Raw genomic sequence first — 135384 nt, 5'->3', positions numbered from 1 at the left:
AGATACACCAAAACAGAAAAAAAAAGTTTTAATATGTCATTCTTTTTATTGTTCTTGTACTTTTTGTTAGACAGAACAACAAGAAAACATTCGAACGAACGAGGAAAACATTTTTATTTATTGAATTTATAAACCTTTTTACATATTCAATCGTACACTAAAAAACAGGAAAAATTGTTCATGTACGTTCCTTCGCTCGATGGAAATACAACAGCACAAAATAAAGTTAAAAGTACTTGAACGAGCTCCTGAGGAGTTTATATTAAATGTGTTATCAAAAAAAATTCGTTTTTCGCATGTCTTTTAGGTTGTCTGAAGATTTTCATGGAAAAAAATGCACTTTTGTGAGTGAAAAAGAAAACATAAATTTTTGGAAGTCGTGTTTACCTTTTTAAGAAAGATATTTTTCAGGGTATAGTTGCAAAATAGACAAAATTCCTCGATATATTTATAATAATAGCTTGAATTTCGTGGTAGGATTTACGATTTGAGAAAGACATATTCGCATGTTGTTGAGCTTCCTTCGTACAGTATACAAATAATAAAATCTTCTATATTATTACCGAATTCAAATTATATATTGCCTCGCATCTGCATATTTGTCGATATTTGTTTGAGGTTTTTATCCGCTGCGTGTATGCGCCGTCATGACAGTTTCCATCAATTGCGGTTTCAAGATCACAATGGAAAAAATATTGCGAGTCATTTTTGGGTTTTCTCTGTGTCACAAAAAGGTAGAATGAGGAAATAAACAAGTCAATCGATGAATTTGTCCCTTTTGTTTTGCGACACTAAACAAAAGCCGTATTTTAATGCGAATCACATCATTATCATCGACATATAATCGACAGTCATCAATATCGTTCGAGTGCGTATTCGTAAAATACTTTGGCATTGTTTTAATCCTGATAGTACAGTGATGCGAATATGCAGAACATGAGCAAAGTTATTAAGATCGATTGCTTTTGTTCTTCAACCATGCACGCTTTGAATATATTACCAATGTTGTGTGTATGCGAAATGAAATGAATCGATAAGCATCACTTAGTCACATGAAAAATAGGCTTCCCTTATTTCCCATTTTGTTTAAAAGTATCCGTAGTTCACGGAAAGAGAGAGTAAAATTTCAGGATACAAAAAACTTTTTTAATGCTAGATAACGTCACTCACTAATCCCATTGTTAATTTATGAAAAAAATGGCGATAAACTGTTTTGACGTTTGATTTTGCATGTAGAATGGAAAGATCAAAACAGATTTATTATTATATTTTCCTTTGCTCAATCATTTCAGAGGGTTAAAAAATTCAATTGAATCGCACAGACAAGTCTCAAGGACCGTTTTTTGCTTCCGTCGAAGTTTTGCGTATAACCTCTAAAATTTTACGGGCATCTAAAGGATGAGAAATCGACTGAAAACTTTTTCTTTTGCGTGTCTGCTGAGATTTGAACATATGGCGCGAATAAGACGAAAATATCAGCCACAACGTGTTTTTTTTTTACATAAAATAATAAAATAAAAAGAAAAGGGAACGAAAAAGACATTAATATTGTAAATCGGAGAAAAATCACTGCATTCTCTTATTTTGCCAACATACAAACGAAGAAAGCAGATGAATGTAAAATGAAGTGAAACGACAAAGTTTGCTCATTTATTTCATTCAGCTATTCAACGAAATACAATGCGATTTTGTCAAACCTTGAAATCGGGTAAAAAAAAGTAAAGAACAAGAGAAAGGGAAACGACATCGAAATTACAAAATTTTCGCTCATTAAGTTGAATGTATCAGTATTTTACAATTACATGAGTGACCCGTCTTCTTCAATTACGACAATTATTTACATTTGAAATGACCAAACAATTCCCTCCGAGCGTTTTGTATTTTTTTTTCTTTTTAAATAAGAAGAGAAAAAAATTCGAAAGGAAATACATGACTAAAACGACGAAACTAATGGCACTCTATTTGCGAATTTTATGCATCGTCAATTTCATCTATGATCTTCGACGACAAGAAAGAAGAGGACTGCAGAGCATTGTTGTTACTGAAATGCATTACCACAACAATAACAACAACTATCGTTGCTTCTGCTTTTTTTCGCAAGGAGACATCGAACAAAAAATAGTAAAAGGAAATGTTATTTCAAGCATACCAAACGTCTCAAGATGTCTCTTCTTTTTTGCTCTTCTCTATTCGTTGGAGAAAAAATGTTTGTATTTGCAAAGGCAAGTACGGAAGTTTATACTCAATTGTCAACATTTCTATGGCGAAGAAGAAAAGTGAAATTTTACTCAAACCAATTTTCGATTAAGTGACCAAGAGAAAAAAAAATATTTTTTTCTATCAAACATAAAAGATATTCAATTCTCACTCATGCACAAACATCAGAATAATAACAACAATACCCAACAATCACAATAATAATGGTTGACGGAAGCAAAAAATTGACAAATAAAATTTATCCTTGACTTGACACAACATTGTCGTTTTTCTTCGAGATGCTCAACGGAAAACATGAAAATGACTTTATAATTGGCTTACCTTTCTAATTACTGAGTCGAGAATGAGCTTGGACTTGATTATCTGAGTATGAATAACTCGTCATGTTGCGATGAAGAAGAACAAAGCATGAAATTTGACTCAAGTGTTTGTTATGATCAAGAACATGGGCAAGAAAGTGACAATATTAACGCGTTTTGTTGCAAATATAAAAGCTGCAGTTAATTGCTAAATAAGCATCAGTTCTCGAGAATCTTTTCATCTTTTAATAACTTTTCTGTTTTAACAGATTATTTTTAAAATCTCAAAAATGGCATTCAAAGTAAGTTTTTTTTTTCATTTCTCATTCAAGACTTTAAATTCAAAAAATTTTTTTTCAGTTTGTTTTGTTAGTAGCTCTTGCTTATTGCGCTTCAGCTGCTCACATTCATCCAAATGCAATGATGGCAAGTCAACATCGCAGCGACACTCGTATCGACAATCAATCGCAAAGCGCTGAGCAATTGCAACGTCAAGACGAGTATTTGCGCAATATCGATCATTCGTCGGATTCCATTCAAAACGATTACTATCAACAACACTCCAACCGTTTGCGCGATAACGAATATCGTCGTGTCAACTATTACTATGCCGGAAACCAACAAGATCGTAACCAATATCAAAATCACGAATCTGATCAATTTGCTCAACACCAATCGCCTGATGCCATGCACGCTATTCGTCATTATCAACGTCAAATGTACGAGCCATTGATGATTGCTTCAGCAACCAACAGTTATCCCATGTTCCGAAGCTATCAACAACATCACATGGGACCTTATAACTCTCGAGTTACTTTCAACTCGCCTCTTGTTAGCTATCGCTATTAAATGGTCTCAAAAAACTTGTTCCGATTTTCGAAGAGAGAGATATATTTAAGATTTTTTACAGCTTAAAACATAATAATCCGTGATAAATGCACAAAGTAGATAGTAGATAGAATTTGCACACATGGCAGAAGGTATAAATGGTCAATTCTCTAAATATTTCCAATCAATCTATACCAATAAATTAGTTTAGAATAGCAAAAAAAAAATAATTTTCTTTTATTTTAATGTTCAATTTTCAGCGAGACAAATTTAGACATCTCACCTCTTGAGACAATAGAATCCGATTTTTCTTCTCCCCTCGGAATCCTCGATTTCAAACTTCACGTACCGTCAATATTTTACAGAAAAAAAAAGTTTTTGGCATTACCACGCAAGTTCGTCGCATACATTGCTCACGTTTAAAAATGTAAACGCACCATAGCTATATTCTATATACGTATTTTCGACATATTTTAACGATGATCGTGAGATAATCAAAATATTCAAATTTTCCTACTTTTTTTTCCTTCTACTGTCAAACCTTCATTTCGGTGCCATGAATGATGTAACGACACACGGGAGCTGCAAGCACGAGAAAAAATTAGATGTTCATGCAAATTACGTTCAAATTGTCACAAAAGTAAAAGAATTCCAAAGAAAAAATAAAGTGAATATCGATTGTATTGAATTTTCAATCTTGCGTGCCTTCATACAATATAAAATAAAAAAGAGGAATGCCAAGTTTCTAATTTTCCGAGAAAAAGACCGAATTTGAACTCTTGATCACGTTTCTCGGCAATTTTATAGCATTGACAAGTGGTTCTAAGTATCGCCTATTAGAAATTTTGGGGAATTGAAGTGTGTTGGATTGAACTGCTTATTCTTATACATACATCCCGAAATTAATTCATTCATCCCGTGTAACCACAGAGTTCTTGTTCTCGACCAAATTTACTTTAGTCTCTGCTTTATATAATGACGTTAATAAAAAGGTCTATTACCCATCATGTGATTGTCATTACTTCTGTCATTGGATATATTCAAATGATTATTATTGCTATTGTATTCCGTATGCTCCCCCTTTAAATGACGCAGAGTGAATTGAGGTACAGATACGCGAAAAAAAATAAGAATAAAATGAAATGATTTGAAAATTTTGCTCCATTTAATCCCTTTTAAGAAATTTACTGATTTTTTCCTGACTCGTTCCCCCGTTTCCTCTTTTTTTTATTTGGTTTTGAATACATTTTGATTTTAGCAGGCTCTGTAATTTATTCAAAGAAATGTCGTTTGTGTGTTTTCCATTTAGATTCGGCTTTAAAATGTAAATGAGAAGGTATACACGAGACGATCAATTACATTAAATAAGTGCATTTTTGTTTTATTTTACAGGTCCCTCGAAATGATTCTGGTTAAATTTAAATAAAATTAAATTTGGAGGAATTTTTTATATCAGTTGTCTTGAATGGTAATTTAATTTTACTCTTCAGAAAAGCAAAAAAGTGATATGTGTTGCATGAAAATTTCAAAATAATAACAAGCGATATTTTTCTTCTCGCAAAAGTGTAAAATGTATGCAAGTTTGTTATTTTTCCATGCCTCACACATTTACCGTAAGCACACAAAACAGAATTATGACGGCTTTATTTTTGCTATTGAATAGTTACAAAAGCAAACCGCATTCACTTTTTGTACCTTTTGTTATTTGTTCTTTGTTTGTTTTAAAACCACGAGATTATCGCAAAATACGTCGATTAGACATTCAACGAGTACTTTTGTTGTGAAGGATCAAGATTAAGCCTTTTCGTCTCCCGTATAATAGAGGAAAATTGAAAACTGATTGATTGAAAAATTATTCTGTCTGCTTTGTTTTCGTCGTTTTACATTGAAGCAGACAAGCTTCATAAAATTATGCAAGGGAAGTCTATAAAAATTATTATTATCATTACTACAATTATCTTGCAAATTAAAAAATAAATTGTCATGTACAATGGAAGCAAAACAAGCATAAAACAGACATGAAGTACCATACCATGGGGAAATAATAAATAAATAAAATATTATTGTTGCAAAAAAAAAAAAACAACAAAAATAAATAATCGGACATCGCGAGACAACAAGGCATATTATTTTTAAATATGGCATGGCAAAGGTACAGGATAAATTGTGTATTGTCGCAATAAAATATGTGTTTTTTACTGTTCGGATATTGAAGATCATTAATCAAACATATGTATATATTGACTGTTTTTTGGATATTTTCATGAATACTGAGAGGAAAATTTAAATTTTATCGATATTGACAAAAAAAAAATATTTTAGAAGAGGATCAAAAATTTATTTCAAACATCTCTATTTTAATAAATTAGATTTTTACTTTCCAAAAGGATTTTAGCCTTTATAGAAAGTTTGATAAATTTCAGTATAAGCTTCGTCCATAGTAGTTAATAAGTTTTTAAGGATGAGGAGAGATAACTTCATTTAAGTTCAAATAACTTCACATCAGATGAATGTTTTCAGCTTTGATGAGCTTTCGTTTCGAAAAGCTTTGAGTTTAGTATTGATAGTTGATTCCGGGAGATCGGAAAGTAAGACGTGCTTGATATCGGCTCTCTTGATGTTGTTGAGCTTGCTGTTGGTTGTTTTGTTGATTGTCATCTTGTCTATTTGTGTGAACAGATTGACGAACAGCTGAGTAAGAAGGAGCGACGAATTCTTGGACTGTGTAAACTGAACGAGGGAAGGCTTGAAAAACGGGAACTTCGATACGTTGGATGGTATTTTGGATAGATTGACGAGTTTGTTCAATGGTTTGACGTTGGTTGTTATGATTTTGTTGTTGGTTATTATGGTTTTGTTGGTTATTTTGTTGTTGATGATGATCATTTTGACGTTGCTCGTGTTGTTGACGATCAATTTGTTCGATTCTTTGTTCGATGCGTTGATGAATTCTTCCATGCCCAATTGGTTCACGACGAACTTCAGCGTTGAAACCTGTATGATCATCAGCGCGATAGTCAACAATACGACGGAAGCTGAAAATTTTTAATTTTTTAATAATTTTTAATAATTTTGTAGAATGAAAAACTTACCCATCAGCATCAATTAAGGAATATTGCCCACGAACACGACCTCCTCGACGAGATTCTTCTTGTTGTTTATTGTCTCCGGTAAGATTGTCTTGAACGATGTAACTGTAATCGTATTGAGGATCATGTTCGTATCTGTCAGCTTGTTCGTGATTTTGTTGCTGTTCGTTATGACTTTGTTGGTTCTGTTGTTGATTATTTTGTTGATTTTGGTCTCTGTTTTGTTGTTGTTGGTTTTGCTGAGTGTTAGGATTTGCTTGAGCTTGTTGTTGAATAAGTTGAGGGCCTAATGCTGATTGCTGTTGTTGAGCGCATACAGCGGCAATCAACAGAGTAAGTGCTAAAAACTGAAAAAAAAATCTTTATTTTTTTTATTTTCACTTTTTATTACTTAAAAATACCTTCAAAGCCATTTCAAATCAGAATTCGTATGAACTGAATAAGAGAAAATGAAGAACTGAATGACTTCTGCAACGCGTACTCGACTTAAATACAAACTTCCATATGAAACTTAACACCTTAGCAAATTATTTTTTTACAACAATAGTTTCCACAGCAGCTTTAGTCAATGACATAAAAACCGGGTTTGTATCGAATGACTTACTTATGAAAAAACAACCAGCTGACAACAATTTGTTGTCAATCTTTACTCAAGCAGCAAGGCTTTAGAATGGAATGGAAAGAATTTTCTGTTAATGAACACGACAACCCTTCTTGCCTGAAATTTTTTTCTAATTAGAATAACGAGACTCATTTTTCACCAACAAAAACAATGACAACGCAAAAAAAAACATCAACATAGTCCATTTCCATCCGTCAACGTTCGTTCGTTTTTTGTGCATATCCATCATCAGTTAAAAAGCCGATTAGTGAGCATCATCATTTACCCTTCGTAATTTTACATTGCCATACGCATATGCTAACTTACTGCCCGTTTAAAATGGGTCGACCATAAATGAATATTTTCCATTTAAAAAAGGCTTATAATAGAAATGTGATAGAATATGATGGAATTTCCATGTTTGTTTAGTCTTATCAGTTTTTTACTCTCTCTCTCTCTTTTTCATCCTCTTTTCGCCAACTGAACATGAAAGAGGACTCACAAAGACAGGTAATCGATGCGAGACACAAGAATGCCTAAAAGTTGGCAATTGTAGTTAATTTTGTGCGTCAGAAGAATATCAGAGGCATCGTAGATAAGAAGAGAAAGGTAGCAGACAAATAAATTTTCAGCAAAAATGAAGATATGTACATAAAGACACAAAAATACATGCAATAGCACGAAATGACATCAAATACGAAAAATAAACTTGTACAAAATGGAACAATAGCCAGAAGCTAATTACTTAAAAATTTCTGTTTTCGTTCCTTCTTCTGCGGCGTTTTGTTCATATACCTGCCAATTTCCTCAGCTCTCACGTTTATCATTAGACGTGTTTTTGTCACGGTTTTATTTTGCATGTAAAGAGATGTGCCTGAGAAAAGGGAGATTAAGTCATTAATTTAAAAAGTGCTTAAAGGACAACGATTATCCATTATACCAGGTGTCTACTTTCATTCTCTGCTTACGATAAGTTTGACCTTCAGGCAAAATGCTACTTTAAGAGTCGTTTAATTCATATGGAAAAGTGCTTTTCATATGGCAGGTGCTTTAAAATCCAAAATGCTTTCTCTCTCAAATTCATTTCACAAATTCATCGTCGACAATAACATTTTAACAACCCAATAAAAGTAAAACTGCTTCAACAATGTTTCCCAATCTACAACACACAGAATTTACTATCGTTTTATATGACTTTCATTTTATTTTATTTATCACCCGACACTTTATGTGTACGATTTGATGCAAAATTTATACAAGAGCGAAGGATAACTCTTGAAAATCATGAGCTTTTAAAGCCATTTCCCATCATCATTCATAATCATCATTAAATGGAAATGTCGTCCTCTTGTTTTTTTTTTCGCAGCATAAATATCTCAGCGTAGAGTGATGTAATAATAATTTTTCGTTCGATGAGTAATGTAATTTTGTTTGCAAATAAAAAAAAACGTCAAAAGAACTTTTATGGTAATTGCGATAAGTTTACGAAGCATGATTTTATCGCTCTTGCGTTCCTGTTTCGCTTCGTTTTCGTTGTTGAGTTACGAGTTGCTTTTTAGAGAAAACCCAGAAGATCAAAATTTTCCAGTCTACGTTTTCATAAATTTTAATAACAATCATAACATAACAATAATAATCTGATTTTCTTACAGATCAACCTTTATTTTATTTATTTTTGCCATTTCTTTTCCCTCGAACCCCTTGCTTAAACTCCTTAAAAGAAGAACCTTTTCTTCTTTTTATGTATACCGACATTACAAAGATGCTTAGACGCAAATGCAATACTTCTTACTTTTTATTCCTTATGGCATCCATCGTACGTATGGCAAGAAGAAGCACTTGAATGTAAATCCCTGAATATGAATAAATTTCTCATTTATTATGATATGGTTAACGCTTTTAAAAATGTAAAGGAAAATATGCTACTTTTTTATTCGTGTGTATACGACAGAACATTTTGGCAAGCATTGTCTGACTTACGAGAACTTTTGCCAGACAGTCCATTCAATGCACTATAAGAATCAGGGTGAAATAAATAAAAGGATTTTCATAATAAAAAGATTGTATTTGAACCTCTAATGGCTATTTAATACGATATTTTTTTTCGATGTCACCTCTCATAATCTGCTGATTGTTGGGATTGTCCCATGTTATGTTGCATCACGCATCATATGAGTTTCAATCAAAGCACATGAGGAATTTCATTAAAATTGTTTGAAATATTTCATACGATGCTTGAGTGAACGTTTACCTTTATCATCTCTAATCGGTACAAGCAAGAAAATAAAGCATTGTTCGAAAATTTCGAATATTGTGTCTCGTTTTAGGCGAAAAGATGTGAAAAATAGGATTAAACAAAAGATTTTATAGCATTCACTCATTATTTAGAGCGATCATGAGTAATTTGATAAGTACATTTTAGGTCAGAAAAGGGAAATTTGAATGTAATTTCAAAAATTTTACCTTCCAACAGAATGCAAACGAGACAAAGTCACATACGTTAATTCATGCTTCCATGGATAAACGAGAGTACTGAAAGTGAAGCGAAAATTCCAAAGCGAAATATTTCATTATGAACATACTGTAAAATAGATGGGATAATTGTGAACTGACAATGTTGAGTTTCATCCGTATATTTTGTGCTGTTCTTGAGAGATCAAATAATTGCAAAAAATATGTGATGGTTCGTGGCGACAAACTTTTCTACATAAACGAGAATTATAACGAAAGGGGTTATATTCGAGACAGTCGTAATAACAGCAATAACAATAATAGTAATTACAACAACCAGAATTGAAACAGGAACCAGATTGTAAAAATAGCCAATTATTTCTGTTTTTCGACTCAATGAAGCACGACAAAGCAGAGCAAGGCAACAATTGTTGTACAAGAAGCAACATAACCCGCCGACGACGTTAAATTTTTATGACGTTTTTCTTTCGAGAGTTTAAGAGTTTGCTACTTATCCTCGCAAAATTGTCACGATGATGTCACAAAATGTTTATTTTACGATCGAAACGGATGTTGCCATGATTTTCGGGCATAACAAACAATTTTCTGTCTCTCCTTCTTCTTCTTGCATCTCGCTTTGGATTTATGGCCAGTTAAAATGATTTAATTCATTAACTTGTTCTTGTACGCGTAACGTAGCACGAGACCAACATCAGGCACGACACAAAACATTGTCAAAAGTAATTTGTTTTCTTTCATTTAGATTAATTGCTCACCCCTCGCATTTTTAAGGGTCATTAAATGAAGAAAATTTTAAAGAAATTAAAACGTTTAATGTTTCTTCTTAATTTTACCTTCGGCTATCATCAACGCAAGACAAGAAGCGGCGAACTTTTTCGTGCATTTTACTACACTTTTTACTTTTTTATCGTTTTAATTATTGAAATTGAAGTTTTTATTATATTAAATATCTCCCTGACAAAGTGTCGTACCACAAATATTTGGAATACAGAGTAGAGATTTCATCTTCTTCTTCATCTCATTCGCGGAAAGTTTCTTAAGAAATTTATTTTGTAAAAGATGAATTGTAAGAAAGTTTTTTCTTTTTCTTAAGATTGTCTGTTTTGTCTTTAATTACGAGTTAAAATCAATTTTGGTAGGATTAAAAAACAACATTCCCGAAAATCAAAAGTATTGTTTTGCGTCATGCAAATTAACAAATACGTAGCGACAAAATCAGAATGACTTTTACTCAAATACTTTCAATGAAGAGACACACGAAAATTGAGTAGTATTAGCACCCCCTTTTAAAATTCATTTAATTCGAGAGGAATTACATTCAATTTATTTTACTTAAAAACACGTTTTTCGGTCTTTCGTCGCTGCTCCTTTGGTTCATTTATCGAAAATTTTATGAAAAACAATCAGAAAAGGAAGAAGTATATGAGCAAAAACCCTTGAAGAATATTATGCGAATTATAATCTTCTAATCCCTTTTATTATTCTCTCATTCATACAAATTTTTAATGCCATTGTTTTAATTAAAAAGGCTTTGCACTCGACTCCCCAAAAAATTGCACGAGGAAAAATTTTTGATGTCTTCATTTTTTTTCTCCTCATTTTTACGTGCAACTGAAAAACACAGTTTCTCTGTGCAGAAGCTTAAAGTTGTCGTGAGGGTACTCGAGTAATGATAATAATATTATGAAACCAATGCACGTATTAAAAATTTAATAAAAACATCTTGCTTCCTGTCACTTCTTACAGTATCGTCCCGTGTTTGTACATTTTTGTAGTTGCTTTTATTGCAACAACACTCTCTTTCGAGCTTGATTATAACTTTAGTTGGTGTTTGTGCGGTAGATTTTGGGCGACACTTGGCTTTTCTTGTCTCTTTCGCTCCATTCGCACGTTGAAAAATAATCACAATGGAGCAACAAGGCGCTTGTTTGTAATGCTTTATAAGTTTATTCAAAGACTTATAGGAAACAAAATATTTTTCCTCTATATTCTGATTTTAATTATAGATAAGACGAGTGATAATCTTGTTTTTGTTAGATATTTCTTTTAACTTTCAAATATAAAATAATAATCTTTTTGTTATTACTTTTAAATTAAAAAAAAAAATCCGAGACGTATTTATTCGCGATAATAAATTGTTTTTCAAACGGAAACGAAATTGTGACCTTTATTTTTGGTAAATTCATAAAAGAGCAGGATCATAAAATTAAAAAAGCAAAAAAATCATAAAAAGTGATTTTTGAACAGGTGTTTCGTTTCTCTCGATTTCTTTGCAAGGCAAATGTATTTTTTCTGTTCTTTTTTGCTTTTGAAAGAAAACTAAAAGAAAGTTTGAGAAAAAATGCCTCGAAGGATGATTTGTAGTAAAAATGTGTATAGTGTAAGGAAATCTCGAATATTTTTCGCGGTACATGACTCAATTTTTATGTCAAAATGTACCATGACAACTTTTTACTTAAAATTTTCCTACAGGCGTTAATTTTTAATAAGAATTGTAGGTTCGTGTCATACACATCCGTTTTGCTCTACATTTTGAAGCATTTTAAATTAGATTAAATTTGCCACTCTGAAGGAATTTCATGATGGGCAACATTTCTTTGACATTGACAATTAAAAACATGAAAATTCAATCTGAAAAATCTCCCCTTCAAGTTTTGCTGTCTATCTCATCAAAAGCGTCGTTGTTTAATTTCTTGCCCACAAAATGTTTACACAGAGACTGTTGCATTTTCATACACAGTTTATTTGTTTGTCACCAATTTCTGTCTGCGAGAGCGGGATGTATACTTTATTAATAATAATGTTTCAAAATAATAAACTGTTCACGTGAGTTGAGTCTGCAACATTTTTTTTTAAATAAAAAAGGGGGGACACAACATTGCTGCTGCTCTGTTGAATGTTGATAAATGTCACAACACACAAACACACTATTTTCTGTTGTTGCAATAATATGTCATGTTTAATTTGGATCAAAAATATGTCGGCGTACATGGAGAACATTCAAATTTCATTAGGAAATAAGGCATTGAGGCAGAAACCCACTTGAGGTTTCCTCTGAACATTTACCTCCGTTGTTTGTGCGTTGCGTGAAACATGAGACAATGTCATTCATATACAATTTTGGGGATGTTTAAGCGAGAGAGAGTAGAAAAACATGTCAAGATAGGTATACAGTATACTGTGGTAGACAATTAAATATTTAACGAGAAATTTTGCAATCAATGGTTTTAAATCAATTATTAATTACGTAATGGTGCATTGAGATTGATTTTTCGGTTAAATTGTGCATGCATGACAAAATAAAAGGGGTGACTTGCTTGTCTCTCGATGTAATCCATCTCAGTAGTTGTCCAATTAGGAGGGAAAGTCGACGATGACATGCATTTTTTGTGTGTATTAAAGTTTAAATCTTTAACAACAACAAGGAAAATAAGTATACACTGAATCCGATTTCCTACTTTTCACAGACATAACAGGATTAAATATTAAAAACAGCCTCTGATACGCTTATTTTTTTCCTCCGTTATCTCATATCAAAGTTAAGAGGCTGTTTCAAATGATATCAAAAAATTTAGTCTAACAATATTCGAAAATTTAAACATTTTTTTTTAACTTTTAAGAATTCTTTTTATAATTCAATATTTGCAAAATTTTATCCGATTCAATTTCAATAATTTCAAAGTTATAACTGAACTTTCGTTCCGGATGTCAAAATTAAGCAAATAAAGGCTAAATTTAAATGCTTAAAAAATTTTTTTTTTTTATTTTTTTAATGGGGTACATGAGCATATTTTAAATTTCATTTGGATTGGCTTACTAACAAAAAAATCATATAAATTTTGTGTATCACTGCGTCTTTCATTTTTTGTTGTTTTGACAAACATAAAAAAAATATCTGAAGTAAAGCAGATGCAAAGCTGGCATAAAACAAGAGGGATTATGATTATGGTATATCATCTTTATTCTTTTCTTGAAGCATTTTTTACCAACAAAGGATGTAAAATAGATAAAATATTTGCAAACAAAAAATGACAGTTTCGCTGAAAATATGTAAGTCAAAAATAAATGATTTAAAAATTTTCTCAATAAACTTTTAAAGAAGTAAACTCGCTTAGCCACGTAAATTTTATGGCTTTTAATGCAATTACTTTTCCCAAAATTAAATTTATGAGGTTCAACAATTTTAAAATGGGAATGAGTTTAACTTACAACTTTGCATACTTTCGTATAGCAATTCGAAGATAGTCGCGAAGTAACAGTAATTTATTGTCACAACTTTTTAACATCGCCAGATTTAAAGGAAGACAATTAAGAAAAGTTTATTTTATTGGTCTTTAAAGAGTACTTTGGCACTCTGTTTTGTGACAAAGTTACAATTTATCTTGACTTCTCGTTTTTTTCTCATTTTTTGTTTGACTGACTTTTAATTCAAAAGCTTCATTTTCTTCAACAGAAAAAATAATAAATGAAAATTAACAAAATTGATCATTTTCAGTTTCAAAAGTTGAATTGAATGACTTTTGAACATATGTAAACTTAATTTTAGATATATTTCAGAAAAAAATTTTCCGAAAATCTTAAAAAAAAACCTTACATTTCGGATACTTCATATAAAATTAAAAGGAAATAAAGGGAAACACAGGAGGGAAGGCAATATAAGGGAATGTTTCCCAAATGCTACCCAAAAGTTCTTTCTTTATTTATCTTTTTTTGAAAGAACCTAACTAACCTAATCTATAACGCACTTTTCGTATAATTCCCTGAAAAACTTAAAACTACCTAACGCTCTATGAGCAGAATCCCTTACAAACTAAAGAGGAACACAATTCCCGTTACAAAAAAAAATGAAGCTGTCCCCGACTTAAGAAAAAAAACTTTCCCTATTAGAGCGACAGTGCTCTAAACTTAAAATTAGCTGAAAAAAACTTAAAAACTACCCTAACACGAAAAGTGCAATATTGTTGTATATGCGATACATATACTACAATAAATTTCCTCTTATAACTAAAGATTTTAAAAACTTACCCATTTTCCTGTCGATGTCGTTGAATGCTTTTGACTCTTTTTGTGCCCTCGTTTCCTTCCGCGTGTTGTTTTGCTAAAAAAAAAGAATTTCCGAACTCTTTACGACATGAGTTGCCGTAAAGAGTTCCAAATTAGAATATATTTTCTCAAAATTGATAACTTACCCTAAATTTCTGCGATCGTTCCTGTCATCTTGAATGCCTTGATCATATATCGCTTGTTTTTGATGTTCCTCGTCATGTTTTTCCTCCAATCTCCATTTTATTCTGTTCGTTTCCTCTTCTGACTTGCTGTTTCGAATGAAAATATATTTTTAAAAGCTTTCAAAATACTAAATAAGTGAAAATTTATACTAACCATGTGTTTAGTTTTTTTCGATGTGAATACAATATGGCGGATGACATTTAATTAGGCCGATACAAATATCAATTTTGTCTCCGATTTCGCACAAAACAAAAAACATGAGAATTTTAATATTTAAAAAATACATTTAAATTCATGAAATATCCTTTTTTAAAAATTTTATAAGAAATAGAAATCATTTCCGTTTTCGCCTGAAAAAAAATAAAAGAATCTAAAAAAGAGAAGAAAATAAGAATGAATGAAAGAATTGAAGCATCAGGTGCTTTCTTGATCAAGCTAATTCTCTTCTGATTTGATAAAAAGGCATTCTGCAATGTCATCCTTTCAACACTTTTATTATGATTATTTACATTAAAGTTACAATCTTATTTCACGCTTGTCCTGTTTTTACATTTTTACTCATTTTTCTTCATCTTCGTGACTACAACCTGAACTTTTTAAATCATATATTGTGACAAATTTCTGCTACAGCTCTATTTTCTTCCTCCATTGTTGATCTTGCTACATGCAAAGAGGTAAATGAAAGTTATTGTGAGAGTAAAATGATAAGGTTTGATACATTTTTCACAATAGTTTGTAAGAACATCTGAGACCAAAAAAGGAGAAAAACCAAGAATATTAAATTTTCCTTTCTGCAAAAAGCTCTATAAAATATTTCTGTAATAATAACTTAATGCCTCACGCCTCGTGAATCTGTGTCATTATTATATCCATTCATTCTTATTTATTTATTTATTAATAAATCTCACATTGTTCTGATATGCACCCCCATCTGACAAAAACAATAAAAATGCGATAATTTTATATGTCCCATGCATGTGCGTTCCTCCGCATATTTTATGAGTTTGTGTGGCGATGTGCGATTTGTTGTTAGTTGTTGTGTAATAATAATGAAACTGGACTTTGACGACGACAACGACGCAGGAGGAGGACATCAATGATGTGTGAAATGAAAAGTAAGCCAATATAAAAGGGCTTCAGGCGTGAAAGCAGTAGTGTACTTATGTATGCTGCAATAAAAAAGTAGTAAAATCCTTCAAAAGCATGCGGAATAAAAGAGGAAATTACTTTGGACTTTTGTGCATGGAAGACTTTATTTTTTCTACTTTTAATGGCGAAACATTAACTTCTTTTATGGATATGATGTAGGAAGTTTTTTTTTTAGAATAGGGATTCGAGAAAATGATAAATAGCGAAAAATTCATAATTAATTCAAAATAAGACCGTAAATTAACGAGATTCTAACCTCTGGAGGTACACAAACAAGAGGAAAACTGAAAGACGTTCAGGGCTCACAGTGAAATAATGACTTTATTATTATTATAAAATTTAAATTTTCATACATTTTTTGCTACTTGAAAGACAAACAGTATAAAGAGATGCACTACAAAAATGTAAAAAAACGGCAAATAATAATAATTACGCAAGTCCATTGGGATGAAAAATTCTTTTTTGCTGTCAGTCGACCAACTTCACGCCAAGAAATAAATGGAATTATGAATAAAATTATCATTTTCTCTTTTTTGTTTTATTGCATTAGCTCCAAGCACGTAATGAATTTCGTAAATAACTTTTGATATAAATTCAACAAAATGTGAAAAAATTCGTTTGTAAAATTCGATTCGTAAATTGTGTAACAGCCAAAAGTTTATTGATCGCATTCCAATGATTTATTCATTTTTAACCTATTTTGACCAATTTACAGCTCCATTTTGCGTTGAAATGCTGCCAATATCTGATAAATCCTTCCTAATTGACACTTTTTCCGATTCAAATAATGTATCTCTTTGGTCAGAATAAATACTTCGATGGTCAATAAATGGCAAAAATTATGATTGATCGATGTTTTATCCTGTTTTGAAAGTAAAAGTGTGTAAGAAATAATAAATGAACAAAATAATCATAATAAATAGGTTTTTCCGTCTTTGTTGCTTACCTTATAACGTGTTTATTAGCTTGAAAAGAATTTGGTCCAAATCAATCAATAACGTAAATAAACATTGTATTGCCGAAAAACTAAGCAGACAAAAGAAACGGGAAGAACTTCCTGTTTCTCTTTCTTTTTTTTTTATTATTATTGTTTGATTGCAGGAGTCCCCATTTCGATTGTTTGTCATAAATATTATTGTTCGAGATTGCTAAAGCAAAACAGCTCACACAGTTGGATATGGATACATTATTGTGGGTTTTCCCTCCTTGTTTTCCCAAATTTCTATTTATCGTGATGCGACAAGGACATTAATAGACACTGCAGGTATTTTTTTCTTCCTTTTTCTTCTGTTCGTCTTCGCTCATACATTATTGCCCTCATTATTGTCACGAATTCACGTCTCGTCTCAAACATTTACTTCACTTTCATTCGTCCGGAGGGAATCATGATTTTGGAAAAAAAAATAGAGAGAAGAATCGTGTAAACATCAGCGACATTTGAAACAGAGAAAAGCAAAAAAATTAGGGTTATTGTGTCAAGCGAGTGTCAAAACGAAGTGATTCACAAAAAAAAAACAGTTAAAATATTCATTCGATAATATTTCTGAAAATCATGCTTTAAAATTGTTTCAATGATAAATGGATATACTTTTAAATATCTTTAATATTTGCACCTATAATTTTTTGTCACTCCTTAATATTTAATTCTTACCGAAAAAAAATGAAAATTATGAGCTCCATTTTTCATCATGGTATATGCAAAGAAATAAAATGTTATTACAACTCCTTCATAAAAGTCACAAGATTTTTTCTTCGTACAAAAACAAATTTTCCCTTTTTTCTTCTTCAAACTTAACATACGCTTCTATATAATAAGTAGAGAATTTAGATGCAAAAAAAAAAGTTAAAAATCAAGTTTATGTGTAAATCTTTTTAAAATAAGTACTTTTTTCAAGACGATATTTCATTTACACTCACAAAAAATTCCAACACTTCACTACCAGAAGTTAACATCTCCTAAACAAAAACACGATTATGATAAACATTTTCTTTACGATTCAGGAAAATTCAAATATTTTTTAAAGAAGAACCAGAAGGTATTTTTATTTAAGATTCTAACGCGGAGAAAGAGGGGGAAAATTTATTACCTTTTCTGTTCTTAAAAACAGTTTAAAATAAGTGTTTGTTATCATGATGTTCTATGCGCTCATATACCGTTATTGTTATGAGGATGGATAAGTCGAAGTAAGTTCAGGATCATCACAGAAATTATTATCATTATCATCGTGATTTTTCGAGTGTTTCGAGACAGGAGTAAAATGTTGATGAGCAGTTAATTTTAAGACGCTGTTGATTAAACTTTTATACCTTTTTGCATATTGTTTTACGAGGCGGAACATAATAAGATTTTGGTATTAACCAAATGTTTAAAGAGAAAACTTGTTGTTTATTGAAAGTTTAATTGGCTTTCATATTTTCTTCAACTAACTCGTTTATATTGTTTGTCATTCTTTTTTTTTTGTGCTTTTGAGCAAAAAAACAATCTGAAGTTTGAAACATTGCAAAAAAAGTTATTGACACAAAAAGATTGAATATTCAAATTTATTGTAATAAAAAGTCAATACGACGTTAAAGAAAAGAAAACAGCAGAAAATGTCATTAAAAATTTAAAAGTTTGACAATCCCACAAAGTCCCAGATAGGTAATTTTCGCAGCAAGAAATCCAATAAGCCAATCAATAAGAGTTTTGTTACAAAGTCTATGTAATACAACATCATGTACTTTCGCTTTGCTGACGGCAATGATTCATCGCCTTGTTTCAAGATGAATTTACGATACCCGAAAATCCAATTTCCTATGTAAGTTGGATAGTCGACGATTGTTGCGTCAAAATTGAAAGTGTATCTGCAAAGAAGATGTATTGCAAAAAAAAAGTTAAAAAAAAATAAAAAGTTTTCTTACTGATCTGAAAGCTCCATACGATGATACAACTTCAACAAATTGTCGTTCTCCCATTTCCATTGATGTTGCAAAAAATAATCAAACAACTTCATATTGTTCCAGATTTTCTTTTGAGTGCGTACGAGCCAACGAGGACGTTGAATGATCGCTAACAAACCATCCAACACGAGTGCAGGAATGAATTGTATGACAGTAAATGCTAATACGAAAACCCAATAGTTTTTGTACATTCGACCTCCGGGATACCAAAATGCCCTTTTCGAAGGATATTTTTCGTAAGTTTTTCTTCCGAGTTGTAAAAAGTCATTCCATGTTATGGGAATCTCAGAACTTGTTGTTAAATTAAAAACTTGCAAATTTCGCCCTCCTTTTTCCCATAATTCAGCACATTGAACTGAAGCAGCGATTGTCGCATTTGATGCAAAATCAACGGGCAACAAATCAGGCGTCAAATGTCCTTTTCCATGTACACAACGAAGAAGTCCCGTACTTGCGCCAAGCAAAACACTCGCAGGCCCGTTAATGGAATCAACCCATCCGGGATACGGATCACGATATGAAGGACAAACTATATAGTGAAATAAAATCAATTTCGAATAAAATGTTAAATTAAGAGAAAATTACTTACCAACTGATGGTCGAACAATGCAAACGGGCATTCGATTGCTCACATCATCAACTAACTTTTCGCCAACATTTTTCGAGTAAACGTACGTGTTTGGCAAAAGTTTAAGAATTTTTCGCTCAGCTTCGACGAGAAAAGCATCGTTGTCATTCAAAGTTGCCTCAATGACGGCATGATAGTCAAAAAGTGGCTCGTAAATTGCCTCTTTAATCAATTTTTCTTGAACATTTGAAAAGGCAGTCGAGACATGAACGAATGCCTAAACGAAAGAAATTTAAAACAAAAATATTCACAACAACACTCAAATCAAAAAATAAATACCTTCAAATTTTTCGCTTGCTCAGCCAAATCGAGCATTTGCTTCGTACCAAGTGAGTTTAATTTTATTGCAATTTTTAATGGGTCACTGAAACGAACACTTGCTGCACAATGATACACAATGTTGACAGATTCGCATAGCAAGCGATAATCATTTTCGTGCATTCCGAGACCATTTTGCATCAAATCTCCCTGAATCGGTAATAGTTTTTCCATTACACTTGGATTCGTTTGTTTGATGTGGTCAAATATAATATTCTCCTTGTATTCCGCAAAACGTGATGTAATGTCATCAGTTCCCTTTTTTGGGCGTACCAAGATGTAAATGTTGGCAAGTTCAGGGCATTCTCGAAGTAATTTTTCGACTAAAACTTTTCCAATGAAACCCGTCGCTCCGGAAATTAAAACTGTAGCGTTTCGCATGAAGCTTTTGATTGACATGAGAGAATCCATTTTTTCACTTCTTCTTCTTTTTGAAATAAGAATTAAACTCTAATAAAGACGTTGACAGAAACAAAACCGATGAACGACTAATTAATATCGCATACGTTGAATGTAAAATACTCATTTTTGCTGATTTGAAATTTTTTTGAGTGACAATTTATTTACCTATATTGTAAAGAAGCTCTCTGAATTTTGCTTTGAAAAAAAAAATTCTCTCCCCTTTTGTCTTACTGCAATAAAATGGAAGGAGTAAGGAAATCACGTACAGAGAAAAAGGTCCAGATTTATACGAATAAAATATGGAAAAGGGATGAAAGATAGTAAAATATTTAAGTGCACATTAAATGGTCATCAGTTTTGATACGTTTTAATGTGAAAATAAAACTTTTTTCCGTAATAAAAGTTCAATGTGTACGATAATTTTTATTGAATTTTTTTTCAATTCCCCAATCTTTCTATCAAATATTCAGTAATTTTATTTCTTTTTAACCACTTTTTTGGGCGGCGATTTTATTTTTGTAGTACTTTTGCGTTTTGTGTCTTCATCATCATTTTCTTCCTTTACGGGTTTCGATGTTCCTGCTTTGGTTTCTCTATTTTTCGCATAAGCTTTTTTCATTTTTTCCATATTTATGTCTTTAGCATCGTCGTGAATGACGAGTCTTTCAGGATAATCTTCGCCGATAACACATCCGTACTTTTTCTGTTCTGCTTTTGATGCCTTCCATGGCTCGAAAATGATGCCTGCTGGATAATTTTTCAATTCAGGCACATATTTCTTAATGTATTTTCCTTCTTTGTCGGTTTTCTTGCCGAACGAGATGGGACTATAGACTCGATAGTATTGATAATAAAAGGCTGATGCTGAAAGCCACATCCAATTTCCCGCATTTAGAGCCCAATCTGCATCAAGTAAGTATTCTTCAAATACCTTTTTTCCTTCTTCCCACGAAATCCAAAGATCGCCTCGCGTTAAAAAACAAGCAACCGCATGACGCGCCAAATGATGAATCCATCCTTCTTGTTTCAATTGTCGCATTATCGCATCAATAAATGGATATCCTGTTTGCCCATTACGCCATGCTTCGAGATGTTGTTCATTTGTGCCCCAAGGAATTTGAATACACACAGGATTTCCTTTCATTTTATCGAAATTTGGCGTGCATGAGGCAACGCAGTAATAAAAGTCGCGCCAAATCAATTGTCCTGCGAGAGAAACAGGCGGTTGAGAGTGTTTCTTGCCTGCTGTTACTTCGTTAAGACGTTTAAAGAATAAACGAGAGCTTAAACAACCAAATTTGAGATACGGCGATAAGACAGTTGTCGATGGTTCAAGGCTATTTGGTGAAGTATTTGGCTTCTCGAATGTACAAATGTAATTTGTTCGTTCCAAATGAGCTTCCATTCGTAAAAGAGCTTCTGTTTCGCCTCCCGGAAATTTGTGAGGTCCACAATCCGTTGGCGATACTCCCAATTCACTCAACGATGGGACATCATAACAATGAGAATCTCGTTTTTCATCTTTATCCATGAATGTCGAAATTCCTTTTGGCAATTTATTTGGCGGATCAAGAGGAGGAGAGATTTCACAAGTTGCTGCGATCGAGAGAAAACTGTTATATGTTAACGTAGGTTTTCCGCGATTTTTCTTTATTATTTCCTCATGATCATAGATTGTATGAGACTTTTCAATTACGACATTTACTCCAAAATCATGAGCTATTTTTTCAACATGACCGTCTCGTTTCACTGAAAATGGCTCAATATCGTACTCCCATGTAATTGTTGTAACATTCCATTCCTTAAAGAGACGAGCGAGAACATCAACAGCATTTCCTCGAACAACATAAAGTCTAAAAAAAATCAAATAGGTATTAAAACATATTTCTTATAGTGTTCCCATATATACATTAAACATGTCGATCTGCAAGATGTAAAATGCAATATAAAAAAGTTGAATAATTTTTAATATGAAATTACGAAATTGGTTTTGAGTTGCCCAATTAAATGTCTTTTTGATGATTTTTAAGCTTGAAATTGAAAAACTTGTTTGAATGCATTTTGGATGGTTCGTAAGCTTGAAAATTGAAAAATTAAAACTACGTAAAAAATACGTAATTTTCATTTTGCGAGCCTATTTGATGGTTTATAAGCTTGAAATTGAACAAAATTTATGGAAAATTTGTTTGAATGTATTTTAGATGGTTCTTTAGCTTAAAAATTGAAAAATAAAAAATACCAAAAAAATACGTAATTTTCATTTTGAAAGCACATTTGATGGTTTATAAGCTTGAAATTGAATAAAAGTTATGGAAAATTTGTTTGAATGCATTTTGGATGGTTCGTAAGCTTGAAAATTGAAAAATATAAAAAAACGAAAATTTTCTTTGAATGTCATTTGTTGAATGTAAACCATGTAAATAAATAAAATGCATATCGACATGTACATGCATGGGTTTTTTCTATAAACTAATTTATTATTAAAATCTCACCTGGAATTTATAATTTTCAAATTTTCATCTAATTCTGCCAAAGATTCTTGAAGAAATCGCCATCGATTTGGACCAACAAGAAGAGTTTCTCGTATTCCGGGATCCAAAATGAAAATGGGTCGCAGTACAGTTTCGTTCGGATTTTCTAAAACTAAATCTACAGCGTGTCTCAAGGCAGGATTGTCGTGAATTCGTAATCCTTTACGGAACCAATGAACTACAGTTTTCATCCTTCAAGTTTCTCTTACACAAAGCTTTGTTAATTTCATTAAATTTAAGTAAAATGTGTAGAAAACAATTTTAGCGGTTTTCAAAACGAAATGAAAACATTCCCAGCATGCAAGAACAAGGTTCAAATTTTTGTTTAAAGAGCATTCACTTTGTTCATTTTTTCTTATTCTTGTTCGCCGGGATTCTTTTTGTTTTGTTTACATCCATTCGATTCATCAAAAATGTCGTATTTAGCGAATTTTACGCCTGAAACAGCAAAAAATTGCCTCTTGGATATCCTTAAAACAGCAACACAACCCGAAAATGCGAAAAAGTTATCTGAAGCAAAAGCTCTTGCCGCTCGTGACATGGTAAAAATGATGCAATTCGTGTTTCCTCTCGTCATGGAACTCGAAATGGGAGTTATTAAAAATTACGGATTTCCTCCAAATCGTGAAGGACTTGTGCAATTTACTCAAATCATCAGAGAGGTAAGCCAAAACTATAATTTTTGATACAAAATTTGAAATATTTTCGATTTTTTAGGTTGAAAAAGAAGACTCGGAAATAAATCATCTCAGGACACAAATTCGATCGATTTACATGCCTCCAATTAATTTATCAGCAAGCAATGACATTCTCATATAAGAAGTTTTTGTAAAAAAATGTTGAATTAAGCCAAAACAAAAGACTAATTTTTATCATAAATCTTTATTTTTAAAATCAAACAAAATATTATCTTGCTCTCTATCATTTATAGATTAGAAAGGAAATGTCTCTGAAGATTGTTTCTCATAGTATTATTTTATTAGCATGGTTTCTATGAATAATGATGAACAAATTAAACAAAATAAAAATAAATGATTTGCTTAATATTGCTTGACTTGAAATTTATAACAATAAAATGGTCTCAATATTTGTAATTATAATAATTATAATATTTTAATTAAAATGAATGTCTTGTAAGAGAAAGAGTGAAGGAAAAAAAGACAGCAGAAAAAAATTTCCCTTAAAGTTTTGTTTCTTGTGTAAGTACCTTTCATTTGTTTTGTTAAATTTATCAATTCTCTACGCATCCAGGTCATTTATGAATAAAACTTCGCGATTTTTGAGTCCAGCTTCGAGCATTGTCGTTTGCTCTGGATTTGAACGTTGTTGAACGGCACTTGAAACATGATGATTGGAATTATCACAATTTGCTGAATTAGAGGTTTCTTTGGTGATTGCATCGCTTGTTATGAGAACGCGTTTCGGGAAATTCGTTGTGATCTCGAAACAATCTGGGGCATCTGGATGGCAAAAAATGAAGGTACAAATATCCTAAAATTCGGAAAAAAAATCAAATTTTTCAAAAATTTGATTGTTAAATTAATGAACAAACCTTCAAAGAGTGCTTTGACAAGAATCTCCTTTCGAGTCGAACGCCAGAAGGTAATTTGAAGACAAGCATAACGACACCCTCATCTGTCGCAAGAGGTTCAGAAGGCACTGTGGATGCCAATTCCAATTTCATATTCTCAATGTCGACTTTTCGTTGATGCTCTGCTTGCTTTTCAGCTTCCAATTCGTCTTGGATGCGTTTTTGTTTCGCTAATTCTTCCTGTTTTTTCCGTTCCTTCTCTTGATCCGCTTTCAGAGATAACTCGTAGGCAGCATCTTGTTGTTGTCGAATGCTTTGATTTAAACTACGTTCGAGACGATCAAGTCTCTGTTGCGTCAAATAAATGTCATTTTCCTGTACAACACTCCGAATGCGACGAAGCAATTCTTCGGGCGTGCAATTTCCTTCGAGACGCCCAACAATCGTCATTTTGTTGTTGCGCAAGCAAATCATAAGCATCGTTGGATAAACATTACGGGCATTTGTGGAGTGTGAAACACGAAAACCTTCGGGAGAAGCAACATCACAACCCCATAGTATCATATTATGGTTGATGTATTCAATGACTTCGGGATTCGACAATGTATCACGACAAAAGTTTACCGATTCTGTTTTCTGCTCCGAATGTATCAGAATAAGCAGAAATTTCAGTTCACGTTTTGCATCGTTCAACGCCTGCGAATACGTGCCCTGATAGAAGACTGGATGAATGGGATTTTTTTCCTTGAATGTTTGGATAAATTGCAAAACATCTTGCACGGGGTCTGTTACAACTAAAAAAAAATTTACAAAAATGAGCAAAATTTTATTATGATGATAATTACAAAAAAAACTTACTTCTTTCTTGTCCTCTAAATATATCTATAAAAGTCGTAAAGATTTGTGTCAAGGTACTGTAGCAAAAGTTGAAAACCAAATTTACGACATATCCAATCAATCCTCCAAAGCCTTGAGGAGGTCCAACGGGAGCTTTTGTTGTAAACACCTGCTGTAAGAATCTGTCATTTATAACGGCAGGAGGACGAGATTCTGTTGCGTACAAACTTGGTCTTCCTTCGCGCAAATTCATTTCCTAACGAAAATAAACGAGAAAAAATTTGTCAATTGGAATTCTCTTTGTCTCTCTAAAAATAGTTACTTCTTGCATTGCTACTTCAAGATCCCATCCATTTCTTATAAGAATGTCACGACATCGATTTACGTCGTCAATACCTGTGATCTCCTGAAATTGTTGTACCTTTACTGTCTGACTCGGACTAATTGTCTCGTCAAAAGAATCCATTGCCCTTTAAATGCTCTTCTTCTAATTAGTATTTATTTTGACGTAAAAAATATTTTTTACAAATTATTTTTTTTTTTGTTTTCTTTTGTTCCGAAAAAGACACACGACGAATTTGCGTTCACGACAGTTTGAACGTACTTCTTTACGTTTTGTTGAGTCGATCGAACTATCTTACGTGTCCCTAAACTAACGAAATGGATAGAAAACACTGAATTTCAATGAATGATTGCCAAAAAAATATGAAAGTTTACGATCCCATTGACATTCGTCTTTCTCTCATGTTTTTGCCCAAAAGGCAATTTAAGAGTACAAAAATTTTTGAATGAAAAATGTCAAAAATTCGGTAAAAAATTTATTAACTAAAAAAAATCTCCTTCATTTCTCATCATCTGAACTCAATTCGATTGTGCCATTTTTGTCGATTTTTGTGGTTTCTTCTTCGCCTGATTCTTCTTCTTCTGCTGATTCTTCTTCTTCAGATTCCTCTTCAGATTCACTTTCTTCGCTATTTTCAACAGATCCTTCGTCGCTTGAAGATTCTTCCGCAAGTCTTTTTTTGAATTCTCGCACGGTAATTTTCTTCGGAATGATTGACGCGAGAAATTCGAGTTTTTCGTTGGAAGCAACGACAGCTGCCAAGTCTTTGTACTCTAACAAATTCGGTTTTTGACTTTTCTTGTGACTCTCTTTCGTCATTTGTTGTATGAACATTTCGCTTGCCCGACAAACCATCATGAGAGCTTCTTGACTTATCATATCGGCATCCGGAGCGGATTTCATGATTGTTCGAATGCGTGCAAGCGGAAGTTGGTTGAGATCTTTGGATGTGTTGTTGGAAGTTTGTTTTCCCGCAGTTTTTGCCGCCTTTGGAGGAGTTGTTTTGCTCGACGTTTTTGTCGGAGTCTTTTTCGATGGCGTTGTGCCTTCGTGTTTTCCTTCCGACATGTCTTGCTTCGGATACGACTTTCGGATTAAAATACTAATTTTGATGCGCTTCTCGGGGGACTTTTACACACAAAAATATCAAATACAAAACAATCGACTTCGATGGAGATTTAAATGTCAAACGTTTGACATTCAATGAATTAGCCGAAGGCAATTTCAATTTTCAATTTCATTCGTCTTAAAAATGTTTAAAAGAACTGAATTAGAAAAAGGCGATTTACAACTCGCGATACTTTCATTCGACAAAAAATTTTTCGAGTTCCATCGATATTTCTCGTATAATTCAGGGTAAAAAAGTCCCGCAGATCGAGCAAAAAGAATCTTGAGTTAATTCCTGTCTTTGTCTTCGTCGTAGGTGATTGAATCAACAATGTTGAGAACTGTTGTGACACGAAATCTAATTCGTCGTTCTGTGGCAAACGAAAATGCAGCAAATTGTCGTATTTTGCGAGGATTGAGCAGCAATTGTACACAAAAATACGAAAGATTGTTGTAAGTATCAAATGCATCGGGTTTGCGTCAAAAACACTGCGAGGACTCATCAATTTTCACATAAGAAAAAAAAATTGAAAATCAAGTAGTTGTGTAATCAATACACAGAACAGTATACGATACCTATTGTATGTGCATAGAACAAAACAGTCTCGAGATTAACCTTTCGAGTTCTAAATTTGGGTCAAAATCGGATGAACTTGACCCAACTTCAAATCAAAGAATTGATGAAATAAAAAAAAACTTTCTTTTTCATCTACGTCATTCAAGTGTCGTATCGAACGATTAGAATTGCACACACATCACTTAGAGATAATCTGAAAGTAACTGTTGACCTTGATGAAATCTCTTCCCGGTGTTTTATTCTGCTTATCAAATCATTGTGTAATCCTATTTTTAATTTTTTAGATGCACGAAACAAGTAGGATCGAAATCAATCGCTCGAGAGATCCCATCAACAGTATGGACAAAGAATATCGTGAGAACCTATTGCAGTCTCCCATCGCATTCGCGTGTCATGTTACCTGCTTTATCGCCTACCATGGAGCTCGGAACGATTGTCAGTTGGGAGAAGAAAGAAGGCGATAAACTGAATGAAGGTATGTTTGAATTGACTCTTATGTAACGAGATATTCGCTCTACTATCAATATTTACAAAACAAAAATTAATAATTACGTCGTTTGAAATTGCGCCAAATACGATGAGAAGAGGTTTTTGAACTTTCTTTCTTTTTTCCTCTAATCTTTTTCAATCTAAAAAGGCGACTTGCTTGCTGAAATCGAAACCGACAAAGCTACAATGGGCTTTGAAACACCTGAAGAAGGATATCTCGCAAAAATTATCATCCCTGCGGGAAGTCGTGACGTACCAATTGGAAAATTGGTTTGCATCATTGTTGAAAATCAAGAAGATGTTGCCGCATTCAAGGATTTCAAAGATGATGGAAGTGCGCAAGCTGCTCCAAAACGTGCTGCGCCTCCCGTTTCTCCTCCTCCCGCACAATCAGCTCCTTCAGCTGCTTCAAGTGCAGGAAATTATCCGTCTCACGCAAGAGTCGCATTACCTGCTTTGTCTCCAACAATGGAAACGGGCAGAATCGCAAGTTGGGAAAAGAATGAGGGTGACAAATTGAATGAAGGTAAAGAGGATGAATGTTTTTTGTGGTTTGTTTTTGTTTCAATTTTACGTTTCATCGTTTGTTTTTGTTGTTATAATTAAGAGATTGTTTTTGATGATAATTTTGAAAATTGATAAGAAAATGTTTGTTTTATTTTTAGGCGATTTGCTTGCGGAAATTGAAACTGATAAAGCAACAATGGGTTTCGAAACACCTGAAGAAGGATATCTTGCGAAGATTCTCGTACCTGCGGGCTCGAAAGACGTTAAAGTTGGAAATCTCGTTTGTATTATCGTCGAGAATAAGGAAGATGTTGCTGCCTTCAAAGATTATAAAGATGACGGAGGAGCTTCTGCTGCTCCTTCAGCTCCAACGCCTTCTCCATCTCCTTCAGTTTCAGCAGCTCCAATTCCTGTTCCCGTTTCATCATCAGGACCTCTCACTGCCGTCGAACAGAAATTCGGAGATCGTGTTTATGCGAGTCCAATGGCAAAACGTCTTGCTGAAACTCAAAAACTTCGTCTTCAGGGACGAGGATCAGGATTATACGGATCTTTAACATCGAAAGATCTCGGAAAATTACAAGCAGCAAGTGCTGCAATGCCCGCTGCTTCTGCTCCAGCACCTGCAGGCGCTCCTTCAGGACCTGCTAAAGTACCCGCAGGCGCCGCATACGTTGATATACCCGTTACCAATATTCGAGGCGTTATTGCTAAACGTTTACTCGAATCGAAAACAACGATTCCTCATTACTATTTGACCGTTGATTGTTGCATGGATGAAATCAACAAATTACGTGCACGTTTAAATAAGAATCTTGAAAAGGAAGGAGTTAAGCTTTCTGTGAATGATTTCATCATTAAAGCTGCTGCGATGGCATGCAAAAAAGTTCCCGAAGCGAACTCTGCATGGATGAACACATTCATTAGACAGTAAGATATTGAAAATTTGAAAAATTTAACAAAAAAAAAAAATAATTTTTTTTTAGATTTGATGCTGTCGATGTATCTGTTGCTGTTTCAACAGATCGTGGATTAATTACTCCAATCGTATTTGCTGCTGATCGTAAAGGACTTGCAACAATTTCGAAAGATGTCAAAGCACTTGCTGCAAAAGCACGCGAAGGAAAATTACAACCCGCTGAATTCCAAGGAGGCACTTTCAGTGTCTCGAATTTGGGCATGTTTGGCGTAACACACTTTTCAGCTATCATTAACCCTCCGCAATCGTGTATTTTAGCTGTTGGAGGAACACAAAAACGATGTGTTATTGACGAGAACTCGGAAAAAGGGTAAACTTTCATTTAATAAAAAATTTTGAGAAAAAAAAATTTTAATGAAATTTTGAATTTTAGATTCAAAGAGAGTGTTTACGTCGCTGTAACATTGAGTTGCGATCATCGAACAGTTGATGGCGCTGTGGGAGCCCAATGGTTACATCACTTCAGACAACATCTTGAAGATCCAACAACAATGCTGGTCTAAGTAAATTTCCCCAAAACGATTTTTCATCGAACAAAATTCCATTTTTCCCCTTTTTTCAGACACAAAAAAAAAATAGGAAAGCTCACAAATCACGTTACAAATTGTATTTAGATGAGAATTGTATACAATGTACTGAGAAGCCATAATTGAATAGAGTAATCCTCGCTTGTTTCCCTATTATTCTCTTTAAATGTGACGACGACTATATATTTGGCAATTAGATATTTGGCAGGAACCTTAACCAACAAAAATACAATTATTTATTATTATGTTTTAATTTTCCCTAAAATTGAAATTAATATCTTCTTGATAAAGACAAAATTTAGATGAATTAATGCAATAATTTATATTAAAAAAAAATCTTAAATTATTTCAAGTTTCTTAAAAAAAATGTCAAAGACATTTTTAATTTTATTTTGTGAATAAAAGTATCCAACAAACGATAGGTAGTTTCTACCGTTGGAGGAAAACAATAAATGATAAAAGTAAAATTTATTTTTTTTCTTTTTTCCATACTTTTGAGGTCAAATTATCATTCAGGTCAGAAAAGAAAATGTTTCCGACAAGTCATTCGTTTTTTTCTCACGTTTATCCTATAAACGCAAGATTTTTCGGTGCATCATCTTCGTCTCCGTAAATACACAACTTTTATTCAAATTCTCCTCTGTGCGATATGTAGATTGTGTATGATTATTGTTATTAATTTTACAAAATCACGATATTCTCATAATGATCAAAAGCAATATATTGATGAACGAGCCAATCCGATACCGTTGCTGCCTTCCACATATGAATTTCGTTAACAACAATGTAGAGAAAATATTGTTACCGAATGAAGTTCATGTGAGAAAAAAAAAGTTGTACTGATTGAAGAAGAATTTTCTCGTAGAGAGCAATGACGAATACAGATTCCAGAAATAAGACAAGAAGAAAATTAACGACGAATAAACTGTGGGATTGATTTTTTTTTGTATCGTGGCTTAAAAATGAGAAGTAAAAGAAAACAAATTGCTGAGCTTGCATTTACTGAGCAGGCAGCAAACATGAAACGTTTTAATATTTCTTTCAGGCCTCGGGCTAGATTGCTGTGGTAAACTCCTTTATTGGATGTTCTCTTTGTTTCTCCGTGAATTGGCTGTTGTGTGCATAGTTGCAATAATAATATAATGGTGTATAAAATTTATATTATGATTATTATATTGTGAGCCAGAGAAAATGGTAGATGATTGTTCAAGAAAAAAGGAGTGCATGCAAATTGCTGATTTTAAAAAATACAGAAGAAATTTTTATGGGTTTGTTTTTGACTGCATATTGAAAAATTGAATTGTTCATATCAAATTTCACACAAAAAAATTTAAAATAAAATTCTTGAAAAAAAAAATTTTTTTTTGAGATGATTTTATTTATGTTTGAAAACGAAAATATTATTTGCATGAAGAAAAATTTCATTGAAGCAAAAAAATCAATCCTCTTGCACATTGATAAAATACGCAAATAAACATCCCGTACACACAGAAAATCGTCTTACGTGTTAGTTGTCTTCGATGTACAGTCAACAACATATATTGGCAACAAGACACACACCGTGGGAAATGAACAGTAGTAGTTTAGTGACTCTTTTCGCTTTGTTTCTTTTATATTTTTTTTCTGCATCGTTCCACACATACACTCAATATTCGCGAGTATTCCTCATTTACATAATTCGTAACTTCTTTTGCATACAAAAAAAAATCTGTTCTGAATACCAACAAATACAAGAGATCAAGGCGTGGCTTTGCAGCAACATAAGCAAGCAAGGTACTTCTTGAAGAACAAAAAAATGAACTTGAGTCAATCGTGCGTGATTTCGTGAGATTGACTTTTAAGAAGATCATTGCAATAGCCAATAATGACTTGACAGCTTTTCGTCTCGAATGTTGATAAAAAACGGACTCCATTTTTGACATTTTTTATATATATTTAGGTAATATTTAATAACAACACGTTTATGACTTGATCAAACACGACTCAACTCCTTATCTATTTCATTATTAGTTTTTTTCCTCTTTTATGGTCTTTACTTTGTCACCCAAGTCGAAGAAATGGAAGTAAACATGCCGACTAAATTTATTGCTAAGCTCTTTTAATAATAAAATAATCCCCCATTGTCGCGTCTCTTTTGTTCTTTTGGTAGTTTTTGATGCCTCAAAGTGTCGTTCTCAGGATACCTATAAAAATAAAACGAATAAAATTTTATAATTTCTTATCTTACAATCGTCGAAGGGTCGAATAAAGATGTTTTATTGGGCGATCGTCAACCACGTTTGAAATTCAAATGTTTTTATTATTATCAAAGAGAAGAATTTCAGAGTAAAATGGAAAGAAAATTAATGTCTTCCTAAAACAATAAAGGTTTTTGATTGTTGCCGAGTGTCAAATTTCTCAATGAATCGATAAAAATTTTCAATTTGAGGAAAAATTTTTTTTTAGAAAAATTAATTTTTTTTTTTAAAGATAATTTTTTTAGTCTCGTGCCAAAGTGTCATAAATCTACTTTTTTTTTGTGAAAAAGAGGAATTTAAACATTTTTTAAAGTTAAAGATAAATGATTATTGTAATTATATTGCTCGGTTCTTCTCATTCATAAAAATCTATAAGAATAGGCGCTTTTTGTATCAAAAAAGAAAAGAACTAATGAAGACAAATTAGTTTGAGACGCGTTCATTGGTTGGTATTACATTAATATAATTCACGCTACGTGCTTCAGTTTTCGTCCATTTCATTAATTTGAGTCGTTTTTGTAGCGGTCTGTCTCAAAAAGCTATCGACAAATTGCATAGAAAAAAAAAACTCATCCAATCAATTGGCGATTAAGCAATTGCAATTGCAACGTGTGTGTGTGTGTGTAAGTTATCTGATGGTAGCCGTCAAACGAGATAAAAGAGAGACAAAATGTGTGATCAAAGATCAAGCAATTTTTTATGTTCAATAAAAATAATGCGCCTCTTGTACAAACAATACGTTCGAAAGATCTCCTCCTTCGACGAGGGAGGAGTTTCGTGTTTCTCGATGTATTTGTGTGCGTCAAAGAATTCAAATAGAGGGGGAATGCATGAGCTAAACATATGTTGCATCGGGCTATATAGATGGGGGGCATTAAACAGCTACTTGTAGGTGATATTGTTCTCTCTATCTCACCTTTGGCTCTGCGATATATTTCTTTCGTTAGCGCGTCGTCATACACACGAAGACGGCGAGTTCTCAGCTACTATGCCAGAGGAAAGTCTTGACTTCTGTAACAAGTCGGGCACTTAATCCAACCAAGTCCAGCATACTAAACAGTCTGCTTCTTGCTTGAATAAAAAAATATATATAATTTTACACACACAGCCACGTACACGTTACGATTCATTCATTCAAAATCGCTCCATTCACAATACTGCACGACGACGACGACGAACGACGGCAGTTATTAATAAAAATAAAATAAAGTAACAACAATAATTTTCAGTGCCTTTTGTTGTAGAAAGACACACATTATAGACACACACGCTCTCCTACTCGAATGTGTGACGTAGATATATACACGACGACACGTATCGACGGAGACATACCAAAAGGAAGAAGTTTTTGTGTTTTACAGAAACACATCAGAAAACGAACATAAGTTAGTTTAGTATATGAAAAGTAAGCGAACAGCAAGCAAGTTAAACACAGAAGCGTTCGGAAGTTGTATATTATAATTCGATTAATTATTATACAACAGCCAAAAACTGACTTGTAATATTTCTGAAATATTATTAGCAAAAAAATTAAAAGTGCTTCGCAATTAAAAAAAAACTATTAGTTAAAAAACATTTGAAATTCAAACCAATTCAAAGTTGGAAAATTTTTAAACAGAGCAAAAGTGAATTTCTAACACGAGATAAGTTTCGAAATTCAATCTCAAAAATCCATCAGAAGTTAAATTCTCTAACGACTGGTAAGTACATTCATTGCTTTATTTAATTTCCTTCATTTTGTCTGTATGCTCTTTTTCTCGCGCTTCCTCATTTTATTTACACGTACTTTGCGCCAACCATCCGACGTGCATTCCCTTTTTTCTTCTCGTACTTCGTTTTTTTTTTCACTCAATTATTAAAGTATTCTTATTTTCATATGAAGTTACTTCACTTACGTATTCAAGACATAACGTGTGTGTTACTTTATGTGTGTACGTGCCGATGTTGAAACAGCTACCGGAATTAGCGCCGCCCTTTCAATGAAGGAAATTAGATTTATACAAAGAACTCGATTTGGAAAACTTAAAATTTCGATTTTATTTTAACTTTAGCTTTTTTGAGTTTCGTTAAATTTTTAAAGTTGTTTCTAAAAAAATAAAAATTTTAACAAAATATTCCGAAAAACGGTTTGAAATCAAAGTTCTTTGAAAGAAATCTAATTATTAGTTGCCAACCTTTAAATTTTCTAAATTTTCCAAGGGGGTCTTAAAATCTGTGACAGAGGTTTTTAAACAAAGTAAAATATTTAAGAATAGATAATGTAAAAGAGAGATAAAGTCAATCACTCACCGACAACCACATGCGTGTCAAAATACAAAAGGAAGAAGAATTTCATGCTGGTTAGGCATATCTGTGCGAGTGTGCAAATAATTATTTCTTTTTTTGAAGAAGGGCATTTCAAACAATTGTAAAAAATCTAAAAAAAATAGAAAAAGAGATGAATAAGGTACAGAAAAAAAACATAAATAAATAACATGTCAGAGACAAAATACCTTGAATTTAGATTTTTCATATATGTTTTCATCTGTTGTGACAACACAAATAAACTGATAGGAAAGTCGAAAAAAAGACAAATAATGACACAAAAGTATTTGGTCCTTATTTATCTCTTCTTCACTTATTTACATTATATTATTACAAGTTGTTTGTTATGGAAAGACAACTTCCTATAATAGAGCAGATTTTGTTGGGTGGTCAAGCATATTTTCTATCATGAGTCACAGCATGTCACAACAATCTCCCGACAAATTTCTCGGAAGTTTCACACTTTGATGCCCGCATCATGCCTTAACGCATGTCTCAACGAACTACATAATTCGTTCGTTGCTACTGAATCACGCGAATGCTCTTCGTCGTGTCATCGGATTAATGTCGGCTACTGTGTACTTAGGTATGCTCGGCATTCTTCGTTTTCTTTCATTTTATAATACTTTTTTTTTATTGTTATTATTATTATTTAACTCTTTCATTTTATTTTTTATTCGTTTTTCCTTTGTTTGGCTCATCGTTCGATCTCAACGGACCAATACAATTCAATTTCATGTGAGTACGATGCTTGTTGATTAAAGCGTAATACAAGAAGCTCATTGATTGGCTTGTTTGCGTGATGTACATTCGTGACATGTGTTAGAATGTCGATAAATTGATGCGTTTTCGACAAAATGGTGAGAAACAGGTGCCCTAAACGTTGTCGAATTACTAATGACGAATGTCGGAATTTGCTCAACTTAACTGACTCACAGCAGAATTTCCATAGAAAAACAAAATATGAATTATTACAGATTGGTTCCCATCATAAAAAAAAAGATGAAACAAATAACACACAATTATGTGTATGAGAAACAAGCCTCATCATTGCCGCCTGCCTTTTCTTCTTCTTCCTTCACGTATTTTCTCGCATGAAACAACACAACTTTGTTACCGCACATAAATAAATATTTAAAAATTTATTAATAATTTTATGCATAACTAATTTCTTTGTCTCCCCTGAAGTATTTCGTCGTCGTCGTTGTCTGTTTTAGCCTAATCAAAAAAACAACGGAAAAAGACAAGCAGCAAATATCGACAAATCATAACATTATTAAATATTTTTTTCATCATTAATATTTTTTCAAAAATAAATTAGCATTTCACCGGTTAATCGGCTCTTTTTTTCGCCCAAATTTCAAACGTGTTCGTATAATAAAATCATCCGGCGATCTTTGTTTGCTTTTGCTACATTTCATAAATATCATAAAATTTATCGCCCATTGTCGAAATACTGAAAAAATTAGCAAATGAATGGAAGATTATTACTAACTAAATTGAAAAATAAATTTTATACACAATAATAATAATGGGATTAAAGAATTTCGACAGCTTTTTCAATAAATAAAAAAGAAGAAGTTAAACAAACAAACAATATATTTATTCATAATGTTCGATGATGATAAAAATTCATTTATTATTCATTATTTTATTGATTTTTTTTTCGAATTTTCTCAGACTGCTTTTTTTTAATCCAAATTCATTCTCGGAATACAAGATAGATTTTTATCCGAAATTCGCTTTCTTTTTGGAATGACACAGCGATACAACCCTTAGATAATTTCTCAGACATTTTTTTGTTCAATTCATGTTTTCACCTGATAACGTCTTGAATTCCTGAAATATTTCTTTAAAAAAAATTGTTCAAAAATAAATAAATAAAAAATCACAATAAATAAATTTTATGCAGTGTCATTTTAAAGATTAAAACAACAATAATAATATAAAACAAGACAACAAAAATATTGAAATAAAGGAAAATAAAGACAAAGAAATCGATGCGATCATTAAAAAAATTCGTAAAACAAATTTATTATCTATCGTATCGGATCTAATGTCAGGTTCGTTCTCTCTTTTTTTTTTTTTTGCTCTGAGACAAAGTTCGTTGTCATAGCCCGCAAAAGGTATACAAAAAGTTGATAAAATAAAAATGTTTAAAATTTTGGCAGTAATAATGGCAATAATAATAATGACAATATAATATGATGATTGTTGCATATGATAAAATTCGGTTGGTAGCTTGCTTCTTTTAACATTTTTTAACGCGTTGAGCGATTTTATCAGAAGCTAAGGAAAAAAAACTTTTTTTTTCTTGGATAAAATTTATGAACAGATATATTCATATAAAAAAAGAGGTTCAAACACGTGACCGAAGATTTCACTTTTCAAACGCTTTATAAATATGATTTTGAGAGAGAAAAAAAAATTCTTATGACTACCTGACATTAGCGTCTCGTCGACATCCATCACGATAATTGTTAGGTAAGCATTCTACGTATTTTTTGTCCAAAAAATCATCCTTATTGATGTTCGAAACATTTATAATGCTTATAATAATAATAAAAAATACGACTAATAATCATCATCAAAAGTCTTCAGACCCCGTGTTAAATGTAATAATGATACTCTACTTCTTTCAATCCAATACGATTATTATTATTTTGTTATTTTATCTGCTTTAACCTGCTTTCATGGGAATTTTTTATATTCATAAGTTATATCTTGCTCTATGAATCAAGAATTTTCTTGTAAATCTTCCCGTCTTAAATCATTCACAATATAGCACGTATATTAAAATAACAATGAGAAGCAAATAAATGGTAACAATTTGTGAGTGAGTGTGTAACTTGTAATCAAAGTGTCAGAATTTTGTGTTGTTTCTTTATGTGCGATGAAAGATGAGGGAATAGTTGGAAGACGAAGAAGATGTTGTTCTCCGTGCGAAAGGGAATTCTTATGTCTCTGTCTAATGCTCGTCGTAATCGCCTCTATGATGTTCTATTCGAAGAACAAAGATATATGTTTCCATGTGAGGCGCTTCATTTGAAACCGAAAAGATGATTCTATAAACGAAGCAATTTGTTCCCCGTGTTTTATTTTCGTTGTTCGAAATTTATCATTAGTATGATTATAAGTCAATGCTTGCTCACAGAATTTAGAGTTAAGTCAGAGAAAAAAAAATAAAGGAGGATATTTGTCTGTGCGGCGTCTAAAACAGGGATAATAACGGGGTTGGAAATGATACAATTTTTTTTTTCAAAATGATTTAGGTAGCTGCAGCAATATTTTGACATGATTTTTAATTAAATGTAGTCGCGAACGGAATTCATAATAATTTGCATCGAGTTATAATGAAAATAAAGCAATTTAGTGGGTAGAGTATTCAAAATTGATCAAAATCGTATTTTCATAGAAATGCCTTCTAACGATATCGTCTTGATCGAAATTAGATAAAACCCGTATTGACAAAATATTTGTATTCAGACACAGCGACGGCAATATCAAACTTGAAATTTTATGGAAATGACTCACACACGACTCGAAAAAAAATCACATTCACCTTTTTGACTGTCTATGTGTAGCTTATGTGTGTCGCAAAAGGTTTCAAACGAATTGCAAAGAAGAAAAAAAATATAAAAAATTATTCAATTATATTGCAAGTATCGTTGAATTAAGAATGATTGTAAAAAAAATGAATGCTATTACCGTAATATGAATCGACTCGAATTACTCGATGACTTACAACACAAACTTCAGAATTTATTATTAATATTTACGATGACAACTGTCACCGAGAGTAGAGTGTCTGTTTATTTGTTGAACTTTTTGCCGGTTTTATACGCTCTTAAGCCTCCTTAGTTACCAACAGTTATAAAATGCAATATAACTGCAATGAAGTGCATGAAATTCCATTACGAGCTATTTGAGATTATTCATGTCTTTTGAGTGTATGGGTGCGTATGTCATCTTCACGGACAACAAGAAGCACACAATATTGCATTAATTATAATAAAATGTACATAATAATAAAATGTGCCTCTTTTTCTCGTTGTATCGAGTTAATATTCCAATAATTTTTAGTCATTTAGATAATATTTTAACACCTTTTTATACTTCTTTCTCGTATACATTCATTTTTATTTATTATTATCATTTTTATTTCTTTTTTTTTTACAGATTTGAGACACAAGACACACAGAAGGCTCTTATCAACTTGCATTCTGCTTTTTTTTTCTCAACAAGACACACACACCCAAAACACAAAAAAATGTTTGCTGTAATGCGTATCGATTACGATGATCGTCGTGCTGATACACGGCGAAAAATGCGCCCAAAATGTGAATTCGTGTGCAAATTTTGCCAAAGACGATTCACAAAGCCATATAACTTGATGATCCATGAACGGACTCACAAGAGCCCCGAAATGACTTTCTCTTGCGAAATTTGTGGCAAATACTTCAAAAGACAAGACAACTATCGTCAACACAGGTAAGAATCTACTTTGCCTTCATACGTTTTACAGAAATGCAAAATTGACGTGAGAATAGAAAAAATATAAAAAATCGAATGCAAAACGAAATTTTCTCACACTCTCGAAGCGTTACTAAAAGCATGTTGATGCGCAAAAGAAATACATTACACACACACTCAAAGACATTTTTCCTCTTCCTCTTCTCGTCTCCTAATCATATTAATTTGGAAATAATTTACTGTACACCTAAGTAGAATTGACATCCAGTCACATTATTAATATTTTGCACCATTTAAATAACAAGCGATTCATATTCATACATGTAAATACAAAAATCATCATAATCATTATTTTTTTTATATAAAAATTTAACACTTTGGATTGAGGTTTACAAACAAAACAAACATTTTTCTTTTCTTGTAGATGTAGTCAATGTATATGGCGATAGACTCAGCAAATTAAAAAAAAACAGTTATAATCAACTATAATATAATAAAAAAAAATGAATAAAAATGTGTAATAATAACAAATTAAGAGCGACGGACAGTATTTATACAGGGGCTGTCGTATCATGTCATGTGTAAGTATCTCTATTGAAATTTAATATACATCTCAGACAAATGATTAAAATTAATAATTATTACTTTTTATATAATATTACTTCCTTTTGGCTAAATACACTCGTAGAAAATTTTTATACTAATTTCCTTTTTGGCTATCATCGGTGTACAAAACACAATATACAAACAAAAACACACAAAATTAACCAAAATTTTATATAATAAAGTAATAATTTATTAGAGAACACAAATCACGTAGTCTTTCTGGTTATTGAAGCACAACTTACTTAGTTTAAATAGTAAGGTGTTAAACACAAAATAAAAAATTACACAAAAAAACACACACAACTCTTTGTTGATGATACAAATGATCATCTACCGTGACAAAAAAAATGTATTTTTTTAAGAAAACTGAAAAGACGCAAACAATTTCAAAAGACATTCGTGATAAATGTGAGTCTTCAAAGTGACAATCAGTATTGACGCATATAATTGCGTGTAACTTTATCTTTATATGAGTGAGGTCGCGTTTAAATACTAAATAAATAAAACAAATAAAAACCAGAACAATAAAAGAATATACTCTTCTAATTTGAAGTTATGCCGCTCTTAAATTATTTGTCTTTCTTAAATGGTTTTTATTATCAGATAATAGTTTCAATACAAAAATAGATAAAGAAATATCTAAGGAAACCCGTAAATCATGTTAAATAATTATTTAATGTCATTATTATTTACATTTCAGATCTGTTCATATGGAGAGCTATTATGGCAACAGGACATACTAACATTTATAATATCAAAAAAATGAAAAAAAAAACAATAATGTAAATATTTCCTAAAATATTCGTTAATATTATTATTATATTATTATTTAATTAACATGCGAATTAATATCAGTATACAATATTTTTTAAATTGCGTAATTTTTATCATATTTTAATATTATTTTTAAAGCGAGAGTCGAATGAATGCCCTTTTGAGTACTTTTATGTAGTAGAAAGAACAATTAAGTTCAAACTTTTTGATCTTTCGTTATAAAACCGACATCCATCAAAAAGTAACACAAAATACAAATGAAAATAATAAAAGTTCCAAGAAATTTTTTGACAGATTTATGACCATTTTGTTGCTTCTTTACACATTCTTGCATATCACATTCGTGAACACGCTTGAACTCGACTCTCTTTTCATAAATGCTTTTTTTACGATTTTAATACTAAATTATTGTTTTCACCTGTGTAGACAACATGATCATATGTAAAATTCAAAAGCAAAAAAAATTAACGGAAAATCATGAAAATTATATCAATTTAAGCCGTGCTTAGAATAGATTCTAGTCTATTATTATTTGATGTATTTAATTATTTTTATTTTATTATTATCGAATATGAAATAGAAAATTTAACCTTTCCTATAATATTAAACAATTATGTTAAGATGGATCTTCAATATGTAGTATTAATAACATGCATTTCTATTAATATTTCTACTTGATTTCGCTACTTAGTAATTATATATACATTTATAGACGACAAATTAATCCAGTTATTCGCTTTTTTTGTAATAAGTTATATAAAATATGCTACGATATAGGTTCTCAATAAATATTAATCGCACGTGTCAATATGTAATAGAATGTTCCTATTCTATGAAAGTTTTTTTTTGTTTAATTTTATTTTACATGTATTAATCAATTATAAAAGTAAAATTAATATTAAGAACTTTTCAAAAATGTCACCTTACTATTTGTATAATGAACAACATGATCTAAAATTGAATCGAATATTATTATTTTTTGAAGGAAAATAAATAATCATAATAAAAAAAATGTGGAACATTTTATAAAATTTAGAAATTCGTTTGTTTCTTTCTGATATTTTGATATTTTCTTAACATGGTAAGTGTTTGTTTTCCGAGAATAGCAGGATATTATCGAGTTTAAAGGCAGAAGGTAGGTGTCGACAAAATTAATTAAAATTGATAATACTCTTAACTCTCTGCACAAATCTGAAAAGGATGCAAATCGGCTTACTCAACCTGTCATATTTAAAGCGTACAAAAGTTAATATAAACAAACACAATTTTTTGTTTGTGGGACAAGATTATAGAAGAATTACAACGATTATAATGATTATTTTAAACCAAACATCGATACAGACACCCGAGATTCTCTTCTTTTATTTTAAATTATTTATTTGTTAGTTTTTTTTTTGTTGAGGTATTAGATTCGACTCGCACAGCTTGATGCCTTTGAGTGAATTTGAATGTTGTTTTCTTTTTTGTAAATCGAAGAGGATTCATTGTTTAGATTCGGTTGACGTATTGACAGTTTTTCGTCTTGTTGGTTTTGTGTTTATTTCAATCAAAGCGACACTTTTGCTTGATCGAGATACTAAAAACTTATATTTATGTGCTCTTTCAGCAGGTCAATCCGATAAATTATCGCATTAAACTTGGAATAAAAGCTCTTAACAATGAAAATTTTTATTTTTTTTAGCAATTTAGTACCATTTGAGCTCCTGCAATGTTTGTATTGTCTAAAAAGATATCTGAAATCGCATTAAATTGTTCGAGCTTCTGCTTCAAATAACAAAACAAAGTTATTATCTTTGAAGAAATGACGAGTTCCTTTTTGTGATATTTCTGTAAAATAACTTGTTGTTTATTGTTTGCCAAACATTTATTTTTTACAGGATTCAAACAATGTTTCTTTCAAATTGACACAGGATTGAACGTAAATATTATCTCTTTGAACAATGGAAGATGTTTTTTAGTCAATTTATTTGTGTGGTAATTTTTTTGGCAATAATACTTTGTAAATTAAAAGACCACCCTTGTCAAATGCATAGTAGAAAGTTTTCCGAAAACTCTAAAATTTTTAAAGGATTTGTTAATATTTAACAAAACCATAAAAAAGTAATAATAATGAAGAAATTTTGTCGAAATATTTACTGCTTGCCGAATAATTCTTTTAGTATAAATAAATGTCAGTTATTCAAATCATATGACTTTAATCCTATCATCATCACGTTTAATCTTATTAAGTATTTAATGAGCAGACTTAAAAAAATGAGCAGAAAAATCAAATAAACAGCGAATAAAATAAAATATTGACGGCGCCTATTTTTGATGATAAATGTCTTAATTTGGTAAGTTTTTTTTCAATTTTTCGTCAAAATTTAACTTTTTAATTGTTACTTATTTGCACTTCAAAGTAAACAAAGTTGTGTGGGATCAACTGCTGACAGAAATATGTTTTACAAGAATTACTACACTTTTAAATAAACAATTGAAAGGAATCAAGTAAGTTTTTCCTCCTACAAAACATTTAGTACTTTAAAAGCAGTAATAAATAATATATTTGAAATAAAATTAATAGCAACCTCTGTGTACTTTTCTTACGTTAAAACTTTATTTTTTAGATATTTGTGAACATTGACAAATATGGCATTCATCATAGTTCAAGAAAATCAATCAGCAGTAGTGAATTGTGTCTCGCAGAGGTAGAGCAACAAAGTAAACGTATGATTGATTAAAAGTTTCATTAATTTTCTTGTTGTTATAGTACAACAAATTTAATGATTTTTTAAAAAAAAGTTTTAATGTTCAACAGGTTTAGACACATACCTACAACATATACGACCTCACAAGTGTTGTCTGAAACTAGACAAGAGACAAAAACATGATAATTTGCATGGGATGACAAATGTTTGTGTGAGGCATCCAGTTTATTGGTCTCGTCGATCTCGTTTCATTCAATCATCCATACGAAAAAATTTAAAAATAAAACAGTTACCTACAACGAAAGAGATTTATCAAGAAGAAGAGTATCAATTACCACTCGTTGTTGTCTTCGTCGTGTGATGATGATTATTTTATTGAAGAAAACAAAAAATTAAAATACAAAAAAAAAATTTGAATAAAAACATCGATTATTGTCACACCCATAAAATTTTTATTTTTTTTTTCTGTGCGTTTTATCGAATGAAGACACGAAATTGCTACATGGTGTTCCATTTGATTCCATTCCAGACACACGGCGCGGAGTTTTTCCGAATACAATCGGGTCAAAGGTTTTGATCATGAAATATAATAAAACTAAATGGGAGTTGCATTGAATATAATGTGTGCACAAGAGTGAGTCAAGCACGAGCAAGACAATGCATTGTTAATGATTATTATTTGTTGTTCTTTCAATCATATTATGGAATTGAATGTTTTTTTCTTCTTCGACATAAGAACTCGTAAGATCCCCATGAAGAGCATGAAAAATTCATTCAAAAAACCCCACTAAACTCATTTATTTCAATAATTTCTTATAATTATCCGTTTTAAACTGAATTAGATGCAGACAATTAACCCGTCATTAAAATTTTTGGAATACGAAATTCGAGTAGCTACGAAAAAAAATGTTTTACGAAACAAAAAAAAAATTGAATTCTTGATCACGATTCAACTTTATCACTCTTCAGGTTCATTCAGGTAAAAAAGTTTATTCATAAATTTTCAAAAGAAAATATTTCACGATTATGTATGGCTCATCATCGTTTAAAACAACAACAACGCCGTTCGCAAGATAAATATTAAAAAGTACCATCACGTCATAGATTTATGAATGAATAATCTTCAATAAGGCACGGAGCGTCGTACAAGTATGTGTTGAGCTTTAAAGTAATGAATGGATCACGCGTATCTTCTCTATAAATAATGAATGAAATTAAAACTTGCGCTACAAAGATGGACTTGTTAATTTTATGTAAATTAAGCCGCTACAAATTGAAACTAATCGAAAAATTTTTGTAAAAAACATAAAAAGCTATGTTTAATAATATTTAATGAGATTGCTAAAAATTCTAAAATATTGTATCGAAAGAAATATTTTATATTTTTCGAAATTTGTTAAGAAATAATGATTTTTAAAATGATTTTTTTAAAATTTAACAAAAAAATTCTTATATCATTTGAAATAAAATTAAATAAAATTTAAAAGTTATATATAGACATTATACTTTTTTATATTTTAATTTAAACTAAAATATTATAAAAATATTGAAATATAAAATAAACTAACATATTATATTTAAACTTTTGAAGTTTAACTTTAAAATAGCACAAAGTTAAATTTTTCCGTGATTACTAAAATATATTTCTTTTTTATGAAATTTGATACAAAAAGTAGAAATCATCCGCACCGCAAACGTGTGTCATCAGATAAACATCATCAAAAGTAGTGAGGACTTGAGGCTGTTTCATCGCTGTAACAGTTGATGCGGTTTTAATGAAGACTATTCCAAGAAGTGAATATCATTAACAATTTTGCTACCGACTTTCGTGAGAAATTTAGCGTAAAATGTTGCAATTCACTGATTCACAAAACCGTATCCGTCTTAAATACTGTGTCACCGCTTAATTTAACGCAACTTAAAGATACAAAAAGTTATTATTATCGATAATGTCCATCTCTACATAATCCAACTACTTAACACATGTAAAAGTGTTACTTTATTCTTATCTCACTTTTTAATAAATACCACTCGTCTTGTATTTTATGTTTATTATTAATAACGTTTTTATGATTGCTGACTCGTTTCATGTCTCTCTTTCTTTCCCTCATACAATATTAATCGAGATTGTCAAATAACTTGACACGAACTATGTATTCGAAGCAGCCAAAAAGTGTTTGTTGAAATGTTGGAATTGAGACATCATTCATCGAAATAAATTACTTTAAAGTTTTGGGTCTTTTTCAGATATTTTTCGAACATAAATTACAACAGCGAAAAATTCCTGAACAAAATAAATGTACCCGATGAATGATAATATTATGACAATTTAGACATGTTAGTTTTGCTCTCTTTCAAAAAGTTCTGTCTTTATAATTTTTTTTTCGCTACAATTGATTTTCATTTTTGATCATAAGAAAATTTTTTTAGAAAATGTTTTTTTGACATGATTATTTGGAAAGAATGTTTCTTTTAGAAGTTGTACATTTATAAATTAACTTTTTTCTGAAGAGATTTCTTAAAAAAAACAGAAAAAAAGCTAACATGCCTCTTTGCTAAAGTGAATATAAATAAAAATATCTTTTTGATCTGAATTTAAGAATCGCATGCTTTTTGTCTTACATGTGAAACCAAGCTATACATATTTATATCTTGAGCGCGCGCGACGCCGACAAAAAATAATAATAATAAAAACATGGTGCTGACAGGATATGCGATTTATAATGTTTTATGCATGCGTTTAGATTGGTATTTGATATTTATTCGCATATATGTAGCGCGCTCTTCGGCAAGCAATTCTGCACGACACGAAGCGATGACAAGATATTTTTGTTGTTGTTGTTATTGCGGAACGACGACGGAAAATGTCCAATAAAAGTTTGTATGTGTGGGCGTGAATGGAATGCATTTATCGTGTCTTTTAGTTTCTGGCGACATTTTTAACCTTTTTTCTGTTTTCGGAACAGGAATCAACAGATGTAGATTTTCTTCCATGTCGATGAGCATTTTCCGTTTTGAGTCCTTCTACCTATCAACTACTTCTGAAGCATATCATTGATATCATCACAGATGAATGCATTTTAAACCACTACTTATAATTTTGTTTAAAAAAAGGCGGGCAATCAAAGCAAACGACTGTTTTATAATCCTTGTCAAAAAGGATTTAAAAAATATCGAAGGGTAATAATCTCACGCTCATAAATGGAACAAAATGTCCAATTACGTCGCTTATCAAAACTATTTTGATAAATTTTAAATTTCATCTCCACACGACTTCCTACTAAAGTGTTGAACATGTTCCAATCCAATCAAAGCTAATCCATCTAAATACCCCTGACATGTTTATAATTCTGAAACTATGTTCTCCTCTGATTTTGTCATTTTGATTTATTTCTTCATTAAGAAATCGTAACTGTTGAATCATCATCGAAAATGGAAATGACGTAAAAAAGAGACAAATCAAAACGAAAAAATGTAACAGATAATAAAATATTTTTTTGTTATTAATTAAATTATTCCATTTCAATTATCAAACAAAAAAGCGACAACTCAGAGAGCGACGCTTCGAATGAGACAAAATTTAAATTAAAAGTAGAAAATCACGTTTTATCAAATAAATAATATTTAATTAATAAGAATGTGGGTTTCGTTGATACAAAAGATTTGTAAACAAGTGACGAACTCCTTACTTGGGCAGAAACAATCCAGACATCCAGCGATTTTTTTTTAATTTTTGCTGTCTGAAGAAGGTCTGTTTGCGCTTGATTGTTTTTTATGATTCCTACCTTCCTTGTTCCATTCATTCATATTTGCTTGTTTATTTTTGAATTTGATTGGAAACAAAAAAAAAAACGAGACCGCTTGCTGATTATTACCGTGAAGATATAAAGTCGTCCTTTTTGCAACCGTCGTAAAGATGTTTGATTCTTGATGTTTCGAACGGAAATCTGTTAAAGTACAATTTTAATGAAAAACTTTTGATACACTTTAGTTTAGTTATTAACGAGTAGTCAATGTTCAGTAAAAATTTGATCTAAAGTAGATGCTTTGTCATTTATGAGGGGATAATGATCAAAAGTCACATATTTTTATCGTTATTACTAAAAGCTTCTCAGAACGCATGTCAGGTACATTTGTATTTATTTGTTTACTTTACTATATTTGGGACTAATATTTTACTGTCCATTATAGTAAATAAATGGAAAATTGAACTGATAAACAATCAATCGGATTATGTCAATATTGGAGCATTTAGCTACCTTTGAATTTCTATCGGATTATTGAGAGATTATTACAATGACTTTACAATATTTTAGCCCAATTTCAGATGGAGATATAGACAGATAAGTGTTATTTAAGAGAGTTTAAGCTTTTATGAGTGTCGTGTTACAAATAATTGTTAAGGACTCTCGTCTGAAGGATACTTCAATAACACCTCAAATAAGAAAAAAACCAGAGATCTTATCTAATGAGGAAGTAATCGTCTTGTTAATTGTTTCTCTGTTTAAATATTCATTTTGTTCAAACATATTTTTAACATTTCCTCTTTAATTCATTAAATACACACATTATTAAATTATTACCACAAAACCTATATTTACTCGAGTAAATAATAAACTTTGTATAAACATCCCATGATAATCGCTTCGAACATACATGCAGTATAATAATAGCAGCAAGTCAAACAATTTAAACCGATTAACGATACTATTTCATTCTTGTTGGCATGGCATGGCGGGCGTAGGAGGATACACTCGTGTGTTCATGAGAAAAGCTCCTAAAGTGTTACGTTTGTGACGTTCCCGATTATTTTGTTTTATTTTAAACAATAAATATTGATACAAATATAAACTAAAGCGACACGGTGTGTGAGAGAAAGGTAGAATAGAACATAACAAAACGTCTTAACTTGTGCTTGTCGCCGTCATTTTATGAATATATTTTTTTTTTCGTTTGACAATCTATTATAATAATAATTGACAAATCATTATATTATTGATATTTGAATGATCACACGATGTTTGTTGTCTTTCTTTATAGAATTAAAGTAAAGTCTCAAAAAAGTAATAATAGGAGAATAGACAACAAAGCGGTCAATAGTAATAATAACGATAAAAAAGAGACAAAATATTCAAATATTTCATTTTTTATTTGATTTTTGTTTCTCTTTGTATACTTTTATTTTCAAGCATAAAAGGGTAACAAGAGAATGTACAATCAATAAACAGAGGAAAAATATAACACGAAGAGAAACATTTTATTGAAAAGACAATTCCAAATATTGGGGATGCCCTGCTGTGTAATCAGATATGTGTGTGTGTGCGAAGGCAAACAAAAAATTAAAATAAAATTATAATAAAAATGAAATTTATATCGATTTTGGTTGGATAAATTTCTCGCGCAAGATAAAGATCTTGTATGAGTAGTGTAAAGTAATCATCATGTTCCGAAAAAGTCTTCACATTTTTTTTTTTACTGAAAATGAAAAATTGCCGTAATATTGTTTGTAATAATTCATGGAATTTTTAAGTTATTTTGGTCGATACTCAATTACGTTCGTATTTGATAGCCAAGAAGAATAAGAAGGTGTTAATAAAATGATGATTGTATGGAAATTAACACTACCCATACGAGAGATGCACCACGGGAAATTATTCCTGTTGGGAATAGCTATCAACCCCTCTTTGTGAGTAACACAGACATTCCAAGTTAATGATGAAAAATTATCTTTCAACTTTAACACTTGAGCTTCCTTACCGACTTTCAGAATCAACCTTGGAATGTTTATGCCTTTTAACGAACAATTGGGTAACTGCGACATTCATTGTAAATACTCGAATTTTCGTATACAAAACAATACAATAGACTTACAAAAAATCATCGATTAAGCACGATTAACAAACGAACCTCCTTCAAAATATTTATTATAAATTGATCGACAGTGAGTCTCATAATCAATGACGAGCAATTTTCAAAAGAATTCCTCAAATTATTTCGTTTAGTTACAATGAATCATCCCTGTAAGAAAAAAAGAACAAGTTAAACATTTTATCGATACATTCATTAATTTTGACTGACGGATCTTTTCACTTAATTATGAATTGTTGTGTGAATTCCATAAAAACTTGATGAAACATCATAATTTCTCATATTAAATTCCGTGTTCATGTGAAATTTTTTTTATAACATTTTCGGAAGCTTTTTCGCAATTCATTATAATTCAACATAAAAGAACATTAACACTTACTTAATTAGTCATTTTTAGAGCCGCGTAATTAAAAGATTTTGTACTTTTGTAAGTTTAAACATTCAACTGATCCAAATCAAGTTTTTAAAGCAGTTCTCAGGAATTGTAAAAAAAATAAAATTAAAACAGGATCAGCAACCACTTCTTATTTATCCGTTAACAAGACAAACATGTCAACGATGCCCCTTTTTTATTATTGAAAAAAAAAAGATTCAATAAAAAACTGATGCATGTTCAGCTCAGTGAAACTGAATGAAGAAAAAAAATATTGAAATGTATCAAAATAATTGGTTATGACATGCGACAAATGTGAACCTCAAATGCACATAGAATAGGACGATGTGTGATTTAGATTTATAATAATTTATTTTTGTTACTTTCAAACCGACCCAATTGACTTGTTTTAAAAAAAATATTTGTGCTTTTGGTGGTCTCTTGCTGCTTGCAGTTGATTGATTTGACTCAATTATTTATCATCCTCTCTTCGTTGCTTTTGAGGAAACACAAGGCACGCTGCCCATTTTTGGCATTTAACACTAATTTAACATGTTTGTACTTGTTGTGCGATTAAAGACAGGGAACAATATTTCACACTTTTTTTTGCATTTCGTAAAGAGAGTGAGAATAAATATGGCAAAAAACGATAATGCTATGATGATGAGTGTGATTTTCGTACAAGTTGGATAAGAACATGTTCAGAAAAAATAATAAAAAAAATGTGAGGTGTAAAATTACCTGAGAGTTTATCTTATTTATCGCCTCAATAAATCTATTTTTTACTTCATTTTTGTGAATGACCAACCAAAAAGTAAATATTAATAAGTAAATGAAGTGTTTGTGGTTTGTCGAACAAAAATATTTGCTCAAAATTTATATCTTCCGGAGTAACATGTCTTCTTTCACTTTGCGAAAATATCAACCAAAATTGACAAGAAGCTTCAAGAAAATGATTTGTTGAAAAACACATGGAGGTCTTCTCTTTGCCGACAGTTGTTCGTTCATCTAAAATGTTAAACGTTTATTATTATTATTTTATTATGAGGCAAAAGAAATCTTAACTACACATTGACTAATGATGAGGTAATGTAAATAATTAATCACATAAAAAAGCGATTTAAATATTTTCTCACACAAAATGCTATTGTTAACAAAGTATCAGAAAAAAATATCGATCGACAAAAAATAACAATAGTAACTGCTCAAAGAAAAGACGAAAAATGTGTTACAATATTGCGCACATTTTTGAGTCAAGAAGCATTCAAAGCACTTGAAATGAAAAAAAGAACGATTGTGATCAAAGGCGGTGCTATGATACGCCAATAATAAAGTCAGATTCCTCTCGATATCAACTTCATTACCGTCTTCTTCGGAAGAATAAAGTGAAAAGGACTTGACATCTACGAATAAATAAATGTTAAAAATAGAGTTATAGGAATGAAAGAAAAGCAAATGATTATTACTAATAATAATTTGAGATTATTCATGCCGACAATCATAATTTCATCGGATATGTATAAATAAATAAATAAATACTGATGACATGTTGCTATGTGTACAGCATACGCACTTTGATTGTCCAGTTCATAAATAAATAAATGTTTTACTCAATATTATATTAACAACAACAATGAGACAGTACAACTTTTCATATGATTTATTTTTATTTTCAAGTCAAGCGCATGCCGCATTGGAGATTACTTAACAATTAAAATATAAAGTCGCAATAGACTTCTCAAAGCATAGCGATAAACGATTTGAATATCTTGAATAAATATTATTGTTAAGCGATTAACACAATTGTTCGGCAATCATCACTTTCACAAAAAAAAAATTATGTTTGAAGTATTTGTATTTGATTCTGATGAGAATAAAGAAAATTTTGTTATGCGCTTCTTCCTTAACTACCCCAACATTAAAAAATGCGAAGAATTTTTAACTCAGAATTAAAAAGATTCAAGGTCTTACCCTTTATTCTGTCAATGTTGTTTATCATGATTCTGAACTTAATTTGTATTTCTGCAAACATATCCATCGTATTTCATTGTTCAGTTATTACCTAAAAATGTAAAAACAAAAAGAAATTAAAAATTAAATATTAAAAAGTAAAATTAAAATAAATAAAACTAAATTTTATTACAAATATTAGTTAAAATTTTATAACTTTTTTAAAAAATAATTTTTTTGTCAAATTCAATGTTAAAAATATATGTACGTTTTCTTAAATAAATTTACAATTTTTGATATTTTTCCGATAATTAATATTTATTTTACATATTTGCTTTATGTATATTTTGGTTTGTAGAATGGAGACAAAAATAAAAAAAAAACAATAAAAAAAATGTATGAAATTTTATGAAAATGTTATGATTTTTTTTTATGAAAAACATTGCTCAAGACAAATTTCATGGGAAGGCGATGTACGAAGAGATAATATTTTTTCCAAATTTTCAAAAATTTTTTTTTTTTTTTAAAATTTTGCTCAGGATAATTTTCCTGGGATTGCGTTTTACGAAAAAATATTTTTTTTTTCCAAATTTTCAAAAAAAATTTTTTTTTTTTTTTTTTGATGAAAAACATTGTTCAGGGCAAGTTTCATGGGAAGGCGTTTTACGAAGAGATAATTTTTTTTTCCAAATTTTCAAAAAAAAAATTTTTTTTTTTTTTTTTTTTTTGAAAAAAAATTGCTAAGGAAAAGTTTCATGGGAAGGCGTTTTAATGAAAAACATTGCTCAGGACAAGTTTCATGGGAAGGCGTTTTACGAAGAGATAATTTTTTTTTTCCAAATTTTCAAATTTTTTTTTTTTTTTTTGATGAAAAACATTGCTCAGGACAAGTTTCATAGGAAGACGTTTTACGAAGAGATAAATTTTTTTTTCCAAATTTTCAAAAATTTTTTTTTATTGTTTGTAAAATTGGAGACAATTTTTATTTTTGTATCGGCCTAATTAAATGTCATCCCCCATATTGGATTATCGTTGTAAACAACTAAACACAAGGTGAGTGAAAATTTTCAATTTTTTAGAATTTTGTAAACTTTTCTTAAATTTTTTTCATTAAAAACAGTAAGACAAAGGAAGGAAGTAGCAGAGTAAAATGAAGGACGAAAGAAAATTATGAGGAAACACACAAAAAGTAGGAAGTTACGATCAAGCAACCAAGACGAAGGGAGATCGCAAAAATACAGGGTAAGTTATCAATTTTTAGAGAATATATTCTAATTTTTAACTCTTTACGATAACTGACATCGTAAAGAGTTCGGAAATTCTTTTTTTTTAGGAAAACAACATACAAAGGGAGATGCGGACACGAGGCAAAAGAAATCATCGAGATCAACGATATCGACACCGACACTGCGGAAAATGGGTAAGTTTTAAAAATCTTTAGTTATAAGAGGAAAACTATTGTAGTATATGTGTCGCATATACAACAATATTGCACTTTTCGTGTTAGGGTAGTTTTTAAGTTTTTTTCAGCTAATTTTAAGTTTAGAGCATTGTCGCTCTAATAGGGAAAGTTTTTTTTAAGTCAGGGACAGCTTCAATTTTTTTTTGTAACGGGAATTGTGTTCCTCATTAGTTTGTAAGGGATTCTGCTCATAGAGCGTTAGGTAGTTTTAAGTTTTCGCAGGAAAATATACGAAAAGTGCGTTATAGATTAGGTTAGTTAGGTTCTTTCAAAATAGATAAACAAAGAAAGAACTTTTGGGCAGCATTTGAGAAAGATTTCTCTGAAATTGCCTCCTCTCCTCTCTCCAATAATTAAAAATTCAGTCAATAAAGCTTTAAAAAATAATCAATAAGTTTGCTCTTTTTCAAATTTTTTCAAAAATTTTCTTTATTAAAAGTTTTTTTTCGGCCTAATAAATTAATTAATATTTATGATCAACTCTTGTTTGAGAGGGTTTATAGATCATTTTTTCATATTTTGGAGACAAGCAAGATCCAAAATGAACAAATAAAATTTTTGAAGAATAAACCGACACAGACAACAACTGTGACTTTATTCAAAAAATATTTAAATTTCATCAATATTTATCAAAAGGTAGGCTGAATTCTATATTTTTTTAATTATTAATCATATAATAAATATATAAACATATTATTCCAGAAGGTAGCTTCTCATTTTTTTCACTGAAACAACAAAAAAATCATCATAATAATAATTTTAAATGTCTATGTCGGCGTAGATCATTAAAAATTTTGTCTTAACAAGAGCAAGCTAAATGATTATTGGTTTTATGACTGAAACTATAAGAAAAAGAAGCCAGTAAATTATGAAATATTAAATATTATTACGACATTCGCTATCATCATCATCTTTAAGCATCCAATGATTCTCTTTATACCCGTTTTGGGGACGAAGACGTTGTCTTATATGTTAAACACATACTTTTTTTATTATTTATATCATTTGAGACTTCAAAAGCGGCTTGATTTGTCTTTATGAGGAATCAGCATGCTACCGAATAAGACGAAAACGAGACCCTTATCTCAAATATTGATCTAGAAATAATAATAATAACTTTCGGTTCAGCACTGTGGCGAAGCAAGTTTTGTGTGCATTTTTTTCCGTGTGACATCCGAACGTTTTAAGAAAAATAATTTATGTATATGAGGTAGAGGCAAATTTTTAACAACCTTCATATCTCTCTGTATATTATACTGCGACAAAAAAAAGAAAGAAAAATTATAATAATAATAAAATCCTTTTCAAAAATAAATATTTGGCTAATTAAATGCATTCTTTACCCCCGTTTCGTGTGCGCCAGACGACGACATCATATAAAAAGTAATAATAACGCGTGTGTTTATCTTTTTTAAAGTGGTAATTTAATACGCACACAAAAATTATACACTGCCATTTTTCATACATTACGATCAATTTATTAACATTAATTTAACACTTTATTAAAAAGATGCAGGTAATGACTTAAAAATGTTTCTCTTTGTCATCTGCGTGCATATGAGGCAAGACATAAAAATTATATTATTAGTAATTAACGTCGTAAAACATGAATTTTTGGTTGCGAATCATTTTGCAATTTCATTTGTGCAAAGGAGTGACCATTAAATGTTTTTTTGAATATATGAGGAGCACAACACACGGTTCGATAAGATTTTTCCTCATAAAGTTTAAAATTAATTATGGTTGCATTTATTTGCAAACGCTGATACAATCATCATAATTTTAATGGCATGTAAAGGAGCGTATTAATAATTGCTATTCATAATAATTACTGTGTAAATTGCATTTAATTTGAATGCATCAGCACTCAGTTGTTGGCATTTAATTAATGTCTCTATTTCCAATTACTGTATAGTTTTATTGCACATTTGTTGAGAAGTCGGAACAATTCGTAAATAAATGGCGCCCTATGTTGGTTCAACATTTTTTTTTTATCATAACGGGAGGAATGTTCTCCATTCAAGGGTGGTCTCCGAATGTCGTTTGATACGCTTAAAAGCCTTTCAAGTAACATTTTAATCATTTATTGACTTGATTTCAGTTTCCCACTCAACATATTTTAATTTCAAGCGGGTTGTGTGTTTGTTTCTCGCATCTCGAACAAATATATAATAATAAACAACAAGTAATGTTATCGCTACAAGAAAAAAGAGAGGTAAATATCCTGTGGCATCATGTTATGTCTGAGAACAACAATATTAACACTTTTGTTTCTTTATATTTTTTGTCCGTACGCGAATGACGACAGCGATTTGAATGTCTTATAGTATTCTGTATATTGTGAGTACACATGTAAAGTTGATGAAGATAAGACTCACGGTGAATAAATTGAGGCAATCCGAATATCAAACAAGAATAATGTGTTAAGTTGTATCGATAATGTGAGTGTGGGTGAATTTAATGTGTTTCTCGATTATTATTTGTGATATTTTGAACAACAAGGAAGAACGCATGTCGAAATCAGATTTGCTTACCATGTTTGCACTGCAATAACGAAAAATTTATATTGAAACAAGGATTTTTTTATCTTTTTTTTTATTGTTTGTCCTTCTTTTGAATTCGTAAAAAAAATACATTTTAAATCTCTAAATATCTTAAAGCTAAAAGGAAGGATTAATTGTCACTTACGTCTATATATCTACTATAGGAAGAGCAGCAAAATCACAAGTTACTTTAGAGAAAATGGAAGGATTAAATTTCTATACAAAGCATTGCTCAGTCTATGTCTTATCTTACTTAACTATATTATCTCTATATCATCAGGTGAAAAGAATTTGTTTTCTTCAATTGTTTTCGAGAGCCCTTTTATTGTTGTTTGCCTTAAATGAAAGAATTGTTGCTCCAATTGATGGGAGTTTTGTTACTGTTTTCCGTTCGCTAATACTACTTGTGTCATCGGAAGGAATGTTATTCGTGAGAGATTCATGCGAGTTTGAAGCTGCTAAATTATGTGTGAGACTATGCCTACGCAAATCACAATTGCGACGAAATACTTTGCCGCAACTCGAACAATTGTACGGTTTGATGTCGGTGTGTGTTAAAAGGTGGGTTTTCAGGTTAGAACGTTGATTAAAACTGCGATTACAAACGGGACACTTGTGCGGCGATTCTTCCATATGAAGAATTTTATGCACCGCTAATGTGCGTGATTGACAAAAGCCTTTACCGCATTCCAAACATTTAAAGGGCTTCTCTTTAGAATGAATGAAACTGTTCGAAAGAAAAAAGACAAAAATTTAGATATAACGATATCAAGAGAAATTGATAATTTTTAGTAATAAATATAAAAATAATACTAACACGTGACTTACCGATGATCACGCAAATGGTCTTGTCGTCGGAACGCTTTTCCGCAAATGTCACACGAATAGGGACGTTCATCTGTATGCGTTCTTTCATGAATTAACAAATTGTATGATTTTGTGAATTGTCGATTGCAAAACTTGCAAATGAATTGCTTTTTAGGACGAGGAGCAGATTGTCCCGCAACTGTTGATGTTGTTGTTTGCGCTAATGTTGATGGATTTGCGTTCGTCACTTTATTGCCTGTAGTTTGTTTCGCCAACGTTGCTAATTTATCGGCAGTCATTGTCGAATGAACCGCCTGTTGTTGTTGCTGCTGATATACCGCATTCAATAACAAGCTCGAATAACCGCCTTCTAATGATCCAATTGCCGTCGGCAAATCATTATTAACCATATCACCGAATGCCATGTCATCATCGTCGTTCATGCTCATAGCAATATCATCATCTTGGTTCATTGAAACATCTTGCGAATCTTCTTGTTCTTCGCTTCGATTCAAACTGCTTAACATGTCACTTTTGCCCGTTGTGAGTCTCTGAAGAGTCAAATAAGATTCCAACGCTTGCAAATTGAACGCAGCAGCTGCGGGAGAATTCGCAGGCAACATTGCTGCTTGTTGTAAACTTGAGACCATTGTGCTTTGTAATGAGAGAACCACAGCAGCTGCTTGAACAAGTTCTCCCGGCGGAGGTTGTTGCGATCGGGCATCAGATGATGATGATGCAGATTGAAGACTTGCGACAGAGTTTTCCATCGTTATTTTTGTATGGGCCTTTTTATATTTTTATTTTGAACGGTATCTCGCGAAATGTTGACCAAAAACGAAGAGACAACAAAAAAATTATTTATCGTTATCACATACAAATAAATTACAATATTCCATTCTCTTCGCTCGTTTTCTGGTTTAAAATTACTAATAATATTGTTTTTGATCAAATTTAAATAATATACAAGAATGATGATCAAACACGAAAACGTCTCTCTCTCTGTGTCTTAAACAAATATATAAATTTTATGCAGCCACACCTTTGTCATGCAGATGTTTATATATATTTTATTGCTGATATACGTATATTCTTTATTAAAATATGATTATTAGTTTTGCGATAAAGTTGCTATTGTGATGACTCAAACGCGTATTTCGTTTTTTTAACTAAAGAAACCTCAACGAATTTAAAAATTTTGTCGGTTACAAACTAATTAAGTGAAAATTAATTACTGCAACAATTAATTTTCCTTACAAATGAATAAGCTCAATTCTTCTTAGTTTGTTTTAACAAAAAATAACAGAATAACTACTTGAGACGATAACGTCTACGAACTAACTAACTTTAGCTTGTGCACCGATTCTCTGTTTTGCCCTGTGTATGTGTCGTCGTTTACATGCGAGAGACAGGTGAGAGAAAAAGACAGAAATACTTGAGCATACGATAAGCCGGTTTGAGTTAGAGCAAGACAAAAGTATTGTTGTACTTTACTCAAAATCTCCGTTTCTTTTATTTTTCTTGTTCTTGGGATGAGATTGTTCGTTAATGTTCGTTAAGAAGTAACGAGCAACGATGCATAACCGCGAAGACCTGTTGTGTTAACTCTCTGTTGTTGTCGATGTTTCAAGACGACGATCGTCAATATATCTTTTATATTTTACATTAATATGATCATTTTGACTTTATTTTATACACAGAAAATTTTATTATTGCACACATTACTTATGGATTTTTCCTCTTGGTTTATTTAACTTGCGTTTGTATGTGTTTTTTTTTTCATACATTGCACGTAGGCATGCACTTTTAACAAGTTTAGCAAGGGGGCTTTATGTCACTAAATGTCATTAAGCATTGAGAAAAAGAAAAAAATAAAAAAATGACGTTGAGAAAAACAAATTTAAAAAGATAAAATAAAAATTTTGAGAAAAAAAGAACTTACCAGCCCTTTTTACAAACCTTTATTCGCCGCAATATTGGAATGTTTCCGCGTGTGTACACGGAAAAAATTGAATATGTTTAATTTAAAAGTTAAACTTTAAAAATTCGACATCATACTAATTTAGCTTAATTTTAAAACTTTCAAAATTTACTTTTAAATTGAGAAAAAAAATAATTTTTAAATAATGATATATTTTTCTTAACGAGCATATTTTATATAAAAATCATGCAAAATAAATTGTTTTATTTTAATGTTAAATTTTTAAAGTTCAAAGAAAAATTTTAATTTTTTTCCGTGTAGCTACATTTCTTGCTCTTTTAACACATGCTATTTAAATATTATATCTGGTAAAGTTCGACACGAATATTTGCTTGTGTGTATGAGCTGTTTGCAAATAAAGTGATGGTCTTCAGTATTTTTCATACAATTCATTTTGCTCACATTCACAAAATAAAAAGTACGTTCGTGCAACGAAGTTACATGTGTTAAATGTCTTAAAGCAATTGATAATATATTGGGTGATCAGATCATTGATCGGGATAATCGAGAGAAAATTATATTTTGTTCATTATTCTTTAATACAGCAATGGAATGTTGAAATTCATTCCTTTTAATCCAAAAATACCTTTATTGATTGACACGTGCTCAAAAATTAATCATGCGTTAAAGCCTCTCGTTTAAAAGAAAACAATATTTGCGAAATTTTTGATCAATATTCTTTCGTGTCACTAATTTTTTTTTCCTTTTTTTCTCTCAAATAAAAGGTAAAACAAAAGCTAATGGACTGTTGATTTATTCAAATTTATGTGAAAAAATGCGATTTTTAAGTAGACTTTGATGCATTTTGAATTATTATACCTAACAAAGAGAATTTTTAACATTTAAATAGTTGTTGGGCTTGAGATTTGCATTCTCTCAAAGCCTCAAAATTTAATCTTTAATCCGCAACATCTGTAAAACATCTGTCCTATCCATATGACAAATTTATTTGTCATTAAAATCACTTAAGAATTTAGCATTTTAACACCTTGTTATCTGATGTGTTTTGCATAAAAAGTATCGGACAAGCAAACGAGCAAGTAAAAAATGTATGGTAAGAATTCAAACAGAATAAATTTAAAGCACTCAACAAAACACAAGCGAATAAACGAAGAAAGATCCAATATAAAATATACATGTGTATCACTTCAAAAAGTGACGTAACATTCAATTTTATTACCATAAATCTTGGGAGAACACAAGATTTTAATCAATCGATGCATGTTCAACAAGTGTGTGATTTATTGGAACATCGAAGAAGATGTTTTTGTGTGTTTGTCATTGAAATTTACCAAAGTCCTTTAACCTCGATCCAATGTGATTTGCGCGACGTGACTCAGTCAAGACAGAAATATAATTCGTCTCATCATCATCCATCCTCTCAATAAATAAACAATTAATAAATGTTAAATTTTACGTGCCTGACACAAAACATATTGTAAACATTGTATTTAAATTAATGTTTTTATATCATAACATCTTGTTGAACCGCAGCAAGAGCATAACGCACACGCACGCTTGCCTTTCTGACGATGATCATCTTCATTATTATCTTATTATTTTATTATTAATAAAAATAATAAAGAAAAAAAAGTAAAAGAATAAAATGCTCATGCAAAAACTGCGTGTCGTGCTTTTCAAAAATAATATTGAATGAGATGAAAAAAAACATAACGTTACAACATATGCTTTTTGGTTAAAATACACGACCAATTAACACTATCAATATATGTTTAACAACTTTTTGCTTATAGTTATACACGTATTTTTATCTGCCTTTTTATGTGTATTTTTTATTATTATATTTTAATACGCGTTCGTTTCTTTTCTTACTTTGCTTATAATATTTTGCATATCATTAATTTTGTCTTGCAGATTCGCGCGAGTAAGCGAACGAATAATCATAATAATAATAATAAAAATCATGTTGATAATGTTTGTTCAAACTCGATTTTTGTGCATGTTTAACATATATTAAAAGGGAACATACAAAAGCTATGCATTAACTTCTCGCGCATTAAAATTAATAAAACTTGCTTCGAAGATTTTCTCTCTCTCTTTACGAGTGTAATTTACTCTAAACCGCTAAAAGTGTAGTATAAATGCAATAATGTAGTTTGATTTAATTTATTTGGTTTAAATAAATAAACATCGTCATCTTCTTCTTCATATCGTATGTATATTGAGATGGCAGGAATGCAAGATTGAAGGCGCTGGTTATGCATTTATATAAAAATAAATTATCGTTTACAATTATAACCCAATTAAAATGTGATGACTGATGGATTGGAAGAACAGATATCATTTACAAAAGTCATTCAAGTGATAAAAAACTAACTGTAACATTGATTAGTCTCACAAATGAAAAATGACAATATTCATTGCGAAACATCTCACAAAAGAAAAGTGAGTCAGAATGGAGTTTACGACAAATAAACCATAAATTTAATGTCTGAACGAAAACCACCTGCTCCAAATTCAATTAAATTTTTGCAAAATTTTGGTCATCTTTGTGCGATTAAATTTATTTTTGTTTAACGATATACTTTAAAGATTTTATGGCGACAGTTACCACAAACGAAAAACTCGCGAGACACACTTGACAAAAAGAACTTTGGTTTCCGTTTACAATAAAAATGTTGGATGTATCTTGCAACGATTGTCATCACAGCGGGAATATTGAAGATTATTAAAATGTCGTGTCGAAGTCATCAGGGAGAGATAAAGAGACAGTAGATTGTCGTATGTTATTGTACGTGTTTATGAAAAATTGTCTCGTTTTATTTTTCAAAATAAATGTCTCCGAAGTTTTCATGTTTTACACAGTTTTTACTTGCTCGAATCCTGCTGCTTGACTAAATGCATCGGATCTGCATTTGGTTAGTGATAATTGGTTAACATTTGACTTCTGATGTTGACAATATTTTTGAATCTTATGAGTTTCATTCATCTGGATTGAATTTCTTTGAAGAAATTTGAAATCATCCAAAAAGTTTAAATTCCGAAATTCGAAAATTTTCTATAGCAGGTCGTTTACTTTGTTAGCATGTGCAACAAATAATTACATCGCTACTGTTTGTTTACTAACTAAACAGAGAAATATAAATTACAGTCTGACAAATTAATAAGGCGATCACTTCTTCACTTACCAAACCATATGTATAAAGCACTGCAAAAAAGTTAATTTGATGCCCTAATTTATATGCAAAGTTTCTGCTCTAATTCTACGTTTCAACTGCTTCTTCTTTTATTTTAATTTATTTTACATAAGCAAAAGCACAAGCGAGTGTTACAGTGAATTAACGTAACATGTGGTAGATGAAGTCTGCGGAGAAAAAAAAATGAAGAAATTAAATTTATTTTATTCTCAGCAACGCCCATACCTTAAAGGCTTGTGTTGGCACGATGCCATGCGAAATCCTTTCGTGATGTGTGTGCGGTCTGAGCTCAATTTTATCCTTTTTTTACGGTTAGTTATTAAGTTGGATATATTCATTATATTTTATATTATTATTGATGCCATCGAAGGCAAACACATCGATAAATCAATAAATCATCAATCAATCAAACGTTTCAAGCATAAGGGTTCACTCCTTTCATACACAAAAAAGATTTATTGCTGATATGATGAGTGTGTCAGAAATATCATTTTCAAAGTTTTGTTCAGATCTCCGCCCGAAGGCTACTCTCGTAAAATATTTTGTAGCAATAAAAAATGCGTTTATTGTTTGTTCGAAAATAGCTAAGAGGCTCATGTTTTTCTAAAACAAAACTGATAATTAAACAGAAGGAAGTATTTCACATTGAGTGAATTCCAAAATTGGCAAAATTTCACTTTTTTTGTTAATAATTTTTAACAAAATTCTTTTCATTTTTTTGAATGTTTAGTTGAATGAAGAATAACTCCCCATGGCTTCATCTATTGACTTTTCATTGGTTAAATAGAGTCGTTTTTCTTTTCTATTTGAACAATATTCTATTTTGTAAGGTAATGTGTACAAAAGAATTCTCATGGGCCTCCCATCATCGCTCATGAAATATCATCCAAAACGCTTTCAAACAAACTTATCGCTACAATTCTTGGAATGTTCGTTTATTGTATTCAAACCAAAAGTAATTCGGGTCAAAAAATAAACGATTCTCAGAAGGTGTTACTGATAATAAATGAACGCGAGCAAACAACGTGGGATTCCTCTGGATAAAACTTGGTAGACAAACAGGCACACCATTATTTTATTATCATTTTTTTTTCGTGTAAGCATTGTTTGATATTTTTTGATGCTTTTATGACTCTTTTATGGCATTCAAAAAGCAAACAAAAGAGACATTTTATTTATGAATTTCTCTCTTGTTTAGTCTTTTTTACGTAAAAAAGGATAAAAATGTAATTTAATTTGGTAGCCTATGGAGTTTTATTGTCAATCCGAGTCTTTATCTATGTATCGAGTGTTATTCGACATTATTACGATCAATCAACTCCTGACCAATGTTTACCTGCTGCACTAAAAAAGGATTCAATAACATGATAATAAAATAATCCATTGAACTTGACAATAAAAACATATCATAACTTTTATATTATAATAACGAGTGTATCCACATGTTATTTAAAAAAACACATTTTTTGACTAAAAAGGAGTTTTCAATTGATCCGCCTTTTGATTGTGTTCGTTTTATTTTTGTAGCGATTCCTTGAAATGTGTTACAAAAGAATTTGAACAATTTGATCATTATTATTATGACAAGACTTTGGTCAAAATTTTTTAACTTTTATGAAAAGGATAATAAAAATGGTAAGGGTACTCCCGATTTTTTTTATTATTAATAATGATAATTATTATAATAATACAATAGAAGGCTGTGAAAAATTTGAGATGCGTTTTAAGACATTTTCGAGTTGAGATATAAATAACAAAAATATATGAGGGTCCATTTGTTTGATGAAAAATATATAAATTAGCTACCATACGTTCCTTCTTGCTCAGCCAAAGAAATTGATTAAAGAATATAAAAGGCGAATGATGGATTGCCCATGCGGGAACCAAATGGTCAAAAAAGACAAAATTTGAAATTAACGAAAACCTTTTACAGGGCAGCAAAGTAAAGTAAATCACAATCCACAAGATTATTCACATTTTATTATTATATTTTTTATTTATACATACTTTTTATTTAATAATAACAATAATAATATAAAACTGGCGAATTGCATGCAAAAATATTTCACGTAACTGGAGGCGATTTCCCACGAACAACAACGAATGCTCAGCAAAATAAGAGAGAATATTTTTGTTCATGTAGCAATATGATGAATATTGGTCTGGCAAGTTGTTGTTGTTGTGTGCATTATGCTTGATTATTATGCTTGTCTTGATACACTCGGAATATGTAGTTGACCAGAGCAAAAGTATGATACTTTTTTTTATGGCGAAGCGATTGGAAGGAAACTCAGATACAGAGGTCATAACGAACCGACATAAGAAATGGAGGTTTTTCTTACAGAAAAAAACGAGTTTTGCTTATAATGATTGAAGTTGAATGTTTACAACTGTCGCTACTTTGTATAATTAATGATTCAGAGCAAGAAGGAGCTGCAACTTGAACAGCTAAAATGCTAAAGGCAAGTGTCATTTTCTCTTTTTTTGATGGATTTTAAATGATCTTTAATTCAAACTTGTACATACCGTGTATGAGTCATCTTTTGGTTAATAAATATCGCTTTCACGCATGACTTTTCCTTTTTTATTATTATTGTGTGGAATTCCAAACAAATTTCATAACTCACTTCAATTGTTATTGTTATATCAAAAAATGAAGAAAAAAATTGGGCACATTCCATACATGGGAACCAAGATCATGATGATTCCTTTAAAAATTTCTCTCTTTACATACAAATTCTTCCCTTATATTTCTTTTGTTTTTTTTTATTCTCTCGTTTTTTTCCAACCAAAACAAGCATGCGATCACTCTCGTTCGACATGAAGAAAAAATAAAATAATTTGATAAACATGCGTTTAACATATTATCCCAGTTCGGCACTTTTTCCTTGTATTTTTTTTTTTGAAGCACACGATCATCGTTCACGGGCCCGAGCATACACGTGAATTCCAATTACGATCATTATTATTTTTATTGTGCTCGTACGACTACGTTTCGTTACGATGAGAAGAAGAAGAAATAGGTACGTTTTGTGAGCGAGCACGATTAACGATCCATCCTTCGGCAATAATATTATTGGAATACGTTGGAGGATCTCTCTTCTCTATGAATGTTCATTGCTGTGCTCATATTTGAAATCATATTATAATAATTTCTTTTCTGCGAACGAAGAAACTGTGTGAACATAATTTTTTACTTAAATTTTTTACATGTTCGAGTATTAACGGCACATAAATGAAAAGAAAAAAAACTTCGGGGAAAAAAATAGTCGCGTGTTTAACTCGTGATATGATGTTTTTTGGGTCGTGTTGTTGTGCGCAGGTTCTTAACTGCATTTTAATTCAATAAACGTTTTGAGTATTAGGCTTAATTTGGGATTTGAGTTATGATTATTAGTTATGGCAAAAATAAAAAAAAAAATCAACCTTGACGAGACAGATGTTCAATTGAAGTTAATTACTGAATAAACTGTTGTTTGATGATTAATATTAATGATGAGTTTTGTTTTATTCAGGTACAAATCGAAGAAAAAAAGAACAAATTCCATTCGATCGAATCGCTTCAAAACAATCATAAATATGTTTATTGAATAATTCGTTATGCATTTAACGCGATATTATCTCTTTCTTTTTGTTTGATTTTTTTTTGTTTTTCATGAATGAAACTATCCATATGGCAATACTTGCTGTTGAAATATGAACAAAAATAGAGTGATGATCTGCCGTGTTAACGTGATTCAATTCGAAATGCCTTTTCTTCATTGTGTGGTTTCTCTATTCATCGTGCGCGGTATTTCTCCTTTTTGGTCAGTCATCAGACTCAATTGAGTGTTCAAATTGACACTCGTGAGAAATATTTGCTCGAGGCTTCACGCCGTGTTTTTGTAAATCCCAACAATGTGTTCCCTGAGAAGATTCAACTCAAAATATGTCTCTGTTTGTGTTTGCGTTTTATCAGGGCATTTATCACACATATCACGACAACTTTCAAAACCACAAAAAAAAAAGATTATTTTCGGTGCACCGTATGTAACTCGCGTGCGAATTAGATTTAACATTTATTTTTGCTGCTCAAATTTAATTTTATTAGACATTTTTGATGAAAAGTCTTTTGCATGCGATGCATGCCGTGTTCAGATCAGAAGGCAAAAAGATACAGGGATGTTATTAAATTATATTATTATCATTATTAATTTTGAAAGATGTTTTGATTACCACAGATTTCGTCTCATCGGGTGTTCGTGATTAATGATCGCGTTGCGTAAATACTGCGCCATCACGAGGAAACAGATATATTCGCATTCCATCGTCAGTCAATCACGGATGTTCTTTCAAACAAATGATGACACACGATAATGAGGATTGTCATGCGCGCCATAAAAGTCTACAGAGTAAAAAAAGCCAATTCATTGATTCGGAATGGAATGACATTATTTTTGTCGCTCTCATTCGGTTATTCCTTATTTCTTGAGTTTACACAAAGAAAGATATTTTCGTATGTTTCTGCAAGATATTTAAATGTCGAACGATTATACCTTTATTTTTCTCATTTGCAATGAAATTGCATAACTGTCGCGAAAAGAAATAAAATTCATATGTGTGTCACTTGATATTATTGGTGACATGCTGAGAAAAAAACGCAACAACACACATTCGCTACATCAGTCAGCAATGACCCCCCATCGTTGCAGAGAACCAAAAATTATTTACTGAGCAGAACTATATCGTTCTTTGATCATTATTATTATTTAAAAACACAAAAATGCACAAGATACATAATTTATTAACTTGTCGTTTTTCGGATATTTTATACAGAGTACAACGAGGTTTGTCGCTTAACTTGCATTCAGTCTTTTGTTCGTTGGTTTTTGCATAAATTCTTATGTTAAATTTAGCGCCATTGATGTCACATGATTTATACGTTGAAGTGACAAAAAATTATTGGAATTCTTGAATGTTTTCAAAATATTTATAAAATTTAATTCTTTACAGTTCATTTTAAGGAAAATTAAAATCTTAATTATAATGCTTGAAAAATTTTATTAATCGTCAAATCATTAAACTTGGAAGCTATAATTTTACTGTCGTCTTCTTTTTCTATTTTCAACAGACACCGCAGACAAATTATAGTAAAAAAAATAAATGAATTTTAATAAATGGGTCTATTTTTACCCGCGTCGTATTTATTTAAAATATACAAAAAAAATGTATCATAATTTTTGTTTATCCAATATTTTATTTCGTTTTATGAATATAACGTTGAAGTTAATTACAACTTTTGTATTTTTTTAAAAGAATATTATGACAGCGTAGTCATTGTAGAAAGGAATAGTTGATATAATTGGAAAGCGCCACTTGACTATAAATTTTAGACATAATTAAAAAGCCGTTTTTTCTTACGTTTTTCTTCTGTTCTACTGTCTCGCCATCTTCAAAACAAAAACCTCCGAAAAACATAAAACGAACAAAAAAGCAGTCGACCATATGGAGAAAGAAGTTAATTATTATTATGAAATTTATGAATTTTATGTTATTGTTATGCTTGTAAGCTTGATTATAATAAATTTCGTTTTAGAAGATATTTATAAGAAATTAAAAATTTATCGCTTTTCGGTTATAATCGATAGATAAAAAGGATAAATTATTACTCAAAAGTCATATTGGAAATATCTTCTTGAATTGAGTATTGTCCTGAGAGAAGAAAAAGAAAGTTTCGGAAAAATTTGTGCAATAAATAACGTACATTTACTCAAAACGAGATAAGGAACCGTTAGTATCGTAGAAAGCAAAGTACTTTCATAAAAAAAATAAACAACTTTGCGCATATATGGAGCAGGCAAATTGTGTGGGCGGTTGATACTAAAATGTTCAATAAATCTTATTTCGTATTCAGTTCGATTGGATAGAAGAGAGTTTTCTATCTATTTATGTATCACACACAGAGACAAGACAATTTTGCCTTTTACAAACTGAGAGAGAGACGGCGCACGAAAAACAACGACACAAGAGGGATAGTATTTGCGTTTATTTGAACAAAATGCCTTCAGGCTCGCATGAATTGAGTGGGATAGCGTTTTTTCGTATGAGCATTCGCGCTTATTATTGATATTGCTTTGTACTTGTTGTTTGTTCTTATTACGACATAACGTGATCTTATGATAATTTCGGAATATATCACTTTTCGGGATCGTTTTTGTCGCTGTGTTAAGCGTCTTTTCACTCCAATCTGACAAATCAATTTCTTTTGTTCTCCAAGGAAGATGACAATAAATACTTCACTTATGGAATAAATCTTTTTTCCTTCGCCTCGTATCTAAAGCTCATTGTAACGTCTTGTTTAACGTTGTAACACCATATTCGAGATACATATTTTATTACACATGCATTTTGCTCCGCAACTAAGGAGGTAAATTTATTTTTCCGCACATTTATCTTTTTCTATAGCGATATAGTTCGAGTATGAATGAATAAGCAAAAAAAATGTGTGTTCTCTTCTTTGCTGCATCTGAGTAACATTTTCATCTTATTCCGTTGTACACGAGCAATGAACATGCCACACCTTGTTTCACATTTCATTAAACACATGAATGGTATTTGCAGGGCATTTATTTTACACATTGTCACCGCATCCATTTATTATTATATTATTAAAGTTGCACTTACGATGAAAATTGCATTCCAAGTCCGATTAAATTACAAAAAGGTGACGATTACTGAGGTAAATTTATTGATTTGGATGTTTTCGCTCGTTCGCTTTTGAATTTGATGTAAGATATGATTTTATACTGAAGTTTTTTTTTCTCCTAAATTGTTATAAAATTTTGCCAATTATCTAATTTTTATTTTTAAACAAAAGATTTAAACTATTTCAAATGCAATTTTCTATTTAAGCTGTCAAAAACCACAAGGATCGATGGAAAATTTATCAGTCACATGCAATATATCTCATTTGTCTGAATGTTTACAGAAAAAGAGAGAAAAATTCCTTTCACAAGAAAAATATAATTTAAATTAATGGACCATGAAATTTCTTTTGCGTGACTTCAAAATCACATCAAAGACACATAGGAATTCCTTTTCGTCGTTTTCAGTGTTTGTGTGAATTTCGTTTTATTTCCCTTCATTTCATTCAATTTGTTTGACAAATTAATGTCCAATTAATTGTGTTTTGTTATGTTTGTTAAATAATAATAATGTAAGCGTGTCACTTTTAGTGATATGCTAATTTTTATTTTCCTTTACTTTTGACTGATGACGATTCAAATATAAATAACGAAACAATATAAACGTTGTTGACCGCAATGAATGCAAACCTCGTGAGAACTTTTACGTTTATTTAAAAATAAAGGTAAATTTTCTGCAAATATAAACGCAACTACTAATGGGGGACACACATAAATGAAAAAAAGAGCATATAAAGTTATTATCGAGTCGAAGGTGTGTTGGCATCGCATTTAGTCAGTCAACTGTCGCGTCGCATCACAAAACAAGTGCACAACTGCATTTCCTCATATCGTCCCTTGATTGCGCTTTAATTATGGGAACTTTGCCAACGGCACGTACACTTTCTGTTTTGAATCTGTGGGAGCAATTCTGCTGATGAATTTTATAAAAAAAAGTATCTTTTATTACCTTCATCATTTTCTGTTATTTAAATCCATCATAATAATAATCATCTCTATAAATGCATAACGATCGAGCTGACCGAGAAATTGCAGCAACTAATCAATGTGTTTTTGCTTTATAAATGGTTTTTATTGTAGAATTGCCCTCTATTTGGAACAACGGAGAATTTGCATTAAAATTTAGCCATTTAGTGTTACTGTTGAAGTAGCAATTAGCGATGTTTCTCGTTGTTGCCCTTTTAAAGCGTAAAGACAATAAATAAATCCAACAGAAATTCTCCGCATTTACGGTTTTATTGACGAGAATTTGCATGAAGCTCGGAACATTTACAATCATAAAATCATTTGTTTTAGTTGCAAGGTTTCTAATATATTTTAATACGCATCAGATTATGTTGCTACTCTCCGCTAAAATTTGAAACAAAATTTCAAAACATTCACAAAGCACAAAAATTAAGTTAAAGAAACGTGAAGGAATGTCTTTTTTATTTTACGAAAAACCTTTCAACTTTACTCCATAGAAACAGACAATCGAATCTCTACCATCATCATCGAAAAAGATAAAAGTAAACATAATTTTGGTTGTTAAAACAATTTGCTCTCATTTTTCAATAATTCACCGAAAAATTTCGTTCAGACAGCGAGTTCCCACGTTGTGATCTGATTACCGTTGTTTCATTCTTATCCTATAATTATAATGAAGGATCTAAAATTCAGTTTAGCCCTTTGTTTTTCAAAAGCCATATGGAATAATGTAGAATACAAAAACGGTAAAATTTTTGTAAAATCAAAAATTTATCTAATCAAGTAGAGTAAAATTGGTAGAACAGTTATTTCTCGCAAATCGTTTATAAAAATTAAATTTCAAGCGAGATTACAAGCGTGAAACTTCCAAAAATGACTTTTTAACATCATAATAAAAAGCAATTTTTCATCAGAATAATAATAGAAAAGAATCTTTAATAAAATCAACAATGACTGACAAATAACAAAAGAATTGACATTGATATATTTTTATAAGTCCAAATTCTGAGCGAAACAATGAAAATAATAGAAACAGGTATCTTTTCTTTCGTCTGCTTCAATTGTGCGAACAAAACAGGTAGCTTCTCCTCAAACCAAAAAGAAATTAATGATGTGAACTATATTTAAGCTTGTAATCTTCTTTGTTTAATTTAGTAATTCACTTTGTTCTTCAAATAGTAAGCGACATTATGAGACACGATAAGCGTCTTTGTACATTGATGAGCGACGTCAGAATTTTGAAATTTACCTTTTTTATTTTTTTAAAGTGAAAAATGATCGCTATGACTACCAAAGAAGGCAATAACTTATGTTTTTTTGATGAATTTCGTTTCATATTTTAAAGCGAAAACCAACACAGTTGACTTTGATATATGATTTTTACTAAATTTTTTTGTTTTTTCTTTTCGAATGGCGATCATTAAAGAGAGATTAAAAGTCCTTAATTATTAGTTTTGGACAAGAAGCGTCGAGGTACATGTGTTAATGATTTTCGATGTGAGGAATTTTGCAATTATGATGGGTAGGAGCTAAATTCTCTTTCTCTTTAACGATTGAGGACGATGCTAATAATAAACTTAATGAAATATTTTATGCCTAGCCTCCAGGCTCAAAGTTAATTCAGAAGCACAGCGGGGGCTCTGATGCCAATTTAAATATATTATTTGACTCGTCGTTGCTAATATGTACATTTGCTCATATTATGTGCGAATAAAACCCTTACAATCATTCATTTATTTGTTGACTATATCCAATGAACTTTGTGTTATAGGCAGAAACGGTTGCTCCAAACTTCAAAGTTGAATTCTTAAAAAAAGCTGAGAAAATTTGTCCTCGCTATTTATAGAGAAGAGACATTAAAGAACATTTATGCTCAATAATTACAACGGTAACTCATCACATTACTACCGAACGAAGTTTAATTTATATTTCGATAAACATAAATGTGTTTGCTTCGCACGAAACACGAACAGCGAAAAATCAAATCAAATAAATTAATAATTATAGCGAAACAGATTAAAACTGTCAAAAATTTTGTTGGGTATATCCGCTGGCTATAGCTGCTGTGATTTTTTGTTATAACGAAAGGAAGTCAGTCTGATGCTACAACTAAAATTATTATCATAACATATAGCGAATTAACTCTCAGGTAAATTTTTTTCAACTTTCGATGATTTATGATGATCTTCTGTTTTTATTGAATTTCATATCACATTGAAATCGAAAATTTTGTATCAAGACAAAAATTTAGACAATATTTAGATGAAAAATGTTGATTGATTATATATTTGTGTTTCTGCTGCTGTTGTTGCCTTTTGCTGGTTTTTTAGATGGATTGTTTGTTCTTGCATGAAAGCTATGATCAATTATAATTTATTTTGTAGGTAGCCATATGGCACGCACATAAAGGTCAAAAAATATATCTTCTCTATGTCATGTCTCGTAAATTATGAAACCTTTTACCTATATCAATAGAAGTTAATAATCGACAATTTTTTGGAAATTGGGAGGTCTTTTGCGTGTAAGCATAGAAGCATCTTGTATCACGCACATCATTATTATGTCATCATTCAAAAGGTATTAGCTATTATTATGTAGGTTAATCGAAATTTTAACATTTAATTGTTAATACGTGATGAACTTAATTTTACCAAAAGTTTAAAATTTTAAAATGTATTTGCATAAGACGAACGATAAGATATTTTTATTTGTTTGTGGTTCCATAAATATGGGTTTTTCGTAATTTTACGACAGAAATGAGTCACACCTTGAATGAATGTAATGAAGATGGACAGGAAGTGGTTTTTTATGACACTCGCAGAATATCCGATTTAACACGTTCATAAAGGGTAAATATTAATAATGAGGTAATTATAGAATATATTTATTTTTTTGTTTTTGTCATGTTAAATGTTGCATATGGATGAGAAATGAAACTATCGGGCGCCCAGGATGTTACACCTTTTTCTTATAAAAACATTTTTTAATAAAAAAAAAAGATTCCGGTAACAAAAATTACACAGAAAGAACCATCATGGTTGTAATTAAAAAGAAGCGGCTACCATCAAATTACAGAATTTTTTTATTAGAATGAATTTATTGTAACAATTTGACCTTCTACAGAAAGTCTTCTCACCATCATTATTTTTATTGCATGAGAAGTTCAGCCATAATGTAATAATTATCATTATATTAGACTAATTTATTGTCTTTTTTTTAACACATTATACGAAAGAATATCAGACACCATTTTTATGGGTGAGTTCAAAAACGTATATTTCTCCCGAAAATTTTTGAATAATTCATAGATTCGGGCTTCTTTTTCATTTATGACTTCATTGTCTTTTTTTTATTGTTTTCTTAATTATTATTATGTGTCTTCGACTGCTGAAAAATTAACATTGACAGGCAACATTTTGTGAGAGTAAGAAGCAGGTGTGAACAATAAATACTCACGTTATTAATCAGTGTATGCTTGGGTCACTGAATAATAAAATGGTTTCACAAATTTATTGTCTAACAAATGCCATCGAAAATTTTCTTATCAAATTACCGAAAGAAGTGCAGCGATTGGTTCTCGACGAAAGCAGGTGAAAGTACATAAATAAATACATGATAAATTAAAACTTGATGTAACTATAGATGTAGAATAAAATAATTTTTGAATAATTTTTAGTTCTTAAGCTTGACATTGACCAAAAATTTTTCATTAAAAAATATTGATAAGCTTAAAAATATAAAAATACGGAAAAAATTCGTAAAAAATACGAAATTTTTTTCTAATCTAAAATAGGTATAATCAAAAATTTAAAAAAAATCAAATTTGCAAAAAAAAAACATTTTTTAAATAAGAAAATCACACAAATATTACATTTTTTTAAAAGTTGTAATTTTGTCAAAATAAAGCAAATGAAGGATAAATTAATGCTTAGGCTAAAAATGCCTTTGAAATTTGGATTTTGAACTGATACATTAAAAATTTTGAAAAAATATTTTGAAAATTATATTTTTTCTAACAATCGTATTCTATTGAATAAAAATTTAGATTTTTCTTCAGAATATTTTTGCTTGCAAACATTAAACTATTAATTGTTTATTATTTTTATAGCTACTAAAAGACCTCCTTCGTGTAGTTTTTGCTTATCGATAAACACATAAATCACGGAGAGTGTCTCATTCATGCACCCAAAACGAAAGAGAAAAATTCATTCATTCAGTAAACTGCCACAACTAATCCAAACAATAGAGATAAGACAAGAAAATTACCTTTGACTAGACATCATCATCAACATTCGACATCTAACTTCCTTTTCTCCTTTTCTTCTTTATTTACTCACTTCCCATAATGTTTGTAACACATTCAATAAAATTCTGCATCTCTATCAATGGGGCTGGGCGACAATATCATTATCTTTGTGTCACCTTTTATTACTATTTTTTATGTGTTTTTTTTTGTTTAATTTTTGGAACACCCACAAATACGATCATTTGTTTGTCTCTTTTCCATGTCTCATCCGAAGATGCACACGTTTTGAATGTATTTAAACCTCTTGAATTCAACATTTTTTTTTTTGTTCATCTTAATATGTGAACGTTACTCACTCCCGATAAAAATATCCATTATTGTCTTAATGTTTTGTTTTATTTATACTCATTTTTCTCACCTTCGTTACTTATTTCGTATTATAAAAAATTTATCACTGATATGCATTGACACTCTCTCGTACGAAACGAGTGAAAAATGTTGTCCCATTTCGTGGATAAGAACTTAATTCAACAAACATAAAGTGACGTTGAGAAAACAAAATATTAAGGTTTTTGGATACAATAAATAATCTAAGGACGTATGCCTGAAAGAGACAACTTTTTTAGTGTAATCCAATATAATTAGACTGTTATCTCTCGTAGATATTTGACACTTTTTATTTACTGCAGGACATGACATCACCTTGAATTGAAATTGAACACACACGCAGCTGAAAAGCTTTCAAGAGACATGTAAAGATGAATCATGAGGTCGTCTCTTTTGACCATCAATTGACTTACATGATTTTTGTTTTCAACTCAACGGGTTTCAGCGTTTAATTTAATAAAATAATTCAAGACTCAAATGTTGAATGAATTTTGAAATGACTGAAATCTGATACTTCTGTATATAATAATCATATAAATGTATTAAAATAAAAATGTTACAGTATAATATTGAGCTTGATGTGACAAGAATTTGACAATTTAGAGGGTTATGAATTCAGATATTTACCAAAAGTATCTTTTTTTCAATTTTGCTGAAAATCTCTTCAAATGTCCCTCCTTTGGTAAATTTAAAATGTCAAACAAACGTAAACGAGGGAGGCATAGGTGTTTGAATGACCACAAATCAAATCAAATGATAATAAAAGTTAAACGGTGTCCCACAGATCATCACAGCCCATATTTTTTTCATCATTTGCCTGACAAGCTTTTCAAATTATCTTTAAAATCAAATAAATCTCACATCTGAATGAATATTAAATTTGTAATACCACACAAAAAAAATCGTAGCAATTTGAATTTCATTGATGTGAATTAATAAAAAAAAAATAAATGTCGTGACAAACACACATAGAGAGACGCTGAGACAAATAACTCGATAATGATCAACAAATAAATGATCCTGATATAAACATCCGACTTCGAATATCTAACAGCAACAGTAATTTAATCTCCAAAATATAAAAAAAATAAATAAATAAATTGACTTGTTACAGTTAATGGGAACCATCGTTGTTATTTGTTTTTTTTTATACTTTAAACTTTTTTAACACTTTATTTTTTGGGACAACACACACGATAGATATATATTAGAAAGGCGACACCAATAATGTTCTTTGTGACACTATACGATAATTTACAGCAGTCATCATCTCGTAAAACGTTTGGAAATAAGGCAGTTAATAAAAACCACACAAAAAGATTTTTATACTTTTTTTTCGTGAGTATATGAAAAACAAATAAAACTATATAAATAAGCGATAAGAAACACACAGGAGAAAAGACACCTATTTAATCATTATCATCAAATAACATCTTTTGATCGTTCATTGAATGTCTGCGTTAGTCAGAGAATTTCATGAATCAATTTATAAAATATTCTGTTTTTATTTTTGAAGATTTCGGAAGGAAAGTCACTTTTTTGTGAGTCAAAGCTTTATCGAAGTTGATAAATTTAACAACTGTCATATTTTCATGACAAATGTTTGCCTAAAATTTTTTGATGTTTTACCGCCGTTTGGCAATTTGAAAATACCGAAAGAATTATTGAATTGACAAACAAAAAATATTGATAAGAACTTAACCATTCACAATTTTTTTCTCACAATGTACCTTGCTTAATGAAACGTTCAGAGTAAAGTACAAAATGCTTAGAACATGAATTATAGTTGCAAAAAAATGTAAAGTATTCCTGTGTATATACAGCAGAACATGCTTGCGGGCACACGCCAATTCCCACGGATTTTCTTCTTGCAAAACCCATATTTTCAGTTTAAATAAAATAAATTACATAAGAGATAACGCGATTGCTCTTATGGATTATGCTCATGTTTGAACTGAGCTAACAGACGAAGCACAAGATCATATTTACCGAAATATTTGTGTCGTCAAGCGAGCATCAAAAAAATTTCACACGATATTCTCCTTAAATAAACTCATATAAATGTCATAAAATCTTTTCTTTTTGAAAGTGTTCATCTTTCCGACAATTTCAAAGAATAATTATTTACATTTTGTTCGACAATTACTTTGTACAACTTAACTCTCTCGGTAATGTGTCAAGCACAATTATGAGAGACAGGCGCGAGATGATACATTTAACGATGCGCAAACAATAACAATCATTTCTTAATAATATCGAATGGACAACAAAAAGTCAGAAAAAACATTTACTTTAGCGCTTTTTAAAGAAAATTTTAAATTTTTTGAAACTTTCTTTATTTCAAATTATTAAGTATTTGAAAAGTTTTTTAAAGTATTAATGAAAGAGAGAAGAAAAACGACAAAAAAGGTAGAAAATAGTTTCTTTGCAATATTTTTGTATTGAATGTCATTGTAATAATATTTGATATATGAGCTGTTTATTTTATGCTAATCACTTTGTGTTTTATGTATTTTTATTTGAATATCTGTTCATTTTTGGTCACTTTTGAGTTAAATTTCTCACACGCGAGGAATTTGCTGTTGCAAATGGATACATTTGGTTTTGACAAACTTTGCAAATTATTTGGGCGCAACAATAGAGGACATGAAATCGTGATTATTTTATGATTTGTCTTATGCTCTTTGGAGAAGAATAAAAGGTAACACACGATAATAAGTAGGTGTCGGAAGCACGGCAATTTCTTTTCAAAAAACATTGAGACACACGAATATCATAAAAACGATGAATTATTTGACCTAAATTGCCTAAGGCGGGGTCAATCCTTTCTTGAAACAATAGAGTAACTCGTCTGCAAGGGATCTACAAGACTCGTAAGACAGTTCAAAAGAATGCCATCGGCGCCTTTTTTTCAAAATACATACTTATAAGCATAAAACCATGCACACATATATTTACATCCACGCCCAAAATAATCTCTCATTTTTCTTCAACTCTTGCACAGGTCTCTCTGCACACAAATAATAATAAATTGTTGTCGTCCCGCAAGTCGAAGTGTATATATTCCCATGAAGAATGATGTTGATGATGATCCGCGAACTAAGTAATAATAATAATATACGCAACAAATTTTCTTTTGATGTTTATGATAATTTAAAGCTTCTTCATCAAGTATTTATTTGGCAGTTTACAGACAGATAGAGGTATGAATGACGACGAAAAGACAGACAAGACAAGGGGGTAGTCAAAAGATCACGAAACTGAAAAAGAGGAGAAAAAATTGTCTAAATCATTTTTAAATACAGGTTTCATTTCACTCAAAAAAGTATTTATTGTTATATTATTAGTACGTTATTTTTGTTTGAAAAGCATCACAAACTAAATGATTACCCTCGCACTGCACTCTTAATATGTTGCTTCGGTTCGTCACAATAGACTGAAATTTAAAATGTTTTTAAAGGGGAAGCAACCTATAATTATAACCGAAAATAGAAGCAAAATAGCAGCAAACACTAATCTCCTAACTAATGTTCAAGTACCTGAGGCAAATCTACTGAATTAAAACTTTTTATTCATTGTTTAAGGATTGAATTCAAAACTTCAAAAATTTACAAGTTAAAAAAATTACAAAATTTCATTAACATACATAAGTATTTTCTGAAAATTTTTCAAAATAGACAAAAAAATTAGTAGATGAAGTAAATCTTCAAATTTCGAATAGATCATTCAAAAGATAAAACAAAATAATTATATTAAAATCACATTAATTTTCGTCAAAATATTCAAAGACACGTGTTGCGTGATGGTTATCTGCTTAAACTGATCGAGTAATAATTTCGAAACAAAATGAGAACAAAAAACGATCATTATCGTTGCCGCGTGCTTAAAGACTTTGCGTAACACAAGTCATTTTATCGTCCATTTGAAAACAAAAAAATTACGTGTTTCCTATAATTCTGTGGTAAACGGAGGCACGCGTATCTCGCTTTAAGGTATTTCACTCTTTTCTCTTACTTTGAATATGCAAATTTTTTTCGTTACATTTGTGTGTTCAAAGAATATGCGAATATACGAAGCAAGTGCATAAGAACCAATTTTGCAAAATAATAATGATACTCTACATTTCTTTCAGCTCGATTGCCACAGTGAAATAGTTCAAAAGAAACGTGTACGATTTATTGAGTCAATAATTGAATAATTCAATGTCTCTTGTGTGCTCGACAACTTTACGATCTTTATTTGGTTTCACTCAATGTTGTTAATGATGCGGATGGCAAGCTTATTACAATTTATAATCGTCATCATCACAGCACATACGTCAATTTCACTGAGTTGTTAACTCTGAAACTCGTCTCATTATTGCGATCTTTTATTAAAATTATATGCACACACATTTCAAACAGACATATCACGCATTTTTATTGGATTGGAGGTTTTGCATCACATAATACACGAAGAAACATGCTTGTAAATCTGTTTAAAGGGTCAATGAAGAAAAATAATAATTTATTTCTTTATAATGAATAATTTATTAAATAAGAGATTTTTTGCTGCTTAACTGTCTCTCTTTCTCTCTCTTTGTGTGTGTGCGTATTTGCAATGTAAGAGCAATAATATTGCTTGTTGTTCAAAAAAAAAAAAAAAAAGAAGAAATAAAAAAGATCAGACGAGAAATTATTTTCAGTTAATAAATTTAAATATTTCCTCTTTGAATGAATATTTCTTCGTCGGTCTGTTAAACATCTTGTATCTTTCCTGTGTATGTTGTCAAGTCAAATGTGTGTAGAGTTATGCTTTATTGTGCAAGAAGAACAACATATAGGACATGTTTGACATTAAATCTGAATGAAATGATTAAACAATAAATGTTCAGATATAGATGTGCAATAAATTGTATCAACTTAACTAGATCGATTTCATGATGTAGGATGTCGTGGGTTCAAGCATTAGCAAAAAAAAATAATCCGACAGTGTTTAAATCATTCAGGTAGCATAACGTTCTTAACCTTTTGTGTCGATTGGGTCTCGATTCTCGTGTTCGATAATTTCCTTCTTAAAAGTGTCAATCAAATTAAGGAAAAAAAAGTCAATACTCATACTTCACAAGTCTATTAAAAAGAACTTACAAAGGTTAATAATTTCTTGATTTGTGACTAACTTGACTCAAAACGAACCGTTCTGCGGCATTTCTTTGATCCATCTTTTTCGGTCGATAATATCACCCGAATTTCAATACACTTTTGTCTTTTATTCCGTGTGCTGCATTACTGTTCATCGTTCAAGCTTTTCTTTCGCTAATACCAACAACAATAAAAACATTATTTATTGACTCGATGTACCCACAAAAAATATATATAGCGTTTAAGAATCGATTTTTTATGCTGTTCTGCAGTTTTTCTGAAAATAATAATAAAAAAAAATGTAACAAAAAAACCTCAAAAACTTTTAAGACGTTTAACTACTGTTCATTTTTTCACCTTCTCATCTATTGTTCTCCAAAATATGGGTAATAATCGGGATGTGCCTTATAAAAAGAGAGATGTCGTTTTTTATTACATGTTGTATTGAGTAAGAGGAAGATTGGATGTTGATGGGATGACAAAAGGCATCATCGCCTTTTTTTGTCTTGCTCGTCGTCGTAAAAAAAGAAATAAAAATAAAATGAAATTATTTTATTAATAATCGTTTTTAGTCTTTTGTTTTCCGAGGATTTAGGAAAGGTGCGTGCGTTACCACAAAATAAATCATTCGATATCGTATGAACACTCAAGTTAACCGCAATAGTTGTTTCACTAAATTAATTCTTTGATATACTTTCACACCTGCTCCTGAAGTCTCCTGAAATCAATTCTCAAAATCGATTATCAATAAAAAAAAATTTTTTTTGAACAAAAAAAGTGAAAAAGACTGCTGAGCGGGCATCAACACTCATCCGACATCACACTGTGAACGAATGCTGAGCGGGAAACAGCTAAAAGTCACTATCAATTATAATTTGTGAAATATTTCACTCGCAGCTGAAACATTTCTTCATTGTATAATTGGTAGCGAGCAACTCTCGTGCATTGTTTCTGTTGCTTTGTTTGAAAAAAAAAATTGTCTAGCCCGAAAAAATTAAAGGTGTAATAAGTGTGTTGTTGTTGAAGAACATTAAAGAGGCAGGTAAGCAGCAATCAAAAAAACTAATAAACATTCATATGCTTCTATTTCGATAATCGCTTGAACTGAATGAGCTTCTGAGAACATCAAGTATGAATGAATATGAAAAGTCGTAAGCCGAAATATTTTCAACCTTCTAATTAAATTTTCAAAAAAAGTAAATTTACGGCAGTAAGTCTCAATAAAAATAATAATTCATCTGTGATGCTTGCGTCAATCAATCATTATTACTTGATCTACGTTGCTCTTGTAGGTACATTGCTCATATGTTCTCCTTCTTCGCACATTTACACACATCAGACGATTAATGATCAGTTATTTCGTTTGGTTGCTTACCCAGAAATTATGATGATGATCATCATCCTTCAAAAGATGGACCGTACGTCGTTATTTGGTACTTCTGTTGTTAAATTACAGCACCATTCGTTCGTCTTGTGAGGAAAAGTAAGTACGGCAATATTGATTATTTTGTTTGATATTTTAACAGACCGAAGATAATTTTTGATAGTTTTTGTTTCAGACAAAAGAAGATCTATGTTGATTGATGATTGATTTTTTAATTTGTTTGGTTTCTTAATTTTTTTAAACATTTTCTGAAGGATGAACTGACCAAAATGCACAAAAGTACGAAAAAAGGCAACAAAAATTCCATATTCTTTTTTCTCACGAAAATTCCATCTTGCTTAACTTTCTGCATGGCAAGTCGCGTCGTTATTGTCGTTCGCATTGACATGCAAATAAAAAATTATCCTGTCAATTTATAAAAGATAGATTGCAGTCGATGTTTAACAACAAGTCGTCTTTAAATTTTTCGTTGCTGAAATAAATGGCGATCGTGCCTACGTAATGTAAGAGATAACGTGTGTTGCACAAGACAAGAAATAATTTGACCAATTTGGCAAATATAAACCAATAAATTTAAATCTTTTAAATTTTTTTGGAGCAGCGCGAAAAAATTATCTAAATTAATTTAATAGGAGAAACAAAAAATGTTAAATGTGTTTGATTGTTTGACATCATCATGATTTGTTGATTGACTTGACATGAGATTTGTTGTGTAACTTTTAGCTTTCACAGCAATTTTTAGCAAAACTGTTCTATTTTTAACCTTCTTTTAAATCGACATGTGACAAAACTTCTCATTTGAATTTCTCTCCGAAATATGAGAGAATGACAAATAGATGGCAGTAGCAGGACTGAAAACATTCAACATTTTTTTGGCATAAATATTATTTTTGTAGACGAATGAAAGGCATGTAGTCTATAAAGATATCAAATATTTGATTACAAAAAAGTTTTATGACAGAGTTTGTGTGTGGCAGATATTGATAAGAAAAACTGTAGATTATTCGTAGATGACAAATTTACAAACAGAGCGGATATTAGATCAAAGAAATTCTGATCTTATTCAGTTACTGACAATATTTAGTTTGTATTTATCGGATAAAGAAACGACGTGTCAGAGCTTTTCAATGACACTCTACTGAAGTGCATCTTCGTGAGTAATCACAATAATAATAAAAAAATAAATGCTTATCACAAAAATCATAAACAAATACACACAACAGACCGACAACTTCAAAGGTAAATTTAGCGAACAATTTATTAAAAATTATTAGTAAGTTATCGTTTTCAATAATAAGCAATTGTTTGTGTGTGTTTGTAATGATAAGCACAAACACTTCCTTTCATCGACGACGTAATCGACACAAAAAAAGTGCCGCGGTATATCAAAAATGAACAGTAGTCGATCAGTATATATTTATTATTGATAATTTATCAATTTTTCATTATGTTCTCTTTAAGAATCGGTTTTCTTATCAATCATTTTGGAGAGTTGTATTGCAATGTTTAACAATTTGTTTAAGTTTATACTTAATATTTTTGTAATTTGCCTCAATTCTTTGATAACAATGAAAATGCCGAACACGAAAAACGGTAGTGAATAATAGTTTTGTAGAAGTAAAAGTTCTCTTTGACGGTCTTTTTTCACAATATAAAAAATTATCAGATCAAAGGGCGTAAATGCCCATATGTTCAGTTTAATTCATAAGGCTAAAATATGGAAATAACTTACCTTTAAGAACCTTTTTAATGCAAATAATGTTGAAATAAAAGAGTAAATTTGATTTTTGAACATTCAATATTTTATATTTTTTCTTTTAAATCCTTAATTCTATTTTTCACATAATTTTACGTACATAATTTCTGTCGATTTAATATTTAGCAACATTCAGAATTAAAATTTAATACTTAAAAGTAAAGAAGTCAAGTGTACTCTAACTCAATTAATAATTCTGTTTTGTCTTCATCTATCTTAAGATATTTTTACATTTTATTTACATAAAGAATACTTTTTTTATTTAAATTATTCATTGACATTTATATAGTTATACAATTATACATATTTATTTATAAGTTACGATTATTATTTACAACAATGTAATAAGTCTAATAATACTTTTTTTCTTTCGTTTGCTTTGTGTGTGATTCGTAGTTGTTATAAAAAAGAGTTTAAAGGGGCGTCAATTCATCAATCACGTGTGAGATGATGTGAGTGTGGGCAAAGATTTCGAAAGCAAACCTGTTGCTTGTTTGGACGGTTTTAAACTTTACGAGAGAGAAAGAGAGCCGATATGGGAACTATTTTCAATCTTTGGTGCAATTTCTACTTTTGCGTGCCTGAGAATTGTTTGACCTATTCTATTACATTTTTGGTTGAACCCTGATTCTTACACAAAAAGGGATTTTTTTTATACATTTATATATCAGGTAACAGAAAAATAAATAATTATTTCATACATTCAATCTTGTGTCTATAAAGGAACATGCAACTTTCTATCAAAGAAACTTGTTTAGGATTTACCGTTTCATAATTTCATCAATTGTGAAACCCAATTTGCGAGTTTTGTTCGGGCTTGCGCCTGTCGTTGTGTTCGGGCTTGAACGATTTTGCGACAAATCCAGCAGTTGTTCCGTCGCGGGACGCTTCAAGTCTTGTTTTTGCTGCGGCGTCGACTGTTGCTGCTGTTCATGTTGTTGCATGTGAGCTTTAAGAAGAGTGCGTTGATTGAATGTACGATTGCAAATGCCGCATTTATGGGGCGATTCTTCCAAATGTTGAACTTTGTGTACAGCTAATGTGCGTGATTGACAAAATCCTTTTCCGCAATCCGTACACTTGAAGGGCTTATCTTTGGAATGGATGTAACGGTGATCGCGCAAATGATCTTGACGACGGAATGCTTTTCCACAAATATCGCAAGAATATGGGCGTTCGTCGGTATGCGTGCGTTCGTGGATAAGCAAATTGTATGATTTGGTAAAGTGACGATTGCAGTATTTGCAGATGAATTGTTTCTTTGGGCGTGTTCCGAGAGCTCCGGCGGGTTTTACGTGAGGATGCAAACGATTTGGTCCTGTTGGATAAGGATATTGACGTTGGAAATGATGTTGATAGAAAGCGGCGTTTCGGATCCAATGTGACATGAGAACGGCATGATGATTTTGTGACGTCGCACTATTTGGAGCTCCTGTTGCTGCGGGATATGGAAGAGCTGTGTATGGCGATTGTCCATGCAATGTAACGGGAGCTTGCCAAGCGCTACGTTGCGATGATGGAAGTTGTTGAGGAAGAGCATTGTGCGGATAGTTGTTCATTGTATAATAATCGGATGGCGAGGTACGATGTAACGAATAGTCGTATGTAGCTGTTGGAGATGATATTATCGTCGATGAAGGAATTGGATGTGATGGCTCCTCAGTTGGTGTATGGGGAGGCGTGAGCATAGGAGAAACTGTCGTTGGAGGCTCACGTTTGATTGTTGTTGATGTAAAATCAGTAAAATCTAAAAATAAAAAAAACAAAAAATTAATATTTTATAATTTAACAGCTTAAAAAAATATTTTTTTTCAAAAGAAAAAAAAAATTAAAAAAAAAAATAAAATAAAAATAGAATATTACCTTGTGTTCTTGATTGTAAATCCTCAATGCTGATATCGCTTTCTGATGAATTGATCGACATTTTTATTAAAATTTTTTTGTTTGTTAATTATTTAATTTTCAGAAATTTGTGTGATGTTCAATTGTTAAACTTGAACATGAGTCACTCTTATATTTTTTCCCAAAAGTAAAAATATTTTTTTTTATTTAAAAAAAAAGTTTGTAAATTCACTTCACTTGATTGTTTTTGGTAATTATTTAGTATTTTTTAAAATAATTGCACAGCAGAATCATGTCCTTTCATGACCCTCTCTGATGACTGAATGCCAAAAAAATTATCTTGTTCTAGATAGATACTGATAATTATTTTCTGTGTTGCGTGTGTGTGTGTAGAATAATTAGTAGAAGAAATGCTTTGGTAACATATATATTTCCTAAGCTTAATTTACTAATGTTGTTAATTCGAAACTTCGTATATTTTTCTTATATTTTTTTCTTCACGAGAGCAACAGATGCGTTGTTTATACAACAAGTTGTCGTTACAAACTGATTTGCTACTATCACGAAACTTCTAGGGTAGTTACTTGTTATTTTTACTGTTAAGTTGTTCGTTTGTGTGGGTCTCGTTGATCTGTCGATTCAAGAGATATGCATTAAAGTGTGTTTGTATGTCATAGGAGCGTGCAGCAAAGAACACATGAAAAAAGAAGCATAAATGTTTACGCCTACTTTGAAACTGTATGATCTTTTGATTGGATGTAGGACTTTTCGATCTACTGTTCACATTGAAAGTTTGTACGACGTTCGGGTCGATGGAGGAAAAAAAGAGACAACAATTACAAAATATTCATTGTACAACTATTACTTGTTCATTCATTCAATTCAATTCAATTCACAAAAAAAATGTAATTTGAAATTTATTAATACAGAAATTAATAGATTTTTATTTTCTTCAACAATGAAATAAAGTAACGTACGAACGTGAATTGAACCTATAAAGTAACTGCCAAGGCGGGCAAATGGCACGCGAATAATAATCATGATAAATAGGTTCAACTTCAGTTGACGTAAATGGAGGCAGTGATTGAAGAAAAATTACAAGGGTCATAGGTTTCTATTTGAAATTGAATTTCATATTTTTATTTTCGGTTAATGACTCGCTTTTTTCTTGAAATTCCAAAATGTAAAAAATTTCTCTTTTTAAAGATTTTTGTTGCTTTGAAAATAATTCGAAGAGATCTTTTGGAAATCCATTTGACTTCGTTTTTAGCACAAAATATTCTGGCACGCTTACATGACCTTCACACATTCTCTTGTTGCCAATTGTTTACAGAAAAATTAAATGCACATTATTACTTGTACCATTGTTTACCTAATTGTGTTTTCGTCCCTCTCATTTTGCCTTTAAACATTCAAATGTTTTAACAAGCATTTCCATCTCCCAAGAATATTATTAAGTTTGTTAAAGCATGACCAGATTCATTGGAATTTTAGGAAAATATTTTTTACCTCGATATGCTGAAACATGACAAGAAATGGAGAAAAAGAGAGCTCATGGGGTAAAGTAATCAGTATTTTTGTAAGTACATACAGAGCATTGCAACGCATGAAGGTGAGACGATAATTGGATGTGTTTTGAGCAAAATTTGAATATATTTTTTAGTTTGAAAATTTTTTTACTTCATTTATGGTTCGTAGCAAAGTAAAATTTAAGGTTCGAATAAAACGCTACCTGAGCAATATTTCAGCTCCTTTTACTTTATTTCTTCTATTTTCTCTCACTATTCTTGCAAGACATCAATAAAACTTTCTGTCGGTCATAAAATTCAAAAAAAATTTTTTTTTTTGATTACACAAAAAATTATGAAACATGCAGAAGAAATAGTTATAAAATCGGTAAAAAATATTGTTAACTTGAAATAAGGTAGCAATTTCTTCTATTTTTCATCTTTTGTTAGTAAATGTAAAATTTATTGACTTGCACATGTTATAAAAAAAAAGTGAAGAAAATGTTATTGCTTAATGATCGACTGCCTGAAAAGGATTTTGATTTATCTTTCTTTAAAAACGTAAAAGTTAACCTCCAACGTCGAAAAAGTTTTGAAAGATGAATTTCAGATCTGACAAAAAGTCTGCGCTGAATGTTTGTTTGTTTAGAAATGTTCAACATTGGTAATTCCTTAAAAAATGCAACAAACATCTGCAAAAATAACGGCGCACACATGCAAAAATAAACCCCTTTCTCTCTTGAGAAATTCCAAAATCTTTAATCGTGTTAATTTACCTTGTTTTCACAAATCATTGCGGATTATTTATTGAAACAACATCTTCAAAAAACTACTTTACGGAAATTCCTTTTCTCACGAACGTACTTTCTTCTTGTGTATATTTATCTGATTAAGGTCCCTTTCCTGTTCTTGTTTCATACTAATTTGGGGTTAATTGTTTATTTATTTACGTCTTTTTAACGCATTACATGGCATGTACTTTTGTACTTTTTTGTAAAGGGAAGTTGTTAACATGATTTTTACATGCGGATTTAGGTACCAAAAAATAAATGAAAATGTTCACTAAATGTCACTGACAGAAATAAGGCGGCAAAAATCATCATCAAAACTGATGTTTATATTCGTCTTTTCATTATAGCGAGCTGTTGGCAGCTATAAAACCCCATTTACGGTAACAGTAAATTTTTATCGATAATCAATGATTTTCATTGGCAATATTCATTTATAAGATTAACAGTATACTTTTCCATTTCTTGATGTTTCGTGGTTATTTATCGGAAGATAAACGCCTTACGTTAGTAAAATTGGGATTATTGCAGCAATAATGGCGTGGCGCGGCAAATATCGTTTTTTTATTAAAAATCAATAAAAAGTCAAGAATGGCTCACAAATACTGCAATAAATCACGCAAGAAAATCTTAATGTCTCATCATAACGTCTCCGAAATTGCCCAATTACATATCCGATATCTCTCATCGCAAAACGAGACGACTTGCTGCACAACAGGAGAGCGAGACAGATTCGTATCTTAAATTAATTTGGCACAAGCCTTTTTTGTTTGTTTTTTTTTTTGCCACACGTGCTTTATGATCACTTCCTTTCGTTGTCACAATTTATTTCTTCGATAGATTCATCTTGACAAAAGAACAACAGATGCAATTTTACGATGCGGGTTATTATTTAATATTTTATTTGTCACTAACATCATTCCAAAGAAATACATATCTGGCGTTTTAACCAACCAACAAGAACGATTAAGATCTCGAACAACAATTAACTGTCTCCTCTCCAGGTGAAACCTCATATGGAGGTTCGATCTTTTGTCTGTCTTTTCTTGATGTGTTTTCAAATTCTTGCACCCCATACCGTTCAATCTATTCCTTGTCCATCCATTAAATCATAACATTGACAAAAATAACAACAAAATAAATAAAAATAAAATTAAATAATAAATAAAAATTGACCAACATGAGTAAAAATAAAAGGAGAAGAAGAAAAAAAAATCTTCGAAATAATGAAAAAATTGTCCAAAATAACAAAACATCCATTCATTCAGAGATAAACACATATTGCACACCTCAAACATCTATTTATTTAAGGATAATTTCACTCGAATGCCTTTTTGCTGTGCAATATCGCCCACACACAATACATAATAACGCAAAAATCCCTGCTGAGTGCAGTTCATTCAAAAAATTGGTCTATTGTACTGAAGTGTGTTTAGATATCAATTAAACTATATTTATGTCAATTTTTGTTCATTTTATTCAATTGAAATGTTTCTGGTTACTGTTTTGTTCGTGCGATTGAAATGTGTTTATCTCCAATGCTGAAAATATAGTTTATTATTATCTCTTTTTTGGTTTGTGTGTGTGTCATTATTTATCATTATTTTTCGAAATAGACAAACAGTTTACTTCAGTGAATTTTGGTATAGAATTTCAATCATTATTAGTTGCTTTCTGGATTTCTCTATTCAATGAGTTGTGCATTGAAAATAACTGTAAATAAAATAATAATAAAACAGAAACGAGTAATAAATTGGACAATTTTGTGTGTATTATGTTGGTTGGGTGGTCAGAAAGGTGTCATCTATCAATTGTTATTTGCGTTGTTAGCCCGCGGCGATTAACCATAAAGAAAGGTGTATAACCAATGAACGATTTCCATTTAAAACAGAAGGAAAAGTTTCTGTGTTCGACATTATTTATAACGTTCGCTAAATTTTACTATAAAAATGTTCTCACAAATCTTGAGAAAATTTCTCAAATAAACATTGAAACTTTTAATGCAATTCTACAATTAAGCTTATCTTTATGACATAATGGCAACTTCTGCTCTTAACTCATTGGGCATGATATGACCCCAATACTAATAATTTGTTTATGCACACTTTAATCGTTTAAAACACACATACGTTCAAAGGAACCCTTCCTCTTATTATTTGGTTCCAATGAAACTTTTTATCTTTATTGCTTCTCTCATCATTACAATTAATGGTTATTGGTTATGATGACATTTTTAAAGACGACGATATTTTTTAATCGAAAAACATTTCCCAAAGGAAATTTTTTTGATTTCATGTTAAATTTACAAAAAATATGAAGGTTTTGAGCCTTATCTTACATAACAATTTAACACCTTTTGACGTCAAAAATACATGACACGCGATTGTTGTCTCAGATATATTCCAATGGGACAAATTTAGGTGTGAAGCCAAACGATTCAGACATCAAACTATATTTTTAAAAAAATGTATATTAGAACATTGCAAGTCATGGATAGAAATACTTTATAAAATAACGTGTGGTTACTTCATGCTGTGAGGACTTACATTGACACTAAATATTTTTAACACCTTCTTTAATTTCAAAGTCTTGACAAATAAAAAAATGACTCTGTCTTGTCTGTTTATTGTTCATTTTCGCTCTACGTCATGCTTACTTGCGTTGTAAAATTAAACAGAATTGTTAGTAAGACTCAATATAACGCCTTTTTCCATCGAATACCAAAGTCCTTTTCACGCCTCATGAACATCTGATCACAGTTAATAGATGCGCCAATTTGTCTCTCTCCTGTTTCTGAATTACACACGAAAAATTGTGTCACGAAAAGGTCGTGTGAAATCATCTGTTACAGACAAATTTGGATTTTTACTTTATTTTTGTGTCAAAATTATTATGATCATTTTTTTATGGATTTTCTTATCTTACACGCGAAGGAATTTCATTCAATACTGTCTCAAGACACTTGTTCACTGTTCTGGTTTATTAGTTCACACACATGCAACGCGTCGATTTCGAGGAAAAAGGGGTTCCAAAACGATGCTTGATGATATAAATGTCTCATGCCTCCTCATTAAAAACACATGTGACTTTCTCTAAAGATAAAATTGTTCAAGATAAAAAAAAATGTGGATGCAAAATATGTGAAATTTTATACTTACTTCTTCCTTGAGAATGTTTGATATGCCTCCTTTCAGGTTACAGTATTTTTTTGTCACCAAACTCGTAATTTGAGACGAAGAATTTGGAAATCAAGTGAGATATTTTTGCCACTGAAGTATCTACCCATGATCGTCGAATTACTTTAGCAATTAAAAATCAAAATGTGAGGTCATTCTCGGATTTCTGGCAATTTTCGATTTAAGTTTCAAACGGCATAAAAGATCGTTCAAATATATAGTAAGCAAACAAACGGCAGATCTCTTCAATAAATGTGCGAACACGATTTCACTGTTACAGTATAAATTAATCCGAGTCGTCATCGTATATAATATTGCAACAAAATCGTAATAATAAATACGCAAAACATCGTAAAACGTACATTTTATATTTTGTTTACATGCTTAGCGTCATGATGATGATGATGATGCTGATGGAATGAAGACAGAGCGAAATGTATTTATTGCTGAAACAAGTTAGTCGAGAGTCGATTGAATTAAACAACAACGCCTTGTCCTTCCGAGGGAGTGCGGATGTCTAATTAAAAGCAAACATATTTATTGAATCCAATCAATGCCTCAATGTTTGTTTCTCTTTTATGTCTTTTTGCTTTTATTTTTATTATGGAACAAACAAAAATTTAATGAAATCTGTCTCTCTGGAATTGAAACAACATGAAATTACAAAAAGACAAAAAAGTTCACCTTGAAACTGACTTAAATTCTTTTTGTTTCATTTTGCAAAAGAACAAATACGAGCAAATTCTTTTTTTTTACTCTTTACTTTGCTTTTGAAACAACCCTTCCAAAAAAACTACTGCATTTATGACCCATTTATGTACCACAAAGAATGCAAATTTGCAAATAAAGAACTCCCATCAGGTAGAGTTGTCAAGGACAGAAACTGCAAAGGGTTTAATGTCTTCTTCAAGGCGAGACAATCCTTTTTCTTCTTCATGGAAAGAGACACCTGAATCTCGAACTCGTCTTGTTTTGTACTTCTATGAATTTCTCATACATCTCTGAGTTCAAGACCTTTAAATATTGAAATTTTAGACATCAAACAGAATGAAAATCACAAAATTTACATATTAACAAACCAATTTTCTGATATCATCTTTTATGTTTTGTTGTTGCAAAGGCAATCTGTTCATTTTATTTTCGTGATTTGATAGAGAGAGAGAGACGAATAAAAAGTTGAAACAAGTTAAATAAGGTTGTAACTTAATTTTCAAGTCAATTTGTTACATTTTTGGTTTTTCGTACGCGTACTTTGTTCTTGTTGTATGCAAATCACATAAACCCCCGCTGCTTCTTTTGCTCTATTTCTCTATAGCTTTTTTACTCTTTTGTTTCTCGCATTTTCTTTTATCACAGTAGATCATCATACAACAGAAAAACAATCTCGTAAGGGGGTAATGAATGCAAATAAAGTCAGTATGTTCAGGTTATGTTCATCAGATATGAAGTATTCTTGATTTTTGTTTCAAGTCAATCCTTTGTTTCTGACGCACTCTAATTCGAAATGTGCAAAAAAAGTGATTATCCCAAAATGAACAGATTGAAACAAAAAAGGAGTAAAAAGTAATGCAAATACAAAACAATTTTGAAAGATGAAACAAAATTTTAAATTGTTTTACCTGATTTTTTTTGTCTCTCTCTCTGCTGTTCTCCCATTATTGCCATTATTTTGCATATAGAAGGGTTGAAAATAGTGTACCGCCCATAAATATTTATTGTTTTACCCCTTTAAAACAGCAGTCATAGACAGAAAGTGTTTCTCTGTGTACCGAACAATGCTTGATTGTTTTCTGTGTAGTTTTCATGGGCTTGTACGAATCCTTTCCTGCTTCGGAGCAACCATAAACTCTGTCTGTTTTTTTTTCAAGATCTGGAAGAAAACCCCTTTCGTCTTGTTTCTTGACAAAAAAAAATTTAAAAGTAAAATTTGCAATAGAACTTTTTGCAAAATTCAGGTAAAACTGAAAAAGGGTAATTTTTAATAGGATTACTGTTTTGCCATTCATGTCATTCAGTTTAAACGAAAAGGATCAAAAGGAGATCCTTTTACGTCTTTTGTCTTTCGTACATTCGATAAAACAATAGCGCTTGCAGTTAATCCAGTTTATTTTAATAAGATTTATGGAATAGAGAAATCTTTAGACGAAAATATCCTACGGCGAAAGTTAATTGCACTTATCTTGTAAATATTTGCAACAATTTAAATTATTGTTTGCCCTTTCCATAATGATAAATCCTTTACCTATGGACCCGGCTTATCGCTAAGTCAAAAATAAAAAGAACTCTTTTCTAACCTGCGTTGATTGGATTACTTAGGACGGCTTAAAAGTCAGATTTGTTGACTTTTTCCGAGAAGAAGCCAAGATTAAAGCTGAAACATCAAAATTCAAGCCCTCCCTCAATGTTTGTGTATTAAAATTATGGTCAATTGTTGGCGAGATTATAATTTCAAGGCTAATGCAAATCCGCCTCTAACTTTGATGATCCGATTATAAGAAGACTTCCAAATGATTATTTTGCAAAACATCTTATACATTTTGAAGCGTCGCATCAGTTGTCATCAGATTTCTGTTGTAATTAGTTTTAATTTGATTTCTTATTTAATTATACGAATTATCAGAAAACGCCGAGTCAAAGGTGATATTGGAAGCTTACATACAACTAACTGTGTGATGTCAAAATAATAAATTACAACAAAAATCTTGGTAATAAAAGTCGCACAAAAGTCCCCAAATTCATATAGTGTGTTTTCGCTCACGAGCGGCAAATGATCAAAGCAACGCAATAATTTTTCTTATCATACGCGATGTCTATAAAACCGACTAGCAATAAATTAATTTCATAAATGACAAATTTTTAATCCATAAAAGACTACCTAAAAAATTTGTCTTTGCTACAGTTACACGTAATGCCTTGATAAGAGCCGCTCGACCTGTACAGTGACACTTTTTACTGATAATGACAATTTTTTTATTATGCCATATTTTGCAAAGTGGGTGATCGCGATCATTATTTCTATTTCAATGAAATTTTATTTTATTTCATGTTTCGCCGATGTATTTGTTTTAGACAACGCACGAAGAATTAAAGCCGAACCCCTCTACTAATTTCATTAAATGTTTGCTTTGTCTTTTGTGCAAACAATTAGAGAGAATATAAACGGAACAGTAATAAACGGAAATTATTGTGTTTAGTTTAGATTGAATCACTTGTTGTTGACTTTTACTAATTAAATCGAAAAGACGTGAGTGAAGCAAATTATCGTAAAGTGAGAGTTGAAATAAGTAAGAAAAATAATTTTATCTTCCGAAATGTGAGTCATTTTTCACAACTAAAAGAGACAAAATTTATCTTATCAAATCTCATTTTTTTCGCATTCATACTTTTTTTTTTGCCATATGTTCATTAGAATGCATGATGGAAAATTATCTATATGACAAGATTGTTATCAACAAATTGCTTATTTATGAATCAATTAAGACTAAAAAGTATTTCAAGAAAGCGATAAGTTCTTCTGATGTTTTGAAAAATCATTTTAAACTTTCGCAAAGGAAAAATCTCGTGCGCAAACTCACAAAATCTGACTTTGATTGGTCAAACTCTCTTTATAATAGCTATAGAGCTAAAAATATACTGTAATGGCTTCCAGTTCATCATGTTTTTTTTTCAAAAATATAAGTATAAAGATTGTCGTGTAGTCCAAATAAGGACCGACAATTACTTTCAACCAACAATTTGTACCTTTTTCTTCTTTAATATCCATGTAACAACGTCAATTGGCTTTGAACAATCAATTCGTAAAAAAGACTATTCGAGATGAGATTAAAATTCGTTACACTCGATTAAATCTTCTTATGTCCAATTTGCAACACGAACATATTAGAAAAAAAGACACACAAATCATTTAAATATATTTCCTGTGTAAGGATAATAACAAATACGACACAACAAAACTTAAATAACAACAAAAATACAACACAAGAAAAACCCTGAAAAGGATCAACAAACATTATGGAGTGTGAAATGTATTTTGGATTTCGAACAACGGGGATTGTTGACATACATTGTGATACACACATCACATTATCATTTGACACACACATTTGAAGACATGCATTTGTACGGAAAATTATAATTCTCCATGTGTGTCAACAAAAAGTATAGAAAATTTCTTAATTTTGTGTTTATTTATTCACTTGAAATCCATGCAAATGTTCCTTTTTTCTTGCAAATTCTTGCAGAAACTTTATGAACTAAATCCTTACCTTCCTTTAAGCATTTATCCTTCATTCGAATCTTCCTTCAAAGTTGTAAATCATATAAATTGCTCCGTTTCTGTGCAGAAATTATGCTGAAATATACTCTTTTTTATTGCGTCGTGTGACTAAAGTCCTTGAATGCATGGGCAACAAAACCTAAAAAAAACTAAAATATGATGAAATACCTTGTAACGTATGAAGAAATTGCACCAATTTAAATAACATTACAAGTAAAGAAGAGAAAAAGGAAAGAAAGAAAGAAAAATAAAGTAGAGCAAAGTTTTTGTCTTCCATTGTTCTCGAAACTGTAAGGAGATGCAATTCATTTCAAGGTGCTCTATTTTTTGTCTTGTTTGAGGAATACTCAATAAGTGTGTCTTCAGTATCATAAAAAATAAAAGGAAAAAAGTGATCTAGTTTAAATATATTTCTTTGGTTTGTGTCCTCTAAAATATTTTTATGAGGTCAGTTCTTTGTTTTGCTTGTACTTGGAATGAATTTGGAAGAAAAGAAAGAATAGAAAGTAGAGCAAAAAAGTAGGAAAGTTAATGTTTAAAACAAAAAGGAATGCCAACTTACTGGAATCATTATTATATATTATTGGGTTGTTTATGACACAAAATTACGGACTTTCTCAGAAAATATATGTAACGATTGCATCTTCCTATTTTTGGGACTTTCGGATACATTTTAACGACTTTATTCTCCTTCAAATATAGTATTTGTAACTCATAGAAAATAAATTAAACTATATTTGTACTTTACTTTTTTTTCATTTTTGTTTTAATAAAATACGAACATAAACAATTATTGTAAGTACTTAAATTACAAATATGAACAAATATTTTTCTTGAATGTTTCTCAGCTTAGAATCTCTTTTACTCGTCTTTCTGTTTTAATTTTCAGCAAAGCAATATGTTTAATAGCAAGCGCGAATAAAATTAAAAGTATTTTATTACACTTTGCTCAAAAATATTTAACAGAATAGGAAAACACAGAAGAAGATCAGTAGAAAAGTCAAAAAAATAGATACAAAGCAGCAATAAAACAAACAAAATCATTGTAGACAAAAGCATTTAAATTTTTTTTAGATTCCTTTTCGTCACTGCTTTGCAGAAAAAAAAACACACGAACGAACAATTTATTGCACTCTGTACAGTATGTATAGTTAACAGGATACATGAAGCCATAAATCCCTTTCTACTGAGTCAAGGTTAAGCATCCGTAGAGAATGATTATTGATTTTAGGAGAAGATAGTATTCTGTCAGAGATGTGCCTCATACTCTGTAACTAAAGGAAAATAATGTCTTTTTGACAAACACGATGTCACATCCCTTATTCCTTGTTGACTATCCGAGTTGTCCAAATATGTGTGTGTTCAAGCAAAAACACCTCTCTGTTGTCTCAATGCCGAACACGATTGATTTGTTACGGAATTTTTTGAAAACAAACTTTTTTTTCGTTCTAAAGGAATTTTTTTCTCTTTTAAATAGCGTTGCAAATTGTAAATCTTTCTTGTCAAAGTCACAGCAGAAAGTAATTGCAAAGTAATAATTACATACGTTTAAGTTTTTCAAAAGATCCTTATGTTTCGAAACACGATATGTGATAATCACGCGTGAAATTTCCAAGGAAAATAGTCATCATTGGAATTAGAAATAGACAGAGAAGGAGAGAAAAACGACACGATCCATGGATATAAAGACACGTGGCTAAAGATTCTGCTCTTCATTATCGCCGTTTTTTTAAAGCAAAGCTCATATTTTATCGTTGCTGAGACCTCCCCATGGTTTTTGTTTCATCACTATTTAATTTTGCCATAAATTCATGGCGCTCGCGTTCTGACATCAGACATTTCGCGCGCACAGTAAATTCATTCGCAGTCATATCACAACCCTCGCATCTTTCTGCACTTCTTTGATATATTCAAACGAAAACTTATCTAGACATCCGACTCGTCGATATTTTATTTTTATTTATGAAATATAACTATAAATTTTATAGTACTGAACATTTGAACGGAGGTATAGAGGCAAGAAGGAAGAACACGACACACGCAATATCATTGTCTTGCTGTGATTGTTTAAGAGTTAAATGATCGTTTTATTTTCTCTACTCAGGTACTTTGGTTGTGAATGATGCAATTTCTTCCAATGCAATTATTATTACTTGCTATTATTTCGTTTTGAAAAAGGAGTTGATGATGCCTTTGTTGATTTATTGAAAAAGGCTTCGTATTCCGTTTCAAGGTGAAGACAGCAATTTTTTTTTCTTCAATGTTTTATTGACATAATGAATATTTATTGTTTTTTATGCAAGTTATGACAAATTTTTTCTCTTTCTGATGCCCGAGACAATGAAGCGGGCGTACGACTGAATTATTGTTTCCTTAGAAACGGCAAGACCTACACCTTTCAATTACAAAAAAAAATATTTAAAAAAAAATTGCATAAAAGGGTCATCTACCTCTTTTCTCTCAATACTTTTCTCAGTAAAACTATACATAAAAAAATTGCAAAAGGATTTTTTTCTAACTTTTTTTGTTTGTTTTATTACATGCAATTATATTCAATTAGCATTTTATCTGTTTTTTTCTAACTTTTATTTTTTTTATATTATGCAAGCAAACTCCTTCTTTCTTTTGCAATAGAGAGTTGTAAATCCTTTATTTCAAGTTTTTACCGTTTTTCTCTGTACAAAATTTTGATTCTACGAATTTTTTCTGCTGTTATTCTATTGCTTCTCAGAGATGTTTACAAATGCCGCTGATTGTATCGATGTAGTAAATTTAACATTACTTTAAGCGAACAAAATAAATAATCAAAGTTTTATGCGATGAGAAACTGTGCGAAAATACAAAATCAAAATATGAGATCATAATCATAATAAACAACGAATTAAATAAAGTGATTAGAAGCCGAATATTTGAAGATGCATTAAAGTAGTTAAAAGTGTGAGAAAGTATTTGAACATAACAAAACAAAAATGTAGAATGGTTGAGAAACACGCTGGATTATTCTACACTAAAACGAGCGTTTTTCATGTTCATTTTGAACAATTGCTGCGTCACTTGAGACCAATCTCTTTCCGTAACAATCATCATAAGCTCTTCTCAACGAATGTTTGGCCAGAAAAATTGTACAAATTACTCGGTAAATGATCCAAATCATTGTCTATCTATTTATTCATTACCTTTCTTGTTTCGGCGATGCTATGAAAAGTTCAACTGAGCACTAATAGTAACAAGTCTAAAATAAATGGAAACAAAAAATTAATTTAGACAATGATAAATTTATGTGGCGCAAACCTTTTTTCTTCGCCTTCTTCCATGCAAACTGACCATAGAGCGTAGTAAAATCAGCGGTTTTTGTGAATGAGTGATTGCGTGAACAGTATTTTGTTCTTTTCATGTGATTGACTTTGTACTTTGTTGAAAGACGCGACGTGTGAGCGTGAGAAATCTTTTGATGTGAATCTTTTTGGCGGTTATCATTGTGATCACATGTGAACCTTCAAATGAATTCTCGAATGAAAAGTGTCAAAATTACAAAAAAAAAAACATTTCTTTTACTTGCAAGTTTTTTTTGCTTTCATGAGAAATGTTCTTCGTTCATGTCATATCAGTTCTCGTTAAATACGTAAAAAATTACTTTAATGACCCAGAATAATGCTCAAGGTTTGTCCTTGGTCATAAAAAAGTGATCTGAAAAGTAAAATTATGTAACATTGCATGATCCAGTATTCTACTAAATTACTTTTCCTTTGTTTTTTATGGGACAGAACAGGGCAAGCATTTCTAAGTAAGGAACAGATACAACAAAAAAAAAAAAACAAAATTTTGTACGACATTATTTTTTTTAAATTTTTTTGGTTTGAAGCTAAACTAAAATAATAGAAACTTTTGTGATCTTTAAAAATAAAATATGAAATATTGAAAATATATAACAATGTTCAAAGTGAGGTTTTTCAGATAATAATAAACCGCTAATGTCAGTGAAGTTTTTTGTTAAAGTTTAATTTTGTCAAACGAAAAGTCATAATTTGGAGGTCACGAAAAGCCATAAATTTTTAAAAAACATTTAAAAAAGCATTCTCAGAACTCTATTAGAATTGTGTAACATTGACCGATATTATATTATTCATATTCCATAAAGATTTTTTTGTGATTTTCTGCTCTTTTTAACTACTGCCTGTATTATTACCGAATGTTATGTAACAATTGCTTTCCTTCTTCGTCTTGTCCTTTTTTTATTCTAAAAAATGAGTGACAATGAAATACAAAAAGTTATTACGGTTTTTTACATGAAATAGTTTAAGTTTCATACAAAGAAATGGACACATTTTTTATTACCTTGCTGTTTGTTGTTTTACCTTGCCAATGCAACATTACGTCATAAAAGGCAAAAAATTTATGCAAAAAATCCTCTTCTACATTGTTTCTGTTCAGCATTGAAAAGTAAAATTAGATAAGTTTACGTAATAGTTTTGGGACACTTTTTTCGTTGTTGGGAGTTTTTACCTGCTTTGACTCTTGTGCGTCAATGCTGAGTAGATGCCCTTAATCCCATAAAGTCTATCTGCCGATGCGCTATATGAAATTTGATCTTATTTCTATGCAAGTAAAGAAATAGCCACCCATGAATGCATTGCATTTCACACCAAATCATTTATTTGGATATTGTGTTACAACAAAAATATAAAGTAACAATTTCGGGGCATGATGATGACAAGTGCCGAAGATGCAAAACAGACCATCAATTTGTCAGACAAAGTGGTGCAATTTTAAACAAGCGATTTCTTTGTCTATAAAGCAGATTCACAACCATTATCGAATTATTTGCTTGAACAGTAGGCGTAAAAGTAGCATTGTGATTAAATTGTGACGAATACTATTGAGAATAAAACTAACTAAAAAGCGATCAATTCCTAAAGAAGGTTTCAGTATGAAAAAAATGTAGAAATATATGAATTGTAAAAGAGTAAAAAATTATAAGATTCAAAAACATTTGTTAACTACCATAATCTATAGAAATCATAAAAAAATTCAAAATTTCACTGACTTGAAAAATTTTATACGGAATTATAAATTTGAAAAAAATACGTAAATTGGTTTTTGGGCCCTGTAGTTTTATTTTTGCGAAAAAGGCATTCAGACCTATTGTAATTTGTAGCTCTGAATCATATCTTTCAAACGAATGTAAATTTGACGATAAGTGCAAAGCTAAAATTATCAAATTTTATGATATTACAATATGTATAGGCGACAAATGTCGCACATAGAATTTGTCAAAATACGTAATTTTGTTTTTGGGCTCCTGTAAATTTATTTTTGCGCAAAAGGCATTCAAACCTATTATAATTTGTAGCTCTGAATCGTATATTTCAAACGAATGTAAATTTGACTGTCTACGTTAGGTACAAAGCTAAAATTATCAAATTTTATGATATTGCAATTTTTACATGCAACAATGTCGCATATAGAATATGTCAAAATACGTAATTTTGTTTTTGGGCTCCCATAAATTTATTTTTGCGTAAAAGGTATTAAGACCTATTGTAATTTGTAGCTCTGAACCATATCTTTCAAACGAATGTAAATTTGACTGTCTACGTTAAGTACAAAGCTAATATTATCAAATTTTATGATATTGCAATTTTTACATGCAACAATGTCGCATATAGAATATGTCAAAATACGTAATTTTGTTTTTGGGCTCCCATAAATTTATTTTTGCGTAAAAGGCATTGAGACCTATTGTAATTTGTAGCTCTGAATCATATCTTTCAAACGAATGTAAATTTGACTGTCTACGTTAAGTACAAAGCTAAAATTATCAAATTTTATGATATTGCAATTTTTACATGCAACAATGTCGCATATAGAATATGTCAAAATACGTAATTTTGTTTTTGGGCTCCCATAAATTTATTTTTGCGTAAAAGGCATTGAGACCTATTGTAATTTGTAGCTCTGAATCATATCTTTCAAACGAATGTAAATTTGACTGTCTACGTTAAGTACAAAGCTAAAATTATCAAATTTTATGATATTGCAATTTTTACATGCAACAATGTCGCATATAGAATATGTCAAAATACGTAATTTTGTTTTTGGGCTCCCATAAATTTATTTTTGCGTAAAAGGCATTGAGACCTATTGTAATTTGTAGCTCTGAATCATATCTTTCAAACGAATGTAAATTTGACTGTCTACGATAAGTGCAAAGCTAAAAATATCAAATTTTAGGATATTGCAATTTTTACATGCAACAATGTCGCATATAGAATATGTCAAAATACGTAATTTTGTTTTTGGGCTCCCATAAATTTATTTTTGCGTAAAAGGCATTGAGACCTATTGTAATTTGTAGCTCTGAATCATATCTTTCAAACGAATGTAAATTTGACTGTCTACGTTAGGTACAAAGCTAAAATTATCAAATTTTATGATATTGCAATTTTTACATGCAACAATGTCGCATATAGAATATGTCAAAATACGTAATTTTGTTTTTGGGCTCCCATAAATTTATTTTTGCGTAAAAGGCATTGAGACCTATTGTAATTTGTAGCTCTGAATCATATCTTTCAAACGAATGTAAATTTGACTGTCTACGTTAGGTACAAAGCTAAAATTATCAAATTTTATGATATTGCAATTTTTACATGCAACAATGTCGCATATAGAATATGTCAAAATACGTAATTTTGTTTTTGGGCTCCCATAAATTTATTTTTGCGTAAAAGGTATTAAGACCTTGTAATTTGTAGCTCTGAACCATATCTTTCAAACGAATGTAAATTTGACTGTCTACGTTAAGTACAAAGCTAATATTATCAAATTTTATGATATTGCAATTTTTACATGCAACAATGTCGCATATAGAATATGTCAAAATACGTAATTTTGTTTTTGGGCTCCCATAAATTTATTTTTGCGTAAAAGGTATTAAGACCTATTGTAATTTGTAGCTCTGAATCATATCTTTCAAACGAATGTAAATTTGACTGTCTACGTTAAGTACAAAGCTAAAATTATCAAATTTTATGATATTGCAATTTTTACATGCAACAATGTCGCATATAGAATATGTCAAAATACGTAATTTTGTTTTTGGGCTCCCATAAATTTATTTTTGCGTAAAAGGCATTGAGACCTATTGTAATTTGTAGCTCTGAATCATATCTTTCAAACGAATGTAAATTTGACTGTCTACGTTAAGTACAAAGCTAAAATTATCAAATTTTATTATATTTCAATTTTTACATGCATGTATGTCTCATATATATTATGTAAAATTTCGTAATTTTGTTTTTGGGCTCCCATAAATTTATTTTTGCGTTTTTACATGCAACAAAATTATCAAATTTTATGTCGCATATAGAATATGTCAAAATACGTAAATTTGTTTTTGGGCTCCTATAAATTTATTTTTGCGCAAAAGGCATTAAGACCTATTGTAATTTGTAGCTCTGAATCATATCTTTCAAACGAATGTAAATTTGACTGTCTACGTTAAGTACAAAGCTAAAATTATCAAATTTTATGATATTGCAATTTTTACATGCAACAATGTCGCATATAAAATATGTCAAAATACGTAATTTTGTTTTTGGGCTCCCGTAAATTTATTTGCGTAAAAGGTGATATTGCAATTTTTAAACATGTAAATTTGACAATGCTAAAATTATCGCAATTTTTACATAACAGTCGCAATATGTCAAAATACGTAATTTTGTTTTTGGGCTCCCTTAAATTTATTTTTGCGTAAAAGGTATTAAGACCTATTGTAATTTGTAGCTCTGAATCATATCTTTCAAACGAATGTAAATTTGACTGTCTACGTTAAGTACAAAGCTAAAATTATCAAATTTTATGATATTGCAATTTTTACATGCAACAATGTCGCATATAGAATATGTCAAAATACGTAATTTTGTTTTTGGGCTCCCATAAATTTATTTTTGCGTAAAAGGTATAAAGGTAGTACCTATTGTAATTTGTAGCTCTGAATCATATCTTTCAAACGAATGTAAATTTGACTGTCTACGTTAAGTACAAAGCTAAAATTATCAAATTTTATGATATTGCAATTTTTACATGCAACAATGTCGCATATAGAATATGTCAAAATACGTAATTTTGTTTTTGGGCTCCCATAAATTTATTTTTGCGTAAAAGGTATTAAGACCTATTGTAATTTGTAGCTCTGAATCATATCTTTCAAACGAATGTAAATTTGACTGTCTACGTTAAGTACAAAGCTAAAATTATCAAATTTTATGATATTGCAATTTTTACATGCAACAATGTCGCATATAGAATATGTCAAAATACGTAATTTTGTTTTTGGGCTCCCGTAAATTTATTTTTGCGTAAAAGGTATTAAGACTCTGAACAATGTCATATCTTTCAAACGAATGTAAATTTGACTGTCTACGTTAAACGTACAAAGCTAAAATTATCAAATTTTATGATATTGCAATTTTTACATGCAACAATGTCGCATATAGAATATGTCAAAATACGTAATTTTGTTTTTGGGCTCCCATAAATTTATTTTTGCGTAAAAGGTATTAAGACCTATTGTAATTTGTAGCTCTGAATCATATCTTTCAAACGAATGTAAATTTGACTGTCTACGTTAAGTACAAAGCTAAAATTATCAAATTTTATGATATTGCAATTTTTACATGCAACAATGTCGCATATAGAATATGTCAAAATACGTAATTTTGTTTTTGGGCTCCCGTAAATTAATTTTTGCGTAAAAGGTATTAAGACCTATTGTAATTTGTAGCTCTGAACCATATCTTTCAAACGAATGTAAATTTGACTGTCTACGTTAAGTACAAAGCTAAAATTATCAAATTTTATGATATTGCAATTTTTACATGCAACAATGTCGCATATAGAATATGTCAAAATACGTAATTTTGTTTTTGGGCTCCCGTAAATTAATTTTTGCGTAAAAGGTATTAAGACCTATTGTAATTTGTAGCTCTGAATCATATCTTTCAAACGAATGTAAATTTGACTGTCTACGTTAAGTACAAAGCTAAAATTATCAAATTTTATGATATTGCAATTTTTACATGCAACAATGTAATTTTTAGCGCATATAAATTTGAACCATCAAAATACGTAAATGAATCATATCTTTCAAACGAATGTAAATTTGACTGTCTACATTAAGTACAAAGCTAAAATTATCAAATTTTATGATATTGCAATTTTTACATGCAACAATGTCGCATATAGAATATGTCAAAATACGTAATTTTGTTTTTGGGCTCCCATAAATTAATTTTTGCGTAAAAGATATTAAGACCTATTGTAATTTGTAGCTCTGAATCATATCTTTCAAACGAATGTAAATTTGACTGTCTACGTTAAGTACAAAGCTAAAATTATCAAATTTTATGATATTGCAATTTTTACATGCAACAATGTCGCATATAGAATATGTCAAAATACGTAATTTTGTTTTTGGGCTCCCGTAAATTAATTTTTGCGTAAAAGGTATTAAGACCTATTGTAATTTGTAGCTCTGAATCATATCTTTCAAACGAATGTAAATTTGACTGTCTACGTTAAGTACAAAGCTAAAATTATCAAATTTTATGATATTGCAATTTTTACATGCAACAATGTCGCATATAGAATATGTCAAAATACGTAATTTTGTTTTTGGGCTCCCGTAAATTAATTTTTGCGTAAAAGGTATTAAGACCTATTGTAATTTGTAGCTCTGAATCATATCTTTCAAACGAATGTAAATTTGACTGTCTACGTTAAGTACAAAGCTAAAATTATCAAATTTTATGATATTGCAATTTTTACATGCAACAATGTCGCATATAGAATATGTCAAAATACGTAATTTTGTTTTTGGGCTCCCGTAAATTAATTTTTGCGTAAAAGGTATTAAGACCTATTGTAATTTGTAGCTCTGAATCATATCTTTCAAACGAATGTAAATTTGACTGTCTACGTTAAGTACAAAGCTAAAATTATCAAATTTTATGATATTGCAATTTTTACATGCAACAATGTCGCATATAGAATATGTCAAAATACGTAATTTTGTTTTTGGGCTCCCGTAAATTAATTTTTGTGTAAAAGGTATTGTAACCTATTGTAATTTGTAGCTCTGAATCATATCTTTCAAACGAATGTAAATTTGACTGTCTACGTTAAGTACAAAGCTAAAATTATCAAATTTTATGATATTGCAATTTTTACATGCAACAATGTCGCATATAGAATATGTCAAAATACGTAATTTTGTTTTTGGGCTCCCATAAATTTATTTTTGCGTAAAAGGCATTGAGACCTATTGTAATTTGTAGCTCTGAATCATATCTTTCAAACGAATGTAAATTTGACTGTCTACGTTAAGTAAAATTATCAAAGCTAAAATTATCAAATTTTATGATATTGCAATTTTTACATGCAACAATGTCGCATATAGAATATGTCAAAATACGTAATTTTGTTTTTGGGCTCCCGTAAATTAATTTTTGCGTAAAAGGTATTAAGACCTATTGTAATTTGTAGCTCTGAATCATATCTTTCAAACGAATGTAAATTTGACTGTCTACGTTAAGTACAAAGCTAAAATTATCAAATTTTATGATATTGCAATTTTTACATGCAACAATGTCGCATATAGAATATGTCAAAATACGTAATTTTGTTTTTGGGCTCCCGTAAATTAATTTTTGCGTAAAAGGTATTAAGACCTATTGTAATTTGTAGCTCTGAATCATATCTTTCAAACGAATGTAAATTTGACTGTCTACGTTAAGTACAAAGCTAAAATTATCAAATTTTATGATATTGCAATTTTTACATGCAACAATGTCGCATATAGAATATGTCAAAATACGTAATTTTGTTTTTGGGCTCCCGTAAATTAATTTTTGCGTAAAAGGTATTAAGACCTATTGTAATTTGTAGCTCTGAATCATATCTTTCAAACGAATGTAAATTTGACTGTCTACGTTAAGTACAAAGCTAAAATTATCAAATTTTATGATATTGCAATTTTTACATGCAACAATGTCGCATATAGAATATGTCAAAATACGTAATTTTGTTTTTGGGCTCCCATAAATTTATTTTTGCGTAAAAGGCATTGAGACCTATTGTAATTTGTAGCTTTGAATCATATCTTTCAAACGAATGTAAATTTGACTGTCTACGATAAGTACAAAGCTAAAATTATCAAATTTTATGATATTGCAATTTTTACATGCAACAATGTCGCATATAGAATATGTCAAAATACGTAATTTTGTTTTTGGGCTCCCATAAATTAATTTTTGCGTAAAAGACCTAATGTAATTTGTAGCTCTGAATCATATCTTTCAAACGAATGTAAATTTGACTGTCTACGTTAAGTACAAAGCTAAAATTATCAAATTTTATGATATTGCAATTTTTACATGCAACAATGTCGCATATAGAATATGTCAAAATACGTAATTTTGTTTTTGGGCTCCCGTAAATTAATTTTTGCGTAAAAGGTATTAAGACCTATTGTAATTTGTAGCTCTGAATCATATCTTTCAAACGAATGTAAATTTGACTGTCTACGTTAAGTACAAAGCTAAAATTATCAAATTTTATGATATTGCAATTTTTACATGCAACAATGTCGCATATAGAATATGTCAAAATACGTAATTTTGTTTTTGGGCTCCCGTAAATTAATTTTTGCGTAAAAGGTATTGAGACCTATTGTAATTTGTAGCTCTGAATCATATCTTTCAAACGAATGTAAATTTGACTGTCTACGTTAAGTACAAAGCTAAAATTATCAAATTTTATGATATTGCAATTTTTACATGCAACAATGTCGCATATAGAATATGTCAAAATACGTAATTTTGTTTTTGGGCTCCCATAAATTTATTTTTGCGTAAAAGGTATTAAGACCTATTGTAATTTGTAGCTCTGAATCATATCTTTCAAACGAATGTAAATTTGACTGTCTACGTTAAGTACAAAGCTAAAATTATCAAATTTTATGATATTGCAATTTTTACATGCAACAATGTCGCATATAGAATATGTCAAAATACGTAATTTTGTTTTTGGGCTCCCGTAAATTAATTTTTGCGTAAAAGGTATTAAGACCTATTGTAATTTGTAGCTCTGAATCATATCTTTCAAACGAATGTAAATTTGACTGTCTACGTTAAGTACAAAGCTAAAATTATCAAATTTTATGATATTGCAATTTTTACATGCAACAATGTCGCATATAGAATATGTCAAAATACGTAATTTTGTTTTTGGGCTCCCATAAATTTATTTTTGCGTAAAAGGCATTGAGACCTATTGTAATTTGTAGCTCTGAATCATATCTTTCAAACGAATGTAAATTTGACTGTCTACGTTAAGTACAAAGCTAAAATTATCAAATTTTATGATATTGCAATTTTTACATGCAACAATGTCGCATATAGAATATGTCAAAATACGTAATTTTGTTTTTGGGCTCCCATAAATTTATTTTTGCGTAAAAGGCATTGAGACCTATTGTAATTTGTAGCTCTGAATCATATCTTTCAAACGAATGTAAATTTGACTGTCTACGTTAAGTACAAAGCTAAAATTATCAAATTTTATGATATTGCAATTTTTACATGCAACAATGTCGCATATAGAATATGTCAAAATACGTAATTTTGTTTTTGGGCTCCCATAAATTTATTTTTGCGTAAAAGGCATTGAGACCTATTGTAATTTGTAGCTCTGAATCATATCTTTCAAACGAATGTAAATTTGACTGTCTACGTTAAGTACAAAGCTAAAATTATCAAATTTTATGATATTGCAATTTTTACATGCAACAATGTCGCATATAGAATATGTCAAAATACGTAATTTTGTTTTTGGGCTCCCATAAATTTATTTTTGCGTAAAAGGCATTCAGACCTATTGTAATTTGTAGCTATGAATCATATCTTTCAAACGAATGTAAATTTGACTGTCTACGTTAAGTACAAAGCTAAAATTATCAAATTTTATGATATTGCAATTTTTACATGCAACAATGTCGCATATAGAATATGTCAAAATACGTAATTTTGTTTTTGGGCTCCCATAAATTTATTTTTGCGTAAAAGGTATTCAGACCTATTGTAATTTGTAGCTCTGAATCATATCTTTCAAACGAATGTAAATTTGACTGTCTACGTTAAGTACAAAGCTAAAATTATCAAATTTTATGATATTGCAATTTTTAAATGCAACAATGTCGCATATAGAATATGTCAAAATACGTAATTTTGTTTTTGGGCTCCCATAAATTAATTTTTGCGTAAAAGGTATTAAGACCTATTGTAATTTGTAGCTCTGAATCATATCTTTCAAACGAATGTAAATTTGACTGTCTACGTTAAGTACAAAGCTAAAATTATCAAATTTTATGATATTGCAATTTTTACATGCAACAATGTCGCATATAGAATATGTCAAAATACGTAATTTTGTTTTTGGGCTCCCATAAATTTATTTTTGCGTAAAAGGTATTAAGACCTATTGTAATTTGTAGCTCTGAATCATATCTTTCAAACGAATGTAAATTTGACTGTCTACGTTAAGTACAAAGCTAAAATTATCAAATTTTATGATATTGCAATTTTTACATGCAACAATGTCGCATATAGAATATGTCAAAATACGTAATTTTGTTTTTGGGCTCCCATAAATTTATTTTTGCGTAAAAGGCATTGAGACCTATTGTAATTTGTAGCTCTGAATCATATCTTTCAAACGAATGTAAATTTGACTGTCTACGTTAAGTACAAAGCTAAAATTATCAAATTTTATGATATTGCAATTTTTACATGCAACAATGTCGCATATAGAATATGTCAAAATACGTAATTTTGTTTTTGGGCTCCCATAAATTTATTTTTGCGTAAAAGGCATTGAGACCTATTGTAATTTGTAGCTCTGAATCATATCTTTCAAACGAATGTAAATTTGACTGTCTACGTTAAGTACAAAGCTAAAATTATCAAATTTTATGATATTGCAATTTTTACATGCAACAATGTCGCATATAGAATATGTCAAAATACGTAATTTTGTTTTTGGGCTCCCATAAATTTATTTTTGCGTAAAAGGTATTAAGACCTATTGTAATTTGTAGCTCTGAATCATATCTTTCAAACGAATGTAAATTTGACTGTCTACGTTAAGTACAAAGCTAAAATTATCAAATTTTATGATATTGCAATTTTTACATGCAACAATGTCGCATATAGAATATGTCAAAATACGTAATTTTGTTTTTGGGCTCCCGTAAATTAATTTTTGCGTAAAAGGTATTAAGACCTATTGTAATTTGTAGCTCTGAATCATATCTTTCAAACGAATGTAAATTTGACTGTCTACGTTAAGTACAAAGCTAAAATTATCAAATTTTATGATATTGCAATTTTTACATGCAACAATGTCGCATATAGAATATGTCAAAATACGTAATTTTGTTTTTGGGCTCCCGTAAATTAATTTTTGCGTAAAAGGTATTGAGACCTATTGTAATTTGTAGCTCTGAATCATATCTTTCAAACGAATGTAAATTTGACTGTCTACGTTAAGTACAAAGCTAAAATTATCAAATTTTATGATATTGCAATTTTTACATGCAACAATGTCGCATATAGAATATGTCAAAATACGTAATTTTGTTTTTGGGCTCCCATAAATTTATTTTTGCGTAAAAGGTATTAAGACCTATTGTAATTTGTAGCTCTGAATCATATCTTTCAAACGAATGTAAATTTGACTGTCTACGTTAAGTACAAAGCTAAAATTATCAAATTTTATGATATTGCAATTTTTACATGCAACAATGTCGCATATAGAATATGTCAAAATACGTAATTTTGTTTTTGGGCTCCCGTAAATTAATTTTTGCGTAAAAGGTATTAAGACCTATTGTAATTTGTAGCTCTGAATCATATCTTTCAAACGAATGTAAATTTGACTGTCTACGTTAAGTACAAAGCTAAAATTATCAAATTTTATGATATTGCAATTTTTACATGCAACAATGTCGCATATATGTAGAATATGTCAAAATACGTAATTTTGTTTTTGGGCTCCCGTAAATTAATTTTTGCGTAAAAAGTATTAAGACCTATTGTAATTTGTAGCTTTGAATCATATCTTTCAAACGAATGTAAATTTGACTGTCTACGTTAAGTACAAAGCTAAAATTATCAAATTTTATGATATTGCAATTTTTACATGCAACAATGTCGCATATAGAATATGTCAAAATACGTAATTTTGTTTTTGGGCTCCCGTAAATTAATTTTTGCGTAAAAGGTATTAAGACCTATTGTAATTTGTAGCTCTGAATCATATCTTTCAAACGAATGTAAATTTGACTGTCTACGTTAAGTACAAAGCTAAAATTATCAAATTTTATGATATTGCAATTTTTACATGCAACAATGTCGCATATAGAATATGTCAAAATACGTAATTTTGTTTTTGGGCTCCCGTAAATTAATTTTTGCGTAAAAGGTATTAAGACCTATTGTAATTTGTAGCTCTGAATCATATCTTTCAAACGAATGTAAATTTGACTGTCTACGTTAAGTACAAAGCTAAAATTATCAAATTTTATGATATTGCAATTTTTACATGCAACAATGTCGCATATAGAATATGTCAAAATACGTAATTTTGTTTTTGGGCTCCCATAAATTTATTTTTGCGTAAAAGGCATTGAGACCTATTGTAATTTGTAGCTCTGAATCATATCTTTCAAACGAATGTAAATTTGACTGTCTACGTTAAGTACAAAGCTAAAATTATCAAATTTTATGATATTGCAATTTTTACATGCAACAATGTCGCATATAGAATATGTCAAAATACGTAATTTTGTTTTTGGGCTCCCATAAATTAATTTTTGCGTAAAAGGTATTAAGACCTATTGTAATTTGTAGCTCTGAATCATATCTTTCAAACGAATGTAAATTTGACTGTCTACGTTAAGTACAAAGCTAAAATTATCAAATTTTATGATATTGCAATTTTTACATGCAACAATGTCGCATATAGAATATGTCAAAATACGTAATTTTGTTTTTGGGCTCCCGTAAATTAATTTTTGCGTAAAAGGTATTAAGACCTATTGTAATTTGTAGCTCTGAATCATATCTTTCAAACGAATGTAAATTTGACTGTCTACGTTAAGTACAAAGCTAAAATTATCAAATTTTATGATATTGCAATTTTTACATGCAACAATGTCGCATATAGAATATGTCAAAATACGTAATTTTGTTTTTGGGCTCCCGTAAATTAATTTTTGTGTAAAAGGTATTGTAACCTATTGTAATTTGTAGCTCTGAATCATATCTTTCAAACGAATGTAAATTTGACTGTCTACGTTAAGTACAAAGCTAAAATTATCAAATTTTATGATATTGCAATTTTTACATGCAACAATGTCGCATATAGAATATGTCAAAATACGTAATTTTGTTTTTGGGCTCCCATAAATTTATTTTTGCGTAAAAGGCATTGAGACCTATTGTAATTTGTAGCTTTGAATCATATCTTTCAAACGAATGTAAATTTGACCCTGTACGATAAGTGCAAAGCTAAAATTATAAAATTTTATGATATTGCAATTTTTACATGCAACAATGTCGCATATAGAATATGTCAAAATACGTAATTTTGTTTTTGGACTCCCATAAATTAATTTTTGCGTAAAAGACCTAATGTAATTTGTAGCTCTGAATCATATCTTTCAAACGAATGTAAATTTGACTGTCTACGTTAAGTACAAAGCTAAAATTATCAAATTTTATGATATTGCAATTTTTACATGCAACAATGTCGCATATAGAATATGTCAAAATACGTAATTTTGTTTTTGGGCTCCCGTAAATTAATTTTTGCGTAAAAGGTATTGAGACCTATTGTAATTTGTAGCTCTGAATCATATCTTTCAAACGAATGTAAATTTGACTGTCTACGTTAAGTACAAAGCTAAAATTATCAAATTTTATGATATTGCAATTTTTACATGCAACAATGTCGCATATAGAATATGTCAAAATACGTAATTTTGTTTTTGGGCTCCCGTAAATTAATTTTTGGGTAAAAGGTATTGTAACCTATTGTAATTTGTAGCTCTGAATCATATCTTTCAAACAAATGTAAATTTGACTGTCTACGTTAAGTACAAAGCTAAAATTATCAAATTTTATGATATTGCAATTTTTACATGCAACAATGTCGCATATAGAATATGTCAAAATACGTAATTTTGTTTTTGGGCTCCCATAAATTTATTTTTGCGTAAAAGGCATTGAGACCTATTGTAATTTGTAGCTTTGAATCATATCTTTCAAACGAATGTAAATTTGACCCTGTACGATAAGTGCAAAGCTAAAATTATCAAATTTTTGGATAGGTATAAATTACGTAAAAAAATACGTAAAAAATACGTAATTTTGTTTTTGGGCTCCCGTAAATTAATTTTTGTGTAAAAGGTATTAAGACCTATTGTAATTTGTAGCTCTGAATCATATCTTTCAAACGAATGTAAATTTGACTGTCTACGTTAAGTACAAAGCTAAAATTATCAAATTTTATGATATTGCAATTTTTACATGCAACAATGTCGCATATAGAATTTGTCAAAATACGTTATTTTGTTGTTGGGCTCCTGTAAATTTATTTTTGCGCAAAAGGCATTCAGACCTATTGTAATTTGTAGCTCTGAATCATATCTTTCAAACGAATGTAAATTTGACTGTCTACGATAAGTTTAAAGCTAAAATTATCAAATTTTATGATATTTCAATTTTTTCATGCTACAGTGTTGCATATATAGAATTTGTCAAAATACGTTATTTTGTTGTTGGGCTCCTGTAAATTTATTTTTGCCCAAAAGGCATTCAGACCTATTGTAATTTGTAGCTCTGAATCATATCTTTCAAACGAATTTAAATTTGACTGTCTACGATAAGTTTAAAGCTAAAATTATAAAATTTCAAAAATACGTAAAAAATACGTAATTTTCATTTTGAAAGCATATTTGATGATTCTTCAGCTTGAAATTGATCAAAAGTTATGAAAAATTTATTTTTCAAAAGTTATGGTTTCTATGTTATGTTATTTTTTTGTAATTGATGGGTTTGTTGTTTCGCTATAGTTTCATGAGATTTTTCGAATATTTAAAAGTGCCAGTCGCTCGCCAAAATGTGAATTCATTATCTATCATAATTATCAAGAAATAAAAAAAAAATCATAAACAATATCAATATCCAAAATCTATCAAAAAATGAGCAAATGTACATCGCAGGAGCCTGAAATAGCTTCCAAAAGCCTTTTATTAGCAATTTTGGGAAATCTAGCAAGAAAATAATAATAATCAATGAAATTTAGATGAAATTCACGTGACCAAAATTATTATTTTTTCTTAAACTTGTATTTTTTATTTCAATTTTGACTTAAAAATTATTTAAATGTGAATATACAATGTTTAACGTTGAAAAATGTAAAAAAAAAGGTAAAAAAATAATTTTAATAATTAAATTAACGGTCTAAATTTAAAAAAAAATCCCGCCATTACGAGCTTTCGACCTCCAGCTTTTGAGCTTTTGATTGCGATGATCAGCGCCATCTGTGCTTCAGCGTTTCACTTCGTTATCACTTTCATTCGTCTCAGAGATGTTGACTACTGTATTACGGCGAGCAACAAACTCTGATCGCGCGTTTAAATTCGGACGAAAACATTACTCTGCAGATTTGAGACGAATGAAAATGATAAATTGATTCGCCTTCACGCTAATTCAAATTTAATTGAGTAGCTGTTATCCGTTACGCCATCTATTAGTGAACGGCGAAATGTTTAATTATCAATTTCATTCGGCTCATTTTTTTTGGAGTAGCGTCATCTATCGGATTTGAATGCAATCGGTAAATCAGTTATAACCGGTTAGCAGTTATAAATCGGTATTTTCGGAGGTTTTTCACGAAAAATTTACAAAATAGGATTCGTAGAACACGCAATAGATACAAGAATTTCACAAGAAGGATCAAGAAAATTAAACGATATTTGACATGCACTTTATAGCCAAGCATATGTCGAAACTCAAGAATTTGTGAGCTCCTCGGAGATCAACTTACTGCTCATCTTCAGTTAGTTGAGATCGTCATCGCATAACGCGTAACACGTTGTATCACATAAGTACAGTAGGCAGTTGTTAAGTAACATGCGGTGTATCTTTCTCCTCAACATTCACTACCATGAAATGCAAATTTTTTTTTGAATGAGCAAACAAAAATAAAGTTCACTATCAACTGCTACGATGTCAATATATAACCGAGTTGTTTCTTGTTTCGTGTCATGTAACATGATGGTGTGATATACTGAATAATGAAAAAATAAAACTGGAAACTGTTTATTGCATTCAATATGCATTTTTGTTAGAGAGATCGCGAGTTGATCGTCGCGTGTACGGCATATTTTTGTTATGTACAAATGTTAAGATTTGTCGATTGCTGCACCTTTCATGAGGCATTTAAGTTTTTTTTCAAAGGTAAAAATGCAGTTGTATTGAATTAGGGTGAAACAAGACCAGGCTCAGGTTTTACTGCTGCTATTGATAATAATTCATGAGATAACGTTGAAAATACTCAACAACCTCCGAAAATGAAAGTAACGCAATTTTTGTGCATTGTTGTCTGCTGCCCATCCCTCCCTATTGTTAAGCCAGCAACATAATAATTTTTTTTACACAGACACATATACAAAATTTCTGAATTAAACATTTTTGTGTAATACACTCACTCTACCAGTCTTGCGGATACCAATATAACTTGATCAGAAGCGAACGTTCAATTCAGCTTTTAGTCTGCGAAATGAAGTGAAAGTGTTGACATCCAAAAAAAGATAATAGTTGTCCAAATTTAAAAAAAAATTATATATTTATTAATTTCAATCAATCTGGGTGTATTGACGACACCACAGAAGAGACTTAAAGTTCGATATTTTTGAGCTTTGACTCAAAAATCTTCTTTTGAAAGAAAGTTTTTTTTGTGACAAAAAGAAGAAAAATTGTGCACCTTGTGGTAAAACACATTCAATTTGGCAAACAAGTGTAACATTAGCATAGAAGAAGAAGAAGCAGTAGCTGCAAACGGAAACGACACATACGTTTTACAAGGGAGAGAAGAACACCAAGAAACATGTTTCTTAAATCATTTATCGTTTTAGGAGTGTGTGCCATTTGTGCTTATGGTAATTAAAATTACAACTAATTTACATGAAACATTTTCTTACAAACGTATGTCGCAACTTCTTAGAAGTGTGTGTGTGTGTCTCTTTGTCTTTCTTGTCATATCAGAATTCATTTATACGAAAACGTGCAAGTAAGTCGCGAAATGTCATTTGTTTGATTTGAAAATGATTTCTCTCTCATGCACGTCGTCGTGCAAATTACGTGCAAAATAAATATTTTGCTCGAGTCGATTCTATATAAAGAGCTTCGTTACTCCTTTTATCACACCTCCATACAAATGCTGATCTAACTTATTAATTATGATTTAAGACGAGGCATTATCGTAATTAATTTCAAACACACACTCACGTACGTCGACGACGACGACGCATAAACAAACAGAAAGCTCGGATGACTTGCTTTAACTTGTTAAATAATTAATAAGACTAAAATATGTCATAAATTATATTATAAAATCTGAATCTCACACTCGTGGCATGTTGTCTTGGTATTTTGTACGACACATTACATAGCTGCTGATAAATAGACGTGCGGTTACGTATTTATTTGTGAAAAAGATATCAAAATAGCTAAACGCCGACACCTGACTAACAAATTACATAACAATCACACTGATGAGACGCCTTTTGCTTTGTCAATTATCATCAAGTTAAAATCTCTGATATCATTTCTCGCTTTTCTCTATCGAAAATCTCCATTTTGCAATGTATAATATTGCGCTATCGGCATTTGAGATTATAATTATTATTCTGGTTATGTCACACAAAGACATTTTTTTACCTTCGAAGCTTCCCGAAAATTTCTTCCTTTCTGTGTTAAGTATCTCGTCATTTCCCGACTATTATTTTATTTATATCAATTATACATTCAAACTACAAAATAATATGAAATATACAATAATAATAACAATGAAGATTATGTGATGTGAAAGACGTGACAGATTTATTCACAACACACTCTACTTTCCTTATCATTTAAATATCGTCATAAAGATTGATATCGGCTCGATTGAACTCTTGTCATGACAATTATGAATATTACAGAAAACCTCCCATAACGCATATTTCTCTTTCACTTGAGATTTTATGAATATTCAAGCGAATTAAAAAAAAAATGCATCCAATTTAACGTGCATATAAAGTACCATCTTAATTCGAAAATTTTTCATTTCTCCTTTTTTTTGGTCGATTTCGAATCAATTCCAATTCACTTTTTTTTTAATGTTAATATCATAAAATATTTAATTTAAACACTTTAGTGACAATAAAATATCACACACATAAATATATTTTTTATGTTTTTTTTCCTCTCTGTCTTCTTTAGCCGGACTCTCGCATTCATTCGCATGTGCATAAGATTATTATATTATATTATTCATTGCTTATGACAACGTGCAATAACTGGTTGGTCACCTACCTTTTTATCAGTTGTAACGCAAGCAAGCAACATTATATCATACACGTAATTGTTGAGCATTTCTTCTCTGAAAAATATTTTTGTACACCTATACAAAGAAAAATGTAAATTTTTTTGTATTTACATTGAAATTGAATTCGAAGACGGACCAAAATAAAAAAAAAAACTTGTTGAATAAATATAAAGAGAAAGAAAGAAAAAAAAACGTTGTGTATCATGTACCTACTCCGGAAGGTCAAAAGCACTCGTTTTTGCTCGTTTGTTTTGTGTGTGATTGAATAATATGATGTTTTTGAATAATATTTTTACGAGCGTGCGGCATCTTTCAAACAAAAGGAGTGAAATTCATGTCATCCGAAATAATTAATTCAAAAATTCGAAGAAAAATATCAATTTATTTCCTCTCAGAAAACCAAAAATAATAATCCATCGGTCATTTTTATTATGTTATTTGTATGCGAAAGAGACTTTCTGTGTTTTATTGTCAATGGTTGTGAAATGTGACAAAAATAGCTCAAAAAATTTCTGTTTTGTTTTGTTTTGCAAGCCTTGAGAATTTAACAGTAAACAACTTTTTTTTTCTCTGTTGCGAGTCTCTCATGTCTTGAGAGCTTTCTTTCTATTCACAGGGAACAAAGCACAAAAACAACAAAAAAAAGTGTAGGCCATGAATGAATAATAAATGTGAAATGTTGCCTCAGGGTCTAAACATCATCATCATTCTAACATTCACAATGGCGAATGACTGTCGTTCTAATGAGAGGATTTTCTGTAGGCTTTGAGTTGTCTTTGCTATTCAATTCTTTGGAAATGTATTTTTTCTTTAGTTTTGTCGAGATTTCATTGGAAAAGGATAATGATGTTGTTATGACTAGAGAATTAATAGTGAGAAATTATAATGAAAAAAATGCCCTCCATAAAGTTGACTTTAAAAAATATGAAGTTGCATTTTAACTCATAATCAATACTTGAATAAAAAAAGACAAATTGATAAATGAAGGACTTTTTTTGTCTTTGGATGCATTTTCTTTTCTTAACAAAACGCGTTAAAGAAAAAATCCGCTGCATCATTCTCTTAGATGATTGTGAAATATTACAATACAGTCATTCATCATGATGGAAAATGACAATCCTTGGGTCAGGATTACGGCGTTGGATTGGCAAACAGCAGCAAGACAATGCAAAACTTTTAGGTCAAGTAAGGCATTGTTTTTCTTGTGTGTGTATGTGTGTTTTATGTGCATCTTCTCTGGTTGTATTCCATTCTCTGAAACAATGTTTTCTTTTGAAAGTTTTCAGTTTTCACACTGCTTTTTGTTGTATTAAAGTAATGTCTTCTTGTTTTATTCCATAGTCGTCGTCGTAACGAAAGGTATATCCTCACGTTTAAATATTTAAATAAAACAAACATTTTCAAATATAATATGATAAAATGCAAATGACGCAAGAAACAAAAAACTTGCTTTCCATTGTTATATCACTTTTGTTTCATTTTTTTCACTATTTTTTTATGCATTACCTACCATAACTCTGTATTATTATGTTTTTGTTGTAGTAGTAGTATGAAAACAAGAAAGGAACGTAGGAAACGGAAAAACGTGCACACACACACTCGTATCATTAAAAACTGCATTTTTCATCATTATTTTATACGTCAACGCAGTAAAAGTTCTCCTTTTCACTAATGTAATTTTATTTTACCTTTCTTTCCTTTACTTTTCTCTGCACGTTTAGCACAAACTTCAAACACAGCAAAGGAGAAAAAATCTGAAGAGGAATTTGTTTGTCCGGAAGATAATCGGAATGGAAATTTTGCCGATCCGAATCAATGTAGAAAGTTTTATCAGGTAAGCAAAGCACTCAAAAGGAAGGATATCAGTCATATCTTTGTCATGAATGTGTGTTGCGATAACAATATAATTACACTAACACACGAAGATAACGTTATGTTGGAAAGTTTATTTCGTTAATGGCGCGTCGCATCGATTAATATGACAACGGAACGAATGGGATACAATCGTTGGGACAGCAAACAGGATCATAATATCCAACGGGAGAACACGCATTTGGTCCGCAAGGCCCGCAAGGAGCACAAGGTCCACAAATTGGAGCACAAGGATTACAAGATGGGACACAGGGATTACAAGATGGGACACAAGGGTTACAAGATGGGGCACAGGGATTACAAACAGGCGCGCATGGAGCACAAGTTAAAGGACTACAACTGTAAAATCCTCCTGTTGGCCAACACATTGGAGCACAAGGAATACATGGATTGCAAGGATCACAAACAGAAGGACAACATTTCTACAAAAAAAAAAAATATTAACATTTGATATTAACAAAAAATTCCGTTTCTTACCTTTCCCATTTTTGATAGCTTTTTAGCAAAATTATTAACACTAAAAATTTAGAACCTAATTGTACGAGTTCTGATGAAAGAATGACTGAATTTTTCTTTTTCGTACTAACGATAATTTTATCAAAGGTTTCTTTGATTACCATTTTTTTCTAAAAACGATTCGTTAATAAAGTTTTTATCTTTTCATTTCATGTGAACAGTGCGTTGATGGATTTCCATATACAAATCGTTGTCCATCAGGATTATACTTTGATGATGTGAATAAGTATTGTACATTTAAAGCTGAAGCAAAATGCGGTCCAATCGCCTCAAGTAAGTAAAAGCTGCAAACAAAAAAGTCAACATTTTACTATAAATATTTGAAATTTTAGCTCCTGGACCATCTACTGAAGCCCCTACAGATTTAGCTGAAAGATGTAACCCTGAAGAATGTTCGTTGCCATATTGCTTCTGTTCAAAAGACGGAACTCAGCCTCCAAATAATTTGAATCCCGAAGAAATTCCTCAAATGATCTTATTGACATTCGACGGCGCTGTAAATTTGAACAATTACGATCATTATAAAAAACTGTTTAATGGAAAACGTAAAAATCCCAATGGTTGTGACATCAAGGGAACTTTCTTCATTGCTCATGAATACAGTAATTATCATCAAATTCAAAAACTTGCTTATGATGGGCACGAAATTGCCGTTGAAAGTATCTCCATGCAAGGAGGTTTAGAGGATAAAGGTTACGAAGAATGGGTTGGAGAAATGGTTGGAATGCGTCAAATCTTACGTCACTTTGCCAACATCTCGAATAGCGAAATCAACGGTATGCGAGCTCCTTTCTTGAAGCCCGGCAGAAACACACAATACAAAGTGCTCGAAGACTTTTCATTTATCTATGATTCTTCTGTGAGTGTTCCTGCGACTCCCGTTCCATTGTGGCCTTACACATTGGATTACAAACTTCCGCACGAATGCAAAAGCGGAACATGCCCAACGAAAATCTTCCCCGGAGTATGGGAAGTCCCAATGAATACACATTATGTCGAAAGTTTTGAAGGAGGTCATTGTCCATATTTGGATCAATGTGTTTTGCACAATTTGGATGCCGAAGAAGTTCTCGAATGGTTACAAGAAGATTTCTCCCGTTACTATGAACAAAATCGTGCTCCATACCAAATGTCTTTCCATACAAATTGGTTCCAAATCAAAGCTCTCGAACAAGGTTTATTCCGTTTCTTGGAATGGGCTTCTGAATTGTAAGTTTATTTCGATTATTTTTAAAGCAAAAATCTGATTTTTTTTTTCATAAATTTTTAGACCTGATGTATATTTTGTTACCATCGAACAAGCTCTCACGTGGATTACAGATCCAAAAACGACGAAACAACTGAACAATTATGAAGCATGGAATTGCAAAACGCGCACAACTCAAACGCCAAAGCCATGCGTTGAATCGAACAAATGTGCCTTGGCTTTCAAGAATGGAAATATCACAGATACCCGCTACATGGAAACATGCAACGAATGCCCTCGACAATTCCCATGGTTGGGAGATTCTGAAGGCACGGGAGTTCCTGGAAGAGATAATTACATTTTCAATGCTGGCAATAGGGCTCCCAATGCTGCTAACGGAGAAGATGATCCACAGACAAAAAAATAATAAGCTACTCGTTAAAATAAAGTAATAGAAAACAAAGAGTTTTGTAGTTAGTTAAAAAAAAAAAAATAAAATGTAATAAATCGTTTTGTACTTGAAGAAATTTATCTTTGTGTGTCTATTCAAAAACTTACCTTAACATCGCACGTGCGGAGACTTTAAATCACAGATGTCCTTGCAAGGAATAACACGAAACGCTTTTATCGTCGCATAAATAAACAAAATATAGAATTGCATGACGCTGCGTTTGTTTGTTGTAGAATCCGTAAATAAATGTTTGAAAATAGAAAACATACAACAAAGAAAAGATAAAAGATGAAAACAATTTAATAAGACAATATAAAATTTAACACTCCCTTGTGACTCTCTACCTTTGTTCTGTTTGAAGCTCAAACACCATAAATATTGCGCTCTACATGTGATATTCAAGCATAAAAGCCTCAAAAAACAGGCAAAGTGAATTTTCCTCCTATCATCTAAGTATTCCGCTGAAATTTAAATTTTAAACTTCTCGTATTTCATTGATGTTCACTTTTTGCACAAAGTAAAAGACTTCTCCATTTCTCAACATTTATACGTGAAAAAAGCATTGCTGTTCTTATCATTATCAGCCATTATTACTTCAGTTAATGTAATGCCGTGTAACGCGAAAAAAGTCGTCCCTCAAGAGAGAAAAAACTTTTCCTTTGAATGAAAATGTCACATTAAATAAAATAAAAGGCAGCGCAGCAACCATTAAATATAAATATTAAAAAAAAGAAAACAAATATATATAAATTTTAAGCGGGAACAATGTGAATTAAATTTTAATTTATATTTGTAACTTCTTTGGCGAGATTTGAACAAAAAAAAAAGGGAGAAACAATTTCTCGCCTTGCTATGTTCTCTGACATGAGAATCAGATATTCTCGGAAAATTTATGGAAGGCCAACACCTTTATGACTTTTGTGTGCGAATGAAGTTACAAAGATTTTTGTACTACTAAACATTTTAATGGGGTTAAAGAAATGGCGCGTGTTAAAGGTCGCCGTCATACAAATGCGTGTAATAGTTTATCATGCATTATAAATTTCCTTAATGTATAATATGGACATAATAGAAAGGAAACGGGACATAATTAAGCAAACGTGAGAAGATTAATGTCTAACTCATTTAACATTTGCACCCCTGTGGCACAAGCAACTTTGCGTACGTTACATATTGTTATATTTGCACCGAATACGACATACAATAATAATGATGATGTTGATAGAATTGGGCAAATATTGAATTTTAATGAAAGTATGTAGATTAACTTTGTGACTTCTCTATAAATTTGGAAATTGAGTTTTTTTTTTATTGAAAACTTTAAAAGAAATGTTTTCCATAATTACTTTATTAATAACACTTTAACTATAATAGTCATATAATTTTCATTAAATTTTGTTACAATGTCTCACCTTCCCCGTATTATTTTTATGTTGTCTTTTTACATATTATTCATTAATATAAATATTTACAATAATGGTTATTCTGCATTAATTTTTCTATGAGTAAATTTTAGATATTTGATTTAATGCCATTGTTTGCTATTTTTTGCTCCTTTATGTTGAATAAAGGTGTTATGTCAATTCTCTTTATAAATAAAAACAATGGTTGTCACAGAACAAATAGTTTTTCGGCAAACATAAATAGAATGCACTTTTATTCTAACTTCTTCTCGTCAGCTTGTCTGTTGAGATTTCTTTATTTTTTTTATTGACTCTTAAGATTTATTTTTTATTTATATTTATTTTTCTTCTTTATTTATTATTAAATGTATTTATTATTTTGATACCTTTAAGGCACTGTCTATTATTTTCTTCCTTACGTTATGCTATTATTATTCTCTTTTGATACAACACTCGTTCGCTTTCTGTATCTTTTTCTACAATTTTCTCTGTAATGTCCTGTTTGATTTTAATGAACTGACTTTTTTTCTATGAGTATTTACAGAAACGATAAGTTTTCTTTATACATACAACCTAAAAGTACAAGAGTTTTCAAGATTGAATCAAAATAAGTGAGTTTGTGGACTTTGGATCACTTAATTGTTCCAAATTTTATACATTTTTCCTTACCATTTAACCCTATAATGTAGTTTGTAGCAATTTATACAATTTTCATTAAGATATTTTGTAGATTTTATTTATTAATTAATTTGATGCTAACTAACAGTAATAAATAAATAATTTCACATTTTCTTCTCATTTTCGTTTCTTTACTCATATAATATATGTTATTTATCTAATTTAACTTTAATTTATATGTTTAATAGGTTTGTTTGTTGTTGTCATTTCCTTGTAGTGTCGAGTCGTGCGAGTGTCGTTTTTGCCTCCAAAACCTTTTATTTTGACTAACATAATTTGATTTTCCTCTTTAACAAGACAAATGATGAACGTGTGGTCAAATTATTTCTACACATTTCAGCTATATTATATGTATATTAGCAGTAGGTAGACAAAATTCGGATGTTCGGATGACAACGACAAGGGATGGAGCTCAATTTATTATAGATTCAACAAATTCTCGGGATGGTTTAATTAAATTAAATGCTTACTTTTCACTGTTCTATCTATAAAACTAACTGTCTTTAATTGTTCTTGTTGTCATCAAGTGTGATAGTTGCAAAAACGACATATTTCTTCTCGTTGAGATGCTCAAGCAACTCATGAAGCACATAATGAATGTGATTAATATATTTGTTGTCGTACTCATGGAAGCTGTTGATGTAAAATCTGTAAAATAAATTTAAAAAAAAAATAGTAAATCAAAGTTCAACATTTATTTATTTTTTCAAATATGCGAATCAAAAGAGCCCAATCATCATGTTTTATAATAAAAATAATAATAATAATTTTAATCAAAAATCCCTCTGATTTATAATTAATGTCAATAAAATGATACTCTTCATTAATTTTTTTCGTCATTATTTATTTTTTTTAGTCTCACTCATGCCAAAAATAATGAAATTTTTAAAAGGAGCCACAGATGCACGCGTACTTGCTTTCGTTGTTCATGTCCAATTATAATTATTATTATTGCATATCGCGGTTAATTACATTTTCTGTTGCCACTCTACATTTTCCAATGGAAAATAAATGATTTATGATACAGACGGAGACAGGTCAGTTGTGGGAGTTGCGTCGATTTTTTGCACAAGCTTTTTTAAACCGGGAAATTAAATAAATTTGCAGCGTGTTTTTTGTCATGTTTGTAATAAAATTGTATGTACGATCGTGTGTGTAATAATAAAATGTAAATGTTGGTGATTTTATTTTAATATTATGGGGAAATAAATTAATAAATTTTGACATTTTTTCCATATGTGTGTTAGTTTTTTTTTCAATTTTGTATAATACGCATATGCTGTCTCATTTTTTGCGGAGCGGAGGTTCAAGAGACAAAATAACATTTTTATATGAACCAAAGAGGGCAACGAAAATAATAATAATGAAGCAACATAAATCACACACTCAATTTCACTCCTCATTAATTAAAAATTCATAACCATTTAAAAGCTTACAACCGCAGAAAATTGCACAAATCCATGACGTGAGTGACATTATGACGAAAATCCATTAATAGTCTTCGTTGACCGTATGAGAGTTTATTTGTAATGCGATGATGTACACGCCGATTATGTGTTTAAATAATTATGGCGAAAACAATATAATGATATAAATACAACAAACATAATTTATGTATTTCGGCAATTTCGATTATCCTTTCGTACAATAGGTATGTACATTCAACTTGAGATTAAATATTCTCATGATAGCGGTTCAACACTGTACGTTATCCTTTAATTACTTTCACAACCGTCATCCTTATCCTCCTATTTTTTCACAATTACAACTCCATTTTTTAATTATCTCTCGCCAAATCCCCGTGTTATCCTCCATTAAATGGAATCGTGTAAATTTTTAAAATATATATCAGCTTTACCTGTTTGTAGAAATCCGTATATGAGAATATAAAAAATTACTTTTTTTAACTTCAAAAGGGCAATTTTGTATTATAGCAAACATAGCAGAATGCACTTTTGTCGGTATTTCTGACACGTTGATATTTTTTTATACATTAATATGATTAAATTTATCCATTTTTCTCCATAAAATACAAATAAAAGTACAGCTACTATATCTTCCCTAATAATATCAGTGTGCATCCGATATATATATTGAAAAACAAGCTTAACAAAAACCAATTTGGGATAAATGGGATTTTTTTTATATATTTTTCGTTTCGAACTATGACGTGAATGCTTATATTCTGCATGAATGTTTGTCGCTCGTTCACTCAGTCTTTTTTTTGTAATTAAAAAAGAATTTGAAATTTCTAGTTGCCATACTCGACTCGAATGTATGTACCTATATTTGTTTGCATTTTACGTAATTTATTTGTGTGCATATACGGTCTGCACTGTGTAAGTATTGAACATGAAAAGCAAACATTTCCTGCAGAATTGCAGCAAAATAATACAAAATTTTTGTAGACTCGTAGAAGCAAAGAATTGGGACACAAAATGTGACGACAGATATTTAAACATTGTGATGTGAGCTGCGAAACTAGACAGATTTTGGGGAAAATATGAAAGGAGTGAAAGGTAATAAATAAACATTTGTAAATGGTAGAAAAATATAGGGGATCGCTGTTTGCTGACAACGACGGTTAATAGTTGTTTGTAATGGATCACAAGAATGGGAGGCACTTTTTCCATTAGCAATATTAGTCAACATCAACAGCAAGATGAAGAACAAAAACTATTGTTGGAAGCTCACCAATATGTACAATTGAATGAATTGGTCAAAAAAAAAGTAAATAAATAAATAGACAGGATACACACGAGTGATGAGTTGGCAGTACAGTGCAAAGTTTTATTTACTTTTTCAACCAAAAGCCGATTTGCTTCGTCTTCTGCATTGAATCGGTATTGACAACAAAGAGAATGTCTTTTTATATGTTGTCTGTAAAAAATGACCTGAATTCCCTTTTTTTGTCCTTGGCTAAGTTTTTATATTTATTAAATCCCCCGTATCATTTTTCCTGTACATCATCGCTATCAGCGACACAAAAGAAACGAGACATGATTGAAAAATAGCTGATCCTTTTGGATGTTGGATGATGATAAAAATAATGCGAGATACGAAATATAAAAGGGATCCAAATTCGAACAATGAAAAACAGTAACAACACAACTAATAACTCCGACAATATTGAACGCTCTCATACACAAATGATGAAAATGTATTGTCAAAGTATGTTTTCCTTTGAATCTTGAATGTTGACATAACGGACTTTCCTAATAGTTTTCTCTTTTCAGTGTTCGCAAATGGAAAGAGACCTCTGGGAAAAGTTTTCAAACGACACAGATGGTTACTTACGTGTCATATAAGCATCCTTTGTGTCGCTATCGTACAATGATGCGCCAATAGGTCCATATAAATCAATCATATTAGACATATCGCCCCTATCTTCTTCAATCACCCGTTCATCGCTTTGCATATAGGCATCAAATATTTTTGCGACGCATTGTATCTATAAGTAGAAGAAAAAGAATTTATAAGTCGAAGAAAAAAAAACTTTAAACATGTTTCTCTGAATTTACCTTTGCCTTGCCTCGCGTAAAGTGTTCTCGTTGCAAATGAACAAATAGTCCAACTGTAATTGTCTCCAACTTGGTTGTCTCATTCACAATAATATCTGTTTGAACAGATCCGGGTCCAATCTGCAAAAAAAAAGATACATAAAAATTTTTCATTGAAAAAAAGTAGAACAACGACCAACAAACATCTGTTTTGACATCTTGTCAATCATCATTTTATTAGGACTTGAAGCAAAATTTATCTTCGTTCTCAAGGCGCAACCTCGATACAACATTGCAAATATACATATCGGCGTACTTCAAAAAGATTAATGAATAGAAATTGTTGACGTAAATAAATTATGAAAGAAGAAAAATTTGAATGAATTTCAAGGAAATAAAATAATAATGTTAATTTAAATTTAATCTTGCTTCTGCGAACATTTTTTTCTGCCGTTCTATTTAATTTGGTACAAAATTTATTTTGCTTATTTATTTTACAAGTGCTTGCGGAGTGTCAACATTTACAAGACAAGAAGAAGAAGAACAAATTTAGTGTGAAGAGGATTCTTGAAAACGAAAAAGGACGTTATTCTCTTGTATTTTTTTTAAACAAGATTTTCTAATTCAAAAAATCACAAATTTTTAGAACTATCTTAAACTTTTTTTTCCCTTATAAAATAACGACGACATGATGGCGTTGCATGATAAGTCATTTTTCCTTATTTATTTTTTCCCGCACACAAGTTTCAAAATAAACGTGAAGGGAACAATAAAAGGAAAAAACAAATTAAATTTAAGCGAAAAAAAAAACGCGCGAACACAACCTCTCGTATTACTTAGTGAGCATACTGTTTATTTATTTTCCTCGTCGTTTCGTTGCATCTTTGTTAGAAAGCTTGGATGACGATGGAAAAAAATAACACACAATGTGCCTCGTTTAAAAAAAAAGATGAAAATAATATTATTACAGGCGAAAAATCATTTATCACATAATAATCATTATAATAATATATAAATATAAGAAGAACAACATGCCAACACCATCGTTCGCATCAGGAAAAAATTTACATAAGATTATTGTAATTTGGTTATTATAATGTGAAATTGTGAAGTGAATGCCAAGAGTTCGTGTAGTATGTGGTTCGGCGGCGGTACGAAATTGAAAACAGGGAGGCGTGATGTTATTGTGTTTACTTCTCATGAATTCTAAAAGAAACGACATTTTCATCATATGAATTAAGGAGCATATTGGGAGCAATTTTTATCAACATGTTGAATGTTTTTAAAAAAAATTTCATTGAAAATTTTCTGTTATTATATCGCAAATCTAACCTATTTTTCATCTCTCAAATTATCAATGAACATTGCGTAACACTCATTCTCAAAGCCTAAAAATTTGTTCGAATTATTAAGAAATTATTTTGTAGCTGTATAAAACATCCGCTTTACTCCAATGTGTATGTCCCTGCAAATTATTATACTAATTGTAGTCGTTTATAGTAAGCATTCATTTCCTGTTCCGCTTTATTAAAAACATTGTGTATCGATGGAAATGGACAAATCTATTGACAATAAGACCAAAAATAGAGAGGAATTGTTTGTGAAACGTAGACGAAGAAAATATTATCGCCATAAGGAATAACAGTTATCATTTTCTACGCTATTTTTTCTCGACATTGTCGTCGTGTACCATTTTTGTTTCTGGAACGTCGTTTATTTTAATGATAAAACGTTAATATATACAGTTTCTTTCATTATTATTATCGTCATTTTATTTTCTTCGTTTTTGGGTGAGTTGCCATGAATTTCCTTTGAACGTAACAGAAAAGCTAATTTCAAGAGTCTTCCGTTTGAAATAAATAAATATCATGATTTTGTTGAATTTAAAAGAAAAAAAATGTAAAATCACGATGAAATTAAATTAAACACAGGAAGTTTAGGATGTCCACGAATAAATATGTGTTTGTGAAAACTCGAAAGAAATAAAGTACAACTGGTTATAATACAAAGTTTGAAAATTACTGAAGAAGAAGAAATTATGATATTCAAGGCTGTCGGTTTGTTTTCCTTAAATAAACACTGTGACGCCTCAAAAATGGAAAATCAAAAATACTTTTAAAAGAAATTCGCTTCGGGGTGATAATGCGGGTGAAGAGTATTTTAATTGTGTTTAGCAAATCTGCTTATGTTTGAACAAATTCTCGCAAATTCAAACTTTATTCAAGATAGCGAAATTTTTGTTTATTTTTTCAACAAATTTTCTCCAAAAAATAACATTTCAACCGTTTTTAATTAAAACTCCCATTTCATAATTTTTCTATTCTTCCGATTTACGATTGTTTTTCATAATATTCACACTTGTTCATATTTTACGAGGAGCAAAAAAGCATATTCTAAATACTTACCGTTACATTATTGATGAGCCATGTTAAATTTGCTGCCGGTTTCGAATTATACGATGTGCAATTTCCGTACACTGCATCTCCTACCCTATATTTTGTGTTATTTATGTCAGCTATTTTCGGCTTTGTCCTTGGCAGTTCTATTCGAATAAAGAAAATATTTAATTCAGACAAAAAAAAATCAAAGTAGAACGGTTTTAATTGCATATCTCTTCTGCGGTTCTTTTTTTCCAATCGCAAATTTCAACGCGACACGACGTGAATAGCGGTGTCAAATCAATATAAACCGTATAATAATAATTTTTGGCATGCCAATGTGTATGCATTTTGTCAATTTGAAACAGACAACTTGATTATTATTGTCATAACTTTTGTGTGTGGCGACGTCTGAAACTACGACGTTATTGGCGACGACGGAAAAGATTTAGTAAGAGGATTTCACGATGGAATTATACAAAAAATGCAGATTCACTTACCCACAACATCCATTTCGCCTGTGACTAACATCGTATCGAAACTGGGTGCATCAGCTGACACTTCACATGAGTATTTGCCAGATATTGTCGGCTCAACAGCTCTCAACGTTAGATGAGTTGCATTTGATACGGATCTCTGTAGAGCGAGAGAGAGAGAGACAATTTATAAATTTTATAGGAAAAATCAAATATATTTTCATAAGGAACGGATATTGCAACGTGAACGTTCGTATAACAGAGACACGAATGTGATATTAGTGGTTGGATTAAATAGGCAATAGATAATGCTTCTGATATGCTTTTTAATGGCATTTATCGAAAATGTTTGAGCTACTCTTGTCGATATCCACACACACAATGAGATAGAGCGATGCGATAGTTGTGCATTCATAAGAGATTAAAATACAGTTTAATTTTATTGTTTTTGGTATATGGTGTGGAAAGATATGATAGAAATGTGTGGTCATATAATCGACCGTTTCATTATTACACTTTTGAATTTTAAATATACATTTTCGATTTTGAAAGCTTCATGATTTAAATTGGGGATATTTGCATGGTTGACCTTTGTCCATCATCATTAATACGATTTTGAATTGAATATTTGGCAAAATTGATTTTAGTTTTAATGTTATTATGCCACATTTTGTGTATATCCCGAAAAAAGAGAAAATTTAAATTTTTTTTTTTAATATGTCTCTTGCGATTCACTTGCCTGATCATTGTCAAATATCATCAATGAAAAATATTAACATCAAATGCCAACAATCCAATAAATATATTCATCCAATTTTCAGTTTATTTATTAATCTATGTACGGTGTGTCGAAGATAGCTATACAAATTTTAAATTAAATTGTAAATAAACGCAAAAGCAAAAACTTTTAGTGTGTAAAACTCACATTGGAAACATAAATTCATGAATGTTATAAAATGAGTGCATAACAAAAAGCTATTCATTTTCCTTCTGCAATTTTCACGGGTACCAATGTGTTTTTGTATACTGTCAGAACAAAATGTAATCGATTCCTGATGTTATATTATTGTATTACACAAAAAAAGAGAAATACAAATTACAGTTGTCCCGGACATATTTTGCTATAAAATTTCATGGAAATGAAAGTTTAATTGGATCATTTGATACAAAAATTCTGACATTTTGTGTTCTGATGCAAAAAACAGACGTGCCAGAATGTAATGTAATTATGTATGAGAACTGCAAAAAAGTGCTAAATTATTTGTTTTCATTCCGTTGTTCATGAAAAAATGGCATAATAGACAGTTTTTAATTAGAATTTGCCATAATGAAATGAAATATCATATTTGGAATTTAATCTAATCGATGAGACATGTTGAACATGTTGTTATGTCTCGAAATCTAATATGCATGTCAAATCATTGAATGTGCGAACCACAAAATAGTCAATTAGTGTATGATTGAAAACACAATAAATTGAAACTCTAAAGGAAAATACTTCTGACGAAAAAAATCGAGTTGAGAATTTTACAATTTACTCGCCACAAATACAACAAACAATAATAAATTTATTTTAACTATTGAAACAAAACTATAAACATTGTCCGAAAATATAAATAAATATATATAAATAAAATGTAATAACCACTGAACTGTTCACTGAATGAATTGAGTGAAGCAAAGTGCAGGCACTTGACTGAATGTGAATGTAGAAACATTTTCGCCTGTAATAATTTACACTTTTGCGAACACATCGCACATCTATCATCACATGTTGGTATGCATTACGATGTTTTAAAATGAAATGAATGAACAAAAATATAAAATAATGGCCACAAGCAATAACATTAAAATGCAAAATAATGTAAAACATTTGCAATTCATTTAAAATGAAATATACAAAATTGTGTGTTTGTGTGCAAATTTTATAGTAAGTAATAATAAAATGATGATGATGATGAAAAAAGAAACTGCAGCTTCGATATTTGTGGTAACTAATTTTAAATGCTTTTGCGGGAATGTTATATTTTTGTTCTGATGAAATTGATCAAAAGTTTTCATCAAAAACGATTTTTGAACGAATAATAAAAAGTCAAAGGCTAAATTTATTGTTGCCTAAAATGCATTAAAATGTGATCAAAAGTCAAATAAATCAAGTGCGCGAATGAACAAGAGAGCGAAAATTGCAACAAATTATGATCATATTATATATATGAAAAGTCATTGAAGCATGATTTTTGGAGAAAATTACTAATTCATTACCTTTCACAAAGGCTGCACTCTGTGCCCATTGCGAAATTGTTTAAATATTGCAACGTCGCACATGATCACACACAGAGAGATTTTGCCACAATATGAAGGGATAATAATAAAAGCATCACGTACTTTTTGTTTTATTTTCTACATGACGAAACGAAAACCTCCAATGTAGACACGCGTTTATGTGTGTGTGTCAGTGTTATCAGCAGAACTCCAAGCCAAGCCTTGCAAATATGAAAAGCCACAGTTTCTGTACACGCATACATAACATTAATTGGCAAAGTTTTAACCATTCAATTCAGAACCACTCAAACGTAAATTATTAATTTTTAATCAAAAACTCTTGTTTTTGTTGTTGTCGATGTTGCACGATGGCACGATGTATCAAAGCAAAGAGTCGAGTAGTTGAGTGTCTCGTAATAGTAATAAATTGAGTTTGTTGAATATTCGCAATAAAGTGTAATTATGTTGATAGACGCAAAATGACTTTTATTGTGTTGTCGGACAGAAATTCGACAATGCGTAAAAGTTCTGACGTGAATTTAACAGCTTGGATAATAATTATTATATACGAAGATAATAATACTTACAAAAACCGAAATTCCTGTTACGGAAAAAGTTTTCATTGGCGGTATCTCGTTGGGTGTAAAACGATAAAATTCTCTGCGACCTTTGTACCATTTCACGGAATACAGCTGTTGTGTGGCATCTAAACTGTAATGACAGATAAATTGAGCGTCCTCGCCTCGTTCAACAGCTCTCGGAATTTCCACTCGAACATTGTGTAACGTAATAGCCTTATCTGGGGATTAGATGAAACAAATAGAAGAAGGTTTTATAAGAAAATTTTTACGATCAGGATGATATAATTTAACTAAATGAATTTGATTTACAGTTGTTAAATCTACATTTCTGATACAAATTTCATCAAAGTGCAATAACTTTACCTCATTTTCCGCACTTATAATGTCGCAATTTCTCTACCATCGTTTCTTACATTCTACATATATTAAGTTTTATTCTCAACAAAAAGCAAGATCAAAAGACTCCCTCTTCTTGCGAAATGCGAGAGAATTAATTAAATTATTTTCACATACACGCCAAACAGCAACCACGAACATATCTCAACCACATTTCGTCGTTTTCTTCATTCACAAAATAGTTTTCAGGCGCACGAGAAACGTCTTTGTTAGCGCGATTGAAATTTATTAAAATGCTCGAAGGCAGTGACGATGATGTCAATACACGTGTTACAAGTTACCTTTCATGTGTTGGATTAGAGAAAATCGATCGTCTGTCTAAAACGAAGTCACAGCAAACTGACTTACTTGCTGATTCTCAGTAATAATGGAATGTTAGCAATGACGTAAAAAACTGAAGAAAAAAAAACTATTGTAACAATGCATGCTTCAAGAGGGAGAAAAGGTTTGTTATTCCCTCTTATATTTTACTGCTTTTACTATAACGTCGTAAAAATCCGTTACTTTACTTCTTCTATCCATACATAGCTTGCACAAACTACAAACTCCAACCCAAATTCTCATTATATTAAAAGGTATGTTAATGTGAAAATTCCTTACATAATTAAACTATTTTCTCAATTTAAATTTATTTTGCTTCCAGAGCAACAACACACACACAATATTCGTTGTTGTTATTATTTTCCTCTTTTACTTGTGTCATCGTACGAGGGAGAGGAGAATATTGATGCAGTAAATGCAAAAATTTTGCTTGAAAGCATTTTAATTCATTTTCATATTATTATTACAGTTTTACTTCGGGCCATTGAGGCAGTTCTCGGGTTATGTACAACAAATAATAATCAGAGGAAAAACAGAAAGTTTGTTTTTAGTTATGAATCGGAACGAATTTTTCGGAGGAAAATAGGATTTTGTGAGTAACGTGATATCTGTCCGTTCCAAATAACAACGCTCTGTAATTGCGCTTTATAGATTTCTGAAATTTCCCTGACCAACATTTTATAATATTTTTAGCTGAGTGTGTACTTTTTACATGAAAATTCTAACCAAAAACAAGCAAAAAAAAAAGGCGAAAGTTTCTGTTTGAACTTTGTACGTAAAATTTAGATGAGAAAACTTATGTGATTATTGTTTGTTCAACTTTTGGTCTCACAGCTATAGAGAATTCATGTACATAAGGGTATGTATATTAAAGAAAACCAAAAAATTTCCTATTTCAATTGGAATTTTAATGATAGTTAGTAAGTTTTGAAAAGTCAGCATCTAAAGTTAATGATAAGCAGGAAAAAAAGTCAATTTGTCAATTTTTCCTCAAGCAGCAATTAACAAAATTAAATTCTATTTTTGAATCAGCCATTTTCCTAATTAAACTTTCGCTTCACAGCATGAATCGACAAGGACATTGTAGTACAACAAATCACTCGTAAGCAAGCAGAAATGTCGTCACCTCGTGCGTGTTCTTTAAACCGGATAAGAAATGTGAATGTGTACATGCACGATCCAAGGTTTAATATTTTAATGTGTGTAATCCGCCATAAGAATGAATGAAATCAAAAAGAAGGAAGAGAAGGAAAAGCGTTATAATGCCATTAAAAAGTTTTCAAGTATCATTATAGAAGAGGAAAAAAATGTTACGTTTTTGTGGTAAAATAAGCTGAAAGAGAGTATGTCTGTTTTTGAAATTGAATACGACACCGTTACTTGCGACTTTTACGAGACCGAAACCAAAGAAAAGACCTTCCTAATAGATCTTTCTCTATTGGCATATCTTTTCGAAAAGGTGCTGATGCGGGTAACAACAACAGACAGAAAAAAAAGAAAATGACATGCGAGAATAGTACGTGCTTAAGTGGTTATTGGCGTTAACTGATAAGAAGGAAGTTTAATTTTTTTTTTCGTTTCTTAAAGTTTCTGTGATTCAAGTTTTTTTTCTGCTGTAAATGTATCTCGTGTCATACGACATGAAATAAAATATAAATTTTTCACACACAACCAATAATATCGTGAAATCAGCAAATATTGCAACCGTGTGTACATAAATTTTTGTTGCAAAAAATATATATATATATTGGATTAGTTTTTATTGAACTAAAGATAAAAATCTTCAGACATTATGTATAAGGGAAAAGTTTTGTTTCTGACGATTTGAAGTAAGAGGCAAACGACTTTTCCAATGAAATCCAATTAAAATATATCCAATTTTGTTATCTTTATTTCAGGTAACGTCACGTTCGCTAACTAAAGGAAGACAACAATTTTGTGGAAAACGATTTAATGAGTTTTAACATCAATTGACTGAGACTATCAATGACAGATTAGAGTAATTTATGGTTCAATTGATGATAATTTGTGCTTTAATTGACATGAGAGCTTAAAATTTTAATTTTGCTCCATGAAAAGAAGCATTTATTGCGCCTATAGTTTTTGTCTTCTTCATCTTTTTCCAGGTTTACGAATCAATTTGTAATAATAAAAACCACTTTTGTTACCGCAAAGCACACACACACAAACCGAGTCATTTTTCGAAGCTATCATTCACAAGAAACTCATATTACTCACTTGCCTCTTACTCTGACAAACAAAACCAACAAAGAGACCACTTTTGAAGTCAGGAAATAAAAGAAAAACGACATGACACGAAGAGTAATGTGATGTGTATGTGACCTCCTTTATTATGAAGTGAAAAAAATGTAATAGAATTACATCTGCAGGGAATGGTACTATTGAGTAAAGTATAACATACAGAGAGCTGTTATACTCTACTCTTGAGATTTAGAGAAAAAGATATAATGAATAATAATGATATACTCACCAAATATTGTACAAAGCATCACAACAATTAGCGTAAAGTTATCCATTTTTATTATATTGTGAATTTGAACCATTTTTTTTATTTTTCTTATGTTTGATGTTTAAATTTTAGTTTGATTTTTTTTTCTATTTTATAACACACTTTTTGTTATGATATATTAATTTATCAATTAACAATATAATTATGATAAAATTTGATTGAAATTCCATCTGATTATTTATTTTACAGTTCACAGGCAAAATTTATATTGTCTACGAAAGCGTACAAATTTTATGAATAGTAATTATTTTTTTTTCTCCCTTTTTATTATTTATTTATTATTATTAAACTTTGATATGCCAGACATTTTTATGGGTTGCAGTTTATTTATAGTTGTGAAATATTTCTGAAAATAAAAAAAAAGTTAAACTTTAGCGAAAATAATAATTAATAGAAACTTTATTTTTCATTTAAAAAAATTATTTTAATGATTCAACAAGAGTGTTGGAAAAAAATTATGGCTTTTTTAACTTTTATAAATTGTTTGAAAAAATTTAAAATATCAAAATTTAAGTTTGATGAAATCACAAACGGAATGAAAAATTTCATTAAATAATATTGATCTCTTTTGCTTGACACATGATATCATTTCACATAAAAAATATTTTTACATTTCGAATTTTTTTTTTTCAAAAAAAAACAAAAGATATTTATTGAAATGTGAGTATTTTCGTTTTTTGGGCACTACTGCGAGACGTGGCTTGAATTGTTTGTAATTTAATCATTTTTGTGTCGTTTCGTGTAAAATTTTTTGCATGTTTTCACTGCTGCACTTGCTTTTGTTTTTTTATATCTAAAAATTTTTATGACGACAAAGTGAAAAAAAAACTCACATGTGTAATTTACTTTGATCCGTTGGTTTATGTTTATACTGTGATTTGATACATGTTTTATTATTTTTTCATCCTACTCACTATTTTATTTCACTGTTGTTTTTTTTCCTTAAAAAAATTCGAACAGAGGTGACGAACAACCCTTTATTTTATTAGATTCGGGGTGTTACGACAACAGTTTCAGCAATGACTTTTCATTTCTTTTATATTTTTCACTCTTTTTATCTGAAACAACCCAAAGGATCAGAAAAATGTTGTTATTATTAGTGTATTAGTATATTTTTTTTTTGCTTTTCTCTTATATGTGTTATTACTTTTTGTCGATATTTACGAACTCAGACGAGTATACGAATACACGCCTTCTATTGGGCGACAATATGTTCAAATCTCCGGCATGAGCTTTTGTAACAATTCCAATTTGCAATCGTAATCCTTTTTTTCTGCTTGATCTCTTTTTACTTTATTTTACTCTTTTATATTCCAAGTCGCACATAAATTGTTTGGCTGATGCTGATACTTTGTCGTTTGCGTAGCTACAAACACGGGCGGAGGTTACACACAAAGATTTGATTCATGAAATCATGTCATTTTTGTGTGTCTCCGAAAATGTACGCGTGTGTCTGAACTGAGTTGGGTTTCTTTTATTCTTTGTCGTCTTATTTTTCGTGTGATTTCTCAAGCAACGAAATGTGTGCTGTTCACTTTTCCATACATATATATTTATTTATTATTCTATTTGAGCTACTATTTCGCTCAAGGCTTTAATGTAACAACTCTGTCACACACAATTACTTCACTTTATTATTAAATATTTTTTATTTGACTTTTATATTTGCGCGGTTCGCCTTCTTGTGACATGCTTTTCTTATGTTTGAGGAAAATGTTGTCAAGATATTTATGCCAAGGATTCACTGTAACTTTCAATTCCTCTTGAACTCCTTAAAAATCTAAAGATAATTTATTTCTCTGAACAATAAAAAATGTGCGGCAACATCCCTGATGCCTACGTTCACTTCTCGATTACAACTGAAACATCGGCGATGAGACAAAGAAGTCGACTCTTGTTTGAAGCAATTTTTGTTCATTTTGCCATTCCCCTGATGTTGTGATAAAAGGACATATGAGATACGAATTCATCGTTAATCTTCCCCTTTTGTCTATATATATTCTGTGAGATGGATTCTGCGGGCATGCGCTATGCGGGAGAAATTTAAGGAGTTTTGCGAGATTCTCACGCCATCCCATTCATTTCGCGTTGAGAAACAGATGTTTTTGTACTGTATGTATTGACGAGCATTCAGTAGCTCAAGTGAGTCCTATTTACCCATATTA

General features: G+C 30.6%; 12 protein-coding genes across 13 annotated transcripts; 4 read left to right on the top strand and 8 right to left on the bottom strand.

Annotated features, from left to right (window-relative positions):
• The first annotated feature begins 2746 nt into the window (after nt 1-2746).
• On the top strand, nt 2747-3527 carry LOC134832037 (uncharacterized). The gene is made up of 2 exons (XM_063845925.1): nt 2747-2818; nt 2877-3527. Exons 1-2 carry the CDS (start codon nt 2807-2809, stop codon nt 3363-3365), a joined length of 501 nt encoding a protein of 166 aa, XP_063701995.1. The 5' UTR covers nt 2747-2806; the 3' UTR covers nt 3366-3527.
• Nucleotides 3528-5673: 2146 nt separating this feature from the next.
• On the bottom strand, nt 5674-6884 carry LOC134830588 (putative mediator of RNA polymerase II transcription subunit 26). Its single transcript, XM_063844123.1, has 3 exons — nt 6835-6884; nt 6437-6780; nt 5674-6379 (listed from the first exon to the last, which is right to left on the bottom strand). The coding sequence occupies exons 1-3, from the start codon at nt 6844-6846 to the stop codon at nt 5899-5901; spliced, it is 837 nt and encodes a 278-aa protein (XP_063700193.1). The 5' UTR covers nt 6847-6884; the 3' UTR covers nt 5674-5898.
• An 11522-nt stretch (nt 6885-18406) lies between these two features.
• LOC134830855 (putative fatty acyl-CoA reductase CG5065) lies at nt 18407-20244 on the bottom strand. The gene is made up of 4 exons (XM_063844454.1): nt 19732-20244; nt 19414-19669; nt 18786-19353; nt 18407-18728 (listed from the first exon to the last, which is right to left on the bottom strand). The coding sequence occupies exons 1-4, from the start codon at nt 20179-20181 to the stop codon at nt 18491-18493; spliced, it is 1512 nt and encodes a 503-aa protein (XP_063700524.1). The 5' UTR covers nt 20182-20244; the 3' UTR covers nt 18407-18490.
• Nucleotides 20245-20589: 345 nt separating this feature from the next.
• On the bottom strand, nt 20590-22962 carry LOC134830820 (cryptochrome-1). The gene is made up of 2 exons (XM_063844405.1): nt 22665-22962; nt 20590-22025 (listed from the first exon to the last, which is right to left on the bottom strand). Exons 1-2 carry the CDS (start codon nt 22892-22894, stop codon nt 20648-20650), a joined length of 1608 nt encoding a protein of 535 aa, XP_063700475.1. The 5' UTR covers nt 22895-22962; the 3' UTR covers nt 20590-20647.
• Nucleotides 22963-23077: 115 nt separating this feature from the next.
• Nucleotides 23078-23736, top strand: LOC134829318 (protein C10). Its single transcript, XM_063842351.1, has 2 exons — nt 23078-23365; nt 23421-23736. The coding sequence occupies exons 1-2, from the start codon at nt 23117-23119 to the stop codon at nt 23520-23522; spliced, it is 351 nt and encodes a 116-aa protein (XP_063698421.1). The 5' UTR covers nt 23078-23116; the 3' UTR covers nt 23523-23736.
• LOC134829317 (FAS-associated factor 2) lies at nt 23653-25768 on the bottom strand. The gene is made up of 4 exons (XM_063842350.1): nt 25394-25768; nt 25093-25327; nt 24256-25028; nt 23653-24194 (listed from the first exon to the last, which is right to left on the bottom strand). The coding sequence occupies exons 1-4, from the start codon at nt 25535-25537 to the stop codon at nt 23943-23945; spliced, it is 1404 nt and encodes a 467-aa protein (XP_063698420.1). The 5' UTR covers nt 25538-25768; the 3' UTR covers nt 23653-23942.
• A 108-nt stretch (nt 25769-25876) lies between these two features.
• LOC134831248 (chromatin accessibility complex protein 1) lies at nt 25877-26604 on the bottom strand. The gene has a single exon (XM_063844928.1). It carries the CDS (start codon nt 26480-26482, stop codon nt 25913-25915), a length of 570 nt encoding a protein of 189 aa, XP_063700998.1. The 5' UTR covers nt 26483-26604; the 3' UTR covers nt 25877-25912.
• Nucleotides 26605-26690: 86 nt separating this feature from the next.
• LOC134830133 (dihydrolipoyllysine-residue acetyltransferase component of pyruvate dehydrogenase complex, mitochondrial) lies at nt 26691-30067 on the top strand. 2 transcript variants are annotated; one of them, XM_063843516.1, is made up of 8 exons: nt 26691-26770; nt 26838-26974; nt 27383-27573; nt 27736-28113; nt 28253-29024; nt 29081-29383; nt 29447-29576; nt 29636-30067. In XM_063843516.1, the coding sequence occupies exons 2-7, from the start codon at nt 26853-26855 to the stop codon at nt 29574-29576; spliced, it is 1896 nt and encodes a 631-aa protein (XP_063699586.1). In that variant the 5' UTR covers nt 26691-26770; nt 26838-26852; the 3' UTR covers nt 29636-30067. The 2 variants fall into 2 exon arrangements, with proteins under 2 accessions (XP_063699586.1, XP_063699587.1); XM_063843517.1 differs by lacking the exon at nt 27736-28113.
• Nucleotides 30068-55005: 24938 nt separating this feature from the next.
• LOC134829545 (protein sister of odd and bowel-like) lies at nt 55006-56595 on the bottom strand. Its single transcript, XM_063842647.1, has 2 exons — nt 55706-56595; nt 55006-55604 (listed from the first exon to the last, which is right to left on the bottom strand). The coding sequence occupies exons 1-2, from the start codon at nt 56452-56454 to the stop codon at nt 55178-55180; spliced, it is 1176 nt and encodes a 391-aa protein (XP_063698717.1). The 5' UTR covers nt 56455-56595; the 3' UTR covers nt 55006-55177.
• A 24981-nt stretch (nt 56596-81576) lies between these two features.
• LOC134829546 (protein odd-skipped-like) lies at nt 81577-83481 on the bottom strand. The gene is made up of 2 exons (XM_063842648.1): nt 83229-83481; nt 81577-83112 (listed from the first exon to the last, which is right to left on the bottom strand). Exons 1-2 carry the CDS (start codon nt 83287-83289, stop codon nt 82127-82129), a joined length of 1047 nt encoding a protein of 348 aa, XP_063698718.1. The 5' UTR covers nt 83290-83481; the 3' UTR covers nt 81577-82126.
• Nucleotides 83482-112871: 29390 nt separating this feature from the next.
• Nucleotides 112872-118746, top strand: LOC134831396 (chitin deacetylase 1). The gene is made up of 5 exons (XM_063845115.1): nt 112872-113239; nt 116391-116503; nt 117219-117330; nt 117390-118266; nt 118328-118746. Exons 1-5 carry the CDS (start codon nt 113188-113190, stop codon nt 118668-118670), a joined length of 1497 nt encoding a protein of 498 aa, XP_063701185.1. The 5' UTR covers nt 112872-113187; the 3' UTR covers nt 118671-118746.
• A 2440-nt stretch (nt 118747-121186) lies between these two features.
• LOC134831815 (uncharacterized) lies at nt 121187-133261 on the bottom strand. Its single transcript, XM_063845637.1, has 7 exons — nt 133181-133261; nt 129979-130190; nt 127154-127289; nt 126681-126817; nt 124297-124416; nt 124073-124226; nt 121187-121423 (listed from the first exon to the last, which is right to left on the bottom strand). Exons 1-7 carry the CDS (start codon nt 133251-133253, stop codon nt 121269-121271), a joined length of 987 nt encoding a protein of 328 aa, XP_063701707.1. The 5' UTR covers nt 133254-133261; the 3' UTR covers nt 121187-121268.
• Nucleotides 133262-135384: the final 2123 nt, after the last annotated feature.

The sequence above is a fragment of the Culicoides brevitarsis genome, chromosome 2 (genome assembly GCF_036172545.1).
Source record: "Culicoides brevitarsis isolate CSIRO-B50_1 chromosome 2, AGI_CSIRO_Cbre_v1, whole genome shotgun sequence".
NCBI classification, from domain to species: domain Eukaryota; kingdom Metazoa; phylum Arthropoda; class Insecta; order Diptera; family Ceratopogonidae; genus Culicoides; species Culicoides brevitarsis.
The sequence above is the reverse complement of the archived record's forward strand: the minus strand, read 5'-3'. Positions and strand labels throughout refer to the sequence as shown.

What these genes read in the sequence shown, in the direction of transcription:
- LOC134831815 (XM_063845637.1), bottom strand. Translation starts at nt 133,253, where the DNA reads ATGGTTCAAATTCACAATATAATAAAAATGGATAACTTTACGCTAATT. An exon ending in AGGCGAAATGGATGTTGTGG is followed by an intron (nt 126,818 to 127,153) that starts GTAAGTGAATCT and finishes TTATTCGAATAG; the next exon opens with AACTGCCAAGGACAAAGCCG. An exon ending in TTACGCGAGGCAAGGCAAAG is followed by an intron (nt 124,227 to 124,296) that starts GTAAATTCAGAG and finishes TTCTACTTATAG; the next exon opens with ATACAATGCGTCGCAAAAAT.
- LOC134829318 (XM_063842351.1), top strand. Translation starts at nt 23,117, where the DNA reads ATGTCGTATTTAGCGAATTTTACGCCTGAAACAGCAAAAAATTGCCTC. An exon ending in TTACTCAAATCATCAGAGAG is followed by an intron (nt 23,366 to 23,420) that starts GTAAGCCAAAAC and finishes TCGATTTTTTAG; the next exon opens with GTTGAAAAAGAAGACTCGGA.
- LOC134830855 (XM_063844454.1), bottom strand. Translation starts at nt 20,181, where the DNA reads ATGGATTCTCTCATGTCAATCAAAAGCTTCATGCGAAACGCTACAGTT. An exon ending in AGCAAGCGAAAAATTTGAAG is followed by an intron (nt 19,670 to 19,731) that starts GTATTTATTTTT and finishes TCTTTCGTTTAG; the next exon opens with GCATTCGTTCATGTCTCGAC. An exon ending in CATTGTTCGACCATCAGTTG is followed by an intron (nt 19,354 to 19,413) that starts GTAAGTAATTTT and finishes TTCACTATATAG; the next exon opens with TTTGTCCTTCATATCGTGAT.
- LOC134829545 (XM_063842647.1), bottom strand. Translation starts at nt 56,454, where the DNA reads ATGGAAAACTCTGTCGCAAGTCTTCAATCTGCATCATCATCATCTGAT. An exon ending in GACCATTTGCGTGATCATCG is followed by an intron (nt 55,605 to 55,705) that starts GTAAGTCACGTG and finishes TCTTTCGAACAG; the next exon opens with TTTCATTCATTCTAAAGAGA.
- LOC134829317 (XM_063842350.1), bottom strand. Translation starts at nt 25,537, where the DNA reads ATGGATTCTTTTGACGAGACAATTAGTCCGAGTCAGACAGTAAAGGTA. An exon ending in TTGAAGTAGCAATGCAAGAA is followed by an intron (nt 25,328 to 25,393) that starts GTAACTATTTTT and finishes TATTTTCGTTAG; the next exon opens with GAAATGAATTTGCGCGAAGG. An exon ending in TGTCAAAGCACTCTTTGAAG is followed by an intron (nt 24,195 to 24,255) that starts GTTTGTTCATTA and finishes TCCGAATTTTAG; the next exon opens with GATATTTGTACCTTCATTTT.
- LOC134829546 (XM_063842648.1), bottom strand. Translation starts at nt 83,289, where the DNA reads ATGTCGATCAATTCATCAGAAAGCGATATCAGCATTGAGGATTTACAA. An exon ending in TTTACAATCAAGAACACAAG is followed by an intron (nt 83,113 to 83,228) that starts GTAATATTCTAT and finishes TTTTATTTTTAG; the next exon opens with ATTTTACTGATTTTACATCA.
- LOC134830133 (XM_063843516.1), top strand. Translation starts at nt 26,853, where the DNA reads ATGTTGAGAACTGTTGTGACACGAAATCTAATTCGTCGTTCTGTGGCA. An exon ending in AGGCGATAAACTGAATGAAG is followed by an intron (nt 27,574 to 27,735) that starts GTATGTTTGAAT and finishes CAATCTAAAAAG; the next exon opens with GCGACTTGCTTGCTGAAATC. An exon ending in GACGAGAACTCGGAAAAAGG is followed by an intron (nt 29,384 to 29,446) that starts GTAAACTTTCAT and finishes TTTGAATTTTAG; the next exon opens with ATTCAAAGAGAGTGTTTACG.
- LOC134831248 (XM_063844928.1), bottom strand. Translation starts at nt 26,482, where the DNA reads ATGTCGGAAGGAAAACACGAAGGCACAACGCCATCGAAAAAGACTCCG.
- LOC134830588 (XM_063844123.1), bottom strand. An exon ending in TCCTTAATTGATGCTGATGG is followed by an intron (nt 6,380 to 6,436) that starts GTAAGTTTTTCA and finishes AAAAATTTTCAG; the next exon opens with CTTCCGTCGTATTGTTGACT.
- LOC134831396 (XM_063845115.1), top strand. Translation starts at nt 113,188, where the DNA reads ATGTTTCTTAAATCATTTATCGTTTTAGGAGTGTGTGCCATTTGTGCT. An exon ending in AATGTAGAAAGTTTTATCAG is followed by an intron (nt 116,504 to 117,218) that starts GTAAGCAAAGCA and finishes TCATGTGAACAG; the next exon opens with TGCGTTGATGGATTTCCATA. An exon ending in ATGCGGTCCAATCGCCTCAA is followed by an intron (nt 117,331 to 117,389) that starts GTAAGTAAAAGC and finishes TTGAAATTTTAG; the next exon opens with CTCCTGGACCATCTACTGAA.
- LOC134830820 (XM_063844405.1), bottom strand. Translation starts at nt 22,894, where the DNA reads ATGAAAACTGTAGTTCATTGGTTCCGTAAAGGATTACGAATTCACGAC. An exon ending in TTGAAAATTATAAATTCCAG is followed by an intron (nt 22,026 to 22,664) that starts GTGAGATTTTAA and finishes GATTTTTTTTAG; the next exon opens with ACTTTATGTTGTTCGAGGAA.